Genomic DNA, 116,833 nt, shown 5'->3' on the forward strand with positions numbered 1-116,833 from the left:
TTACCTCTCTTTTTGTTAGGGCTACTTTCAATTCTTTTTTAAAAAAAGGGTACTTGAATTTTGTATTTCCATTTCTATTATTTCATATCAAATTCTATCCTATACTATTAAACGAACAACTTCTGTTTATATGTTCAGATGTTTGTATTTCACCAGATCTTGAAAACGGCTCTAACGATTCTCACGAAATTCAGAACATAGTAGGTTTATAATAAAAGATAGTATTATTACGATGAGGAGTGGCCGTAGCCGAGTGGATCAGATGCTGGCTTTATGATTCAGAGGCCCGGGTTCAAATCCCGGCCCGGGCAAGATATTTACCTCGGGCCACTCCCGTGTTTCGGATGGACACGTTAAGCCGTCGGTCCCGGTTGCCTAAAAAGCAGTCGTTAGGTCATGTCAGAGGCCCTGAAATTGATCAGCTACGACCTGAAAACTCTGACACCAGACCTGAGCCAGCCAGGTCACTCGATATTATTATTATTATTATTATTATTATATAAAGATTCGATTGCACTAGGTCTCATCCCTGGGAAAACTCGCTGAAAAACATTAAAAGGATAATTATTATTCATCCTTGGGAAAACAGCTGATAGTAATTATTTCGTCGTCTGATGGAAGTGAGTGAGCGAGTCCATGGGTGTGGGACTGTGTCAAAATTATGACTCAGCTGTTGAACTTTTGTAATCATTGAATCAGGTACTTAGTTGCAAAAAAGCCGGGTTATTTCCAATCCTGATCAATTCCAGTAGATCCATCTTTTTGAAATGGTCTTATCTGATTTGGTTCACGTGAAGTTAAACAGGATTAAAATTTAACCGGCTTTTGTGAGGGAAATTTTTGCATTCTTCTGGGAATTAATCTCAATTGATTAGATAGAACATTTCTGTATAAATGTTATTATACTTTCTTCTTTCGTAATACATTTTTTATGCTTTTGTACTTCAGAGCGAAGCTCGGTCCTCGATATTTCTATTTGATGTTCTAATAATTGTACCCATTGGAACAATTCTATGCCTAGAAGTAATGCTTGGATGGCCTACAACAGTGTATACCAGTGGTGCCATTTAGCAGGGCAGGGCAGGGCAGGGCATTAACCGGTTGACGATTATCATAGAGGCTTGATTCACTCGACTCCCACTACACGCTACACCACACACTGCCTGTACTTGTGCAATAGCCCTATCTGTCTATTTTTAGAGCCGACCTGCCTGTGCCTATCTGCATAACAATTACCGCTAAGTTTATATATGCGGGCTGGCGCAAACCGTTTTTCGATAACGCCACACAGCACACGAGCCTGATGGCCAAGAGTATGAGTGTTACCACCAATCATACTCTGACGGGCTTTCAGTTATTATCGTTTCAAACTCATGACAAATGCTCCACTCTCCTATCACTATTAGTCTGCTCTGCTCTTCATGGGAGAGTCGGAAGCTCATTAAGATTTATGACAATATTATCTAGCATTGATAATGCAGTCATATTGTGTATTGTCAACCTGAGTCATGGTCATAGACACCATAATAATGCAGATCAGAATAGATACTTGATCAATCACAGGAAAATGAATCCTTGCTAAATGTAATGGTTAGCATTAATGATATTGAAGTACGTGGCTATTCCAGTAAAATTCATGATTTCGTTCATTACCCATTACAAGCTGATGACCTGCAACTACATCACTTTTCAGAGATGTGATCAAAATTTCACATTGCCTGGTTATGAGATAACTCGATACTGATGACTGCTGTAAAAGTGAATTGTCTGATCCGTTTTCAATTTAGGCGGGATGCACACCGGAGAAACGCATTTCGTCAAGCCCTCTTTCATGAAACTTGTTTCATGCAATCCGTTTCACTCGCGCATGTATACAAAAGAAACGTTCCCTGCTTAATCTTATCAGTCGATTGCGAGCAACTTTCGTTTCACGTTTCCTGAAACTTTTTTCACGAAACGCGTTTCTCCGGTGTGCATCCCGCCTAAGAAACTCTATATCTTCAATATTAAACTTTAAATTCAGTATTAACTATCACAGTATTAATACACAAACGTACATCAATTGATGAGTTCCGGATTATTTCCGAATAATAAGCACAAAGTAATGGTAATTGTTGAAGAAACTAAAATCTCTAATAGAAATCAAAACAGTGTTTGAGGTTTGATTTTTGAGAATCGTGAGTCAATTGGTAGGGGGCTGAGCAAATAGTATAAAATCTAAAAAGAGAGCTCTACTACGCTTCGATTGTAAATTCGAGGTAATATTCATGTATCTCTAAAGCCCCCATACACGTACCGACTGGCCTGTCAGTTTCGACTAAACAGTCCGCCTGTGTATGGTCCGGCTGGACTGTCAGTTAAGACTGAACAGGCGGCCGGTGATCGAATGAAAACTCATCAGTTCAACCGACTTGCCGGATCAGTTTTAGTCAAAACTGAACATGTATGGGAAGCGGCGTCAGGCCACCGGCCGAACTTCATTTCTATTTCCCAGTTGTTAGTAGTATCGAGTTGTTTCAAGTGGTTGTGAATTGTTGCTGTGATTATTTGATTATAATTATTTATAGTAAATAATAATAATCACGAAATGATTATTTATAATAAACCTAAAACGGCGTAATCATCATCACTAGACATTTTAAACTATAAATAATCTTCAGAAAATGAACGATTACACGAAACTAAGAAAATCTTACTACAAATATTCAACTAAACTACTAAAAACTTTTAACGCACGAAGAAATCAATGTGTTTTGAAGCGCTTGCCGGACAGAATGGAACTGAACGTGTATGGGGTAGTCAGTCCAACAGGCCGCCGGTCACAGGCGGACTGTCCATGAAAAACTGACAGGCTAGACGGTACGTGTATGGGGGGCTTAATTTTATTAATGGTGGTCAGTTTTTTCATGTTTCTATGGAATTATTTTATTATAGAGTATATAATTATTATACAAATAGTAGTGTGCTGCGTAAATAAATCTATTATCTCATTTTTATGAGAAATCTATGAAGATATTGTTAATTAAACTTGAATGTTTATTTCTACTTTCATAATTTGCTCGTTATCACTTTCCGGTTGTATTCCTGGACTCAATATTTGATAGTGAGTCATACGGTTCCTCCTCCCATTGAATGTGGCTCTTATCTCTTTGAAGACCAGTCAAAAGATTGACATTGACCTTGTTCATCTTGGCAGTCTAATGCATCAATTACGCTGTATCTGTTTTGAATTTCAAATGATAAACTCTCATGATTTCTCTGAAATAAGAGGTAGACAAGTTGACTTTGAAAATTGTTACCAATCGGATATGTGCTTCATTGGTGTTGCTAATTGCTAATTATCATTAGTTGCTGTTATCAAGTTCTCTCTGTTCACTGTATCAGCACAAATTATATGCAATATTTTGGAATACCATACTCTTTTATTGACCGAGCGAAGTGAGGTCTAAGATTCAACTCAACGGTTTGGAATTTCTCTTAATGTTCAAATGTTTAAATGTTTATATGTTGCGCATTTACGGCGAAACGCGGTAATAGATTTTCATGAAATTTGACAGGTATGCTCCTTTTTTAATTGCGCGTCGACGTATATACAAGGTTTTTGGAAATTTTGCATTTCAAGGATAATATAAAAGGAAAAAGGAGCCTCCTTCATACGCCAATATTAGAGTAAAAATCTGACTATAGAATTATTCATCATAAATCAGCTGACAAGTGATTACACAGATGTGTGGAGAAGCCAGTCTATTGCTGTATTTCCTTAAGGTCTATAGTTTCAATCAGGTACTTGTGGATGAGAATACTGCGTGAGGTCTACTGTTCACAGAACTACTAGTATGCAATATTTTGGAATACCATACTCTTTTATTTTTAGTATTCAACACTTATTTCAAAACTAGTAAATGTAAATACAAACTCCAAATATCTCAGTCCTCAATTTAAATATTAACAAGTTATATCTCTTGAAACCCTCTCAACTTAATGTTGTTTCACAAAATATCGATTATATGCTATTGAAATATCTTCTAATTGGAAATATACCATTGTATGGATGAGCATTGATACTCTTCGGATGATCGTATTGATCCAACTATAAAATGAAATCTCCTCAACGATCAGTGTATTCACAGAGAGTAGCATTGTTATTGCGATTGGACTGGTCCATTCGCCGTATTATTGAAATCCATTCATGTAGAATAGGATTCATCATGGCATTTCATTTCAATATACAGGCATCAAATTATATTAACATCAACTAATTTCAACGTGCAGGGGATGATAATTGATTCCGTCCAACCTCATTTCAATATCAAGATACAATTAATTTATTCACTACGTTGGAATAATCAAGATATAATTCTATCTATTTAATAATATGGTTGTCCAGAATGTTCACGCATGAATTTTCCCATTATAAATGTCATGGGTTTACATTTTGCCCGCTTTTGATGGATCTTGTTATATAATATCACAGACAAGAATAATATCACAATACACAAAATTGTAGTCTATCATGTGGTAATATGTGATAATATGTAATTATCGGAATGAGTATTTTAACTACAAGAACTATTGTTACATTTATGTTGCGTATTATCCAGATTTTTTATGTATTGATAATGTACCATTATACTCCCCTCAAGTCGCCTACTCTGTTAATATTTTTTTGTAACTTGAAATGAAACTACATTTCTATTGAATTGATGCTATTGGTCCCTTCATACAGAAAGCATCGTAACTTAACTAATTGCAACTCAGTAGTAAAAGCAGCTACTTTGTTTCAATATTGAAGATTTTCTGCCAAAAGTACTAAGTTATGCTAGCCTACACTGTTAATATCTTTTTCTTGTTACTTGAAAGAAACATAATTTCTATTTAATTGATTGATTTCTATTGATTGAAGCATCGTAACTTAACTAATAGCAACTCAGTAGTAAAAGAAGCTAATTTGTTTCAATATTGAAGGTTTGCTGCCAAAAGTACTAAGTTAATCTCATTGTATTTCTATGTGGGGCTGAATGAAATAAAGATGCTAGTAGTGACGTCAGCAATAAAAATATTTATTTTCTGTTTCACTTTTTGTGTAGTTGAGAAGTTGATATTGTGGTAATTATTCATATTGAATGAAGAAGACTAAGAAATTGTCAAAAAACCACTGATTTATTGATAAATAGAAAGACCGGTTTCGCTTATTACACCATTGTCAATCTCTGATATCAGATTACTATTCAATAAATCCAATAAAAATTGAAATAAATGAGTGGTTTTTGACAATTTCTTAGTCTTCTTCATTCAATATTTTCTGTTTCTTATTCCATTTTCTCTTCTAGGAAAAAATTAACTAATGACATTGAGTCAATATCCATTTTCTATGCGAATTCAATACCATGATTTGATAATTCTATCACAAATAGAATGTGAAATTCCTAGAGTATTTCGACTATGATGTATGAAAAATTTCAGTTCGCTGAATTCCTTCGGTAGTAGAAACCCCGATAAACTTGTTGACGGAAATGAGTTGGGTATTTGTGTGCAGGGTAAGGCTAAAAGAGGTCATACTTGTTATCGCAGCCATAACTTCGGTTGTATAAAATGACAGCTACAACTAGACAAGATAAGATACAGCAAGCTACACGTGGATAAGTATTTCCTATAAAAAGGTAGTTCAAATTCAAGTGGCTGTGAATTGAAAATCCAACATCATTCCATTTACTTGAGAAACTCTTCAGAGAGATAAAAACATTTTAATTTGGTGGTTAATGAAACATTACAAATCTTCCCAAGAATGTTTCTCTAATCTAATGAATTATGACAATAATATCACCCATGCTATAATAGACATAGGTCCTTAAAACCTTCAACCTGACCATAAAAGAAGCCTAATGGATGGATCAATAATTTTCAATTGTCTTTTAGTATCACAATACTATCACAATACATAAACTTCTCACAGTGAGAGAAGTTGTGTGTATTTTTGGGTTCAAAATTTTATAAAATAACTTGATTAATTCAATATGAAGTGATAATTAAGTGTTCTATTTTAATATAGTTTGGTGTTTTAATTGTTATAAATTCAAAATTTCTAGCTCATATATATTTTTGGACGAAAATTGAACTTGAACGTTTTACAGTAGAAGCATAACCTATTTTTTGGACATTTTTAATTTATCAAAATTTGGGAATGGAATAGTTTTGGGCCAAGCCTGTTGTTCCTTCCTAATCATATTTCTATATTTTGTAATATTGTATCCATGAATAAATAAATGAATAAATATTTTTATTTGGAACTTTACAATGAATTTTATTTGATTTGCCAATATTGGTTGATTCATGTAGGGGGAATAATATAATAATCATATTAGTCAATTATGATCTCAAAGGGCTTCAACTTGGAACTTTGTTTAATTGTGTTTGAAGTTAAATTATATTTGCACGTGAACTTATGTTGATCGGAATTGTCAAAGAGAGGTCTGAGAGGCGTTTACCTCGCATGCTTTGACATTATTTGAAAAGACAAGTCCAACAGAGTTGACTGATTCGGCGCTCAAACTTTCCCATTTGAACGCAACAGCAGCAGCCAACTTCTTATTAATTAGCATCCGATTCAGAAGTTGGGTATTTCAGCAGCAGATGTTGAATTAGCAAATAGCAATGCTTGCACCTGTCACTCTCAGCAAATAACGCTCGCAACGCTGGATATTGTGCCAACCCACCTCACCGTTAATGATGCCACGTCACTTGACGACGGAGCAAAACGGGTATTTCATAAATAAACAATCAAGCAGTTGAATCATTTAGTTTGCGGATTATCTTATGCATTGATGTAATCAATATTCTCTATTTTATCGCAAATGTCTAGGAATGTTTGGGACAAATTGTTATTACAATATGAGGCAATTATGAGTTCAGTGATACTACAAAAATGCAAAGCAGAACGGAAATCAAACTAGAATTATGACGCTCCATCTATAGGGTAGTTCATGTACTGTATTTAATCCCCTTGTATTTGATAACCCTACCATGATACTGTAGACCATGCATGTATTTGATACATATTTGGTATTGAATATCATATATTTGACATTGAGAGAAGTTGTGTGTATTTTTGGGTTCAAAATTTTATAAAATAACTTGATTAATTCAATATGAAGTGATAATTAAGTGTTCTATTTTAATATAGTTTGGTGTTTTAATTGTTATAAATTCAAAATTTCTAGCTCATATATATTTTTGGACGAAAATTGAACTTGAACGTTTTACAGTAGAAGCATAACCTATTTTTGGACATTTTTAATTTATCAAAATTTGGGAATGGAATAGTTTTGGGCCAAGCCTGTTGTTCCTTCCTAATCATATTTCTATATTTTGTAATATTGTATCCATGAATAAATAAATGAATAAATATTTTTATTTGGAACTTTACAATGAATTTTATTTGATTTGCCAATATTGGTTGATTCATGTAGGGGGAATAATATAATAATCATATTAGTCAATTATGATCTCAAAGGGCTTCAACTTGGAACTTTGTTTAATTGTGTTTGAAGTTAAATTATATTTGCACGTGAACTTATGTTGATCGGAATTGTCAAAGAGAGGTCTGAGAGGCGTTTACCTCGCATGCTTTGACATTATTTGAAAAGACAAGTCCAACAGAGTTGACTGATTCGGCGCTCAAACTTTCCCATTTGAACGCAACAGCAGCAGCCAACTTCTTATTAATTAGCATCCGATTCAGAAGTTGGGTATTTCAGCAGCAGATGTTGAATTAGCAAATAGCAATGCTTGCACCTGTCACTCTCAGCAAATAACGCTCGCAACGCTGGATATTGTGCCAACCCACCTCACCGTTAATGATGCCACGTCACTTGACTACGGAGCAAAACGGGTATTTCATAAATAAACAATCAAGCAGTTGAATCATTTAGTTTGCGGATTATCTTATGCATTGATGTAATCAATATTCTCTATTTTATCGCAAATGTCTAGAAATAATTGGGACAAATTTTTATCACAATATGAGGCAATGAGCAATTTTCTTGAGTTTAGTGATAATACAAAAATGCAAGACAGAACAGAAATCAGACTAGAATTATGACGCTCCATCTATAGGGTAGTTCATGTACTGTATTTAATCCCCTTGTATTTGATAACCCTACCATGATATTGTATACCATGAATTGGGTAGGTATTTGGTATTGAATATCATATATTTGACATTGCGAGGGTGTCTAGTGATTGAGTATCACATTATGATTATGATTAGTTAATTAGTTAATTATCATTGTTATTAAGTGATTATGTGATATTGTATGCTATTAACTGATTAGGGCCTACTATTGAAATATTTTGTAGTGTATGTAATGTCAATAATCTAGCCAACTGAGGCAGGGAGGGAGTATATAAACTTTGTCAGCGTGGGTTACAAAGTTTAGATAAATGTTTTCCTCGATCAAATTTAGGAGATAGGAAAAAGAATAATAATATAATTGAATGCTCCTATGAAGCTCATTTCGGAGTATCATCATCACTTCTATGGAATATCCGGTAATATACGTTGTACACTGATCGATTTCCATATAGAGGAAATTAAACAATAAGGGCCGTTTTCCGAGCTCGGGATTTAGCTAAGTTTTAGACTTTAAACAGTTGGAGTCAGAAAATTGGTTTTCCGAAACAGGGCGTAGTCGCAGTTTTTATGATATATTTTTATTTTCTCATTTCTATAACTGGAAACGTTTCTCCTTGACGAAATGAAACATTCCTAAATAATTCAATAATAGCTGAAACCTTACACTATTTTCTCTGTATTTTATTTTGTGTTCAATTTTCTAGTTCTTCTTTATTAAACTTAACTTAAATAAAATTAAACTTAATTTAAACGTGGACTGCTACTACGCCCCGTTTCGAAAAGCCAATTTTCTGACTCCAGCTGTTTAAAGTCTAGAACTTAGCTAAATCCCGAGCTGGAAAACCGGCCCCAAGTTATACTGTGTGTTGAAGAGAGGTTGATGTGCAGGAAAAAAAGACAATCACAAAACAGTTAAAAAATTTCCTTAGTTGATGACAAAAAGTGTTTTCTAAATAATTGTCCCAGTCGCTGTGATATTGGGAATACTATATGTTGTACCTATAGAATTATTGGTCATGTCTCTGATCGTCGAGCCCATAAGCTAGAGGGGAACAAGCGGAAGAGCCAGAGCTGGGGATAACGGAAGCTCTGTGATGGAATGGCATTCCATTGGTGCGACAATTGGGCGGGCCACATACACCGGTGACACATGGAGTGAGAGAGAGGGAGTGAGAGCGCGACAGTTGACGCCCTTGAATCGAAATGAGAGTAGCAGTTGGGACACAAACGGTTCGACACCTAAATTTTTTTCTTGAAGACAACTTTGGATCAAGTATCGATTGCTTCTTCAACTGATTCGTCACGTGATTGAACGATCATAATGCGATAAAAAGAAGAAAGCTAGCGTTGCCTGAAATTATGCATCCTTCATAGATTTTTCAATTTCATAGAAATCAAAACTTGTCTGTAAAGCAAGTACAATAATCGTATTTCCTCTCCAGATGTAAAGCTAACATCCAGCTCTATCCAGGAAACTGAAGGCAAACATGGCTGTCTTATGTAGGCCTTTCTATAAAAGATTCATGATCAATGTATCTTTCTAAGAATGTAAAGAGCTGTAACTGTTACTTTGATCAAATAGAAGCTGTTGAATAGAGAACGCATAAAAGCTTGAATATAGAACCACACTGTAAAAGCGTTTTAAGCGTTGATAGGTTGTAAAGTTGCGGTGACTGCCGAGTTTTTCATGGAAATAAAACTCATTCAAAGGCTAAATTTATTGATGAAAAATATTGTCTGTATGACATAAGATTCATGCAAGATTATTATTGTAAACTCAAATCCAGCTGTGACTTTCAGACGTGAGGCCTATCAGCTATTGAACTTAACTTAAATAAAATTAAACTTTATTTAAACGTGGACTGCTACTACGCCCCGTTTCGGAAAGCCAATTTTCTGACTCCAGTTGTTTAAAGTTTTCAGTTGCGAGTTAAAATTGGTTGAGTGAGCATCGTTGGTTGTTTCTCCTATAAATTTTTGTTATTTTTGTGGAGATTTTCTAGTGAAATTAGTGAGTGTGTTGTGTTGTTGTGAATATAAAATTCTGCTCTTTAAGATTTCATTCACATATTGTTTCAATTATCATTGGATAAAAAGATAATTAACTTTTTTGGTTTTCATTGAACAGTGATCTACATGAACAGAGGCCGGTACGTAGTATTTTCTGTAAGAGATAAGGAAAGTGTAGCCTATCCTATCATTATCTAAGGTAGATAACAACAAATTAGCTTTTAATCTCTCTTTTCTTTTTGAAGACCAAAATTCATTGACCAGGAGCTTCCTATCTCAAACCAGTGCCTTGATCGCTCTCTAGGCTCTTCCTAATAATATCCTTTCAATAACCTATCCGATTTTTTTTAAGAGAGTAATTTATTCATTTTTGGTGTTTTCCTTGCTCACTATTTATACAATTTAAAAAATGCTGAGATGAAAAATTCCCTTAATTATGTTAAAATGCAGTTGCAGTTGTAATAAAAAATACACGGAAAAAGAAATAATCACTTGTAGCATTTGTTCATTGCACTTCTACTTCAAGTGTGTTGCATTTGACGAATTAAACTATAAAAAGCTTCCAAAGCAGAGAAAGAAACAGTGGAAGTGTCAAAATTGTAAATCTAATATATCATTTGATATGTGTGCCGAGCACTCTTTTTAATTCAGGCCTTTTCCCAAGTTATAATAGTAAATTTAATACGCAATAGACTAGAGCCATTATTGTAAGTGAGTTAGCGAAATAAATTATTTTCTCTCTCTATTATGAACGGCCATGACTTCGAGTTTCCCATGATAGATATTTAAAAATTGTGGCTCCGAGTCGTCGAGGAATGTAGATTATGGAATTATCTCTAAAACTTAGCCTTCCTGGCGCGACATAAAGTGCGATAAGTTGGAAAACAGCAAGCATTGAAATTATAACAAACTACCGATTTTGCAGTTACTATTTGGTCCAAAGGCTCTAGAAGCCACGCGACGATTGGTCAAATTGATTCCTTTCGCCCAATAGGAGACCTGTTTCTAAATACAGTAGTGGGGGGATTCCCCAGTCGCGAGACCAGATTACGTTTCGGAGGACACTTTGCTAGGAGCACTACGAGAGTAAAGATGTAGTCATTATGTTTCGCCCTTTTTGGGCAGGTTTACAAGTATTTCATTAGTTAATGTAGGAGCTAGTTTTATTTTTATTAAAGTTTAAATTTTCTAGTAGTGCCATGTCCTGAAAGGTTTAATTGTGTTTCTTCATCATGTACGAATAATTGTTTCTTCAAATAACCGCTAAGGTACGTAAAATAAGGTTAAAAAATAATTTAGGGAATTTAATTGATTGAAACTTCCATAAGAGTATGGTATTAACAAAGCCTGTTATTTTTCAAGTTAATATTATTGATTGAGAATAATCCTTTTGATTTTATTAGTGATGGAAGATAATTATAATTTTTTTTTCTAAAGAAGTATAGAAAGTTTTCAGTTACGTTACATTTGAGTTATTGTTTCTGGAGATATATTATCGTAGAGTATTGCTGAAAGTCAGGAAGATAGCCTTTAAATTGGAATGGAATTTTTAAGATTATGTTCATATTGAGTTTATGACATTTTATAATTTATATTTTTCAGACTCTGTTTTCTTATGTCATTAAGGCTTTCGAATGATTTAGTAAATTTTTATGATAGAAATCTTAATAGACGAAGAAGAAAGTTTTTCTTTTCCATGAAATTAATATTAATAAATGTTGGCTAGCGCACAAGTTTCCAATAATACTAGTCGAGCTACTATATGAAAAATTATATTTGATTTTGCAAACCAAACGAAAAATATCATATAAGTTAGCATCATTTCAATCTGAATTATTCCTTTTCAATTTATATAAAAGTTAACATCATAATTAATGAAGTATTCATTTTCTAAAAGCATTATATTAATTTATTACGGGTGTTTTCATAAATGTTGCATTGTATATTAATGACACTCTGGCAAGTAAATCCGTTTTAATTCAATTTTGAGAATGAAATCAGAACGTCAGGATAAAATCTAAATTAAATAATTGAATAAACTCCTGTTTTAGCTTTTGATGAATTGTAGGAAGAGTTAGAAATTAATGCTGTAATACATTTATTTACAGCGGTTCATGTGTGTCCCCAAACCAACTTCTTGTACTACCACCCCTTTGGTTCCGCAACTTTATGTAACACCGCTTCAAGACACCCGTTCAGACGACAGGTCTAGGGACGTAAGAGGACGTCGCCGTCAAGCCAAATTCAACCGGTAAAAGCTCACCGCCAAAAACAAGGTACTGTAACCCCGACGATAAAGTAACGTACAGACCAACGAAAGTGCAGTGTAGTGAAACAAAGGTTCATTCGAGGATGTCAATCAAAAGTGGGGATTCAAAATTATTATGAAATGGGTTATATGGGTTACTATCGACGAAATTTGGGTTCAACGGTTTTTTTCTTTCTTGAGTAATTTCATGTTGAAATTAATTGGTTATTTTATGACTGATCTTGTTTGGTTTTGTGACGTATTGCTATCTAAACGGGGATAGTAATGCGCCCCCGAATCAGATAAAGAATGTCAACAAAGTAACATGATATTGTTGTTTCTGTTGTTCGATTTTAGTTGCCAATGTTTATTGAAGTTGTTTGTATTTTTTTTTTTAATTATTTCAAAGTGTAGTGTTAGTTTTTAGTAGAACCTAGTAAATCAGGCATGGCAAGATTAATTGAAGTTTTCTTGACTCTAGCCCGTTCACCTGCATGAATTAGGTATAGACTCAGGTATTTTCTAGATGTGTCGGCCTATTTCTAAATTCTAAATTTTATTCAAAATTATTTTTTTATCATCTTTTAAAAGGAAAGGCACATATGGATAGTAACACTATTCCCTCAACTTTCAAGGATGAACTTCTTCAGGAGATCAGAAAAACGATTTCATCAGAAAATGAAATCAATCAGGGATGAAATAGGGGAGCTTCGTCAGTCTGTTAATTTTGTCTCGTCAATCATGGATGAATACAAGATTAAAATCGAGAAATATAAATCTGATTACGAATCTATTATTGAAGAAAACAACTGCTTAAAAAATAAAATGACCGATATGGAAATACAACTAAATGAGCTGCAACAATATACGAGAGCAAATAATCTGGTACTTCACGGCTTGCCTTTTACCAAAGGAGAAGATGTGAATTTGATTGTCAAAGATGTTGCAAAATGTCTCAATATCAATATCAGAGAAGAGGAAATTGACATTGCACATAGACTTCCTGCCACCAAGTGCAAAATTCAACCGATCATAGTAAGATTCACTAGTCGTGCAGTAAGAAATAATTTGATTCAGAATTATAGAAAATATCTTAGAGAGCTTAAGGATAAAGCTAAAATGAATGAAGGAAATGAAAATAGAGGCAATCTACAAATGCAACTAAGAACTGTGAATGTAAATAAACATTTGAATGACGGACCCGTGTACATAAACGAGAATCTTTCACCTTTCTATAAGGAACTACTTTATTCAACGAGACTATTTGCGAAGAATCGAAACTACAAATTCGTATGGACCAGAAATGGGAAAGTTTTAATGAGAGAGAATGAAGAGACCAGACCCATTCGAATTTCCAGTAAGGCTGATTTGGACAACCTTTGCGCGGAATCGAGGATTGTAAACGAGACTTCGGAAAGTGGATAGGACCGAACTTGGAGCAGGAAGAGAAAAAATAGACTGTTATTGATTGGTTTTTGTTTTTCGCGATGGTTGATGTGGAGGAACTTTTTAATTTGTATGATAGTGATAATAATCCAACAAATGAAATAGATGATTATTTAAGTTACTTACCTGCTAGTGAAAATAAAGTTGTAACTTTTTTCAATATTTATGTAATGAATGTCCGTAGTTTAGGCAGAAATTTCAATGAATTTTTGTGTATTATTCAAAGCTGTCAAACTTCTTACGACATAATAATCCTTACAGAAACATGGATGAATGAAAATATCCCTTTTACATTCAACATTCCAGGTTACAGGGTGGTTAATAAAAGTTCAAAAGTTAATAAATGCGATAGTTTATGTATTTATGTATATATGTGAAAGATACAATACACTTTACTACATTAGACTGAGATATTGAAGAATGCAAATCTATATGCCTTAATATTAAAACCATCAGTGGTAAATATTTAAATTTGATTGGCATGTATAGATCCCCTAGCTGCAATGTACCTAGATTCTTAACTAGTTTAGATAATTATATAACATCAATTCCAAGAGATATTGACGTCTGTGTAGCAGGTGATATGAACTTGAACATGAGTTTAAATAACAAGCTCATTATTGAGTATATAGATATATTTAGTAGCAACGGATTTAAGTCTTATATTAATGGAAATACAAGAGTAACAGAGACTTCGATGTCTTGTCTGGATCATATTTTTTTAAGAAATAATGATAGAAAATTAAATTGTAAAATGGGAAATATTTTGAAAACTTATGTTTCAGATCATTTTTCGGTTTCTCTTCATCTGGGATATGTAGACTGTATTGTTGAGGATAGAATAGCTCCCGTATATAAAGAAAATCAAGTCATCTTAAGACAGTTATTGGCTGAGGAAAGTTGGTCTCCTATTATAAATGGTGCTTTTGATGATGTCAATGATATGGTTGAATATTTTATAAATACTCTTAACAGACTTATTGATAAATCAACTCAGTGGAAGAAGGTTTCTCATAAGAATAGAGCATTAAAACCTTGGATTGTTCCGTGATTAATAAAATCAATAAATGTTAAAGATAAAATGTATAAAAAAATGAAGCAAGAGCCTTTTAACATTGAAATAAAACAAGATTTAAAAGAATATAGAGAAGTCTTAAATAAATTGATCACAACTGCTAAAACAAATTACTATAAAAATCAAATAGATAAGTGCAATAATAACCCTAAAAATCTTTGGAAATGTATTAATGAGATTATAAATGAGAAAAATTCAGGCAGAGATAAAATCAGCATCAATGCGAATACTTTAAACGACTATTTTGCATCGGTTGGAATGAAACATGCTCAAAATATAGAGATAACCAATGATGAAACTGAGTTACAGTTTGAGAAACATGATCACCATTTTCAAAATTCTTGGTTCATAAAACCAATTTGTTCTGCAGATATAGAAGAAATAATCAAAACTTTAAAAAATAGCTCAAGTCCTGGCTTTGATGGCTTAAGTAATATTACATTAAAACGCATAGCAGAATATATTTCAACTCCTTTATCTTACATTATAAATAAAATCTTTAGCACAGGAATATTTCCAAATCATTTCAAAATCGCTAATTTGAAACCTTTATTTAAAAGTGGAGATAAAAACAACCCTAACAGCTATAGACCCATTAGTCTTTTAAGTAATATAGCAAAAATAGCAGAGAAATGTATAAAAAAGAGCTTATTGAACTATATTAATAAGTATAATATTATTCATATGAACCAATTCGGTTTCCAAAAGGACAAAAGCACAAATGATGCACTTGCCTATTTTTTGAACATTGTTTCAAATAGTTTAAATAAAAATGAAAAGACCTTGGCAATCTTCTTGGATTTGTCAAAAGCCTTTGACACGGTTCCACACAACAACTTATTCATCAAACTAGATAAAATGGGAATTAGAGGAATCGCCCTTGATCTTATAAAAAGCTACTTGCATGACCGGTCACAAATTTTATCAATAGATTTTCAAAAAAGTTCTGTCACTGTAACTTCGTTTGGATTGCCTCAGGGAACCGTTTTATCTCCTATTTTGTTCTTACTCTATGTAAACGACCTTTTAAAATTAAAATTAGAATGTGGTAAACTTGTATGATTTGCTGATGAAACAGCTATAATTTTCGCGAGGAAAAACTGGGATGATGCGTTCAGGGTTGCTGAAAGGGATATGTGTAAAATTAAAAAATGGCTTGAATTGAACACTCTGAGTTTGAATGTTCAAAAAACTAAATATGTCTCATTCTCAGCAAATGCAGCAGGAAAGCCTGCTGCAAAACACAGACAAGAATCTCTGCGTTTGTCCAAGTATTGAAAATGTAAGTAACCTAAAATATCTAGGGATAATTATTGACGAATACCTGAAATGGCATTTTCATTTAGCTTATTTATGTAAAAAACTCAAATATATTTCTTTCAAATTCTATAAAATTAACAAAATACTCAAACTTCAGGATTTAAAAACAGTATATTTTGCTTTGGTGCAATCCATATTATAATATGGGATAACAATCTGGGGTGGGGCTTTCGATAGTCATTTAAATAACTTATTTATCACTCAAAAGTGTATTATCAAAACAATATTGAATAAACCTCGATTGCATCCAGCTAATCTGCTATTTGAAGTATTTAATGTGATGACTGTAAGGCAATTGTACTTGAAAAATTTAGCAAAATATATTATAAAGTATAAAAACAAATTTTTATTAAATGATATAGTTCAATATGATTTTAGACCAAATACAACCTATAAATATAAAATTTATAAAACAAAACTAACAGTAGTTAGAAGACAGCTCATTTATATAAGTACAAGATTCATAAATGATTTGTCTTTTGATCTGGAAGCAAAAATTAATTACAAAATACTAAAAAATTGGATAAGAGAAAACTATTTCTTTTCAATTGAAAGCATTATCTAATTTTTAAAAACATATTTTTAAGCGTGGATTATTTTTTTCTCTATTATTGTATAAAACTAGGAAACAACCAATGTAACTAGCTGATTGCAACTCTCACCAGCGGGCAAGGCTTGATTCCTTTTGCTGGTGATGCCGGATTACCATTGAGAAGTATCTAATTATGACTTTGGTATTATTATGCTTAATTTTTATTTTAATTATTTTATACTTTTGATTATAAATTAAGTATTTTCTTTTATTATGTTTTGAATATGTATTTATTGTATGGCAAATAAATGATTTGATTTGATTTGATTTGATTTGAAAGTCTAGAACTTAGCTAAATCCCAAGCTCGGAAACCGGCCCTAAGTTATCGTATGTGTTGAAGAGAGGTTCAAGTGCAGGAAAATTCTCAATTACAAACAGTTATGAATAATGTTTCCTTAGTTGATGACAAAAAGTGTTTTCTAAATAATTGTCCCAGTCGCTGTGATATTGGGAATACTATCTGTTGTACCTATAGAATTGGTCGTGTCTCTGATCATCGAGCCCATAAGCTAGAGGGGAACAAGCGGAAGAGCCAAAGCTGGGGATAACGGAAGCTCTGTGATGGAATGGCATTCCATTGGTGCGACAATTGGGCGGGCCACATACACCGGTGACACATGGAATGAGAGAGAGTGAGTGAGAGAGCGACAGTTGACGCCCTTGAATCGAAATGAGAGTAGCAGTTGGGACACAAACGGATCGACACCTAAATTTTCCGGTTGGCTCCAACTTTTCTCACTGAAACTCGGTCGTCTTCTTATCCTAATTTGCTTGATACGGCTCTTTTCAAGTCTACTGCATTCAATGTGAGGTTTCGTGCTGAGAGATATTGGATGGGTTCCTATGAAAAATTGCTTGCTGTCTAAAACTTTATCCACACTTTTCTTTCTTATTATTTATTATTAGACCTTTCATCCCAATAAAGTGTGTAATGGAATACTAATCATCGTCTCAACTTGAAAACTTGATAATTGAAAGAATCGCTGGCAATTTTCTTCTATCTTATTCTAAAATTTAAATTTTTGTTACAGGTATGAACACTTTTTCATCTACTACCGTTGCTATCCAGCTTGTAAGTACTGTAGAATCTCTTCAATACAAAGCTTTCCAAGATTCAAAACACTCTTTGTTATGAGCTAATCAGCTTGCTAATTCATTCAATACAGTACTGAGTACTCTACATTCTTTGTCACTAAGATGAAATCCAATGAATATTCCAAAATCCTTTCAACAGGTACAAATACCTGATACGGATATGAATCAATTTTTTCTATTTTCAATAGTTGAATATGAATCAACTTTTCTATTTATGAATAAATTAATAATTTTCTCGAAGCACTGGAATCGTATCATGACTACTCTGAGGAATAAATTAATAGGGACGTATACTTTAGCAAATGAGTTAGTGTGTACTCACTGTCTGTTTTTCTACTTGAGCTTCACAATCACGTTTATAACTGAAATAATTGATTCATATTCATATCAGGTATTTGTACCTAGTAGCTTGTTTGCTCAATGAATAACAAACTTCACCTTTAGATGTACTCAACTGTTATATTCTTGTACTGTCAACAACTTGGTGTTATCAAGTTTAAATTTTTGAGCTAAGGTTATTTTCTGTACAACTCCAAAAATAATTGAATTCTCAATTATCGAGTTAAGGATATGACGTTTTATTATTTATTAACGTTTTTTAGAAGCTTGTAACTGAATAATTACAAATTAGTTCTCATACATTGCACATGAGCACATTCGTCACAAAGTTAGTAGACAGAGGTGTCTACTAACGTTGCATTTTTGCCATATGGACTATCAGTCCATATATCCACAAAGTAATGGATAAATTTATTGATTTGGATTGTAATGGATAATTTGAAATACTTTGAAGTTTCAGTATTCATTGATAACTATTCTTCTTTTATATTTCATACTTCCTTAATTTTCCAATTATCCCATTATGTTGAATGTCCCGATTCCAAAACTTCAGTCTCCTTATTATTCAGAAAAATGTAGAATCTGACATTAACCTAGTTAGAAAAGAACGGATTTTAATTGTTCTTTTTAATGTAAAACAATATTTTTTGTGAACTAATGATAGTCTGGAAGCTCGTCGTGAGCTAGGAAATTGGAAAGCTTACTGACCATTAAACGTGCATGCCTTTGGAGTAATTGCTGTAAAACTAAACTACAGTATAATTCTTGTGAGTTTTCTTGGGCACCTTGGCTTTCTTAGCGTGGTAAATTTAAATAATGAGATATTTTCAGTATTGGGAAGGTTGAGTTGGAAAGACGTAACAACCGTCTCTCTTTCTTTTCTCTCTTTTCTTTTACCCTCTACGTTTGCCATGCATGCACTCTCATTCCACGGAAATTTAGCCTTCTTTGCAGGCTCGCTTCGGCACGAAACGTGGAAGATGGCTGCCACACGCAAAAACCTTCTTTACCGTCCGTTGAACTCCGAATATTATGTAGAAGAACGTAATTCCGTTTTGGAAACGACCTGTCTAACCTCTTCTGTCCTCATCACAAAACATCAGCTTTTAGATACAAATTTATTCTGATATTGCAACTGATCAAAGTCCTTTGATTCTAACCAAACAAATTCTCAATATAATCGGCAAGTGAAGTGAAACTGTTTCAATTTATGAAGGTTTTTAGTCTTGCAATACACAATTACGCAAACTATTAACACAGATTCAAGCCTGCATAATATAATGGTATAGACTGGTTCATTTTTGACCCTATATATTGCAGATTCTACAGCTTAGGTATCTTAGAGCAGTTTATTCATTGGTGTTGGAATCAAGTAGCAGGTCCTGTACTATTAATATAGGTCCTATTCCTTGTACTGATACTCTCAATTTTCAGGCATACATTGAGTAATCAGCAAATTTCTCTAAAAATATGAGATATTTCAAATCTGACGTATTCTAATTGAAGAATCGAACGAGTTTCACAGCTTGAAAAAGCTCTGTTTGCATTCTCAAATCCGGAGAAAATCACAGGCTTGCAACTCAGAAGGAAAACCAATCATGGAAAGCACTCCTCTCGAATCTGAGTTTGATTTTCCAGGCCGAAAAGACAATAAACCCACTCCTAGCATTCACTTCCTGGTAACCAAACCCTTTTGTCTTTCATCTTATTTTGGATACGTCTGTCAGAATTGTCTGAGTTTTTTGACTTACTATCTTCGAAAATTTGAATGAATTTACATTAAGGAATCGTAATGAAGTGGAAAATGGAGAGACGAGGTGCATAAATGATAGACAAATCAAATCCTTATCAATTTCAATGGATAATTCTGACAGGATGAAACTTGAGTTCCAAATTAATTCATCTTGGAAAACTGAAAATGTTCTCCAACTGCATGCTTTCGGCTTGTTTCCAAGTGCATTTTAAATGACTGAGAATTTTAATTCTCACAAAGGGTTTTCTAAGTCAGTCATACTGCACAAACGATCATTATTTCATTTTCAGCTGAAACTGAAACCATCAAGTTTCATTAGACTATTTATCGCCACATATTATTTTGATCTTTCTCTCTTGTCATCTTTTCTCTAGTTTTCCATCGATTGTCAACCCTCTTGTTTTTTTCGTTCCATAGTAAGTTGACTATTTCCAGTCTGTAGCAATATAGAATCCTCTCCTAATGTTATCTCCTTCCAGGTCCAATGAAGCAACATCGTTAAGAAGCCTTAGCATGAAAACTCACGTACTGTCGCTAACAATAATTGAGCTTCCCTCAACTGAAATCTCTCGCGGAAAACCCATTAAAGATTGCAAATTGTAACATTGAATTTATAGTAAGGAGAATGGAAATGGCTTGAATTTCTCTATTCATTACGAACTGCCATATATTACATCAAGTTTTAACACTAAAATGACGACTTGCAGACTATATTATAATTTGTGAAAAATAAAAAATATTTACTCACTGACTGACAACAGACAGTTGACAATGAATCCTATATGATTCGGAAGCATGCTTCAGTCACTTATATACAGTATTTCACTTCAGTCATATTTTATAAATTTTCAGGCATACATTGAGTAATCAGCAAATTTCTCTAAAAATATGAGATATTTCAAATCTGACGTATTCTAATTGAAGAATCGAACGAGTTTCACAGCTTGAAAAAGCTCTGTTTGCATTCTCAAATCCGGAGAAAATCACAGGCTTGCAACTCAGAAGGAAAACCAATCATGGAAAGCACTCCTCTCGAATCTGAGTTTGATTTTCCAGGCCGAAAAGACAATAAACCCACTCCTAGCATTCACTTCCTGGTAACCAAACCCTTTTGTCTTTCATCTTATTTTGGATACGTCTGTCAGAATTGTCTGAGTTTTTTGACTTACTATCTTCGAAAATTTGAATGAATTTACATTAAGGAATCGTAATGAAGTGGAAAATGGAGAGACGAGGTGCATAAATGATAGACAAATCAAATCCTTATCAATTTCAATGGATAATTCTGACAGGATGAAACTTGAGTTCCAAATTAATTCATCTTGGAAAACTGAAAATGTTCTCCAACTGCATGCTTTCGGCTTGTTTCCAAGTGCATTTTAAATGACTGAGAATTTTAATTCTCACTAAGGGTTTTCTAAGTCAGTGATACTGCACAAACGATCGTTATTTCTTGTGTTGCATAACATTTTAGCTGAAACTGAAACCATCAAGTTTCATTAGACTATTTATCGCCACATATTATTTTGATCTGTTTTCAAAATCATCTTTTCTCTAGTTTTCCATCGATTGTCAACCCTCTTGTATTTTTCATTCCATAGTTAGTTGACACTTTCCAGTCTTTATTGTAATCGAAACCTCTCCTAATTTTATCCTTCCAGGTCCAATGAAGCAACATCGTTAAGAAGTCTGAGCATGAAACCTCACGTACTATCACTAACAATAATTGAGCTTTTCACAACTGAATTCTCTCGCGGTAAACCCATTAAAGATTGCAAATTGTAACTTTGAATTCATAGTAAGGAGAATGGAAATGTCTTGAATTTCTTTTTCCATTACGAACTGTCTTATATTACATCAAGTTTTAACACTAAAATGACGACTTGCAGATCATATTATAATTTGTGAAAAATATAAAATATTTACTCACTGACTGACAACAGACTGTTGACAATGAATCCGATATGATTCGGAAGCATGCTTCAGTCAGTGAGTCAGTCACTTATATACAGTATGTCACTTCATTCAGTCATATTTTATACATTTTTCACAAATTATATAGTCTGCAAGTCGTCATTGTAGTGGTAAATCTTAATGAAAATGTATCTATAAACCCTGGTAATCCTTACCATAGAGAAGACGTATAATCTAGTAGGTACTAGATCAGATACTGCATAGAAATTGTCAAAAAACCACAGATCAATAAATCTGTGGTTTTTTGACAATTTCTTAGTCTTTTTCATTCAATATGAATAATTACCACAATATCAACCTCTCAACTACACAAAAAGTACTGCATAGATACTAAATAAAACATAGGTACAGAGAAAAATAGAAAATAAAAATGTACGCACACTTTTTTTAAATTTTCTATTCACGACATGTTTCGGCCATGATGCCTTTATCAAGTAATTGAAAAAATAAATAAAATTACATTAAATAAGTTTGCAATAGTATTTATTTAATGTAATTTAATTTTTTCAATTATTTGATAATAGTATCATGTCGTAAGTAAACAATTTTAAAAAAGGGTACTTAGATTTTTATTTATTTTTTATCTCAATAGGAACAGAGGTACAGTATAAGATTGCTTCTCTCTGTCCTCAGCAAGCTGTGAAAATCTTCAATTTTCACCAACCCATTAAAAACTGCAATTTGTAACTATGAATGCATAGTAAGTGGAATACATAATATGAACGCCCATGATTACTGTACTCTCCAACAAGCTCCATAGTGAGGTCCACTTTAAATTGTCAGCATTCATTGTAAATAACATATTGGCTTCCTATTCAATCAATGCTGACAGTTTTAAGTGAATCTCGCCATAGAAGAATCAAAGATGTTCATTAGAGGAATCGACAGTGCATGTGTGCATGAGGTTGTGAACATGTCGTCATGTAGTCAGTGCAGTGCTTTATAGAATCTTTTCAAGTGTGTGTAGTAGTAGTGTAGTAGTAAAGGTGAGTGGTGTGTGTTGAATGTGTGAGAGGATCCAGGAGCAGTCAAGAGTCGAAAGTACTTGTACTTCTCTTTCAAGTCTTGTTCTTTTCTAGCGTCTCTCACCTGGGCTGGAGCTCAAGCCCTTCTCCGTCAACTCTGTTGTAACTCTTTTGTCCCCGCGATTGTCGGTGGGGCTGGTGGGGGGGGGGTCGTGAATAGACAATGGATCTGCTACAATGGACTCGTGTTGAAGAGCTGCTCTCTCTGTGAAGAGGAGACTTGTGGTGCGCTTTAATTTCTTTCTCGCCATGTGGGCCAATAACTATACAATGAATGCATGGACATCAAGTGAGACTCACTGTTTCCTCATCATGTATTTGTACAGAGTGGGTGGAAAATTTGCGGATACAGCTTAATGTTTGATAAAACCGCTCATCGTGCTGAGAAAACTCACAGTCATCGTATAGCAGCGTCCTCTTGTATAGTGTAGTATGTAATAGTTTAATCAAACAATGCAGTTATATTTTATACCTTTCTTCAATAATTTATATTTGATATCTCGAACTGTTTCGTGGATGTTCACATTTGAAATTACTGTACTAACATTTATTAAATGTACTTCATTATTAAAAACTGGCATAACAAATTTTACTGTTCAAGTAAAATTTACAGTTCTGTGTACTTTTTACAGAACAGTTCTTTTTACTGTTCTGTACTTCATTTATTAAAAACTGACATAACAAATTTTACTGTTCAAGTAAAATTTACTGTTCTGTGTACTTTTTACAGAACAGTTCTTTCTACTGTTCTGTACTTCATTTATTAAAAACTGACATAACAAATTTTACTGTTCAAGTGTTGAAGATGTGAGAAAATGTTACAACAGATGTTTACTAAAACTTGAAACAATACAATTTCATAGTTCATATTTTCAATGTGCTCGTTTATTCCATTTACTCTTGATTTATTTGTGTTTTTCAATCTCTTCGAAACTGTTCCAGATATCGATATTCGTTTTTCACCCCCAAGTTCAATTTATAACACTCTCATATAGCCTTTTCTCTATTGATGAAAGGAATTCATTTCTTTCCATCAATCATTCGAAAGTATTCATTTTGTATGTAGATTCCTATCGAAAAAGATAATAAGGGAGTTCACACTGACAGAGGAAAATATTTATTTATTTTTTTAATATCTCACGTAACATCATTAATAAAAATTCCAACAGAGTAGATTATTCTAACGATTGCCAGTTGGAAATCTTGTGTCTGCGACTATGCTCTGGCAACAGGTATAGTGTGATTCACTTTATATTGTCAGCATTCCATAGGAATAACGCCGGACACTTCCCATACAACCAAAACTGACCGATGTATCTCGCTATATACTCTGGCAGCACGTATTCACTGAAAACTGTCTGTATTCCTTACAAACAACACTCGATACTTTCTATACAACCAGTTGTGACAGATTTAAGTGCATCTCACTATATACACTGGCAACACGTATTCACTATGGACTGTCAGTATCCCTTATAAATAATAGTAGACACTTCCATACAACCAATAGTGACAGCTCCAAGTGCATCTCACTATATACTCTGGCAACACGTATTCACTCTAAACGGTCAGTATTCCTTATGAACAACCCCAGACACTTTCCATACAACCAGTTGTGACAGCCTGAAGTGTCCATAGCTGACTATAGCAAGGAGGAAAATATTTTCTAGGCAATTTTGCAGAATGGAGCGTCGGAGCGTCGGTTTTTCTTCACGCTTGAATATGGGTTGAATGGCGGCGGGCGAAGAGTGGCCGGCTATTAGTTTTTGTCGGGCGGCGTGGCGAGACGGTCACAGTCCAATGCGGTGCTGTGCAGTGCAGTGCAGTGAGTCGACAGTCAGTCAGTGTCGAGGATTCGTGGCTGGTGGATGGATGTGCGTTTCGTTGCGTCGCGTTTTGTTGAGTGTTGAGTGCGGGTGACATCAGCTTCATCTCAGTTGATCGAGAATCAGGCCGGGTAGGCAACTGCAGTACGTCTAGTTATCAGTTCGTCAAGTTTCTGTTGCTTTCAGAAAGTCTAGTGTATACAGTACACAGTATTTCAGTTCGTTAAGTTTCTGTTGCTTTCAGAAGTTAGTGGATTCAGTCACTACATCCGTAAACAAAGCCGTAGTGCATTCGTGTGACGTCAGCACAGGTAGGGCTCCTACACCAATAAAAATTCGTTGATTTCAGCTGATCTATATCAGCTAGTGTTTTTATTGGCTTAGGAGCCCTACCTGTGCTGACGTCACACGAATGCACTACGGCTATGTTAACGGAGGTAGTGATTCAGTACCGTATTATAGATTGACGAACTGAGACCATACAGAAAAAATAGTATACGTTATGCTATCTTTTCTCTATGGTGAGATCCTCCCTGTGTGGGTGACACTTCATGAAGAGCTTAGTTGATCAAATATCATACATGGTTGGCAACTTCAGTAAGCTCATTCTGCAGTTCGTTACGTTCCTATTGCTTTCATAAAGTCTAGTGGATACAGTTTACTGTATTATATTACACCGACGAAGTGAAACCCTTTCTGTTAGTGGCATTCACTTCATCAAAATCTCAGTTGATCAAGAATCAACCCGGGTAGACAACTTCAGTTCATCAACTTTCTCATGCTTTCAGAAAGTCTAGTGTATACAGTTTACAGTATCATATTATACTGATGAACTGAGACCATCTCTGTATGGGTGACATTCACTTCAACAAGATCTCAGTTGATTAAGAATCAGCCCGGTTAGGCAACTTCAGTACTTCTAGTTTTCAGATTGCCAAGTCTCTGTTGTATTGAGAAAACTAGTGGGTACAGTATTCAGTATTGTATATTGACGAATCGAGACCCGGTATGGACCCGACTTGTAGAGTGACATTCATTTCATCAAGATCTCAGATGATCAAATAGGCAACCAGAGTAGGCAACTTCAGTACGTTCAGTTTTCAATTCGTCAAGTTCCTGTCGCTTTCAGAAAGTCTAGTGTCTATGGTAATAAATTATATTGTCGAACTGAAACCCTCCTTGTATGAGTGACATTCACTTCATCAAGATCTCAGTTGATCAAGAATCATCCCGGGTAGGCAAGTTCAATACCACTGAAAGTTCACTTCTTACTTAACTCTTCAGTTCGTCAAGTTCCTGTTACTTCTAGACCGTCCAGTGGATACAGTATCATATATTTAATCAATTCATAATCATTAAAAATAAATGCTCAATTATACCAGCATATTGCTAACCTTCAACTAACTACTTCTCAACCTATATTTAGAGAGTATTTTATTCTCACTGATCCTAACTACTAGTGTACAACGCTGTAGCTGACTGTGTATCAGCCTGCATCAAAAACTTAATGTTGTGAAAGTTGAGGAATTGAATGACTCAGTTTCCCAATTGTTCCAGTATCTCAAGAAACGGTCAAAATAGACCCTTGCTGAACTGAGATCTAGACGAACTGAGACCCAAACATTGGGGCCCTATTCCTGACATTGCTACCAAGCATTGCTTTATTATGTAGTGCTTTCTGAAATAAAACTAAAGTAAACTATAAACTTATAAACGATGTAGCTCACTGTGTTTCAGCCTGCAACTAAAACTTGACACTGTGAAACTTGACGAACTGTATGGCTCAACCTCAAATTTTTCTCAGTATCTCTAGAAATGGTCAAAATAGGCACTTGATGAAGTGAGGTATTGACGAACTGAGTTGAGTGTCGGGGGGCCAATGTGCGTGTGGACATGTGCCGTTGCCAACAACTAGCCGCCTCCGCATCCGCCTCCAGGATGCATAGCAGTAGCAGCACTCTGCCCCCGAAGGGCGGCGTGGGCCGCTGCACCTACTACCCGGGGGGCGGCGCTGGGCCCCACCTCCGCTGGCAGACCTGGACGACTGCCGCCTTCCAGCAGTTACGGCCAATTCCGCCGCCGCCTCCGCCCATCGTGCATGGTGGCAGGGTTCCTGCCTCTTCGGTAGGCCTCACTCAATTGCATTAGAAAATACCAGGGATATTCTATAAAACCCTCCCCCACTCATTCCTCGATACTATTTTTTTCCAAAAGGAAATTTTTATTCGCAATTCAAACAAATGAGGGTCCTGCCAAATCCGAATGTTTATCGGCAGGTGCCCAGTTACAAAAAAACGAGTTACAAAAGATAAATAAACTTAGACAAAATAAATATGACACTTCAAAGATTTTAATTATAAGATGAAATATATTTATTTGATAATGGGACAATATTTTGTAGACATAAGCCTATTGAAACAAAACTCATTGAACTAAAAATGCAAAAAAGTAGTTGAAAGTGATAATCTGATTGATTCCAGCGTTAAGCAATTTTAATTAATGTATTACTGCCCCTAAAGGTGAAATTTTAAGAGGTGCAAATGGCAGTTCCCATACTCAAAATGGTATTATTTATACTCGTTGAAGTAGCTGACAAGTCATTGCAACTAGAAACTATAATTTAGTAGAAAAGTAAGTGCACACACACAGTAATGTTTCGATTTATGAGTGCTAGCCTTTTCATCTTTGTATACCTATTTTCTAATGATCGACTTGTTTGAAAATACTTTCAGACGCTGAACACTATCAATATTTTCTCGATTAGAATCAGTTTACAACTGAGAAGAAACACAATTAGTCTTGGTTGAATCATTGAAATGTATCTCCATGCCTGCAATAATCGTCCGTCTCATCCGAGAAAAATACCATTTGTATTGCGTAGTGATAGATCTGGGCTCAAGAATTCGTTTTAGATCTTTGAATCTAGATCTCCTAATCTTTGTTTTAGATCTCCTAATCTTGAATGATATCTAGTGAACTCTCAAGCCATATAAAATGCAAGATAATCACCTAAAGGTCTCTTCAAACCTAGTCACGCTAAAATACGTCTTATCTCCCAATGTTTTATCAAACATGTAACTGTCCCGTTCACATCAACGTAGCGTAGCTTTCAATGTTGGGAGATAGGACGCGGTTACGTCTTCCAAAAACGCATTTCAGCGTAGCGAAGCTAAGTGTGAAGAGACCCAAACTCTTTTTTATATTATGAGAAAAGCTATCGTTCTTGCTATGAAAGATTAGTTCAACAGAATTAATAATAATCCATGATAGAATAAGTTAATATGGATGCATAAGATGTGTGTCAGAAAATTTTGCTACAGCCACAAAAGTTGTTTGAAACTACAGTACATAATATTCGAGAACCGTTAGTTATTTGATGAAAAGAAAGGCCTGAACGGTTATTTATTTACACGTTTAAAATGCATTTGGCAATGGTATCATTGGTATTGGTCTGGTCTGGTGTAGGCATCTCTTGTTTGGCTCCGCTCCTGTGGTCAATAAACGCAATCGCAATCCGCTCTGAAGCCAGATGTTCTATTCCGTATCTACAGTTCAACTGAGACTTGAAACACAGCCATACTATTTACTCGTAGATAATAGAGATGCTCCAATTGCTCAATTCTTGTGCCAAGTTGCTAACTGAACGTGTTTCGGTTGCATCTTATTTCCGTCTCTCAGACATTAGGAAAAATTAGATTTCTATTACACGAGCATTATCAAGGGATTTGGAAGAATCACACTTCTATAGTGAGATTCAGGTTTTAAAGTCAGCACCTGATTAACATTTGTGCTGCTATCCTTGTCTGTCATTAGACAAAGCAGTAGCAGATAGTTCTATCCTTTTCTAGCGCCGCACTGTTGCCAGATTGTCTTTAGACCACGACGAAATATAATTAATTACTGAAATATTTAATCTCAACTATGAGAATTTATTGACCGAACGTAGTGAGGTCTATGTCTATATTTCAACTCGATTTTCTTTTGTCTGTCTGTATGTAACGCGATTACGGCCAAACGCGTTGATAGAATTCTATGAGATTTGGCATGAATATTCCTTTTTCAACTGCGCGTCGATGTATACACAAGGTTTTTTGAAATTTTGCATTTTAAGGATAATATGAAAAGAAAAGGAATTCAAATAACAGTTTTTAAGAGTAAATTATGATTCAACTGTGAATTGTGATAATATAATAATATAATTGGCGAATAATATAATTTATCAATATTAACAAGAATCAACAATTAATATATTATCAGACATACTAGGATGACTCGCATCACAGCTGTCTACTGTAGGAGTCGTTAGTCACAGAATTTCGGCAACATTAGTTCTATCATTTTCACTGACTGTATAACGTTAATCTCACTATAATAGTATTTCTAGTGGTAGCAAAAGTAACTGGTTCATTGAAACTTGAACGTCTCCACAACAGTACACATATTCATTTATCTACTAGTACACAAGGCAGGCTATATTGTGTCATCATTGGCTGAATCGATCTTCATAAAGAATAGAATAGAATAGCTGCCTTTATTTTTACCTAGGAGGGCGGAGTTAGGGCGCAGCCGGCCCTCTCTTACACTCAACTCTCAAGGGTTATTATTAAAGAGGTAGAGGCTGAGATGAATCAAAACAACTAGTGAATGTAACCTGGGAATTTATGCCAAAAAACGTAATTTATTTTACTTCCACACCAATTGGAATTGATTAAACTTGTAGAATATTATTCAATATTCATTATTTGAGAATCCAACCTAAGATTCCTTCTCTCTATTCATCTTAACTGTTTGTGAAGGTAATTTCTTCTGCAATTTCCAATCATAGACTTCATTATAGACTAGACAACAATTATATTCATATAAATTCATCATGTCTTTTCAATGTCACTTGAAACTTGACATTAATCTTCCTTCGAAAAATTTCAACTCTTCCTACCTTCCGAACCCGTATCTTGTCTGTTACGTTAACGACTTCGAAAACTTTGTTGTCCCAACTCTGTCGGTGGAAACTACATGCCGCATCATTAATCAACAAATTTCATTTTTCAACCAGGTTTACTGCCTTTCGAGTTCTTTCAGAAGTTGTCAGGAACTACTTATGGGTTTCAAAGAGTTGAGTAGAACAGTGCGTGCTACCTTGATTTCTATTAATCATGCTGAGTGATAGGTTTGGGAATACCCATACATTTTACGGTGAGATACTTGAGATACTTTGAGGTATTCAAAATGTCCATAACAAGTTACTAGTATTGAGTCCATAATTTTATCAGTTTATCTTGTAAGCTCTCTACGCATTTATAGCTTTCTCCTGTCGGTGAATCACAGTAATATAATTTATTATTTTGTAAGTCCTCTTTGAAGTCAAATCTTTGAATGGATTCCCCATTTTTTCATGTAAACTATCACAAATTTGTAAGGATAAATTTGATGTTTCTGGGGAATACACGTACAATAAGAATTTTTGCATTGCTTTTGTACAGAGCTATATATAGCCTTTTTCTCCTCAATGAGTTTGTCAACGTTTTACTTTGCCCAAGCTCGAGAATGCTAGAATGGGGAGAATACCTCTGGTTTATATAATTTTCCTCAATGGAAACAAAAAAGAAATCGAATTTCTTTCGAATAGAAATTCAAGCTTTATTAGCTACCGAAATAGGAATACATTGACTATCAAATTAGCTGGCTGGGCTGTTTTTTATGTTTAAAGATTCAGGGAAAAAGTTAGAATACTGATTGGTTTTGGGAAATGTCCCTCCTAAATTCTATTGGTGGATGCTATTTTCAACAGAGAATACTCGACCAATCACAAGCGAGCAGCCATTCCACTCCCATTTTGTATCGACCAATGAGGAGACATTTGGGAGTTTACTACTACAAAATGGCGGATATTTTTTGCTGTCATTGGTGGAAGAGGTTTGAGATGCAGTACATTGCTGATGGCGTTCAATCTTGAATGAAATGACTTGAAATTGCTATAAAATATTGATTTTCCCAACAAATATCTGATTATTTGACGGTGTTGTCTTATGCTGTAACTGTGATATTGATGCTGAAAATTATATATTTTCATATCAATGTATTTATTCCTCTTTGTATTTTCATTCAACTACTGGTTTTAAATTATACCCATTTCAATTATCTACTTTAAATTTGTAGTCGTTTTTTCATGAAAATTGAAAAGAGTTCTATTACTTATTTATTGATGAACTAGAATAACCTCCAAGTGAATCCTCCAGTGATTACCATTCATGACTTTCGGGTTTCATCATTCCCACCACTTGAGAATCTTGTGATCATTGCACAACTCTCATCCCAGAATGATATCAACTGAAAACTAAACACTTGCCTACTCTAAATAAATGGAGCCGTCTGCGACTGGAGCGTGGGAATTCCTTGCAATCGGCTCCGCGTTTCTGCCTCAAATTCGACGCGCACTTCAAGTGCTTACTTCCAATTTCATTCACAGTTTTGAACATCCAATGAAAATCAAGAGAACCCAAGTATCTGGCAATTTTCTTAGAATTATTTTTCAAGATCATCGAGTTTTATTATTATGTTCCGTCAACATAATATAAATGAATTCACCAAATCAAATTAAGTTAATGAAGACAAATTCAAAGTTCTTTGCTTTTGTACAATATCCAACATATAAGCTTAGGCTAGGCACACACCAGTTAGTCAAGAAAAGACAAGACACGTTTAGTCACAATACTTCACATAGTTGCTTATGAAGACATGTCTTATTGCAATGACTAATCGTGACTAGTCTATTCTTGACTAACTGGTGTGTGCCCACTTTCCAATTGAATAAGGACGTATTCTGTGTTCTGTTGTACAACAGGCTTATGTATGAAATAATATCTTTTCACAGTCGTCGTGTGTGATCCAGTAAGAATACGTCCTTATTCAATTGGAAAGTGGGCACACAACAGTTAGTCAAGAATAGACTAGTCACGATTAGTCATTGCAATTAGACATGTCTTCATAAGCAACTATGTGAATATTCAGTATGCCTGAGAATATTCGAAAGCAACAAAAAATATTTATTGTATATACAAATACAAGTATTATAATTTTCAACCTCAAATCAAGCCTACTCTATTTCAGAACAAATTTGGTCCCGTTCACATCCTCTAAAAATATTATTTTATAGAAGAGCCATAATAATTATCAAGGCTTATGTATGAAATAATATTTTTTGACAGTCGTCGGGTGATCCAGTAACCCCAGTATCCTACAATGATACTAAAATATTATATTTATCACATTTTTAGTTAATTTTATAATTAAAGTTTTCATAGAAGTGGGACTATAAGACATCTCAATGAATTTTTCTGTTCGAAAAATGTCATTCAGAAGATTCTTATGGTTCACTGGTTTTAACTGCAACCATTAACAGTTTTTAACAAGGTTGATAACATCTGAAATCCTTATCTTGCACAAGATAGACGATCTAGAGCTTGAAACTGCACTATAATAATAAGAACAAGTTTTTGTCAGTCTGTGAACTCGTAGAAGCCTGAACTGACAAGAAATCTTCTTTTTCTGATAGTTTGTTGTCATAAAAAGACTGATCTAATCAGATAGTGAAGGATAATAAAGCCAAGATTAAAAAACCTATAGTTCTGTCTCATTTCTGTACTGGAGCTACCTGTATCTGAATGCAGGAGTTTTCTGAACGCATCTCTCTCATGATTCTCCGACAGGTTTTTCTCGAGAAGTGAAAGGGAAATGCGTTGCTAACGAGGAAAGCCTGAACTAAGTAGAGCACTAAGCTCCTTTCTATTTGTATTTTGTGAATAATGTGCCATCTGAATAGGATCACGAAGAAACTGACCTTCGATTATTATTCGCTAATTCCCTCTGATTCATTCAACAAAAAACGCCGAGTCCCTGAGAAAATTCTCGTATATGCATCTATAATAATTGGGTCAATACTCCCACTGTTCAAGTCATTATCTGATCTGGAACTTTCTTTTTTTACGTTCCATGCTCTGCATCGAAGAGTGTTTTCATTTTCGCTCGATGCTGCTGCATTTTTATTTTAAAAAGACTTTTAGATTAGTAACGGAAGAGTTATCAAAGAAATTATTATTTATTGGATCAATAAGAAAGTGAAATAGACTAGACATCAATTTTCATGCTGTGAACTTATTCCAAAGGAAGCTAAAGATTGAATGATTTTTCGGCAGAGTCTTTGCGTTTATTTCATTAATTAGTTTAGATTATCTGTAGCTCACTATTTTACATGTAAAGGCTTTGCACATGAATATCACTGGTTGATCGTTCATCACAACACAATCTACTGTTGCTTACATTTCCCAGATTCCATCTATTTTAACATATTGTATCCTTCAATTCTGTTTCAAAACTTACAATGCTTCAAATTACTCCGACATAAATTCAATTTACAACTTTGAAAATGAAAAAAAAATTAACTCCAACTGCCTTTTTGTGTTGTGTTTTGTTCGTTTGGAAACTAAGCACTTTGCCGAGCGTAGACCCTCCTTGGGGCATCACTGTCCCTAACTCTAAAAGTGTCCTAGGTCCTTAACTGGCTTATTATCAATAAGCTTACTGGCTTTTATCAATATCACAATGTGTCAATTTCAATAATACAACTATCACAATAGACACTTTGAATTCAGAATTTCATTTAACAGTTTCGACGCCAAATCTTCTGACAGATTGAAGGCGTTTTCGCATCGGAGTTGAACTCTGACAGCATTTGAAGATACACGGTGAATCGAATTTGTAGTTTCGTGAGAGAGAGAGGCGTAGTTCCCATTATCGTGTCAGGCGGCTTCTGTTCTTGTTCCTTTGTTTTCGGTAAAGACTTGAAAATCGCCAGATCACAACAGTTCAGTTGACTAGGAGGTAATTTAGAACAGAACGAATGCCAGTCGCGGATTCATTGGTTGGCTGTCATTGTTTCCTCAGAACAGTTGGCTGCTAAATCGATGGATAACTTGATCGGCACCCAAATAACGTAGACATGACTGACTTGTGACCGGCTTGTTAATGTCTTTAACCTGATCGTTGTCCTGTTATAAGAGTGCTCGCCCTGTTTCCTCGCTCTGAACTTGAAAGCTTGCACGTTTCCTGTGTACTGCTAAAGTATGATTCACTACCAACTATCAGCATTCGTTGAATGGGTATGAGGAATGCTGGCTGCTCGTTCGGAATAAATTTCATCATAACTGATTGCTAGTAGATGGCATTGAGTGTTGTCGCCACCCGCATTTCATGCATACATTGTACTATGCTTCGTTGCGTACAATTTTGTTCTAGTTTGGAGGTATGCACTTCATCAAAGCACTTATTTTTAAAAGGCTTGTGTTAAAGTGCATCTTTGGAGCATTCTGCAGTGTTCGATAATTGAATACAATGCATGTTCCTGTTGTATCATTACCAGTAAGGATAGAATGTAACATTCTATACTCTCTGATCATTACTGAACACAATAGGGATTCAAAGGGAAGGGGAAGCAGTAGTTCAAAAGGGTTTATTGATAAAATTGCATTCCCTACGAATGAATTCTATGCATGTTGTCAAAGTAATGTGTTATTGAAGCATACGTGAATAAGCTTGTTTCTAATTTTTGAATCGTAATGTTTCAAAGTGTATCAATATTCTACAGTTTCTAGAGCTTATTGAGTACGATTTCGTTCTCTACTTTTGCTTTTAATCTATGAAAATTGAAAATTTCATGTTTATATTATTGTTTACACTGGAAATTGGACAAGTGAGTTTACACATACCCTAACCTACTTTTTGAACTGGTCATCACCTAAACTTGGAAGAAAAAATAACTAAAGGATTGTATTAGTATTTTATCTACCAATTTTATCACATCAGTGTCGTTTTTTGACTTAAATGAATAAATTCTACGTATGCTATCATTGCAAAACTATTCTATACAATGTCAGATATAAAATTGAATTACGTATTTTATTGAAGTATTCTCAATGCTACGCTAATTCCGACACTAGGAATTCAAAATGATAAAATTAAATGAGACATGAAGAGCCAACGTTACATTTGGGGCAATGAGACATTGAGACAAAGATCCAATAAGTTACATTTTGCGGAAAATTTTGAACTCTGTATTGAATAACAAAGACCGAACTTCAAAAAGTTCCCAAATTCAAAAACTCTATTCTAAATTACTTTAAGATATTAATATAGTTTTAAGCACCCCAGTACAATAAAGTTTATTGACTAGAATAGTTTGTATGTATTCTGTACGGGGTAAGGATGGTGATTGGATGCAGTTTTCTGTTTTACTTTACATCTACTTGGTCGGCTGTCATACTGTAAATGCTCAGCTCACTGCTCGGCTCAGACTTTTCAAAGTACAGTTTATCCTAAATTTTCCACAGGCATCGCATCGCGCTTTGTTGCGTGGAATTTTCTCATGCAGAGGTTATGAAACTGTAGCCTCTGAGCGTGACGAAAATTCGTGCGGAGAGTAGGCTTCTTAATATCTGGGCATGGAAAGCCGGCGAATCGGCTCCGGATGACGTGGACACGTTTTCCCCCCCCTGCACCGAGTAGAGCTTCTCACATTCAAATGCCCGCTTTTCTCTCGCTATACTCATTCTTTCGTAATAAATAGTCCGGCGAATATAGGGCGTAGCTTCGATTCAAACTGAACTAATCAGGTGAACCTGCCCTGATGGATCGCATTCGTTTTTCTTGATGTTCGTTTTTGTCAGAAACGCCGGAGATTGATTCAGTTGTTAGAATTCACTACGCTCAACAGGCTCTACGGAAACTAGATTTTTCATCGTTCCTCTCTAATTTATTAGGTACTAGCAAGAAACCCGTGCTCTGCAAGGGTATAATTAAAAATTTGACATACTGAAATCTTGAAGAATTTAAAATAGTCCTATAACCATCCTCGGTAAATTAAGGATCTATATGAAAAAATTCAAATCTAATAGATTTTTTCATCGTTCCTCTCTAATCTATTAGGTATTAGCAGGTAAGCAGGTAACCCGTGCTCTGCAAGGGTCTAATTAAAAACTTGAAGAATTTAAAATAGGTCTATAACCATCCTTTGTAAATTAAGAATCTATTTGCAAATGTTCAAGTTAATCAGTCCAATAGATCAGACGTGATGATGCGTCGTGAATTTCCTATCCCGTACGTGTACAAGCCAATTCTTCCCTTTATTCTATTATAGGTTATCCAAATTCATTTCTCTAAAAAATATCACTTGATAACTATTAACGAATACCTTCTACCCTTAAATGTAGCCCAATTTAAGTGATCAGTGTTTAGGGAACTAAGGTTTTTCTCTTCATTAGCAGCTATTGAAATTAATTATCCTCCTATATCAGTCATGGAGCATAATAGAGTTTAGATTAAGATATAAGTATGAGTCACCCAAAATCCCTCCATTATATTTCTAAACAAAATAAGTTACTTGCTTCAAAATACACATTCGAAAATTTTAGAAATTGCCAATTTGTTATCTCTATTACGTTTGATACCCTTATCTTTTGAATGTGGCCAATTTTCAATGAACTACGATTGTCTTCTATTCAATTCTTTAATATTCTCTCTTTTACAAGAGTCTGTTAGTGAGATATAACCATTTGCTATCCTACAATAATATAATATCTATAAATATCATATAATAATATAATAAAACAGCAGGTAAACATTCATTTTGCTTCCAATGCAATACAATATTTAAAATATCGATGAACATTGAGATGATTATCATTCTCCAGAAAAGCAAATGCACTGTATCATCAGGACATTATTTTTGGGAGTATAGAAATGATGAGATGCTAGAGTAAAAATGAGGATTGTGTTTATTTGGCGTCGCGGCGTTCGACCGGTGGAGCGCAACGGACAGAGGACGTGCTTGCTTGCCTGCCTGCAAAGGCCACTGACCGGCCACTCCTTCGCGGCCTGCTAGAGAGAGCGAGAAAGTGAGAGAGAGTAAGGCAACGAGTGCGAGAGAGGGAGAGAGCGTGAGTGAATTAGATAACAATAAAAGAGAAAGAGAAGATTCGATATGATTCGAGGTGATATGAAGAAGAAGTGGAGAAGAAGAAGGAGAGAAAGCAGAAGAAGAAAATGAGTTGAAAATGAAGGAAGAAAGGGAACTAGAAGTTGAAGATAGTGAAAGGAAATAGAGCAGGAGGAGTTCAAGGAAAACACGATGAAGGGGAGAAGGAAGAAGCAGATGATGGTGAAGAAGGAAATGATCTCTGTGTTCAGAGATCACGGTAAGAGAGAAACAGATAGAGGAGAGAGAGAATGTTTGAGTTGTAAGAAAGAATGAGAGAGTCTGAGAGTGGTAAATGAAGAGGAGAAGAACTAGACGAAGAAAAAAGGAGGCGACGGTGTAGGAGAAAAAGAGGATGAAAATTATCAGCAGAGGATAAAAACAAGAGGAAAAAGATGAAAAGAGTCTGAGGTTTGAAAGGAAGAAGAATGAGTAGCAGTATTTTGAAAAGGATGATGATGTAGAGGAGGAGGAGAAGGAAGAAGACAAGAGGAGGTGTGAGAGAGTAGGAAGTGTTGGTAGTAGTTAGGCAAGTCGACGGCCTCTCGACTCCTTTACAAGGCTGTTCTGTTCCGGTCTCTCCACTTTTCTCCTTATCATTCCTTACTCTTCTTCATCAAATCGGCTACTATCGTTCATCACTTTCCTTTTTCCTTGCGTTTGTATTAATCGCCTGTATTGCAATTGGTTATTCAATTACAGTATGAGGACACTCAATTTTTGGTAGCTACCCCAATGAATAACTAAATGTTTGTTGAGGACATCAATGGTACAATATTCAAAGTTACATTGAGCTGTCCCAATGAATAACTATATATAATGTTGAGGACATCATGGTACCATTTTCAAAGTTACATTGAGCTGTCCCAATGAATAACTAAATGTTTGTAGAGGACATCATGGTACCATTTTCAAAGCTACAGTGAGCTGTCCCAATGAATAACTAAATATATGTTGAGGACATCATGGTACAATATTCAAAAAGTGAGCTGTCCCCCCAATGAATAACTAAATGTTTGTAGAGGACATCATGGTACCATTTTCAAAGTTACATTGAGCTGTCCCAACGAATAACTAAATATATGTTGAGGACATCATGGTACAATATTCAAAGTTACATTGATCTGTCCCAATGAATAACTAAATATATGTTGAGGACATCATGGTACCATTTTCAAAGTTACATTGAGCTGTCCCAACGAATAACTAAATATATGTTGAGGACATCATGGTACCATTTTCATTACATTGAGCTGTCCCAATGAATAACTAAATATATGTTGAGGACATCATGGTACCATTTCAAAGTTACATTGATCTGTCCCAATGAATAACTAAATGTTTGTTGAGGACATCATGGTACAATATTCAAAGCTACAGTGAGCTGTCCCAATGAATAACTAAATATATGTTGAGGACATCATGGTACAATATTCAAAGCTACAGTGAGCTGTCCCAATGAATAACTAAATATATGTTGAGGACATCATGGTACCATTTTCAAAGTTACATTGAACTGTCCCAATGAATAACTAAATTTATAAAATAGAATTATAGGCCTAGTACCCTCCAAAATTAATAAAATATTAAAAAACAAAAATACAAATTGTAATGTCACTACTAGCTTCGGTGATCACACCATCATCTGAAGAAGAAGAAGAAGAGATGGCGTGATCACCGAAACTAGTAGTTACATTATACAATTTGCATTCTTGTTTTTTAATATTTTAATTATTTTAAAGGGTACTAGGGCTATAATTCTATTTTATAAATACAAGAAAGTAGCCCTGAATTCATACATTTTGAAGAATAACTAAATATATGTTGAGGACATCATGGTACCATTTTCAAAGTTACATTGAGCTGTCCCAACGAATAACTAAATATATGTTGAGGACATCATGGTACCAATATTCAAAGCTACAGTGAGCTGTCCCAATGAATAACTAAATATATTTTGAGGACATCAATGGTACCATTTTCAAAGTTACATTGAGCTGTCCCAACGAATAACAAAATATATGTTGAGGACATCAATGGTACCATTTTCAAAGTTACATTGAGCTGTCCCAACGAATAACAAAATATATGTTGAGGACATCAATGGTACCATTTTCAAAGTTATAGTGAGATTAGCTTGGAACTGGTTGCATTGTTCAAATGGAAGGCTTTTATGTTATTACTTGAAAGAGAATCTCACTATACAGCCTACTGTCTCAATTGTATTTTAATTCAATTGTATTCTCAACCGAATTGATTCTATTTTCCCAACGGTGTGATGGAACAATGTTTTCATTCAGGCCGGCAAACAAATCATTGTTTTATCGCTTTTGAACGCGGGACTACCGAATTTAATCGACCTGTAATCCCAATTTTGCTATTATGTCAAATTAAATTTTTATGAACAACATCATGAGGGCACTAGTGGACTCCAGTATCCTAGTTTACTTCAAGTACCTAATATATGAATAATGTAGATCTTGTCTCAATCCGTATCTTCTTGCTCAGGTCTCCGCGCATATAATTTTGTATTGTCGTATCTTACCGGTTAGACCAAAATAGCGAATGAACCTAATCATAGAAGAATTAGCTAACAGCTCGTTATGTATTAGCAGAGAAAACTTCTATAATTGTATCCTGTATAATTGTATATTCTGTATAATTGTAAACTGTATAATTGTATTGTATTCTGTGGTATCAGGCAGACCTAAGTATATTCAGTGAGGGTGCCTCATGTTTTACCTTCACTAGTTAACCTTTGCTAACATGATATTCAGCTATCATGACTCAAATGTAATCCACACTGTAAAGCTAAGTTGCTATAAATCAAATTATTTTTTCTGAACAAACAGCTCCGTTGTTTATGTAATGGTTAGCTGTAGTTGAATTTACATTCATCTTGAAAAATTGAAAATTATGATTTGTAAATTACGGTTCATTCGTTTTTGTGAAAATTGGTGTAGACTGGTGAAAGGTGAGCTAGTCATAAATAAATTTTACTTCTCATAAAGTATAAACTTTGAAGAGAACATTTTACAATATGCAATAATGTTAAACAAAAGAAAAACAATATACTGTAATTTTAAACAAAAGATAACAAAAAATGTAGTTATTAATGAAGTTGAAACAAAATATGATTAAAGCCATTATTAAATAAAGGCATCAGAACTATGCTCGTATTAAGTTTGCTCGTCTATAGGTGCGTACAGATTTACGCGCCGCGAACACGAGCAATTCACTTTTGATCAGCTGATGCCAAGCTTTTTATATCTGTATCTTACCGTTTCTGTACAAATATAATCAGCTGATGAAAAGTGACTTGCTCGCGTTCGCTGCGCGTTAATCCGTACGCACCTGAAAGGTAGGCGCACACAGAACGTCATCGGACGGACGGCACGGATCGGACGATTAGATTTGATGCATTGTTTTCAATTGGAGTGCGCATACCTATCGCGATAGGTACAAACAATGAGGTAAAACAATGCATCAAATCTAGTGCGATAGGTATGCGCACTCCAATTGAAAACAATGCATCAAATCTAATCGTCCGATCCGTCCGATGCGTGCCGTCCGTCCGATGATGATCTGTGTGCGCCTACCTTGACACAGGCATGTGTCCATAAGAGGAGTCTCCAATTAATAAATTTTTCAGATTTCCAGTACCAAACTTCCTACCTTAGATACTTATTCAAGGGTTCCAACTTCCAAGCAAATTTTAAATCTGATACTAAAATTGAGATTCCATTGCTGACAGTTGGGATCTAACTGTATTGTAACATGACTCATCTATACGTTTTGATTTGATCACACCACCACATAGATAAAGTTCAATGTCGATCTTGGTGAATCATACTGACGTACATTCACAATCGGTAATTTTACTGCATAATACATAATAAGGAAATGGTGTCACTGTGATTCATTCCTGTACTGTACTTGCAGTCAATAAATTAATCGCTACGACAATGTCAACAAGTCGACACCATGTAGGGAAAGTTGCTTGCGCTTGCAGGCAAAATTGAAAAGTGCTTATTTCCGTTAAAACCTCATTATGAAATGCATAATTCAATAGTTTTTCTATGAAATGTGTGTATTGACATTCGAATAAATAATTTGTAGAAAAAATTTCTGTGAAAAAACTAATTATTCATTTTTAAAAAATTCCAAGAAATATACTATAATTGATATATATATTATTTAACGAAAATCCAATTTTCCAAACAATTGCAATATCTCAGTAATTTCCATCTGTATACTATAAATTTTATTAATTTTATATATTTTTGGCTGAGCAATAAGGTAAATCGGTCACCGGAAATACAATCGATATGAAATCACTTGGATAACAATGCGGGTATGATTTTCGTTATTCTGTACAATAATTTCAACAATATTATTCTATTTACATAGTGTGGCGCTTCCTATTAAGTTGAGTAAACTTTAAGGTGCGTACAGATTTACGCCCCGCGAACATGAGCAATTCACTTTTAATCAGCTGATACCAAGCTTTTTATATCTGTATCTTACCGTTTCTGTAAAAATACAGATATAATCAGCTGATTAAAAGTGAATTGCTGATGTTCGCGGCGCGTATATCTGTACGCACCTTTAGATGTAAATAAAAATGGAAATTCAAGTACCCTTTTTAAAATTATTGTCACGACATTTTTCGGCTATATAATGGCATTATAAAGATGCTATTATTATATTGGGTACTTAGATTTATATTTTTATTTATATTCAAAAGTAGCCCTAAAGAAAAAAAGACAAACTTAGATGATAATCATGTGCCACTGCACAGATTTTTATTGCTCATTTCTCTAAAATATATCCTTCAGATCATAATTATAAAGCTCTTCAGGCAAGTAGAAATGGTCAATTATCGAAAAATTAGCTCTTATAAACATGGGAGAACTGTATTGAACCGCTGGCGAAGTTAAGACATCAATCTTTCATGCCGCCCCCAAGTATTTATCGGCTCTTCTGTGAAATAGACTCATCTGAGGAACTTGGGGGAAGCAAACTGCAGTTAATTTGTCTTCGTTGCGCGGGGTTAAGGGAGGCAATCTCTCTATTTGAAGCGAATCGGCCCATTGAACGATTCCAGCTCGGCATGCTACCCTACCAGATTGATTTCTCCACTTCTTGTGCATCAGTCTAGCAGTAGGTTATTTCCTGTCCTACCCAGCATTGAAATTTGATACTCAAAGTGTCGAATTATAAATTCACTTGAAATAAATATATTGCTATTAATTTTTAGACAAGACGATTCTTTTTGAAAATAAATTGACTAGCTCGTTTATCTATATATAATGAAAGCGAAATGGCACTCACTAACTGACTGACTGACTCACTCACTCACTCACTCGCAGAACTAAAAATCTACCGGACCAAAAACGTTCAAATTGGTAGTTATGTTCAGTTGGCCCTTTAGAGGCGCACTAAGATCGGATTTGGAAAAATTTCCAAAGATACGCCCATAATCTGCGTTTTTCCAGCGTTTTCTCAGATTTATCGAGAACAAATGAGTAGAAAATGTTCAAATTTAGTACAGAAGCTCAGCTAGGGTGTAATAATGTTGTGTTAGAAGGAAGTTGCAATAACGTCGAAGATACGCCCAAAATTAGCGTTTTTCCAGCGTTTTTGCGCTTTCTCAGCTTTATCGAGAACAAATGAACAGAAAATGTTCAAATTTACTACAGAAGCTCAGCTGGTGTGTAATAATGTTGGGTTAGAAGGAATTTGAAATAACGCCAAGTAATAGACAGATAATGTTCAAATTTGGTACAGAGGTTTAGCTAGGGTCTAAAAATTTTGTGATGAGGTGACTTTAATATTTCATCAAAGATACGCCCAAAATCTGCGTTTTTCCAACGTTTTTCTCAGCTTTTCTGCGTTTTCTCAGTACTTTGACTTTCTGATGGAATGAGGCATGCTCAAATGAAAAATGCAGGCGAGCGGAGCGAGCCCGCTGATCTTATTTTTAGACGATCCAGTCGGGGATCCAGGGGGCGGAGCCCCTTGGCTAGACGGATATGGCGAGCGAAGCGAGCCTTACGGCTAGTCCTTTTTAAGGCATGAAAGGATAACTGCTCAATATCACTATATATAATAATTCACTTGAGATGTATGAATTTAGGGCTATTTATTTTTATTTATAAAATAGAATTATAGTATCCTTTTTGAAATTAATAAAATAATAGATTAAAAATACAAATTATCACTGAAACTAGTTATTACAATTTGTATTTTCAATCTGTATTATTAATTTAAAAAAGGGTACTATAATTATATTTTAAAATAATAATTCTCATATATGTATACTATAGATAGAATCAATAATCACGAGAGGAAAAACATGTGAATTATTGTAAATAGATTCCAACCGGAGATTTCAGTAGAAAATATGATAGAATACTACTTGCTGCATTTTGAGCGAATTCCCAGGTCTGGTGGCCCGGGGCTCAATATGGACTAAACTTATTTATAAATTCCACTTAAGCCAGCTTCAAGTTTCAACAAAATTAGTATTCAAACCCGTGTTTCTCCTATCAACAAATTTATGTCCATCGAAAATAATCGATTAAATTATATTCAGAGTTTAAGCTAAATTTATTTCTAGGATCATCTAAATTTTTTTGATATAACCAACTAACCAGCAACTTATGAATTTAGATAGTCCTATAAATTTTTCATGACTGAAAATCGCTTCTACGAAAAATGACTAAAGAAATAATCTGGTCTCTCAATTCGGAATTCATATTCTTGGAATCGTGATGATTGGAACGGTCATCTGAAAATAACTGATAACTAAATCCGGCATTCTGTGCTAATTCTGTGCCTGTCATCTTTGTTTAGAAATAAAATATTGTTTTCGCCGAAAACATTGAATTATTCATTCAGCGTGCTGGCTCTTCATATGACATGTTCCTCATTCTCTTCAACAACAAAATGCGCTCAACTTGGTTAACTGGAGCCACAGTTTTTGTGATGCCTGCGGATAAGAGAATAATTATTTCACTCAAGCTCTCTTCCTCACTTGAGGGTGACATTGTATAATCGATCACTGTCAAATTACCCCAAGGAGACTGTGCAAAGTAAAAATAAGACCGCCCTTCATTTTATGAAATTCAGCTCGTTTAAAGTGACGCAAACAGTTTAGAGCGGTACTCCATGGAGACCATTTTCCATTAAACAGCTTAGGCTTAACCCTTCTGATACTCTGAAAAATTCCCTACTCACAGAAAATGATTCAAACTCCCACCATAGTCAAGTTTTCATAATCGTCCAAAATACATATTCAAATTATCAATAATTAAATCCATTCTATTTATTCTGAATTAGGCTATATACGTATGTAATGCCACCTAAATTTTATAGTCTATATAATGTCACCAACGTGCCATTTTTCAGTAGAAATTTGTTTCTATACAAACATTTCATATGCATGTTGTGACAAGTATTCATTATTCAGTGAGAAATTGTTTCACTCATTGCTCATTAAAATATGAATTTGAGTGCTTACATGCAACTCACTTCGAACTTACTCGCAGATCACTTACTTAAGAAGCGCTACAGTCCTGCGTAGACCTTGGCCTCCTCGATAATTCGCCTCCAATCATCTCTCTGTTCCAAGTCCTCACTCCTAAGCATGTCAAGTCCTGCTGCCAGCGTGTTCAGTTGGCCCTTTAGAGGCGCACTAAGATCGGATTTGGAAAAATTTCCAAAGATACGCCCATAATCTGCGTTTTTCCAGCGTTTTCTCAGATTTATCGAGAACAAATGAACAGAAAATGTTCAAATTTAGTACAGAAGCTCAGCTAGGGTGTAATAATGTTGTGTTAGAAGGAAGTTGCAATAACGTCGAAGATACGCCCAAAATTAGCGTTTTTCCAGCGTTTTTGCGCTTTCTCAGCTTTATCGAGAACAAATGAACAGAAAATGTTCAAATTAAATTACTATCAATTAATTTTATAATTAATGTAAATTAATTACTACAGAAGCTCAGCTGGTGTGTAATAATGTTGGGTTAGAAGGAATATTTTAAATAACGCCAAGTAATAGACAGATAATGTTCAAATTTGGTACAGAGTTTAGCTAGGGTCTAAAAATTTTGTGATGAGGTGACTTTAATATTTCATCAAAGATACGCCCAAAATCTGCGTTTTTCCAACGTTTTTTTCAGCTTTTCTGCGTTTTCTCAGTACTTTGACTTTCTGATGGAATGAGGCATGCTCAATCGAAAAATGCAGGCGAGCGGAGCGAGCCCGCTGATCTTATTTTTAGACGATCCAGTCGGTGATCCAGGGGGCGGAGCCCCTTGGCTAGACGGATATGGCGAGCGAAGCGAGCCTTACGGCTAGTCCTTTTTAAGGCATGAAAGGATAACTGCTCAATATCACTATATATAATAATTCACTTGAGATGTATGAATTTAGGGCTATTTATTTTTATTTATAAAATAGAATTATAGTATCCTTTTTGAAATTAATAAAATAATAGATTAAAAATACAAATTATAACAACACTAGTTGAAACCTGAAGATGGTGTGGATCACTGAAACTAGTTGTTATAATTTGTATTTTCAATCTGTATTATTAATTTAAAAAAGGGTACTATAAAAGGGTAATTTAAAAGGGATTATATTTTAAAATAATAATAATTCTCATATAATGTATACTATAGATAGAATCAATAATCACGAGAGGAAAAACATGTGAATTATTGTAAATAGATTCCAACCGGAGATTTCAGTAGAAAATATAATAGAATACTACTTGCTGCATTTTGAGCGAATTCCCAGGTCTGGTGGCCCGGGGCTCAATATGCACTAAACTTATTTATAAATTCCACTCAAGCCAGCTTCAAGTTTCAACAAAATTAGTATTCAAACCCGTGTTTCTCCTATCAACAAATTTATGTCCATCGAAAATAATCGATTAAATTATATTCAGAGTTTAAGCTAAATTTATTTCTAGGATCATCTAATTTTTTTTTATATAACCAACTAACCAGCAACTTATGAATTTAGATAGTCCTCTAAATCTTTCATGACTGGAAATCGCTTCTACGAAAAATGACTAAAGAAATAATCTGGTCTCTCAATTCGGAATTCATATTATTGGAATCGTGATGATTGGAACGGTCATCTGAAAATAACTGATAACTAAATCCGGCATTCTGTGCTAATTCTGTGCCTGTCATCTTTGTTTAGAAATAAAATATTGTTTTCGCCGAAAACATTGAATTATTCATTCAGCGTGCTGGCTCTTCATATGACATGTTCCTCATTCTCTTCAACAACAAAATGCGCTCAAGTTGGTTAACTGGAGCCACAGTTTTTGCGATGCCTGCAGATAAGAGAAATAATTATTTCACTCAAGCTCTCTTCCTTACTTGAGGGTGACATTGTATAATCGATCACTGTCAAATTACCCCAAGGAGACTGTGCAAAGTAAAAATAAGACCGCCCTTCATTTTATGAAATTCAGCTCGTTTAAAGTGACGCAAACAGTTTAGAGCGGTACTCCATGGAGACCATTTTCCATTAAACAGCTTAGGCTTAACCCTTCTGATACTCTGAAAAATTCCCCACTAACAGAAAATGATTCAAACTCCCACCATAGTCAAGTTTTCATAATCGTCCAAAATACATATTCAAATTATCAATAATTAAATCCATTCTATTTATTTTGAATTAGGCTATATACGTATGTAATGCCACCTAAATTTTATAGTCTATATAATGTCATTAACGTGCCATTTTTCAGTAGAAATTTGTTTCTATACAAACATTTGATATGAATGTTGTGACAAGCATTCATTTTCAATGGGAAATTGTTTCACTCATTGCTCATTAAAATATGAAATTTGAATGTTTATATGCAGCTCACTTTGAACTTACTTGCAGATTACTTACTTAAGAAGCGCTACAGTCCTGCGCAGACCGTGTCCTTCTCGACAATTCGCCTCCAATCATCTCTCTGACATGCCTACCTCTTCCAATTCCTCACTCCTAAGCATTTCAAGTCCTTTTCTACATCCTGCTGCCAGTGTGTTCTAGGGCGGCCTCTCCTTTTTGTACTTCCATTCTTCCAACAAGCATTGTTGCAGATTATTAAAATAATATTTTATCTCTCTCAATATCATTTTTAATGACAACTGCTTGCTGTACAAATGAAGAAATAAATTACATATTTCTCTGGCAGTGAGCATGGAATTGACCAGTGATACTTTTCTTCTTCTTCTTCTTCTTCTTCTTCTTCTTCTTCTTCTTCTTCTTCTCTTCTTCTTCTTCTCCTTCAAGCATGATGTACTCTTTATGAACTCGTGGTTGATTCATAATCAACTGATGTTTTGGACATTTTATAATAGTTGGCTTTATCTGTTTGCAGAAGGTGGATCCTGAGCTGATCTTCACTAAACAAGAGAGAATTGGCAAGGGCTCGTTCGGAGAGGTGTTCAAGGGAATCGACAACCGCAGTCAGCAAGTCGTTGCCATAAAGATCATCGATTTGGAAGAGGCTGAAGATGAAATCGAAGACATTCAACAGGAGATCATGGTGCTCTCGCAATGTGATAGTCCTTTCGTTACTAAATACTTCGGCTCCTACCTTAAGGTAACTATTATAATATTGTTTTATAGTACTTTTTATATCAATGTGATCCAACATATTGATCTGATCGGTTAGGAAGGCCTTGAAAGTTATTAGGCCTACTGTACAATAGAAAATTTCTATTTTGGCTGTAAGACATGGTTTTCTATTTTCCCTAGTACTCCTCTCCCCCCTATACAAAATGTCTGAGGATTCTTGTTTAGAATTAATTGTAATTTCACATGATACGTGATTTTTCATCATTACTCCAAGTTGTATAAGGCTCCAATCACACTTACGCGACTCAGGTCGAGAAGAGACTCGACTCTAGTCGAGAGCATGTGTTTTCAAATGGTGACTGACAGTCGCGGAGATTAGAATCGACTTGTCTGAGTGTCACCATTTGAATTTAAATGCTCTCGACTAGAGTCGAGTCTCTTCTCGACCTGAGTCGCGTAAGTGTGAGTTGAGCCTTAGTTGTATAGAGTAAAAGTAGTGAGTTTCCAGAATTTTCATAAATACCCCTTTTTTGAAAATCTGTAGTTCAAAAAACAAGAAATTGTAGATTCTTGCGCGACCAGTCAATATGTTGGAAATTTTATTGTCTTTAATTTTGAGAAGAATGGTTTTTTATTGAAAAAAGTCCCAAAATTTGAGGGTTTTTGGGGTTTTGAGGGGTGAAGCCGCCGTCTGGCGTGTCAGCAAATTTTAGATTCGAATTCACCGCCCCAAAATACATATGAAATTGACAAGGGGGGTATTTCCTGAAAAATGACCTTTTGACTGGACTAATTTGTCCAACGAACTTGAGAATTCTCCACAACCAACTTCCATGGAATAGTATGATATTCATGCATTTTTTTATTTATTCGATTATTTATTTTTGACAATACGGGAGCATACAGGACCCCACAAAATCACCTCCATCAAATAATTACAATAATAATTATTGAAATTGACAAATTAAAAACTGGTCAATAGAAGCAAATTTTCAAAATACTCAACTAAAACTTTATTCAACTACATCATATAAACAGATACAAAATGAATGCTATCAAATCCTCTGTGACTAATGTCTTCAGTATTAATAGTATTTACAGTATTTGGGATCTTGTTTAATCAATCAATCATTCTTATTGATTCAAATAAATCAAATATACGAGATACAAAATTAATGCTATCAAATCCTGTGATGACTAATGTCTTCAGTATCATTAATAATTATAATTTATTTGGAATCTCGTTTAATCAATTAATTTTTGTCATTCTGTTGGCATTGATGTAATGCAATATCTCTTGTTGCTTCCAATACTCATATAATGAACGGAATTGTAATGTATTTTGAAAACAAATTCTTATTTCCAAATTCAAGCGTGTTTCTTTACAATAAATATTATTTATTTATCCATTGAATATACAATTACAATATCGTGGTGAAAAAACAGGCGCTAGTTCAAAACTTCTCCTGTTCCTAAATTCTGTTCAATAAAATGTCAAAGTAAGTTTAATTTCACATCACAAAATGTTCCACTTCAAAAATAAATAACTGTAATACACTTTATAATTCTGATTTTGAATTCCGATAGATTGATAGAAAAGTCAAACAATAGATTATAAACAAAAACTCTTGAACCATTCTAAAATATTGACAGTCTTGAAAAATTTCGAGCCTAGAATTCAAACATCATTACATGTAACATTTTCCTATGCCCCACCCTTTGCTGCTAAAATAATGTATAATTTTGACGTTTCATAAGATAAAACCAATATACAGAGTGCTTCCAAGTTTGATAATAAAAAGCTTAATATCAAGTAGGATAAAATATTCAATGGCAAAAAATTGCAATGGTCATCGAGGTTGTACACCTCGCTTTTTGGAAACTTTTTACTGCTGACATTTCCAGAAGTATTTCGATTTAAAGTTATAAAAATGTAACAAATTTATATGGATTTTTTTTATAATTTTTACTTTTTGATATATGAACGCCTAAAGTTGAGATCTTTTGGGTTAGTCATTTTAGAATTGGTTGCGAATATATACATAAAATTTTGAGGATGAATTCTCAAAGATTTTGTTCAAAGAATGACACACTTCTTGATTTCTTAGCATTTTCAATTCTCGGTAAATCTATTTCATTTTGAAAACATTAGCCAGTTTTAGTTATTATTTAAAACTGGAAACTTGATCTATGATTATTTCAGCTAAAAAGGAAATAATTATTTTTCCTGAGAACAAATTGTTTTCAAAATTTGTTCAGTTCAGTTGGATTCTTTTCACTTTTGAGGGAAAATATTATTTGCTTGTAGTACTTGATATTTTAGTACTCAACTTTATCAAGTTGGTATTTGACAGTACTCAGACTGATAATAGTTTACCCATAATTTGTTGTATTTTTATCAAGTACGTAATTTATCAGCTCATATCACAATAAGCAAGCTTTCTGCTAAAATGTATACAAATCAAGTAATCGATCGAGAGATTGTTGTATTGGTGTCATGAAATATTGGTCTGACATATTAAAGCATATTATGAATTTCTGATAAGGAGTAGCATCGTATGATCGCATCTCATAAATATTGGAGTTAAATGATAGGTATAAAGACTGCATGAATGATGGGTATTTTATAGATAGGAATTAATGAATCCTTCGGAATTCAAGAATTAACTCGGAAACCCGTATATTTGTTTTGTTTTCTTTGCCTTGTACAATGCATATGAATACTGTATTTTTTAAATACCTATTTGTATGAGTACTTGCTCAAGAACAAATAATAAAACTATTTGGTTCAATTAATTTTTTGCGTGAAAATACAGTTTGAATCGATCAAAGACAAAATTAATTTGAAAAAATGGAGTGATCAAAACACAGTTTCAACAGAAATTTATTGGCATATTAAAATTGAATAATTTTAAATATATTTTGCTATAATTTTAGTAGGTACCTACATCAGAAGATAATCGTTTCAAATATTTAGTGAAAGCAGACAGCCTTGTTAAGGATTTAATATATTTATTAAATAAATATTAGTCTAGTCCAGAGGCTCCTAACAAAATTTTCTTCAGGACCCTCATCAAGCATCGTCTATTGTCACATGGACTCTCATCAATCCTGAAGTTGAAAAATGGTCCTCTAAATTGTTATTCATTTTTTATCCCACAGTATCAAATAGTCAATAAAAAACTGTATTTTTTAAGAAATTTATTTCATTTTCTTGTTTTACTATTCAAAGCATTATATCTTTTCGATATAAACGTGACATTTTACTCTGATTATTTAGGGTACACACAAAATAACTATAAAACACTAACGTAATATGTTCAACTTATATTCATCAACTTGGAAAGTTCAAGTTATTCTGAACCAATTGATGTTTAGTGATTGTTTGTGTCTCGAAATTAATTTCCAAGTTCTCTCTTGAGCTTTTAAAAACTTGTGTCTCGAAATTAATTTCCAAGTTCTCTCTTGAGCTTTTAAAAACTGAGTGATGACATGAACTCCTAATGGGAGTTCATTGCTGATTTTGAGGAGGCTCTGATAAGCTCTTTAATCAACTTCAGTGAATGATGATCGCTCGCAAAATTGCAGAATGTAATCATCTTAATGGAACACCTAATTACCTCCTTGTTGTTCATTCACATGTTCCATCATACTCTAATAAGAAAGGTAGAAAATTGAAATAGGGAATAATTCATTTTATAATTGGATAAATACATTTTGGAGGTGTTGACATTTTTGAATAATTTAATGAAATATTCAAATAGAAATAAAAAATTACTTCCGGTGTCTTCCTCATGATCCTAAGATCAGGTAATCGTCAAATTACTGTTCATTATATACAAAATCATTTATTTTTTGAACTCTTATATAAAAGTTCAATTACAACATGCAAATAAACGCTTTTTAAATTACTATTATCTTATTTTTGAATAAATTTACCATCATGCTACCAATTTTCTACTGTTTTTTCATGGATTTATACGTTGAAGTTATTGAAATTTTTCGTGAAATACTGTGTTAAAAATGTTTGCTATTGTTTGAGAATCTCAAATTTTGTACTATTATTATATCTAAATGACATACTTTCATTTGCCTTACAGGGAACGAAATTATGGATCATTATGGAGTACCTGGGTGGGGGCTCTGCCCTTGACTTGATGAAAGCTGGAAACTTTGAAGAGATGCACATAGCTATAATATTGAGAGAAGTACTAAAAGGCCTAGACTACCTCCATAGTGAACGAAAACTACATAGGGATATAAAAGGTAAATAATTTTTCTGTAAGATCTCATCAAATGGCACACCACATAGTATTAAATAATCCCATCACATTTTCGATGGGACTTTTTATTTCTCTTCCGTCCCAATTTTCTTATTCAAGGGGTCTTTCTCATTCGTTTTCATGTCCTTGCAACTTCTTAATTCATACCAATCAAATTAATCTTGGGCTTATGCAATAACATACTATTATGCAATATTGTATACAACATAATACACTTGATACAATACTGGGAAAAAACCTGCTAAGGCATAAGCCTGAAGTTGCAAATAAACTTATCTAGTACATCTTAATAATAGGAATATTTTATAATTTGTAATTATGATAAAACTCAATGAAGATAATGGAATGGAATGCTCAAAAAAGAGAAATAATGAGATGGAATGACCAAAAAAGAGAAAAGAGGCTGGCTTCTAACAATAGAAAATGCATGATAAACTTGCATGTAGATGCTTTGCCATCAGCAAGAAGCTTCCAACATGAAATAAAGAACGAATAACAATAAATAAACCACTGGAAAATTACTAATTATAATGATACAAGAATTATTTAACCTTAAATATAGCAGCGAAGAGAAAATAAGCAACATAAAATAGTATATACAAATACCTAACCTAAAAAAAATTTGTTCGAAGCCTTTCACTGTGATGACACAACAATGTATGACGACATGCTTGTCCTACCGTTAGTGGTCAGCCGTACTTCACAACTTGGACGGTTTGAATCCTACATACAAAATGATTTTACTTTGAAAAATGGTGATGTGTTGGGTTCCTATACACTGCCTTAATAAATCCAGATTCGCAGATTTCCAGACTGTTCTGAATTATTGAAGGATGAGAAACTGAAACCTTTTCGCACTTTTCAGTTTCTTGATTTCTTTGCGCTTGTGCTATATCCCACTTTAGGGCCAGTTCCTAAATGAGCAAAAATTCTCATGTGCTATGCTTTTATAGGTTGCATAAATGACTCGACCATTTCATTGAAATAATAGTAAATATGACTATAACTTGTTCTTGAAGTTCTACAAAATTCAATGTAGCACTTCTCTCATTACAATAGTACTTTTAACTAAATTTGCAAGTCTGTACGCGTATCAAGGCGCTGAGCACATCTTCAGCAGGCAGATGGGGCTTAGCGCCCTGGATGCGTTGATTTGAGAAACTATATTTGCTTCTTTGTACTGAAGGAGTGTGGCCAAGATCCTTACTTAGAGTTGCGAGAGCTCTACAATAAGCCAGATTGACGGATATGGATTGGATGGAATGTTGAAAGAGTCTACAGGATGAATCTAGGAGGAATCAGATTGGAAGAGAGAGACCGAGAATGTGATTGATTGATTCATTGATTGATTTATTGGTGTTGTGATTCCTATTAATGTGGGAAGTCACTTAATTGAGAAGGATAAAGGAAGAAATAGCAAAATCTTAACTAATGAAATCTTCACTCATTAAATCTTTACTAGCTTGCTCCTTTCAATGATTGAAATGTATTTGTATTTCTATTGCAAAATTCTGATTGATTGTTGTATTGTTTCAGCGGCGAACGTTTTACTTAGTGAGATAGGTGATGTTAAATTGGCGGATTTTGGTGTTGCCGGTCAGTTGACGAATACTACCAGTAAACGCAACACGTTCGTCGGCACTCCGTTCTGGATGGCTCCTGAAGTCATCAAACAATCGGCCTATGACTCAAAGGTAAATCACCGCACTTGCTCATTAGTAGTGATATCAAGTTGTATTTTGTGACTTCAACATCGTAATTCTCCTGTAAGAAGATTCATTCATTACTCTCAATCTAAGTGATACTTTCCAACGACAGATGAAATCAGTCTTCAAAATTATACGGCCCTTACAATAGAGTACATTCTATTGTTTGATCAAATCAATTTTTCTCCATCACAAGATATTTATTTATTTATTACAAATTATTTTTTTATTTACATCAATAGAAAAATTACAACATATAGAGGCTCACAGCTTTATGCCAAAACAAGACTCATTGAAAATCAATTGTTTACACAAACAAAAACTAAATTAATAAGAAAGGAAATAGTAGCAGTAAAATAGCTTTGAACAAACATTATAAATAGAAAATAACACAAGACACAATAGCGAATAAACTTGAAAAAAGAAAGAAAAACAAAATAGACTAACTGAAAAAACATAACTATGACTTGTATTAAAATACATTACTTGTATATATGTATACTTGTATATTATGTATACTTGTATACTTGTGTAAATACATCACAATACTTTTATTATAGTATTTAAATACATTTTAGCACAATTTATCAGTATATTACAAACTTCATTCATCTGATTTATACTTTAATTACTCGAACTTGAAAAGAAATAACCAAGTTAACTTTATCATTAAAAATTTAATAAAAGAAGTATATGATTATTCCACTATTCATTCACTAAATGCATCAATGCATTACTAATTTTGTAATATTTTATTCAATATCTGTGATAAATTCTTGGTCGCAAGTAAATCAAAATAATTTCCTATCATCAAATATGTTTAACCAACAATCTCTGTAAGTATTTCATCGGCTAACCTTGTTGAATTTATTCTAGAGTAACTCTGAAATATATTAATTTCAAAAAATATCGAGTGAAACTGCATGACATTTTTCCAACAGTAAAAAAGATTTTACAAGAGTCTCTTGCTCGTAAACCACAAATCACTCTTAATATCTTCTTCTGGATAATGAAGATGTGGCTATTAACTGGATTCCCCCAAAAAATTGTCCCATAGCTCAAGTGGGAATAGGCATAAGCATAATAAACTGCCAAAAGGGTGTTTCTGTCAAAAGAGTGAGATAGTGTTAGTATTACAACATTTTTTTTTTCAATTGTATCTAAAGCCTGATAATTGAGAATCTAAAATCAAACTTTGCATAGATGGTGCAGTGCTCCTGAAATTTTTACAGATATGGGACTTGTGGCAATTGATAGAGCTTATCGATGACTATTTTAGGTATGAATTTGATCAAAATCGTTGGAGCCGTTTCCGAGAAAATCACGAAAAACCCTGTTTTTGACAACATTTTCGCCATTTTAGCCGCCATCTTGAATTGCATTTGATCGAAATTGTTCGTGTCGGATCCTTATATTGTAAGGAGCTTACGTTCCAAATTTCAAGTCATTCCGTTAATTGGGAGGTGTCGAGATTAATTGGAATATATCGTGTACACAGACGCACATACACTCATACACACACACACACATACAGACCAATACCCAAAAACCACTTTTTTGGACTCAGGGGACCTTGAAACGTATAGAAATTTAGAAATTGGGGTACCTTAATTTTTTTCGGAAAGCAATACTTTCCTTACCTATGGTAATAGGGCAAGGAAAGTAAAAAAGCAAGGGTCCCAGGACAGAACATTGAGGTACTCCGTTTGGGACTTTTCTAAATGAAGATGTTCTTTTAGATGATCTGTCTCTTACACATTGTTGTCTACTCTGAAGATAAGATGCAATCCATTTAAGAGCAGTACCCGCTACTCCATAAAAGCTTAATTTTTTTAGCAGGAGCTCGTGATTTACACAATCGAATGCTTTTGACAGATCACAGAAGATGCCAGCAGCTTGCTTAATTTTTTTAGCAGGAGCTCGTGATTTACACAATCAAATGTTCTTGACAGATCACAGAAGATGCCAGCAGCTTGCTGCAACTATTGCTGTTTTTAGTGTATATTAATGATCTATCTAAGGCATCACCTGATTTCAAAAAATATCAAGTGAAACTGCATGACATTTTTCCAACAGTAAAAAAGATTAAGATCTCTCACTCTCACCTCCCTCTTCTTCAGCTCAAATCACAGTTTCTAAAAATATAGTCTATACAAAATTACTTTTGCCTTGGAGGGACTTGCGCAGCAGAGAAAGGTTACAGCATACAGCGGCGGCGATGTTGCCGTTCTAAACCGGCCAGCTTTCTCTAATTTCTAGTGAGTTTTCAAGTGCTCATGATACACTCACGAAGTTTCCTCTCTGAGAGCACTGAGTCGACTGAGTCTAATCGACAAATTGGCGACTGCGCTTCTACCTATGACTCTATTCATCACTGAAATTGGCTGATCTCCATCCATTTATCAGCTCTGTATATTCTTCCAAGTCAAAAAAAATCTATGAACTACAGTGTTTTATAGAACTTTTTTCAAAAAAGTGATCTGTGCTATACTACCCGATAGTACTAGACTGTACTTGTTCAGTCATGTTATGTGGTTAAAAGATAATAATCATTTTTAAAACTTTGAGAATGTATAATACTAGCACCCATTACATATTACTAGCTAGTATAATATTCCCATATACTACTTCTAGTATTACTACTCGCATTGTATATTACTAGCTAATTCTCAAGAAAATCAACATGAGTGCATTCTGTTCTAAGGTAGCCATCAACATTTTCTATTCTAGACCACCATACTCATGTCTCCCATAACTACATCCAGGTGGAGAGATATTTTTCACCTTATATGACTGTACTAAAATATTGATTGAAGTGTAAGTTGATTGATGGCTGATGGTGTTTCAGGCTGATATCTGGTCGCTGGGGCATAACCGCAATAGAACTGGCAAAAGGCGAGCCTCCCAACTCGGAGCTGCACCCGATGCGAGTTCTCTTCCTCATACCGAAAAACAATCCTCCACAGCTGACTGGCAATTACACTAAACAGTTCAAGGAATTTGTTGAAGCGTGTCTCAACAAAGATCCAGAAAATGTGAGTAGTTGGCTCGGACCAATAAATAATTCTGAGGCTTATCTCTATCTCCTCTTCTAAAATTAGATTCTTGTTTGAATTATTTTCGACGATACTACATAGGCTACTAAATTTTTGAATAACAGTTTTTAAAAACTAGTACCATGGAGAGAAAAGATAGCATCCCATGATTTATCATGGATATCCCATGATATAGGACATCTATGTTCAAATTTTCAATATCAACTCAAGCTGATAGTCCTGGTAGTTCTTTTTCGTGAAGCTGGTACGAAGGTGGTAGTCTCTCATACTGTGCTGTTCTTAGTCTTACACTCTCACCCGGCCAAAACAGTAATAATGGACCGTAGTCAATAGTAATCGGCTGATTTAACAAAAAATTGCCTTGAAATTTGGAACATAAACAACTTATACCATGGGAAAATCTTCTTATGCTATCTTTACTCTATGCTATCTCACGTGTGGAGGGCTTTCGGATTTTTCCTTCTATTTCCAACACTATGCTGAAAATGTTTAAGATGGATGTAAGAATACGAAAGTGTACAGATGGAATTAAATAAAGAATGAATTTATTCAAATGCTAATTAATATATAATTATTATTTAACAAAAATCCTAAATAAATGCTATAAATCACCCCGAAGACATCTGCTACTGCAGACATTGACAACAGGGTTAACAGCTAGATGAAAATTCGATGAGAACTACTATCCAAAAATTAGTTGCCAGCCCGGGAATCGAACCCGGTACCTCCCAATTGCCAGTCAAAAATGCTCACCCTTACACCAAACTGACAATCTCTGGATAGCAGCGCTCATATCCAGTCATATCTCTCATATCTCAATGAGCGCTGCTATCCAGAGATTGTCAGTTTGGTGTAAGGGTAAGCATTCCTGACTGGCAATTGGGAGGTACCGGGTTCGATTCCCAGGCTGGCAACTAATTTTTGGATAGTAGTTCTCATCGAAGTTTCATCTAGCTGTTAACCCTGTTGTCAATGTCTGCAGTAGCAGATGTCTTCGGGGTGATTTATAGCATTTATTTAGGATTTTTGTTAAATAATAATTAAATACGAAAGTGCTCCAAAAGGGAGTTTTTTTATTAACTATTATTCAAACAATTAGATTGGAGTGTTGTCAAAAATAGTTCAAAATGTATTATTAACTAGAAGTTTGTCATGGAAAGTGAAATATATGGGTACAATTATATTTTTTCGTTGTTGTTAGAGTAGTTTGCTATTGAAAGAGATATATTGCCATAAAGGTATCAATCATAATTTTTTCAATTATTTTTCATTCTACTTAACAGTTATTCAGAGAAATAAAATTATCACATTTAAATTGTCAATGAAGTCCAAAATTAATTACAATAAAACCATAAGGTAGTGAAACAGTAATCTTTTATTCTGTAGGCCTATAGTATTCTTATCAACTTGATAGACGTAAGGGGATGTTTCTCTTGTCCAAGTAAGTTACATTCTATCTTATGGTACATTCTATTAGACTATAACTTTAAAATAGATATCTTGATGTGAAAGGGAAATGAGAAGTGAGAAGTCCTGATAAAAATGTATAGAGCGGCTACTGTTCATTTAAGTTGTTTGATTTGAAGAGGTAATACACCAAGAGTAATAGGATTAAACTTTAACAATTCAATTGATTCAATCTGAAAAATGTTGAGAAGTACATTGTTTTCTTGGGTAATGAGTGTATGATTTTTCTATAAGATGATGAATAATAATGATTTTTGAATGTTTTTCCTTATTTCAGAGGCCAACAGCAAAAGAATTGCTCAAATTTCCATTCATTAGAAAGGCAAAAAAGAGTTCTTATCTAATTGATTTAATAGACAGGTATAAAAAATGGAAATCACAGCGAAGTGGGGAAAGTGAAACAGAATCGGAAAATTCTGACTCGTAAGTAGTGATCAATAAATTAATTCACTTGGTCGTAGAACTAAATTATTTTATTTAAAAAATTTGAATTTTCTGTATAATATGTGCTTACTCATTCGATAGAGCTTACAGCATTAAATTATTTATCGACTATTAGCATTTTTAAGCATTTCAATTATTTAGAAATTATGTTATAAAACTGCAAAACATGCATCCCATGACACTACACTTTACACCATTAGGAACTCTGTAAAACCTTTTTATCCTGATGAGTACAATTCGAATACGTTGAAATTTGACTATGAAAACTTTTTAAAAACCCCCATCTTTGAAAAACTCCGCATCACGAGATGCTGAAGTTTTCATATAAACATGTTCTATAAATTTGTCATATGAACATGACAAATGCGCGCAGTGGCAAATATGTAAAACTGAAATTTCGTGTCAGATACGCTCAACTTTTACTAAAGGGTATTGAAAGGGTCCCGACAACCTGAAGTACCATTCAGGTAGAAAGACCATTCATTGTCTCACTCTCAATCATAATCGTCTGTCTATACTTCCCTACAGCCTATTCAGTAAAGATGTGAATTATATTTATTAGATCATTTCATAAATTAGATGACGCTAATAAGATGTTTCCAAGAGCTAAACACAATATTAAAACTGTGTTGATTATCGTAACAATCCATCATAATTATATACTTTTTGACAATAAACTGATAGAAGTCGGATGATCCTTTGCTCGTTTGTACAATATTTTTGCATCATACAAAAATGCATTATTTCATTTGAACATCTCATGTTCTCTATTCTCATGTTCATATTTTCGATTTTGGATGTTTTGTGTTGTCAATATTGATTGATGATATTTTGTGTTGCAGGGAAGAATCAGGCAAACCAGATAGCGACCTGGATGAGCCGTGGGTGATGACTGTGAAGGGGCCTCATTCGATAAAGCCGCCTCCAGTTGAGGAGACAAATGCCGTCAACAAGAAGGTCCACAACGGCTCTGGACCCCTTCAGAGTAAACCTGTCAACCATAAAGACTCCAACCTCAACCATTATAGACCCGATAAGAATATACCAGTAAGTATTTCCACCTCTCTTTTAGTGTCTGTAAATGCTGCAATTCACAGCAGAACAAAATCACCATTCAATATTATTAGATTACAAATTATTCTGTAACTCCTCCCTGGATATAAAATCTGTTTGATTTCACATTAATCGCAGATTTTTCCCATTAACGCCGGTAGTGAAGACATTTTATGCCAAAAGCCTCAATTAAAAAATCCTATTATATTAAACGAGCAAATTCTGTATATATTTATCTGGTTATGTGGTTATCTTGTTATATGTTTATATGGGTATATATTTATGTTCAACGGATCTCGAAACGGCTCTAAAGATTTTCACGAAATTTGGAACATAGTAGGTTTATGATATAAAAAATCGATTTCACTAGGTCTCATCCTTGGGAAAACTCGCTGAACGACACTAAAAGGATAATTCATCCTTGGCTGAAACAGCTGTGGATAGTAAAAAAGTGAGTGAACGAGTGAGTATGTGAAAAATCAAAATATCGCATCCCCGAAATTCATAAGATGACGTATAGCCAGCTGTGAAATATAAAAACGATCATTTTAGAGAATCGTGTTCTGTTTATCAATAAATAAAAATAACAAGCTCGGTGCCCCGACATTTGCTTTAAACTGGAGATTTAACACTTGAGCAGTACTTGTCATGCTGAATAACATGATAATTTCACCAAAAACAAGAGGCAGTTGGATATAGTCGGATTATTTTAAATTGTTTCTGTACTATTATTTTTTTGTTGGTTTAGAATCAACTGTCGCTCAAAAACGTTTTCCTTCTGGTGAAATCGGGGCTATGAGTCGTTGTTCTAATGTAATCGAAGACTTGAAGCAGAATTTCCTGTGAGCTAGAGGCATTTGTACTATCATCTGTTATTCAGACATTAAGATTATTCTGTAAAAAAATTTGATTTGATCAGACTCATAATTGTTTTGATAATATGTGCAACATCCATAGTTTCTGCTGTATATAAAAACATCTAAAATCTTTGCTGGATTGACGTAGCGAAAATACTTGAATTTGAACATTGCTTCTTGTATGAGCCCAGTCACATCTTACTCATGAAAGACTGCAATTTGCAAAATGTAACACACTCTTTTGATGTTTTTTACAACGACGTGCAGTCAATTTTGTTTACTTATTGACTGGAGTAATTTCGAACGGCTAGCTCCATTTTCAACATCAAAATCGTGAGGTTAATCCATCACAGCTCGGAATGGATCAACACTTTGACACAGCCCCGCGCATATTATTTAGGTCATTTCACGCCGCCACAGCGTAGCTTGAAATACGTATTTGTAAGACGTAGCCGCCGTATCTCCTTATGTTAATCTACGCTACGCCGATTTGAAATGGACAGATTGATTAACATTAGGAGGTACGACGACTTCGGCTTTCAAAAGATGTATTTTAAGCTACGCTATAGCGGTGGGAAATAGCCTTTAGAGATTTTAAATTTTTCCCTATGACTTCGGTTTTTTTACAATACTTGTGTGGTTTATTAAAACTGATAAGAAGGTGAAGCTTACTTATTCTTTGCTATTGTTCAGCACCTTTCTCTGCTGAAATTAAATTGTTGTTTATGAGTAATGAGTGAATGATTTTGAAAGTAGTGTGCATGTGTGTGTTCAGCAGCCTCGCCCACACTCGGCGGCGCCCGCACCGCCGTCACCCGCAGCCGCCGACAAGCGGTCGTCGTCCAAGGATGTCACCATCGAGCACAGTCATAGTCACAGTCACAGTCACAGCAACAGTCACAGTCACAGTCACAGCAACGACAAGAAGCCGAGGCCGAGGTCCGACTCCAATTCCAACTCCTCCACCAAGGTGACGTCGCAGTCCTCCCGGTCGCCGTGTCTCTCAGTGCTCATCTATCCTCTCATTTCAGACGTAAGTCGGTCCTTATCACAAATAATATTCATACTATTTAGTGAGGTCCACGTTATAATGGCGGTATTTGATTGATATTGCTTTCATTAGGTCAATTGAATAAAAGTTGACAATTGCTAGTTCTAAGTAATTTTCAAGCAAATGCTAGGATTCGTGCCAGCTGTCTAATTTTATTTGTATAGCTTTATTTTATTGATTTGGCTTTGATACGGCTAGTAAAATATATTTTATTATTTTTAACAAGAATAAACAGTTTATATTATTTCATGATAATATAAGATATACCGGTATCAGCTATATTCTATAGATGGAAAGGTAGAGAAACGGCAACGCTGTTCTCTTATCTTTCTACACTGCCATTATGAAGTGGACCTCACTGTATCAATCTTGCTTTAGTGGAATTCACTTTGAAATGTCAGCTTTGGTAGGATGGAAAGTATTGATAAATAAATGCCTAGTGACATGACAGACTCTGGTTTTTCTGGTGTAAGAGTTTTCAGGTGGCACCTGATTCAAATTTCAGGTTCTTTGACATGGCTTAACGACAACTGGGCAACTGGGGAACTAATACGGGTAACTGGGAAACTAATAGAACTGGGCAACTAATAATTTAGATAAAATATTTTATTACTAAAGATATTTCCACATTGTTGAAAAACGATCTAGCAATGTTGCGTAGAAAGAAAAGGATACAGCTATCTGCTTTGTCGAATGATAGTATCTAGTGACTAGCATCTAGACACTGGTTCTAGCTATACAAATAAAACTATGCAAATTTTAGGCAACTGGGATTGACGGCTTAACGTGTCTACCTGAGATAAATATCGTGCAGTGGCATGATAAAAATATCTGATCCCGCCGAAATTCGAACCAGGGCCTCTGGTTTATAAAGCCAGCGTCCAACCCATTCGACTACGGTTACTCCCACATTGAAGTTAATGAATGATATAGTCCAGTCAAATGGTCGTTTTTCAAGAAACAGCCCCGAAAGAATTTTTCTCGACGGTTCTATTTGTATTTTGGGTCGCTGAATTCGAATCTGAAATTTGCTGACACGCCAGAGGGCGGCTTCACCCCCAAAACCCCAAAAATTTCGGACTTTTTAGATTTTTTAACTGAAGTGTTTCACAACTTTGAATATACGAGACTTTTGAATGATTAACGTATCAAAATTTTTTCGCATATTCAAAGTTGCGTATCTTGTGAAACACTTCAGTTAAAAAATCGAAAAAGTAGTCGATGTTGTAGAGAATTTTCTTCTCTTTTCGCTCCCATGAATCGTTTTCCTGATTTCAGTACCGTTCAAAAGTTACAGCTAATTGAGAAAATGATAATTTTCATTTTCTCATTTTTCTGCGATTTTACTGTTATTCAAGAGTCTCTAAAACGAGTAAGATACATGATAGAAACTTGCGATTACCTAACATAAAAGAGGAGATTCTGTTCTTCAAATCAAGACCAAGTACCATTTTTTATCATTTCGGGTTACCGAGATACACAGTTTTGAATATAGAAATTGACTATTTTTATGTGTATTTAATTAAATAGAGTCTAAAATACACTAAAAGTGGATTTTTTTCATTTTTTCATCAAATTTCAATTATGATACATGATTTTGAACCGCCTGACGAGCTGAGAAGAATGAGCTGTAGTACGAGGACATCTGATCATACTTATAACTTTTGACAGAATGATCAGATCTCCTCGTACTACAGCTCATTCTTCTCAGCTCGTCAAGGCGGTTCAAAATCATGTATCATGATTGAAATTTGATGAAAAAAATGAAAAAATCCACTTTTAGTGTATTTTAGCCTCTATTTAAATACACTTTAGCCTTGACGAGCTGTAGTACGAGGAGATCTGATCATTCTGTCAAAAGTTATAAGTATTTAAAGTTTTGATCCTTGACGTATCCTTATGACGTACCTCCCACTAGGAAATACTGAAATTAAATGTTTCTAACGGGTGATTCTCATAGAAAATAATCCGCGTGAGATGATTTCAGCCGAAATATGTATTTTTTTTTTTTTTTTTTTTGGTTAGGAAGGCCTTGAAAAGGTATTATAATGAAAAAATTGTATTTTTGCTGTAGGACATGATTTTCTATTTTTGGGTATATCCCCCCTCCCCCACTACTAAATTCGAAAATTCCTAAGGGATCTTGTTCATGATGAATTGTTCTTTCACGTGATGTGTGGTTTTTTATCTATACTAGAAAAATATCAATGTTGTATAGGGTAGAAGTGGTTGGTTTGCATAATTTTGAAAACCCTTTAAAAAATAACCCTTTTTTGAAAATTCGTAGCTCCCGAACCAAAAATGGTAGAACCCTCCACTCAATCCATTGAAAATCTTATTCTCTTTAATTTTGTCGAGAATAATTTTTCTTGAGAAACTCAAGGTTCACGAGATAAAATGGGAAAATTGAAAAAAGTCCGAAATTTTGGGGTTTTTGGGGGTTTTGGGGGTGAAGCCGCCCTCTGGCGTGTCAGCAAATTTCAGATTCGAATTCAGCGACCCAAAATACATATAGAACCTACAAGAAAAATTCTTTCGGGGCTGTTTCCTGAAAAACGACCATTTGACTGGAATAAGAAATGCTGACAGTTAGAATTTAATCACGTGGTGTACCTTGAGAATCAATGTTACTCTTTCTCACTCACATTCAGGCTACTTTTATTAATTCTGTAGTTCTCTTTTTTGCTGAGGATGGTGCCCACATGAGCTCTAGGCTAGTGCGTGGGTAATGAGACGGATGATGAGAGATGAGTTTATTAGCTCAAGGTGGTTTCCGAACCACCTTTTTGAACTCATAAATGTTCAATATTCAGAAGAGTTTGGCTCTTGAAGTGGCCTCGAAGTGCTCTATATTGATAAGTTGAATCTTACCCTCATTTGTCATTGAAGAAGCCTCACTCTCAGTATGGAGATTGTCTTGAGTGGCTTGCTTCAGAATATATTCTTCAAGTCTCATATTTCAAAATTGAGTTTTTCCAATTTAGCCTTTTTTTCATCAATAAAAAATTTAGGGCCGGTTTCCGAGCTCGGGATTTAGCTAAGTTCTAGACTTTAAACAGCTGGAGTCAAGAAAATTTGCTTTCTAAAACGGGGCGTAGTTGTAGTCATAGTCAACGTCACGTTCAAATTAAATTTCGAAAAACTAGAAAATTGAACACAAAATAAAATAAAGAGAAAATAGTGTAAAGTTTCAGCTATTTTGAATTATTTAGGAATGTTTCATTTCGTCAAGGAAAAACGTTTCCAATTATAGAAATGAGAAAATGAATATAAATGAGAATTAATAAATACATAATTAATAATAAATAATTATTATTTTGCTGCAACTATTTACTGCGACTATGCCCCGTTTTGGAAAGCTAATTTTTTTTATTCCAGCTGTAAAGTCTAGAACTCACCTAAATCCCGAGCTCAAAAACCGGCTCATAGTGTTCTCACGTTATTATAATAGAAATATGAGCTGAGGGCTTAGCACATGCAATATAGATGACCGCACCAAATCAATTTTCAGTAATGCGCTAATTTCAGCTTACAGCTAATCACAGCTATGGGTCTTATCTTAGCTTCATATTATAGATGTACATATTCTTACTGGCGTAGTTGTTTTTGGTTTCCCCTAGATCTTCCTATAATTTCCACATATTGAGTATCGATCACATAGAATCTGCATTTTTTTTTTTAATTATAATACATGTAGAGGATCATTAAAAACCAATCAAGAGCACTATTAACCATAGTATATGAGATAAATTGGTATGATAAAATTATCAATAATATTTTTGAGATTAAATTAATTATATTTCATCCAAGTGATAAATACTTTGCATTGATTTGATTAGTTGTGATGTAAGATTGCAAAAGTCCTAAAAAAAATCTAACTTCGCCTGATAAAGAATATTTTAATTTGATTGATTGCAGTTGCAAAGGAGGCACCAATATTCAGGCAGGGCTTCGGAGTCATCACATAAGACAGATGCCATAGAAGAGTTGAAGAATGCGTTCGAAATAGCTGAGAGATCCAGCCCTGGCATAAGCGACCAGTTTGTACGCGAAATCATTCAGAAGCTCCTACCAACGCTTCCCGACGTTAGGCTCAAAAGTGTTATGGATAAAATGACCAGGTAATTTTTTGAATTTATCGCATGATATTTGTCTTTAATGTTTTTCACATTAATTCTCTAACTGCAGTCATTTAGTATTCATATTTCTGCATCACATTCCCTCGACCTGAAAACTGACAAACATTCTCTAGTAAATGCTTGTATTCTAGTACAAATTTGTCATTGACTTTTAATTGAATTGAAGCTGGCTAATGGGATGTGTGCTTTTTCCATTGTTATTCAACATTTATTCTGAGTACATCTTCAGATAATCCTTGGAAGGTGAAGAAGTAGGCATTTCTGTGAACGGACAGATACTCAACAAAATTAGATATGCTGATGACTCTGTCATTTTAGTAGAGAGTTTAGATGATTTACAGATGCTGGTGGATTAGATTAGACTCCATTATAGCGTTTTATGTATGTTACAATATTCACTGGCTTATACACTAATTTACATTAAATTACGGTTTTTTTTATTTTAATTTACTATTGCTATCTAGTCATGAGACTAATGAGCAAATTTTATCGAACCTAACCTAAATAAAAATAAAATACAGTGAAACTCTCACTAGAATATCTTACTGCTAATGATAATATTATATACTTAAATTAAATAACTGTACTATAAAGCATGATTTTATTGTTTCACTCAATCACTGAATTGTTTAAATGACGGTAATGCTAATTATTCAACAAATTTTACAAAGTATAAAAAATTAATCAATGAGAATAAAGATTGAATGCCATTAGAATAACGATAATATAATATTGTGATGTAAATTCATAAATCGGTGGTGTTTCAAAAAATAATTGTCGATTCTTTAAGAATGATATAAAATAATATCCTTCCCATCAACACACGACCGAGCTGTGTTTATTAAAATTAGTACCACGTTCAAAAGTCAGGATTTGACAGTTAATTCAAAAATTAGATTTCTTCCATGTTATGTTTTCCCCGTTCTTCCATATGGTTTAGAGTCATGAACATTGACAGCTGCAACTGGAGGATGCTGAGGGTGTCCTGGGTGGACCATGTCTCTAATGAAGAAAATTTAAGAAGAATGGGAAAGGGAAAACAAATTCTCAATATAGTAAAAGCGGAAGCTTCTCAACATATCAGAAATGGAAGCAGATACGAGCTACTCCAAGTTATATTGCAGGGCAAGGTGGAAAGTAAAAGAGGTCCTGGAAGAACAGCTGTTCAGGGTGGTAGTCAACAGGTTTATCATAACCAGAATTGTTGCCAACATCCGGAACGGATAGGAACTAAAAGAAGGAAGAAGAATGAAATGTCTAGGGCTCTCTTGACTTGTCAAAACTCTCAATACGCATTTTCAAAGGGAGTGCCTCAATTCTGCAAGATTTTAATTTGTCTAGTGTATGAACATAACCTAAAAGGTTCTGTAATAGGTTTTAAAGGAATGGTTTGGGAGGTTAGATATTGTCTTTTAAATGGCAATATGTTTATGTTATTTGAAGTGTGTTAATACTTTTATATAATAAACACAACTCAAGGAAAGTTGAATTACTCGCACATTTGAAATATCTCACTTATGAATGACACCCTTTTCAAATTGACTTGAAAACAATGGTTAATGGTTGTCCTAATGATTTTCTCTTCAATTTTCAGGGAAGCATCGTAGTTTGGAATGACGTTTGGAGCTAAGTCTTCTTGTCTTCTTTTCATTGGACAATATTATTAAAATATATTCAAAGATATGAAACTAGATAGTACTTTATAGAGAATTGGCTCATGTGAATCGGTTATAGGCAGTCATTTGTAAAAGTTTTGTTGTTAGAAATCTAATTTCGCTGAAGAAATTGTTTCTTTTTCTTTCTATTAGCGCACCTCATTTAGGTGATTATAATAATATTAAATATGATAAATATAATTTTTGTTCGAAAAACATTTATTATTTTGAAATAGTTGCATTGATTGACCCATCGAGAAGTGAATGATTAACATAATTCATAAATCGCAATAACATTTTTTTCAAGACCGGAAACTGTCTTCTCTCATACAAAATTTATGAGAGTCATCAGTGTCATTTTAATTAAAAAAAGTTGTATTAGCTTAATTTGAAATACTGTATTCCTTCCAACATTAGCCCCCATAAAATCATGAGATCTAAAATCAGCTCCGTTATTATATAACAGTGATTTAAATTCTTACTCGATAATCTTCAATTTCCCCCGTTAACTAATGAAAATAATCACTGAGAAGTATCCGCCTTCTAGGTGAATTTTGCCACACATCAGAATCAGTGGCAGTATGTCACCTGTTCAGTGTAATTATTATTCTCGTGAGTTTCAATAGACTATTCATACTTGCTCAGTGGTGCTAAGTGGTAATTGTACCATTAGAACTTATGGGGATAATATCTTCACTGTACCGGACATCTTCACTGATACTGATACGTGGGAATCCAGATTTATTCTACATGGAACAACATCGTTCACACAGTGAATAATCCTAAATTCCATCTCTCCTCTCTTCAAATACGTTTTTACAATATAAATTGTTCCCTCTATACTTCAATCTCCAGTTAAGATTGAATAACAATACCTTAACATTCGTAATAAACTTTACTGATAACTTGAGAAGTCAATTTTTGGATGTAAAGGGTATAATAATTTTGTAGTACATAAGTATGTATTTATAAATATGTACATAGATACTGTTGTTTAGGCTAGAATTTCGGTTAGTTATTGAATTATTTCAGTTTGAAATTTGGATATCTCGCGTCATCAGAATTTTCAGAGTTCCGTACTGATTGGAAGATAATAATAATATGATATTAAACCTATTATTACGTTGATAATTGAAATATTTTTTTCATCTTTTTTAGCTACTGTACTTGGATAGGATTGTTATGTGCTACTGAACATCTTCCTCTAAGCTATCAAATTATTTAAACCATAGCTGCTGTTTCAATAAATGCATAAAGTATAAAACTGGCAACCAGCTAGTAGGCCTAGGCCCTTGTAGGGCTGTCAACACATTCGAATATATCTTTATAATATCAATGATTCTCATCAAACACACTTACTATTTCGAATATGTCTTAACCTAAAAAGTATGAATCGTAAAAAATTGCTAACTACTATAGAATTTTAGTTGATGAAATATAGTAGAAAACAAAACTAAACCGCATGTAAGATTTTTAACAAACAAATCTCAACAAAATACTTATTATTATACACTAGATTGTTTACTTAGTAAAGGCCTTCAAAATAACGTATTATCGATGAAAAGATATTCTGCATGAATTAAATTATCAGAACATATCCATAAAGTAACCTAGCCTACTACATAGCAGATCGTTCGTTAACCTTATTAACTTGAGACACTAATATTAAAGAAAAACTATTGATATTTGTGAGAAGTTCTACTCTACTTGCCGCTTTTACCTTCAGATAGTCAATCAGGTTTTTAGCAATGTAGCAAATCAACAAGTTGATCTTATTGTTGGTGAACATTAATTATTCTGAGATGAAAGTTTTTATTCAGTAGTTATTCTTCAATATCTGAATAGTTTTTGTCCATAAAATGAGAAGACATGAAGCTAGTTCTCTTCTACTTGAATGAAGATCCAATATATTCCGCTATCACTACTGAAAAATTAACAGAAATATCTATTCCAGTTATTTTCCAGTTTTCGGCTCGTATTGTGCTATGTTTAATGTTGAATGTTTCAAGTGGGACAATTAGCGTCATCAATACCAATCATTCTATCGGATAAAGTTTAATCGCTATTGTAAGAATTTTAAAGATTATTTACTTCCAAATGACATAGACAATACATGAAATATTATTATAATATTCTAAACAAAATGTTTTTGTGTCATATTTCTAATGAATTGGCTACTCTTCGTTCAAATTTAATTTAAAACTTGTTAATTGATAATCCTTTCCAATGTTGTATTCAAGACTTGATATTAATTTGTGAAATCCATTATTTTCTCAGGAAATGGATCAATCAAATTTGGAAAACATTCAGAATAAAATAATAATTGTTTTCGTCAAATTATAAAAATACACGAAATAGGACAAGGACAGACATGTAGCTAATATCATTTTGAATTCAAGATTAGTTTCTCACGCTCCTTCCTCTCTTTACATGAATAAAAACACAAACTGTGTCCTTAGTAGCGTTACATAGTATTTAACGGGTTATCAATAAGCCTATAACATCAATCATCCATTTCAGAATAACTTTATTGAAGCGTACGTAGTTAACGTGAAGAATTTGAGCTTTGAGTGCTAAGGTAAACAGCACTCTTGTCGATCTGTTGACTACAATTGAGCATAAAAATTAGAAGTAAATTAGCCCTGTATGTACGTATAAAAAAGATATTGAAATGAACCTCCTATTCGACATAAGATGAGAGAAAGTCACTATCAAACTATGTATCTTTTTCACTCCAATGTATTGTTATGTAAGATGATTATGCTAATTCTGTATACCTCAGTTGATATGCCGATGATGAATGTATTGTACTTTGAATAGATGATGAAACATTCTGCTGTCATATGAAATTGTGGGATATTTGTGCATAATTAGATTTATTAAAATCTATTATTTTCAAAGGGATGGCTTCTGATGCCAAAATTCTAAACGTATCTGCTTTTCTTAAGGTGCTTACAGATATACGCGCCGCAACCGCGAACATGAGCAATTAATGGCCTTTTAATCAGCCGATGCCAAGCTTTTTATATCTGTATCTTACCGTATCTGTAAAAATGCAGATATAGTCAGCTGATTATAAGTGAATTGCTCATGTTCGCGGCGCGTATATCTGTACGCACCTTAAGGAGTGGTGTTTCCTCTATGGTTAATTCATCCTGCTTCATTCACATTAATTTGATTTGCTTCAAATTCATTGCTATTGGCTTGGTTTTAACTCAGCTACTATTCAAAACTTTGTTCCATCACATATATCTTGGTTACTTTTGTTGGAATGTTGTTGGTTAGTTTATATTGCTCTGTACTGGCATTACGAATGATTCTGATATTGAGAATATGATATTGAGACTGTGAGTCACAGTCATTGACTCGTTATGTTTTTGTAAATAGATGTAAATGAGCTGTTGAAATTATTTTAATGGAGTGTGTCCACATATTGTTTTGTTCTCATATAATTAATTACATGGAGATAATATTATGTATTTTTTTAAGCGCTGTAAATAATTGTATCGATAAATTATTGTAAAGAAGACGCTGAAAAATGATGAGCTACAATATTTTTATCTCTGATTTGGGAATGAAGTTGTCGTCAGTAGTGCTATAGCTGTGGCCATCCTATGAATGAGCTTTGCTTAGTACATTAATTCGGTGATAAGAAAAGAATGAAATGTGACAAAGTTTGTTTTCTTCCAAGATGACAATTATTAAATACTGAAGTTTTCTCTTATCGAAATTCAATAATTTCATTCAGAGTGACCTGGGTGTAAGTCAAGTACAAAATTGTAGGATATTTTTATTTCTTCAATTTTAATTCTTTCAATTCATTTATTTTTAACTTTAATAATCTTAGATTTTAACCTTTATTTCATCATATTTGTAAATTCTATTAATTATCACAGTATTAGTTATTCTTTTCTTATTTTATCTTGCTCGTCTGAGAGCAGTCTTATTTTAAATTTTGTTTGTTTTTTGCTGACTGTATATAGCAGCGCGGATAACCTTTGGTTAACATTTTTATGTTATGTAGTATTTATCGGTTCAATTATTATTGATATTATTATTATATATTATTATTATTACTGTTACAATTGTAATTATGAAATCAGTTTTCAGTCATGAGAGTGATAAATTATTGTAATTGGAAAAAGTAATGCCATCAGTGAAATTAGTTAAGTTGAAAACAGTGCATCATGTTTCTAATGAAAATAAACTGTTATTTTAATTATTCCCTGTGTTTTTTCAAGATCCCTCAATAATGGTTTAAGGCTTATTTAAAAAGTCGGAGTGGTGCTCCATTATATCGATTGATTTACAACCAAGAATTGATTAATCAATTTGATAACAACTTTTATAATCAATTGATTAGTGCTCATAACATTCTTAACAGAGTCAGGTCAGCGATTTAAATTTTAAAGATTAAAATTAAATTTTCAATCCTGTTGATTCTCTCCCAATCATCAATTATTTGATATTGTGATTGTGAAATTAAATAAATAGATAAATTATAATATATCTAGGAATAAATTAATTACATCTTCAAATATAAATAAGTGAAGAAGTGTACCTGTATAATACAAACGTTCTATTATACTTTTGATTCCATATCTATTATTTATTTGGAAATTAACAAAACTGTTTGAAGGTTGAGCTTTCAACTTTTGGTTTTGGAGTAATTCTATCTATTTTAACAAGCATACTAAATAATAATGAAATCTACTTTGACTTTCGGGCATTTTCAACAAATAAGAACAGTTGAAAGAGAATGAAAATTGGCCTACTCTTACTGGAGTAAATTCTCCAGAATTACTGGAGTAAATACTAAAGAGTGGAGTAAGGGTAATGCGGCTGCTGCAAAATATGACTTCAATACAATCACAAAAAAAAACTATTTTTCCTCTCCTCATCATTTTTGATGAAGTAATTGTTGTATGACTCAATAAAGAATAGTTATTTATGAATCGTCAGAGCATGCCGAATGAAAATTTGCAATTTCAAATCCTCGTTATCCAGTATATTGACTAGCATGTCTACCTTGCCCCCTCAGGGTACATGCAATTTGGGCAAAAAAGATGCATGTACAATGGAGGACAAGGTGTATCATAATAAGGACAAGCTATCATAAATAATATGAAATATTGAAATATCATATCAGTGTTGTAATAATCTACTTAGGTTCATTATAATCCAGGCAAAATACTAAATAACAAAGTTTCTTCACATCCCAAAACTAGGGTTATTTTAAAATTTCAAATTCAAATAATCTTTATTCACACAAGAAAAAAAGACAGAAGCATAGACAATGTATGCATAATTGATTTTTTTAATAAATTTTAATTTTATGCATAATAAATCATTAATCTGTATTAACTGATTTTATTGATATTGTTGAAATTATTATTGAAATTTGGTCCAAACATGGGAAAAAGAGACCAGTAAATTTAGTTGTACAAATAGTGATGATTTTGTTCAAATGATTTTGTCTAATCAATTGTGATACACCATGATTTCTTTCACCATGATACACCAGGTTTCATGAGATGAAAAACTAACTTCATCAATAGGCTATGACGGTCATTGAGAACTTACTGTATGCTTAATGAAGTTTAAAATTTATAAATTATGCCTCCATCCTTTCTATTGGTTGGGTTTCAAGTCAAATTCTCACTGTCCTTATACGCAGAAATCATGAAATTTTATTGTTCACACTGGTCAGCAAAGCGACCCCGTTAGTTTATTATTGGGCTATATCAATACATAGCTTGTGACTAGGCAGATTATAATATGATTTTTGCATAGAGGCATCGTCGTCCCTGTGATGCCCAGGTTCACATTCCATCAAATCTATCCCAATCTGAACAATGATTATTATGATATATCTGTCGATTCGCCTTCATATATCCAGAACCGTCTATCTTTATCTGAATTATTTCCAACGATTTATCAAGAAAGCATGATAGAGTGCATATATAGCCTAGTATGAATGTTTGGCTCTCATACTGTCTCATTCTTCTTACTGTTGACTTCTTACTGTCTTCATACTGTCTTCTTACTGTGTTGAATTTCCTCTCACAAGCATGAACTTGTGAGATAAGCCTACAATTTATCTATTTAAAATGCTACTGTGATGGCATTAATTACTTTTATGTACTGTACTTGTTTTTTAGAATAAAATATTTCAATTTAAATGCCACAATTTGGTGGCGGAGTATCAAATTTACTCCAGCTTTAGGGTGGCATGCAACTCACAAGAAAAAATAGAAATTGAACTATACAATTTTTATTCAGTTTTTGTAATATAAAATTTATGTCATAAATAAAATTACTATACATTATAAACTCCTTATAATCCAAAAATGTAATTGTATTACACAAATAACAAATTGTTTGAAAAATTTTCAGAACTCTGTTTATAAAATTTTCTCTTACTAGAAACAAACTTGAGTAAGTATGAAATAATCATTGCTCATTTGAAATTTATAATTTTTTTCATAGAAGTTTAATAATATATACGCTTCTATTGTCTTGAAACAGATAATTATTATTTTGTGTAGATGTTTTCAAATAAATTATGAATATTTCTCACCATGGTCAATGCTAGATACACAATTTTCAATTGCAGTTTCCTAGCTCATGGGAAAAATGCCACAAATCGCATACTTTTTTTAAAATTATATCCTTAAATATTTCTCAATACGTTTTATTGATCAAGTTTCAAAAATAATAGTTCAATAACTAAACATATAAATATAACCTCCTAGTATGTATTTACAATATTATTGCAATGACACCAGATCGAATGATGGATTACAAAGAAATGGAAGACTGTTCCATTCGGATGCCTCGATGCAGATTTCAGGCCAATAAGAAGCTGTAGCCCACTTGCAAGACAAACAGTGCGACCCTGAAGACTAGTAGACCTAGGAGAACCTTGACCACTTGGTGAGCCCAATAAAACCTGCACGAAAAAATTAACATTAAAAATCGACTTCATTTTCCAGTCATATTAAATTTATATAATTTTCAAATTATGAAATGCATTGTAATGTTCCATGATCGATTTGTTTCATTTTATATGAGTGGGCTTTAAATTAATGATCTAACCACTTATGACTCGTAACAATGACTCCACTTATGACATCAATCAATGTAAAATCGTTGAACAATGCTAGAAGCTTAAATTCCAAAAGCTTTGTTGTGTTTGAATTGGTTTGAAAGTTGAAAAAGCTAAATTCCATCAAGGTTTGATTGCTGTAATGGTGATTGCTGCTGTATGTTGTCATGTTCTGAAATTCAATTGTCACCTTTTTAATTGCAAGTGATACCTAATTTCTCAAAAAAATGTATTTTCTTTTCCACGGTACGTCGGATGTTTTCCAAATTCAAATGACCATGTATTATCGAATTATTGGTAGTAATTGGAATTGGGAAAGTGTCTAATTTTCACACACAATTTTCAAGTTTGATACCGACATGCAGTCAATTATTTAAATGTAAGAAACAATTTATTTGTTTACAGTGACTGTATGTACTCACATACTAAAGCGCTCTCTTGTCAAGAGACTGTTGACAGTGAGTTAGTGAGTAGTGGTTTATTGAAACTTGAATAAACATATTGTTTCTTTCATTAAATTTATGATTGCACGTCGGAGAATTTAAGTGAAAAATCAATCGCGTCTGTATACATTGCAGTTCGCAATGAAATCATCATATTTGTCTAATTTTATTACATATTCGAATTTTACATATGAAATTTTATTACATAATCTTAGGGCTATTCAACATTTATTTTAATGAATTATCAAATAATTATAACTGAATTATTATTAAATATAATAATTGTTGATCAATAATGATCGATAATCTAAAGTCAATAATTCAGTTATTATTAAATAATAATAATTATAGCTGAATTATTATTAAAATAATACTGTAATCCAGTTAATAGTTAGGATTCCTGTGATTTACCTCTTCCAGCGAACCATAGCGTCAGGCAATGTGGACATTTCGTCTTTAAGCAGGTACACTCTCAATCCTCTGATGTAGTTGTAGAAGAAGTGATCCCAGTCCAACTTCTTCATGTCAAAGTTGAACTTGGCCTGGTCTTCTGGAGTGAGTCGAAGCCACAGATTTTGTACATTCTGATTCGTGAAAACCCATTTTCTTGTTGCAAAATACGTTAGCACTGTGCTGAATTTGTCGATTTTCGAGTATATCTGGTAGAGGCTGAAATAGGAATTGACATTATTTAATTTTATTCTTATCATGATGAATTTTCACTCTCTACAGTGTAAGTTACCAATAAATACTGAATCCTTTCTATCCCACTTCAAGTTAAAGTTGATATACGGTAATATTTTTTTTAAAAAAGGACAATGGTTTCTTTCTATATTCACATAGAAAATTAGAGAATATAGAAATTAGGAAATTGAAGAAGCTTTGGGCCTGTTTTTTCTTTTCCGACTATTGTAATGTTTGCTCTAACTAATAAATAAATATAAACTGATATTCTATTTATCGATACAACAGTATTATAACCCATTCACAAAGCAGTAAAAGATCAATGAAATTAGCTGCCAAAGAGAGTATTTAATATCTAAGTACCTAATATCATATCAAACAATCATAATAAACATTGTTTATATGATTGTTCATTTCATACTAAACAATCATAATCAAAAAAATAAATTATGATAATATAAACTTGATGATTTAATAAAAGTGAAGGAATTGGATGAGGATACAATAATGTAGTAGGCCTACCGATCTAAAAAATGATTAAATATTTTTGCAACGCAATAAATTAAATCAATACTAGTACCAGCGCCACACTCGCCAAGTGAAGGCGAACCGTGGCATAGTAGCCATCCACACTCTTTAATATTTGTACGCACTTGGCAAGAGTGTGAAAGCGGCATAGCGTATAGTAGCGTTTAGCGTTTATACTAGCTTCCAGCGTTTAAATTTTGTTATCCTACTCTTGATTAATATCTGGAAGGGTTTTAGTTCAATTGATTTATATGAATTATTTCTACTTCGTCAGCTAACATACTTTTATTGACATGTATAAGTCAATGATTGAAAATGAGAGAAATAAATATTTGGTACATTACTATCAAATTATGTACCTATTTATTCATTTTTTACTAGCATGTAACCCGTTCTCCGCGAAGGTCTAATTAAAAACTTGAAAAACTGAAAACGACCTACTAAAATCTTGAAGAATTTAAAATGGCCTATAACTATCCACGGTAGATTAAGAATCCATTTGCGAAATTTCAAGTTAATCAGTCCAATAGTTCAGACGTGATGATACGCCATTCGTGAATTTCATATCCCGTACGTGTATGAGCCAACTCTTTCCTTTATTATATTATAGATTTATTATATGTGAATCACTTACTTGGGACTTTCTTTTCCTGTCAATTTTGCGGCCGAGTCAATGATCAAAGCCGGGAAGTAGTGGAGCAGGTAGCTGAAGATTATACTTAGGAATCTGTACTTAGTTGTGACTAGAAAATAATACCACATGGCTTTTATGGTAGGTACACTGGTTCCGTGAACTTCAATCAACTGTTTGAAATTTCCCCACTTCAATGGCTTTTCAACTGTCGAGACGTAGTTGTAGATTTTCGGGTCTTCCGGTTTCTCTGGCTCGGTCTCCTGATTTGTCGGAAGCACCTGACTGTTATTCCTAAAAAAATATCACAGCTTATTATATGATTTGATGAAGGATAGAGAAAATTTCAGAATTAAAAAAATATTTCACAACTTATTACAGTTTATGATTTGATGAAGGATTGAGAATAATGCAGAATTACTGGAAATATATAATGCAATATTTTATTGGAGCTTATTACTCGTATTCAATTTTCATTAAAATGATTTTTAAATGTTTGTTATTAGCAGTAGTTATATCCAAAGTTAGTATCCACAGCAAGTCTGTCTACTAACGTTGAGTTATATCTGCTTAAAAGTAATTAAGCTCAAATTCCATGCTATAACATTATCGTATCCTATTATATTGAGCGAGCAATTTTTGTATTTATATATTTGGCTATTTTTACATCTGGTTATTCTTATATCTGGTTATTTATGCTTAACGGATCTCGAAAACGGCTCTAACGATTTTCACGAAATTTGGAACATAGTAGGTTTATGATATAAAGATTCGATTGCACTAGGTTTCATCCTTGGGAAAACTCGAACGAAATTAAAAGGATAATTCATCCTTGGCTGAAACAGCTGTGGATAGTAAAAAAGTGAGTATTTGAAAAATCAAAATATAGCATCCCCGAAATTCATAAGATGACATAGATATAGCCAGCTGTGAAATATAAACACGATCATTTTAGAGAATTGTTTTCTGTTTACCAATAAATAAATATAACGAGCAAAGCTCGGTGCCCCGATATTGACTTGTTGATGCATGAAGAGTGATGCATTATTACTAGAAATATAGCCTAATGAAATATTTTATTGGAGTATTATTAAGTATTCGTATTCAATTTTAATTAAAATGATTGAGATCTTCGTCCTTAGCTTAAGGCTTCTTCAAAAATAATTTATTTCACACTAACTTATTGTTATAAGATAATATATAATAAATATCAATAATAGTAATATACTATATTAGTTTAAATACCGTAATGGATACTATTTATATTATTATAATAAATAGTATTTCATTCTAGAGAAGGCACTGTTCCCATAAAATGTGATAATACTCAAGAGCTGTTCATTTATGTATTTTCTTGAAATCGTATTTTATAATATTTTCCGAGTGTGTTCGCACAGTAAGGCTAGGCGCACACCAGGTAGTCAAGACAAGACAAGATCAGACACGTTTAGTCACAATACTTCACATTGTTTCTTATGACGCAACTCACACTGATTAGTCATTGCAATTAGGCATGTCTTCAAAAGAAACTATGTGAAGTGTTGTGACTGAACGCGTCTGATCATGTCTTGTCTTGTCTTGACTAACTGGTGTGTGCCTAGCCTAAGTGGTCAGCGGTCAGAGCGGTATTAAGAGGATATAAATAGAGAGATTCATATTATATAATAATACAGTACAGTATCCTATTGGACTGCTGAAACTTAGTGCACCTTATCGCCTGTGTGTATAAGAGAAGAACGGCTGCGCCCTAACCCCTAATAATTCTATTTTACCCTCAAGTGATACTATTACTATGCAAATTCTAATGGACCTCAAGGGCTTAGCCTTTATATTGTGTGATTTGATGCCAACAAATTGTTGTACAGTTTACCTTTGTAGAGCACAAACATGGTTTTGACATTAGATTATGTGATTTGATGCCAACAAATATTGTTGAAGAGTTTACCTTTGTAGAACACATTCCCAAGCACATGCGATGAGCGCGTTGACACACATGTCGACCGGAACGATGTTGGCGTCACATGTGAGGTCGGCTTGCAGGGTTCGGAGCACACCACACCCTGCACCGACCACAATTCCGGTTGGGCCATACACGTTGTCTGTCCAGCCAATCACCGGCTCGTATGCCGTTCCAACCACTGCAACACAAAGTCAAACAAATATGAGTAGATTCAGTCACTTATAATCAATAGGCTCAACAATGGTATCACATCGATATACCCTTGATATTTTTTTTTTTTTTGCTGAGGTTGATGCCTGCAATATTCTAGGCTTGTGCATAGGTAAAAGTAAAATGGCAAGGATGATAATTGAGACAAATAGATCTATAATAATTATAAACTCATCCATCTTAAATAGATTCAACAATAGTAGGCATCACATTTATAGACTATGCTCTTAGATTTTTTTGTGAGGTTGATAATGTTTGTTCGTTTTAATCTGAAGGTTTTAGGCTAGGAATTAAAATTGAAATTGTTATTTTTAATCTGGATCTGGATCAAATTAATAATAGTTCTATTTTTAATTGATTGAAGTCAGTGAAGTCGGTACACAGATAACAGTATAACAGATGTACCGTCTGTTGTCGGTACACAAATAACAGTATTTATTCATTCAATCAATCATTCAGAATTACACAACTTCCAGAAAAGTACCACAGGCTTAAGCCCAAAACGGTTCCAATTCTAATGTATACGACTGTCCAGATTTCTACTGATAACTCAGAAGAGAGTGGACATGGAAATTAATGAGAAATTGCATTTATTCAAATGTTAATGAAGAAAATTTAATTTGGATTTTCGTTTAATAACGAAGAGAGTAGAATTAATCTATCTACATAATTATCATTAATTCTAATGGTTATTATAATTTAAAATTGTTTAGAGTGACCATGAAATATATTAGGGTTTCTAGAAATTATTATCTTTGGAATTTGTTTAATTCAAATGATAATGTATCAAGTATCTGTAATAATGTAAGTAATGTATCACGGTTTTAATGCTATTATTTCAGTATGTAGATATTGTGTGGCTTACCAATTGCTGGTCTGAAGATTGATACTGGGAGATTTCCTGCAAATTCCCTGACTACCTGTTCGGCTACAGCTTTCGTGTAGGCGTAAGTGTTTGGCCATTTACTCAGTAATCTGAAAACAGTTAGTGAAACCATGATTTTCATTTCTATAAAACTGTAAAACAGATTTTCCAATCAGATTCCCTTTTTTGGAGAAGTATAATTTATCCCCTCATTGTTAATATTGTGATCAAAATCTTAGAAACCATGAATATGGATTTATGAGAAGTACAGAAGTTTGAGAAATAGAAAATACCTTTCATGAATTAAATAGCTAGCCTTTTCAATTTAAAACAAATATTTCATTTAATCAGGCAGAATAATATTTTGCTCAATTAGAAAGTTGAGCTATAAAATATGATAAGTTTAAAATCAATTGAATAGAAGGGGAACTGCAAAATTAGATGATTCAACAGGGCTATTACAAAATGTATTTTTTTCTCTATTTTATTGTAAGCAATTGGCGAAAATTGGAAGGAGATACAAAATTATTAATGATTATTGATAAAAGTTATTTTTCTGAATACATTAATTTTTGTTTTTATTGAAGACAACGGGTCACCCGCCACCTTAAATCTGTCTTCTATTTAAGAAGAAAAATCTTGTTGGAAATTATCTATGGTAATGGTAATAATTATTACCCTACTCATATAAAATTAATGTTTTATTAGAAATGGTGCACTTACTTTGGTAATAGAGCTTCCAAGAGTTCGTCGTCATCCACGTTTGTAACAATTTGTTCAAGTCTCTTATGATCGATTGGTCCTTCATACAATTTCTCATCTATTCTATCCAGATGGCAATTGGCGTAAGCTGTTGATATGTGTACAAAAGCCTGGAAAGTGAGAAATCAAAATGAAAATATTTCTCCAGAGATAACATATTATTCTCTCTCTTAGAAAATTTTACTTGATATTTATTTGGTGCTCAGTATTAAAGGCCGGGACACACATATCCGCACCGAGCCCGCGCCGCGGCACGGCCGTATGACGGACGTACTACGGCGAGTGAGAAAACAAATGCTTTCAAACGTGTAGGGACACATACTACCGCACCGTGTCAGCACCGTCACCGTGTTTGATGCCCGAGCCGTGCCCGCGCCGTCACCGACTACTAGTTCAGTTTACTTTTTGACGGAGACGGTGCGGGCTCGTTTAACATAGAGGGTGAAAAACTTAATGATGAGATACGGAAATTTCCAGTTTTTTATTATCAAAGTGATGAGAAATATGGTTGAACGGAAAATAAGTTGAACCAAAAGTAAAAGTATAACCAAATAATAAGTCAAGCCAAAGGTATGATAGACATAATATGATAAATAATAAAATAAACAACAAAAAGTATAAAAGAAGGAGCCCGTGACTGTGTCTTCAATTTTAAATTTAAAACTAATTACGTTTAGATTCATGAGGCAGAAGATAACAATTTTATTGCTGATATATATTTCCGATACATGACTGATTGTGGTATTGTTATGCACCGAAATATATACCAGCACTATGATTCTCATCGTCTACAGGTAATTAGTTTAAAATGGCAAAATATAAATTTAAATCGGATGTAACGAGCTTTAATAGTGTTATATTATTAACAATAGTTTAACACATTCAGAAATCGGACCACAGTAGCACTACAGAACTGAGACACTGCTGTCGCACGGATACGTGTGCTCTCCTACCACCATCACCGTGTCGCGGACGTAGTTCGGCCGTACCTCGGCACGGGCTCGGTGCGGTTATATGTGTCCTGAGCTTTATAGGTGGTTGTTAAATTACTAGATAGAGATGTGTGGAATAAATTAGGATTTCAATTGAATTGAATTTGGATAATATTATTTTGAGTTTATTTTATAAGCATTTTCATTTGAGCTCTGAATGTATTTCACTCCCGTTGGCAGGCAAGAATTTTTTAAGCAAACAATTTTGTAATAATTAATTTTTTTCATATAATTTTATTATATGGTAAGAAATGTTCTGGTATTTCTACATAATTGAAAAAAAAATTGAACAAATAAAGTGGTACGGTATTGACAACATCAACGTCTTTTTCTTTCAAAAACTATTGTATTCAATGACCTTCCATATTAACTGTGTAATGGAATTATTTGTTATGTATGGTTATGTATATAATGTCATTGGATAAAACTCGATTTTATTTGATTTGATTTATTTTCAAGTGATAAGCTACTTTAAAAATAGTTTGAGAATTACAAATGAGATAATTGTTCAATTGTAATAACAAATCAAACTCAGTAGATAAAATAGAATATTGTCAAATATCTTGAGTAATAAAACTAAACTGAAACTAGAAATTAAGCTAATATTTTATTTTGTACATTAATTTTATTACTGCAGTGTATATTGTATTGTTTATCGATCTATTTTGTAATCTATGAGGAATAATTTGAATAGATGAGAAAAAACTAAAAACAATAAACCACTATCAGATAGTAATGCCAAAAGAGATGGAGTAAGGTATGTGAAAGAAAAAAGAGTTGAAAATCTAGCAATAATATACAATAATAAAAATCTAACATTAGCCTTATCTCGTATCAGGGCAGATCAGCTTGAAGATGAAGCTTAGAATAATAATACATCACAGGCTGGTTTCGATAGCCTACAGTGCCGGTTAGTGGGCTTTTTGTACAAAAAACACGTATTGAGATTTATTGGTAGTTATGCAACCATGAATCCTAATGCTGAGTAGCCAGCACTGCATTCTCCACTCTATTGTGAGCTTAGGTGGTACTTTATCTTGATAACAAAATTCATTCAAAACAAAATAACGAACCAAGGTTAAACAGAAAACAGAAGATGCTCTACTTGCTTGCTAGCATGTAAACTATCTAATCATAATTTGAATAAACTTTCACTAGTTATCCAATATCCAACTTTGGTCTAGAGGCACACCGGTTTGTTAACCCAAGACGATAATAATTTAAGAAAAGAACGACCGATATGTTGCTCCGTAACGATCGATAAGAAAAACTGTGACTTGTTTTCTCTTGTCTTTTTTTGTGATCGCCTAGCCCTATATTTATATTGGATGATATCATGCGTGAGCACAGTGATAACCAACAATCAAAATACTATTTAGAAGTGGGTAGGTAGGTAATAGAGCAAGTCGAAGGTAATTAATGAGCAAGTCCAAGTCTTGATATCATATTTTGGATAAATATTCCAGCTTCATGAATTATTTTATTCATATTACTTATCAGAGAATAACAAATTATTTGAATCGTTAGAATATTATAAAATAGAAACTTTATTTGTCACAAAAACAAACTTCAAAGATAAAAAATAACTTTCAAAACGATACAGTTTGGAAGTTATATGCAAGAACTTACAAAACACTAAATAATAATACCTAAAAAAACAAACAAAACCTACTCTAGAACATGGTACCGTACGCCACAGTGGAGTTGGTCAATTTCCACACAGAAAAAACTAAACAAGTAGAGGACACATTATATGAATTTTTTAAACTAACTATTTCATTAATTTAATTGTAATTTATCTAATATTTTGTGTAATTATTGATGTTGTAGTTTTAGTTTTTTGGGAAATATACATTTATTTTATTTATTTATTTAACTCTGTCTGATTTAGATTTACAGTATTATATCCTAGGTGATGAAACCTTACTACTGTAGCGTTTAATGCTAGTTCACGTCAAATTTTCACAAGTAGCATTTGATATTTTTTTTGAAACTTTTACAGATTTTTTTAAAGGTATTTTAATAGATCTGTGTTCCTGTTATTTTCAATGATTCTATACCAAACTATTTCATTTCTATTAGGGTACAGTGCTATCTCCAAAAGTCGAAGAGTAATTGAAATCAAATCAGTTGTGTTGATGTTATGGGTGGGGCTCTGTGATTGTAAATTTTTTCCTGTATTCTGTTCTTATTGTTGTGATTTGTTCATTGTTCATGTGTAACTCTTTGTATGGGGCATGGCCCTTATGACAAATAAAGTTTATTTATTAATAGATCAGTTCAATACTTGCGGTACTATGATTCCTTTTCTAAGAAGTTAGTAATGCGAACTTATTCGATTACCAACGTTACCTATTTCTCATAACAATTTTTATAAAATTCATATTGTATTATACCGTACATTACCTTGAGATTTTTCATGTCCTTAGCCAATGCCAGCATCTCCCTTGTTCCACGGATGTTGATGTTGAATGCAATTTTGAGTTTCTCGTCAAATCTGACAGTTGCGGCTCCATGAAAACGATTCCCACTTCCTGGATGATTTTCTCTCTGTCCTCAGGGCTGAGTCCCAGGCCGGGAGCAGCAATATCCCCGGGAATTCCACTGACTTTGTATCGGAATTTCGGGTATTCCTTCTCAACCACTGAGAATAGCTGACAAAAATAAAATATTCGATTAGTCATTGCGTTCTAATCTAAATGAAAATTGTGTAGACATATAATTAAAAAAAAAACTTCTCTAAACAAATCTAATAAAAATATATTTATCTCATTTATGTTAAGTTATATGAACTTTCCATTCTCATCTTAAGCCCGAATTCTTCTTTAAAAACTCTTCTGCTTGTAGCCAGAAACCCAGGTAGTATTATTATTATTATTATTAGCGTATGGCTTTTAATCGTGAGGAGATTCAAGGGTAGATCTACCTAGCCAGGTAGTTAAGCAAAGTTATAGAAAGTTTTCATTTAGTTACCTAAGATTCAGTTATAAGTACTACTTGATTGGTATTTAAATCAAACGGATCACTAATATTATTATCATGAGAAATTTATAAAAATGCTGCATTATTTATTCAATAAATGATATACAAATAAATAGAATGAATTATTTATCTAATTTTATGATTTGATATAAAAATTATTCTTACAAACTCAGTATTGGATAGGCTAATCGTAAAAATTAGAATTTATTAATCTCTATAACCACTTGACAAAAAATTGAAGATGTATAGTAAATATTCATTTTAAAAGATCATATGTTTATTCTTATCCCAATTCTGTTCTATTTTCTAGACTACTGTACTTTTAATAATAAAAATGTACACTAAATATTCATTTTAAAAGATCATATATGTTTATCCTTATCCCAATTCTGTTCTATTTTCTAGACTACTTTTGAAAATGTACTGTAAATATTCATTTTAAAAGATCATATGTTTATCCTTATCCCAATTCTGTTCTATTGCCTTTACTACTTTTCCAATTGTCACTTTTTCTTACCGGGTCATTGAATATTTCTTCCAGTCTCTGATCGAAGTTCTTTCCTTTCTTCTCTCGAATCAGAAGGTAGATATTCTTAATGTCAGGGCATGATCTCAACAGTTTCTCTGTGAGGACTTTTCCCATGAAACCGGTTCCCCCCGATATGAGTACAGAGGTGTCTTTGAAGACATCTGGCAATCCTCCGGGAGTATCCATAGTTTCTATCACCACTGAAACAAAAATGAATAATCTGTAAGAATTTTGAAACTGCTGAGATGATTCAGTCAAATTCAAAGTTTCTACCAAAAAAGTACGGCTTTGAAAAATTCAACTAGAAAATATGATTGTATTAGAATCATTGCAAGGTAATCAACTGTCATCCCATATACAAGCATCAAGAATCAAGTCATGAACATACATAAAGAGAAATTCAAAACCGTCGACTTGAATCTTAAGCCTTAATCTTAAATATTGAATCTTAAGTCGACTTAAGATGAATCGAAGGTGAATATTAGATGGACGTTTCTTGCATTATTTATTTTTATAAATTCCACAGTAAATTAGGAATTTTTTCTGGCTGTAATCCAGACCATGCCGATCGACAAAGTCAATCCCAGCATACAAGAATCAGGTCATACTGTATAATTTTCCAAAACATGGCCAAAAACTTCAGATCAATTACCTCTAAGCAAAACATAAGGAGATGAGAATTCATTGTTTTGATAGTTAAGCACTTCAATTTATTCTCAAGGAGTAGGTAGTAATTAAATAGGATATTAATACTGGAGCTTATCTTTGGCGGTGAATCGCAGGTGGATATTAGATGGATGTTTCTTGCATTATTTATTTTTCCTACAGTTACCTTGAAAAGTGACCATTCCTGCACTGATTACAGAACGCAAAGAATCACTTTTCCGCTCTAGTGCGCAAAGTATTACTTTGCGTACTCTTAATACTTTGCGTATTATCTTGCAGCTATCGCAATCAGCTGTTGACATTGTTGGCGTGTATTTTGAATGCAAATTTGTTCTATCTATATTTCTTCTGATTTTCAAATAAATGAGAACTCATTAAATTATAAATTTTGAATATTATTAATTATTCATTATTTCAAATAATATTTTTCTCATTCATAAATTTATTGGTTTAAAAATTATTTAGAAATTAAAATTTACTCAAATTTTCAAATAAATTGGATTAATTTAATTTTTAATTTGAATAAATTATTGACTATTAATTTTCAATTGGATTATCAAGTTTAAAATAAATTAAAGTTGTTATTAATAACAAAATATAGACAAACATTTGATGGTTTTCAGCCATCATTTTACCCATAATCAATCACTTCTCATATTCAATGGTAACTGTAGGAAAAATTAAATGTGAAATACGTGCACAAAGTTCCTCTGCTGCACTCAAGAAACCATTCCGCCCTCGCCTACGGCTCGTGCGTAAACGTTTCTTTCGGTGCAGCAAACTGTCACTTTGCGCACTAGTTGCACAAATAACTATTTATAGATTCCACAGTAAATTAGGAAATTTTTTACGCACTGAGAAACGTTTCTAGTGAGATTCGCTGTAATCTGTCAGCATTGATTGAATAAGAAGCAGTGATGTTTATTATAAGGAAAGCTGACTGTTTGTACTGTATCTCACGATAACAACCTATACATTGAATTACATAAAATCTTCATGCTGGAATAAGAGCTTAAGCCTCTAAACTTGTTCCAAAAATAGAAAAAAGATGAAAGTGACAATAAAAGAAGCCGAAGAGAGTGTGACGATTTTATGGAAGTTGCCTACAAATATCTCATTTCAGAAAATTGACCATTTATTTGAAAATGATTGTCTTTGTGGGTTGTTCGAACTGATGTTTGGTGCAGCTTAGAATAAATTGGCTGGTCTTTGAAAAGTGTTGAATGGATAATACTGCATTGGAATTATTCAATCCATCTGCCACAGGGACTCGCTTTTAAATTTATCTTATGATGCTTACTGTTCAGCTATTCTCAGCTTAGCCTTACATGTATAGTTGACTGTAAAGACTAATTTATTCAAAACATTCGAATCAAGATAGACTGCCAAGCTGCAGGATAACATATATTTTCAATTTGAACTAAAAAAGGGCAATTACGTCTTACTTAAGTTAGTTCTTCCGAGAATGGAATAAGATCAGACGAGTTCAAAATCGCTTGAAATGCTGTAGGTTTTTCATGAGAACATAAACAGGCCTACAATTTAATCACCATCCTTAAGCATAAAAAATAACCTTGTTCTATTATATATGCTATCATGTATGTCCGAAGTATCTTGTTATAAATAGGCCTGATATTTATTTATTCTTGTCTACGCATATTCATTTAAGTTCCGTGTGAACTGTTTATAAAACACAACATTTTTAAAAATATATTTATTCCCAGTTATCAGAAATGCTTTAATCTCTTTCCATACCATGTCTGTATCATAAATTATGTTGCAGTGACCTTGTTATGTTTATAGTTCAACGATCCAATAAACTTCTTTGATTCTTATCAAAGTTTTATGTCAGAGATTCTGATTTCCTTATAATTGTGGAGTGAATTAAAACATATCAGGTATTGGACTATTTCAACCAAAATTAGGGAGAGAAAAAGTTTTGGGTTTATCCTGTTGATTCTCTCCCAATCATTAATTTGATATTTTGATTGTGGCATGTAATGAATAAGTTACAAATAAAATAGAATTAGTTTCAGTATTGTTTACAATTATGGTATAGAAGTAGAAATACTGTATCTTGGATTATGAAACATTACTTTACAGAGTCGATACTTCCTTTATATCATCATTCTAAGAATGACAAAAAACTGCTGGAAGAAATTTCTCACTCAAGGCTATTCTACAGAGTGTAATAATAATGTACCACTGACATACTAGTAGCCCATACTAGCAGGCCAACAGCCCACAGACAGGCTGGCATGGGACTTGTTCCTGATGATTGTTTGACTAGATATCAATGCTTTGTTCCAAGTATAGATATCTACTAACTGAATCAAGGTTTTTTGAAAAAAAACTATCTTTCCTGTTCTGTGTGTTATTCAAAAAACAAGTTTAAGAGAACTGTTTATGTACATGTTCATCCTACAAAATAGTTTCTCTCGATGTTTACAATAAAAAATTATAATATGATTGTACTGTATAGATTATTGGTCCATCATCCGCCTTGTTCTCATCGTAGAAAGCTGATCACATAAATAATAATATTATTACTTAATATTTTCTACATTCACATCCAAACTTTTGTTCAATACTTTATAAAGCTCTACTTTTCTAGTAATATTGCCGTGATGTTAGTAAAAAATCATTGATAATTTTCCACTAATACAATTAAATTTAATCATAGAGTAAAATAGGCCTACGGGAGTAATACAATATAAATGAATGGGCCTGCAGGAGTATATTTACTCTATTGCTGTATTCTCGCATCAGAAGGGTCAAAATAGCGAATAGAATTATTTATTAGATTCATAATAGGAAATATAATTAGCGAAGTAGGCTTATACCGTACTAATTGGAAAAATACATTTTTCCAGAAAAATAATATTCAAATTTTATAACTTATCATGATCCTGAATAGTTTCAAGCTTACTTTTCTCCTTACTAATAAAATAATTCTTCTTTAACCTACTGGAGGTTATAGAAAGGAATTGCTTGAAGTCAGCAAATGTTGGCTTTCATTGTTTGCACTTTCCTACCGTATTCCATCAATATTAATTTTTTGACAGAGTGATTAGCAATTAGCATCATATTATTGAATTATAATAATACTTTCATTATGATATCAGATTACAATTTCAAACTTTTAATTATTTTCATAATAATAAATCTAATGAATCTTTCATTCATGTTTGTACCTAATAAAACAATCTATGTAGAAATTTAAACTATGGAGAAGCATGGTTATACATAGCATATATTGCTATCTGTATAACGCGAAATGGCACTGATTCATTTACTCACTCATTCATAATCAAAAGAACTAAAACTCTACTGGACCAAATAGTTCAAATTTGGCATGCTTATATTGTAGGTACTGTATATAGCATAGCAAGTACAACATTATTGGTTGCAACAATAGTGCTAGACTATTCTACAAACGGTAAATTAATACCAGCAAGCAATTATTTTTGAGTTTATCATAGAAACTGGCACTTTGAGCTAATTGAAATTTATTTATTAGTGAAGTGATTCACGTATATCTCGACGCTGCACTGAACTTGATAGTTGCTCAGATTGAAAGGACGTCGAGATTTTTAGTTGGCTTTGCCTTGTAGTGTGGTGTTTAGGTGCGCATACTTCCGCCATTCGGCTCACCCAAGCCGTTATTTGGTCTTCACATTGAAATAGAGATCCATGAAAACCGGAGTGAGTCAAAGTTATCACGAGATTGCTTGCAATACCGGTACCGTTATTGCGTTACTCATACTTGTTATTGAACAATCACGAGTTTCAATGCTAATCATTTTGCATCGCGAGTACAAAATTTATCCAGTTTGCGTAGGCTGAAGAATGATTTATTGGAGTACGGGTGGGCAATATGTAACGCCAGGAAGAATAATATTGACTCCCACTTTATGGAATTTAATTCATCCTCATCAAAATCACAACGACTATTTCCGCAATGCCCTCTTATTTCTTTATCTCTTATCTATGATGTGGTGTTGATTTAGTCCTGAAAGCATGTTTCTCATCACTGCTTTCAGTGGTATATAAATGTAACGCCATAAAGAATAATATATGGACTCCCACTTCATGTAATTAATTCATCATCATCAAAATCTCAACGACCATTTCCGTAATGCTCTCTGATTTCTTTATATGTTATCCGTCCATGTTGTGGAGTTGATTTAGTCCTGAAGGCATATTTCTCATCACTGTTCTCAGAAGAACAGTTCTGAGAAGGATGAGAGATACATCTGTTTTCTTTGGAGAAGAGTATAGGTACCTTTAAAATTTAAATAGGAGTGAGAATAAGAAAAAGGAGAAGGACGACTGTGATGAGGAGAGGAAGGGATAGGATGAGTAGAAGATTAATCCCTATTTTCTGATGAAGAGTGTAACTATAAAATTGGAGAAGGAGAAAAGGAAAAAGGAGGAGAAGAGGATGACGAAACAACTCAAAACGGAAACAGCTACAAAATCAATGAAAATAAATGAAAGTGATATATTTATGCTAGCCGGCAGGCACGCTTCGCTCGCCTTATTTCTTTAGTCAGGAGTCTCCGCCCCTAGATCACCGGTTCAAACATCCAGATATGAGACCAGCACCAGCAGATACGCTTCGCTCGCCAGCATTTTTCATTTGAGCTCACTTCCTTGAGTCAAATAATGAATAGAGACATTCAGACTTTACGCCAAAATTTACGGGGCTTTTTCGAGTTTTCCAGCATTTTTTTTGCGTTTTCTCAGCTTCAGATTTTTACAGCCTTAGATAGAGCATTTTACTGCGTTTTCTCAGCTTCAGCTTTTCGCAGATTTAGTCAATGAGTAAACATGTTGTGTCTAGAGTGCTTAAAAAGTACGTAAAAAACATAAAATCGGGGGTTTACCAGCGTTTTCTCCAGTTTAACGTTCCGTTTTTCTAGATTTTTCAAGTGAATTGGAATTTGAAAGGAAATTTTATGTATTATAAGTATTTAATGCGTTTTCCAGCATTTTCCTGCGTTTTCTCGGCTTCAGCTTTTAACAGATTTAGTCAATGAGTAAAAATGTTGTGTCTAGAGTGCTTTAAAATTACGTAAAAAACATGAAATCGGGGGTTTACAAGCGTTTCTCCAGTTTTTCTTTGCGTTCTTCTAGATTTCTCAAGTAAATCGGAATTTGAAAGGATTACATAATATGTATTGGAAGTATTTTACATGATCATTGTTTTATTTAATCTCAAATTTTCATCTACACTGAAATACTCTATGAATCTTACTTGGTCTACTGTTGGCCAGGTTCTCTCCTATTAACTTTTTTTGTCTGTTTTTATTGCGAAACACAAATTTCTCAGAATTCTTACTCGCTTCTTACGGCTCAATGAATTGGTGCAATCAATGAAAAAGTGAATCTCATTGTAGTAATGATTCTCAAATTGGGATGGCGAACAATGAAGGATATTACGAAAGTGGCCACCAATCTCAAACAAGTGACCTTCAGTTATGTTGATGTATTATGATTAGAGAACTGCGCTCAGACTTTTTTGGAGCGAAGAGATCATGATTATTGGTTTCGACTAATGCACTACAAATGATATACAATCACAGGTCAACGGATCACGTGCAATTAAAATACAATCGAGTTAGTACAATCATTCAACAGCTACCGTACTATTCATTTAACCAAATTTGCTGTACTCAGCAACTTTATTTATTTGGGAAGAATTGTATTGATTAGTGAACAATGCAATCAATTAGCATTGAATAATATCACTAGGCGCAAATTCCTTGTCAATGAAGCCTCTTGTTTGAAAAAATCAGCTAGAAGGAGAATGCACAAGAAACATATTTTGTATAATATTCCTAAAGCATAGAGAATAAATTCTCAGTGAATAGGTTCAAAAAATGTGTTTGAGAATTCATAGGTTTAAGGCTCATGAGGATGGTCAGAGTGGGGGTCTCTCCCATAATAAGTTGGGAGGAATTCCTCACAAATAATCATAAAAATAAATATGGCTTTAAAAAAATAGAATCAGAACTCTATACTTCGTTCAAATTAACTTCAGACTTGGGATGGACATGCGCAGTAGAGAAGGCAGACAGCGGCAGGGATACAACGGCTGCTATGTTGACGTTGTGTATTGGCCAGCGTTCTCTAATTTTCAGTGAGTATTCAAGCGTTCATGTTAAACTTAGGAAGTTTCCTCTCTGCAATCACAGACTCGACTGACTCTATTCGACAAATTGAAAACTTCGCTTCCACCTATGACTCAATCCATCACTGCAATTGGCTGATCTACCTTCATTTCTCTGCGCCGCAAATTCCTCCAAGTCTAAAGAAGATTTACACGAAGTATAGTAAAGTTTTATCACTTGGAGAATTTCTCAAATTTTGTTATAGCAACTAGTTTTATTTACAGATTGTTTTGTGAAGTTCATTCAAGGTCTGAACACGGAAATGGTGCATGACTCAGCACCACTCAGCATATTTTGAAATTATTGTGTCGTCTTGTAATTAAATTTCAAAAATATACCTTGCTTCTGAGAAATCTCTCATCATCTCAATTTCAACTTCCAACTTCATTGAACCTAATTTTGACTCATACAAGAAATGGAGAAAATATTTCATTTGCTTAGAAAGATTTCACAATAAGAAATCACCTTGAGAATTGGGCCTCCTAGAAGTGCTCGTTTGAACTAGTTTTTGTCATTTAGAAGACCTATTGGGCTATCAGTAAACAATTTACCAGTAACCTTATTATAAATTTTGAAATCAGTTGTTAGAATTTCGAGTCTATTGCTGAGGAAGGTCTATGTTATTATTAAGCGTTGCGTTGATTTGTTGCAACAATTATTTCGGGGTGTGGTGTTCGGTGCTTCATTATTATATTTCCGTTCTCAAGGCGATAATTGTTTCAAAATTTAAAACTATATGAGACACGCATGTAACATGCGTTCACGCACAACTTCTTTGAATAAAAAATAATTATTATTATTATTATAGAGCTGAATCCTCTCTCTAATGCCTCTGGCCAAACCTGTCTTCAACGGCGAAATAGTACATAATGCCGTAATTATGGGTCATTCATATTGCCAAGTCAAAAGTACAACAAAGTTCTTCACAAACTGTACTACACATGCGTGTGTTGAAAACTATTGAAAGGTACTGTATGAACTAAGAAACTAAGCAACTGTATTTGAACTTGCAAGTCGTTCCATACAATAGAACGATCTTAAGTAGCGTATAAGTTTTCTGTAGCATAACTTATTTCTATGGTTACATTCATCACACTAGCGTCTAGCGCAATATATGGCAAACACACACTAGCGCGACTCAAATCGAACGACTCCAGTCGCGGATACTTCAGCCTCTCGTACCATACCTTATGACTTGTGTTCCTCACTGTCACTACTCTAGATGCCAGTAACCAATTGATTTCTTTAAATTGTAATTTATTAGCAACTCATTTCTATTAAACTTTTTTGTGATGTTCGAGTTCAAGATTATTATTGTATAATATACAATTATAATAATATATTATATTATGAAGAATTTTGCTACTTTTCCAACAAACTTTATAATTAAACTCGTGCTCGTTCATGTTCAAGAGATTTCACGTCATGTCACAGCTTCTATGAGAATTATTGTAAATCATTGAATGTTATTTGTTAGTATAAGTTTTTTTGTGTAGTTGAGAAGTTGATATTGTGGTAATTATTCATATTGAATTAAAAAGACTAAGAAATTGTCAAAAACCACAGATTTATTGATACTTAGAAAGACCGGTTTCGGTTATTACACCATTGTCAATCTCTATCATTGAAATCTATAAGTATCAATAAATCTGTGGTTTTTGACAATTCCTTAATCTTTTTCATTCAATGTTAGTATAAGCATGTGCTGAATGATTCCCATTCTATCCTCACTGAATCATAGTGACTTGTCAAGTATTTTATTTTTACTTGAGTTTGGAGTCAATGATTATTAGAAAACAAAGCCTATCAAGAAATGTTTTGACAGGTTCATTGAAGTTCCTTGTTCTAGCCTACTTCCAATTCTATTATTAATAATCAAGAATTAATTATCCACTTGAAAACATATCACATTTTGCCATTCACCTTTGAGGTGCATAGGTTATAAGTTATTAAGCTCGGTAAAATCATAACTTGAATATCCAGGAAATACATTCGCATGCTAGATGGAAATGGAAATGGCATCCACTTCACATTTCACAGCACTTTTGACAAGGTGATGCATTAAAACTTACTTATCCAGCCTTCAGTTTGTATGAGATTCTTCGTATGATGCGATGCATCTTGCCATCATAACTTGCCATTACTGACATGCTCTTGCCGCAAGGTGATCCACTTGAGAGATGATAACAGCTCTACGCTCTTGTATTTGCTGTACCTCATAATTAATGTAGGAAGAGGCAAAGATCTGCTGATTGGTTCATTAAACAAAGGAGGTCTGTTCATTAAAACTTGAAATTCACGTTAGTTTAGAAATTCTCTCCAATACTTTTTATAAATCAGTTAGAAATCTTTTGCCTGATTAAAAAAATCAATTGTTTTTTCTAGGAATGATTCAAATAATCGTCATTTCTATATCTCTGTTTATTTATCTGTGACCTATTTAGAGCGGCTGTGAACAAGGTAAAAATCGCCATGATGATTGCCAACCTCCCAAATGGAGACGGTACTTAGAGAAGAAGAATATATCTTTGTTGATGACATTCATTTAGCTCTTTGCTCTCATTTTCCTAGATTTCCCTTTCCACTAGTAGGAAAAACTAACACCTCTTCCGAAACTTTTCTCAGCTAGTGGGTAACTCCATAGAATAACGATACCGTTAACTTTTATTATTTGTTTCTTTTAATACTTAAGTTACTGGTGCCCGGTGTCATGCATTCCCCTGCATTCATTCATTGATAACTCACTTTCTTAAATCTTGCACTGCAATATTTAGCATTTTTGTCAAATTTTAAAAATTTCACACTTTTATAAATGCACGTCAAGGGATGAAATGTACTGTATTGTCTGGGGACTGGCTACAGTGATTGCACTGCAATTAAAGTGGTTGATTCGCTCCATATCAATCAATCAATCAAAAGTATTATTCGTTTTCGAACATATTTCATACAAATAGAGTTACTATCCAGGTATCGACATTTGGAAACAATATAACATTCAAATAATTGACCGAGCGAAGTGAGGTCTAAGATTCAAGTCCACGGTTTGGCATTTCTCTTAATGTTTAAATGTTTATATGTTTTTATGTTGCGCATTTACGGCGAAACGCGGTAATAGATTTTCATGAAATTTAACGGGTATGTTCCTTTTTAAATTGCGCGTCGACGTATATACAAGGTTTTTGGAAATTTTGCATTTGAAGGATAATGTAATAGGAAAAAGGAGCTTCCTTCATACGCCAATATTGGAGTAAAAATCAGACTATAGAATTATTCATCATAAATCAGCTGCCTAGTGGACTATAATACTACCCGTTCAAAAACATCGAACATCTTGAAAATGTATTTTTCCATCAACGTTGTAGACAGTTCCAGCCAGACCTGATAACAGCGTTCACACTCACATTCCGGGACGACACGTCACGGTACGATAGGACAGAATGCTCTCCTAAAAATTATTTAGGATTTTTTCTAGACATTTTAAATTGATAAATTATTCATTAATTTTTGAGAAAACATAACAACAGGTCAATGTAACTTACTGAGCGCAAGGTCTACTGTTCACAGAACTACTAGTATAAATATATGACACTATTGACAATATTACTCAACAAGACACAATGCTGTATGTAACTTAATAGCAATAATTAACAGAACAATTTATAGTAAATAATTAATCAGAAAACCCGTAAGGAATGACTAGCAGAATTAATTATGCATGACTAGAAAAATTAAACTTTAGCTAATGATGATTCATTCTGACCAGCAATCAAACTCTGTAACGAACACGTTCATAAAAAATATATTAATTCATAATTATAAAATATTGTGGCAGAGAACTCATTCAGACAAAACATAACAATTTCAGTAGAGATTTTCATCATTATCGTATCCATATTCAAGATTATATTTAGAAAAATTATCTGTATTTGACCTTGATACAAGTTATAAGTTCGTTATCATGGATCTGATAAATAGGACGTTTTTCACATAAATATAAACATTATGAATCATTTCTGCTGAGAAATTTGACAACAATATCATTATTTTATCTTGATTTTGAACTACATTTTGTATATATTTCGTAATGAATCGACGTCTAGAACTCTGATAAATATTCGCTCCATATAAGTTATTTGTGAAACTACATTACGAAATAACATTTCTGGTTTACGAATTAGATTGATCTGTGTTTGTACACAGCTTTTAAAAATATTTATGAAACTGATATTATAGAGTAGTAATCGATACTCTACGATTGAAGAAATATATTCTCACTATCGGCATTTTTTATCGTAGTATACTATGTCATAGTTCTCAACAAACCAAAATTAATTCCATTTAAAAACTCATTAGACCTCAGGTAGAACATGTTTTGCAGGCCAAAAAGTCTATTGCACTTCTTATGACCACTGCCTCCAATTATTATATACTCCTTTGATCGCACTTAGAAGCTAAATTATGAAGCTGCAGTTGTAGATCACAATCACAAATCTACTCTGTTAATTGACTTAATAAGAGACGTTTATCTTTTTCATGATAGGGGTTACAAACATAATGAACATTTGATTATTGGCATTTGGACATTCCTTAAAATTTGCCACTACATTTTTTTCTATAATTAGCATTAAAATAAATACAAAAACACAGGGGTCTTGTTGAAAATAGTTCAATATTTAATATTACTTTGATAGTTCTATATTCACAATTATTGTGACATTTTCCCAAGATAACAGTGCTAGTGGTGTAGAGCTCAAATGAAAATCGGACATCGACCTGAGAAACATACTGGAGGATCAGAAATATTTCAGTTCTGCTATTTGATACTTATTTTCCCCTCGTCTAATTTCTTTGTTCCTTATCTTATTGATTGTAGTCTCCTTCTGAGACAATCAGTAAGTGATGAATGATGGGAAAATGGTTGAATTATACAACGCGAAAAGCATGTGACTGATTACAGCTCAGTACACGAATATCGCAGTAGGCTGGGGTTGAGTCGAAGGACGAATAAATTTGATTGCCTTTTTCCTGAAGAAAAACCGGTTTCACAGAATTCACTTTAATTGCAAAGAAGCGTTGAATAGTTTCCACGAAAAAATAATCCAATTTTTAGCCGATCGAAAAAGCTGAGTGGTATCAAAATAATTGGCACAGTAAAAAATATCAAGGAATCTGCCCAAAAGTGTTTGAAATGGACAGTGATTGTAGAATTGGTAGAAAGCAGGATTTGTGATTTGTAGAAGTTTAGAAACTTGATTGAGATGGAGAAGTAATTGTAGCTGTCTTGCAGCTAGTTTGAACTTTTGCACAGTAGTAAATAAATATGATTGATTTGTGAAATGTATAGTTTGCAACCACCCTCTACCCTTCTACACTCTTCTACCCTCCTCCATTGAATAATTGAAATTTTTACAAATGCAATAGGTTTTTCACGACATGGCAAGAAATCAATCAATCTAGCATAATATTGTAAGCATTATATAGCCTAAAGAATTATTACAAATTATTTAGAATGTTATTAGAGTATATTAGCATCATGTACAGCATCAAAAAACTGGATAAAGCGAATATAAGTTAAGCTTAATAGGTACCTATTTATTAAAAGGTGTTAAAAGACAGCAGTGAACAGAACTAAAATAGAATGCAAATAATTCGCATTCATAATAGATGATAATTTATTTCATTTGAGAGTTTCATTGCATTTCTCATGTTTAGGATTATAGTTGGAGAACTGTTAATGGATCATGGAAATTAATTACCTCGATGACGACTCTTTTGAATGGCTGGCTCTCTTGACTGAATAGCAGCATAGAGAAAAGATAGCATAGGATAATATAACTTTTTATTTCTTCTCTATTATAGTAGCTTCTACTTGATCTTACTGTATTCTTTTAGTGAAAATCTCAATGATAGTAATATAACCAAGATCATTTTAGTGAAAAGTGTAATAAGTTGATGAGCGAGCTCAGTGTAATCTTTGAACATTTTGTTCGGAACGCCCCTCCCCACAAGCCTACTAATGATAGGGGATGGAGAACTGAATTGAATTTTCATAAATTATTATTGCATAGATGTGATTCAGTTTTTTTTCTAATTTGATCTGTATTATATTAATGTAATCATGGGCATTGGAAAATTGTAAGTAAGTTAGATAATTTGAGACATTAGTCATAGATTCACAAAGAGCCCATTTGCTCAGAAATTTATTTTCAAAATTATATGCTTAGAAAAATCTATCAAATAAATGAGTTCAGAATAAACCAGTTGACCTTGATAATGTCAAGACCTATTTCGACATTTAGATTACTTTCCCCGTACTTTTTACATGAATACATTGCCATTGTTGTCATTGTTTGTACGCAATGGCTTATGCAATATATCAATTAATAGCTTGCTATAGAACGAAGAGGTACTCGAATAAAGAAGCACTATTATTTAAAATTTAGCAGCTTTAATTTGCATCAATAGTTTGTTGACATAGACATACAGCTCTGCTAGATAAGGTACTAAAGTTATACCGAAACTAAATCCTTTCCATGCCTATATTTGGCAAACATTCGTTGAATAGTATATGTGTTTAATCGTTAATTCAATTTCTCGTTGAAAACTCAAACATAATGTAGGTCATCAATAATTATTGGTTTGTGAATTATTTTGAGCAATGATAGGCTAAGCCGTCATCAATTCATTTTCATATATATTATTCTTCAACGTAAATTGTACAACATAGTTCTTCAACATTCTTCAACTTAGAACATTAGGGCTTATAAAAAGCGTGTGACTAAATTATTGTTAACAAACTAATTTTCCAGATTTATGAATCATATTGAGGAGCGGTTGGTACCAGAGAGTATAGAATGTAAGAATGTAATATTACATTCTATCCTCAGTGGTTGGTTCCGTACTTAGAAAGTATCTTGATTTTCAATTAGCAGTCCCCTTTCTTTTCAGCAAAGAGCGAAAAAGTCTCAGGAAGAATAGAATAAATGAAAAATTATGCTCAAATAATGCTCATTCGATACACTTTCATAATATTAAGGTAAGGTTCGCATAAAGGAGGTTTGATAAATAATTTAAACTGGCATTGGTTCTAAAAATAGCTCTCCTTGAATCGATGTTGGTTGACAATATTTGCCTACATTCAATTCAACAAACTTTGCTTCTTAGTAATTGAATAATGGAATATGCTCAACATTGTGTGAACAGTTGACTTGAAATATGTGCAAATAATATAACAGGAAGTTCGAATAAAAATCTATGAAACGAATGCCAAGGTCATTGGGATTTTACATTCGAGAACAACTTCCACTCAGTTAACTTGATGTAAGAACGGATTGAAAAAAGTAAGCTGGTATAGGCAAAACATGCGTTTCGTTTAGTCCGAAACCTGTATTTCTAGCAGCAAATGAGCAGTGGGTCTGGATCTGGAAGTGCAATGTCACGGCCAAGTTGATACAGGTTGAGTTACTTTGTTCAAAGTTTGAAATTGATAGCCAACGAAAGAAAGAGTATCTAAGATAGAGATAGAGTGAGAGTGACCACAAGACAGGATTTTATCCTCACTGATGATACGAGTATACAGACATGTAATGATAATGTCAATACCCGTTTCATAGGAGAAGACTCTGTTTCTTTGTTTTCAACGTGGAAATTACGCTCTTCATTCGGCCATGTTTCATTTGGCAAGGAGTTTTTCACATCATTACATGTTGTTCGTGTCCTTAAAATGGATTCACACAAAGACGGTTATTCCAGTTGCATGTGTTCTCGTCATCAACCGTTCTTCTTATTTCTCATAATATGTTTTTGTGATCTAATTATTCTCTTAAGATTTGAAGGTTTTTGAAAGTGTGGAGAGAAAATGGAGATAATGTTGAATGATAATTTATGTCAGATGAAGGAGGTGGAGGGGGAGGAGAAGGGATCAATAGAAGATTACCGGTACCTGCAATCTGGAGTTCAGTCACTCATAATGACCTATCCAAGAATAGAATTTCCCAATTTTTAAAGAAACGAGCACACGATCTTTAGATGCATCAATTTTCACATTAAAATGCATTTTTTGAAACTTGGATTGAAATACAGTATTGACAATATTCACGAGTTAAAGCGATCCGTACCTTTCAAAAGGAAACAGTATTTTGTCTCGAACAATTTGTCAAACCATTTGGGAATATTATTCGACTATCAATGAATTATAGAGGAAATATATATTTCCAAAAACTTCACTTATCAATTTCTTGGGAACTGTCTTTTGGTGAGATGAATAATCAAACTTCAAGAAAGCCGATCCTGTTGAATGGGAGACCGGAGACTTGCAATCTAGTGATCGGAGAATCATTGGATTAGCAATCCTTCTGCTCTTTGTTCCAACGTTCCAAACACCAATAAACACAACCAATAGTCTGCTACTCAGTCTACATATTTTGAGAAACCATTCTTTATAAGAATTAAACCGGAGTTGAAAAACTTTATTTCCATCTGGTTTATGAGATGTGTATGAGATTCAATTTTATGATATTCATCTTCACCTTCGCATTTCTTATCAAACTCTATTTTCTCCTTAGTTATCTTTCAAGTGATTCATGATCATTTTTCATGCTCTCTTTTCAAGCTGGAAATATTTTACAAAACTGTATCCTGATGTATCAAGTAACTTACTATCTAAGATTATCTCATTCATATTCAAGATTGTTTTATTATTCAGAGCTGTGTAATAGGAAACTCAAAGTGTATCTGTCATGTCAGACTGTTTATTTATTTCGAGTTACAATTGGCATTCAAGTAGAGTACTCTACACGTAGACCGTGACACTTAAGTACAAGATGTTGAATGACTCTGCTTCTGTGATTTATTCAAGATCAAGATTTTGTGGTACCGTACTTACGTGGAATTTAAATTATACCACTATGAATCCAAATGTGGTATTTCCTAGTCAAAGTAATATAGGTCCTGATATTCCCACGGTAGCTTTTGAAGAAAACCATGAATAGAAGTACTTTTTTCGTATTTATGTCTAAAGGAAATAAACTGATTTTTCATTTTATTTTAAAACATCATTAATTAATCGATAAATTTATTAATTATAACTATTATTTTCGCAGTAACTTGCAATCGCAGTAGATCAAATTTAATAAGATATTGATGTTTTTTCCGACAGTATTTTGAAAAAAATTCATCAGTGGATGCCATAGGCCTCAAAGTATTTCAAACAAAGGGTTCAATTATTATTCCTGAACAGGACATTGACAATGATCTTGACGATGGACTTTAAAGAGGGAAATAGTGGTTTATAAGATACGAAGGAGATTGACATCAGTTAAGAAATGTTATGGAATAGGTTTGTATATAGTGTTATGTCTCAAGTTAGTGATTGAGCAATCTACATTGTCTTCCACGACAGGAGAATCATTTTAATTATGTTCGAAGCAAGTAAGAGATCTTCACTCAGATTTTCCACCTCTTTATCTCTTAGTGTAGACCTGCATTCTGCAAGCGGGGAAATAATTGAAATGCCTCAAATACTAAACTTCTATCAATTTTCTATTGTTGCTATTAGCTTGGAAAAATAGAGCACAAGTAGAATATACTTTATAGTCTCAGCATTCAGTCTTGAGTCTTACCAAGAGTACTTCATGTACTTCATGTCCAAGGTACGGTACTATATGTACCTGCTACAGTTTAAAATCAATGGGAATTCCGAATAGTTAAATTATGGGCCCTAGCTGCTATGTTTCATTCAACATATAATAGGTTGTCATCTTTAAATTGTTCTCTTCCTATTTTGATATTTTTGAAACAGCTCATCTATTCTAGCCACAGCATAAGTATATTATAGTTGTTTTTTTAAATATAAATTCAATTAAATCGAAATAAAACTAGACTATGTTACGAAAAACTTCAATCTCGAAAGGTATTTGTTCCACTTCATCTAATATTCTAATATCGTTTCTATTTTATGGAATGAAGGTCCAAAATTTTCTTTTGAACCCTTTTCGCATCAAAATTAATGACGTTACCTATAAAATCATTTTACTATTATTTTCGCAATGTTGATCAATGAAATATAATGAGCACCGCCAGCAATGATATTGAATGAATGTGTTTATTATCATTGTTTCAATTAAAAAATAATTAATTGAAACTTGAAAATCACTTTTCAATCAACGACTCCTGTAACAATTTATAGTTTTTAAATATTGGATCTTTTCACATAAGTATTTTGGTTTTGTCTATAAAGTATAACGCACTGATAAATAGGTTTACTTTACAGCAATAGATAAAAATTTTGTTGAATTTTGTACTCACTGATGTCTTATCCACAAAGTGAAACACAACGGCGTCGCTAGGCAATTTGCACTACAATGTTTGTCCAACAGAGAATGAACGAAGTATAGTGGTCCGATAGTGAGTCCGAACGTAAACAAGCGCGTAACTGAACTGAACTGATCAACTGATCACCACGCGAGTGGACTGATGGAGACTGACTGACTACTATGAAAGAGAAGAATGTTAGAGTGAGGATGCGGACTTGCGAGCAGAGCAGGGCAAGTGGCAAGGACGCAGCTGAAACTGAAGCACTCCCCGATTCGCTCAACAGGTGCCTTTCAGACGCTCTTCACCCCCTCCACCTCGCCCCTCATCACCACTTCCTTGCCGAGGTACATGAACCAGACACCAGTCCCCTGGGTGAATCTCGAATCTTGCACTTGGACAACCTGAAAATCAAAATCGAGTTTGACAATATTAAAAAAACTCCGGATAAATACGCTTCCGGGAATAGAAAAAACTAAACAATTAGTTTCTCGATCAACCAAAATCTGGATTCGAAGTGTATTCGAAGAATCTGGTTTCGAAGTGTAGCATGATTGGGTGATATTTTTTTGTGACTTGAAATCTATATTGAATGGAGGTAATAATATCTAATAAAAATCTTAAATAAATGCTGTAAATCACCCCGAAGACTTGGGAGGTACCGGGTTCGATTCCCGGGCTGGCAAATAATTTTTGGATAGTAGTTCTCATCGAATTTTCATCTAGCTGTTAACCCTGTTGTCAATGTCTGCAGTAGCAGAAGTCTTCGGGGTGATTTACAGCATTTATTTAGGATTTTCGTTAAATAATAATTATATATTATTTAGCATTTGAATAAATGCATTCTCTATTTAATTCCATCTGTAAATATATAATGACTTGTATCGTGTTTTTGAACTGTGGAAGCATTTTATAATAATAATCAATATCTGTCTGTATTCAACCGCCTTCTTCATCAACATGTGGTTACCAAGTAAAATAAAATACACCAATTTTATAAATGGGTTGACCGCCTCTCGATGTGAGCAGATATTTAGAGACAAAAGCTATTTACCCAATCGTTTCAATCATATGAAAAAGCATTAACATTTTGTCAATTCCTGATATTCCATTCCAATAGAGAAAATATTGTTGGTTCGAAAATCGTGTTGAATGTGGTATGATATTATGAACCTCAGTTGAAAATATTTAAATTTGATTAACATGTATGAACTAAGAATGATGTTGAGAGGGAGAGCTTAAAAATAACACCAAAAATACCTTAAATTTGTTTTCTCTATTCCTGAATTTTCTCAGCTTCCTTGTAAACTAATTGGCAAATAATTTCCAAATTGTCAGGGTCTAGATCTAGAAATGATTCTAGGAACTCTAAACTGTGAATCATTTTTCTTAGTTCCAAGTGTTCTGTATTATTCTTCTCTCCTTTCTACTCTTCCCCACTCTTTCGTTTCCCATTTCCACAAGGTTCACCTTCTATATTCCCTGGGTTTAGCACATGACTCATATAACTTTTCCACAGTTCATTCAGGCAATGTTCATGTATCGACAGAAATTGTTATCGTGTCAGTCGATTTATTGGGCTCAAGTCGCTTTCAAGTTATTATCATCCAAGCAAATTCATCAATGATGTGAAAAATCTTAGTGAAACAGTATTATTCATCCACAATTTTCTTGTGAAAATCAATGCATAATATAGACATCAACACTGCAGTAATCATGCTACTACCGTTTCAAGTATTCTTCAAGGTCTTCCACTAATCAATCATTCAAAGAAATGTATTACTGAATATGAAACATGGTAATCTGACAGGCCTCACATGACAATTTTGGGCAGACTATCAATGAACTTTTCACTTTCATAACGGTTTAGGGTTATGACCCTGTTATTTTACATACAGTATTTAAATATTTTTGTATTGAAACTTTAAACTAACACAACCACTTATTCAAATACAAGAGACTAGTGACTAGAGATACAAGGGACTCAAATACAAGATACTTTTTCTGGTTTCACTCAATAGAGAAGAGCAGCAAAGCAAGTGTGAAAGAGCACTGTGAAAGCAGATGACAATCTAGTCTTCAATCACTCTCTCCAATCTATTCTCCAAGGCACGGACGTGGTGCTAACTTTTGTCACTTCCACGCCACTCCGTGGAAAAAAGTCCTCGCCACGACCGTGTCATACGCCACTTCTGTGTGAATTGAGCCTCAGATATTACGTTACTACACAGAAATTGATGATAAATTCTCTCTAATTCTCAGATAATTCTCTCCAATTCCCTTACTGCACAGATGACAACTACTCTTTAACTCTCAGATAATTCTCTTTGATTCTCTTTTATTCCCGTACTACACAGATGACAACCACTATTTAATTCGCAGATAATTCTTTTTAATTCCCGTACTACATAGATGACAACTACTCTTAATTCTCAGATATAGGTAGACAAGACATCGTGAGCTTCACCGTCACTCCTGAGGAGATCTGCAAGGATGCAAGAATTCATGAATAATACCCAACCATGCAGCACCTACTGACCTACTTGTATTATCAAAAATCCTGCTTTTCGCCTTTTGAAAAGAAAGAAAAGAACTCAAACATTAATCATAGCCAGCAAATGAACAGTTAATTCAATCATTCACTGTAATAGTGTCTAGTGACAATGGTGTATTCACCAAAAATCAATTCGGTGTATAGCCACGGTTGTCGGTGTAATATGAATCACTCTAAACAAGACAAATTCAGATTTTCATGGAAAGAAGAGCTCACATTTCAAATGCTACGTTTAGGTGTGTGTTCTCTGAGTTTTTATGATAGTCTATGGAGCTCTGAATTTGTTGAATTAAAATATGTTATCTCCCAATAACTAATTCCTTACAGTATAACGTAATTGAATAGTAAGTGTGTTATGAATGTGTAAGTATGTAATAGTAAATGTGTCACTTTAACAGTACACCGTAACAGACAGAAACAATTAAATAGTGAATAGTTGCAGATAATGAGTCAAGAGTTTCTTGAATGTAAACTCTTCTATAAAATGTTCAGCTAGGTCACTCCCGCGTTTTCTATTCCATTCTCGAATTTTGATTGGACAGTAGTCTAAAAAAAGCTTATATGTTTCTTCAATACACAGATATTTTTGGTCCTAAAACAATGAAAAGTAATTTTTAATTAAAAATTTACAAAAATAAAATTTATTCAAACAATCCACTCTAATATGATGAGAACTTGAGAAATAATAGGATAATCCATTATTCTCGAATATATATTTTTATTTTTCACGTTGGCATTATTCTTCACAGATATAGGCAACATGATAGTAGAAATTATAGAGGAATACCAAACAATCATTTATTATTGATTTTCTTGATGATTTTTTCACCTTTTCAGAAAAGGAAAAGTGTCGTTCGTTGACAACTGTGGCAGAAGTAAGTAATCATCGCGAAACAGACACTCAGCGTCAACTGGGCACCTTACATAATATGTGGACAGCCTTGATATCTCGTCCATTTTATTGAAACAACACTAATAAAACAAATGCACGGTGACACGGTACACACGGGAAATAACGATAACATGTCATTACACCAGCCTTTGTCAGACGGATGTAGGCTATTATTCATTTTTTCATTCATTCCTCAGAAGAATCTTTTTTTTTTCTTTGTGGAGCTGACGAAATGAACCAATAGAACCCCAGAATTTCGTCGAGGTGGGGAAACTTCTAATCTATATTTTTTATTACATTATGTGAGTATTGGTTTATTCAATTTTCACCACTTGGGGGAAAATCTGTGATGAAAACAGTACAGGATTCGTCTACACATTCCAATTTTATGTGACTACACAAATTATTAAATGTGATCACTGATGTATTGAAATTTCTAAACAGAGAAAACATGGATTTGTTATATTCTGTGACCTCTCCAAAGCTTTCAGTATGGTGAATTATCACATCTGCTACTTGCTACTGAAAAAATTCAATCAACCTTGTTGTCGTATCTCTACTTATTTCAAGAATTACGGTACTTGATCGATTATAAACTCAAATCAATGGTACTAAATCATCATAAACCAAAGATTGCTCATTGCTTGACGGTTTCTGCTCTCTACACAACTTGGAAATAGAGTAGGCTTAAGTATACTATTCAATTATATACTTAGTTGATGCCATTACTGTATCAATTACTTTTCCTCCTGCAGGATCAGTTAACCTTTATGAGCGGGATTTTCTCAGTCTGTATTACACGTGCGAAATACATTATTAAATTGCTTCTGTAGTATGTGCACCAAATTACTACACTGTTTTTTGTTGTTGTTAAATTATTTCATGACGAACTAAAACCTCAATACTTTATCTTATCCCTTTTTTCTTGATTTGTCCAAAAAGCAAGGACTTGGTAGGATCACTGCCAATAGAACTTCAAATAGGATTCTAGAAATTGTTAGAACTGCTCGCAGAACGAGTTGTTATTGGGTGTTTATTTTATGAACTAACAAATAATTATTTTCAATTGTCACCATTATATTTTTTTATAAATTCGCCATTATAAATTGTCACCATTAAATTTTTATATTAGGCCTATCGTTATTATAAATATTATCACATGCAACGACAGTGTTCCTACATTCAACTGTTCAATCCAATGAATCCAATTATGAGAAAAACATTCTATTGAGAGTAAATAAATGGTAGGAAAGGAAAAGCTGTTTCCTTTGTAGTAAACCAACGAAGGTTGTGGGAGAGGGGAGAAGAGGAGAGCTACTCTTCCTCGTCATCAGTGATTCTGAAATTGAAAATGTAGTCTAATGGTGTCCTCCAATCTGTTTTGCTCGTATACAGGCCCATATAGCCCATAGTTGACTTCCAGCATAGCAGAGAATGAAACAAGTTTCGCGAACAGGTCTGGCTGAACTTGAATAAGCCTCTTCTAACGCTATTATACCATTGATCTTGACCTTCCAAAGAAATTTTAAGTGATTTCACGTGAGCTGTGTAAACGTAGAACGGTTTGCTCAGATGGTGAAGTGAAGAATTAGAAAATCATACTTTAATCATTCATTTATTCATATTTACACACCGTATACAATTCAGGTAAAAAAACAGGCATTGGTCCAATACTGTTGTAAACCTTAATTTCAGATACACGCAGTTTGGAGGTTATGTAGAGATTATTACTCAATTCACACACAATTTTGAGTCCAAAAGAAAATTCATCTGCTAAAATTTCAACTGTTGATTTCTTAACACGAATCCAAACAAAAAGCTTCTGTCACAATTGCGAAAAAATATTTCAAATTTCATTTGAAACCTCGATAGACTTTTTATAGTGGCTTTTTTAGTTAGTTCTTACAGGATAATATCATCGAACAATTTCTGTATGTATGTATTTATGTATGTCCAACGGACCTCGAAAACGACTCTAACGATTTTGATGAAATTTGCAATATAGAAGGTTGGCTCTTGATATAAAAATTCAATTGCACAGGGTCTCATTCCTGGGAAAACTCGCTGAAGACATGAAAAGGAGAAATCTATTCTTCCAGGAACAGCTGATGAAAGACTGCAATTTTCATCATCTGTTGTACCACTAATAAAAGTGAGATGTGATTGATTATTCCAGCGGTGTGGCCCAGCAAATACAATCTATTTAATTCAGCTGATCACGTGTAAAACTTGACAAGGAGAAGAAGAAGCTGAAGAAGGAGAAGAATGAGAAGAAGGAGAAGAAGGAGAAGAAGGAGAAAAAGGAGAAAAAGGAGAAGGAGAAGAAGAAAAAGAAGAAGGAGAAGAAGGAGAAGAAGTTGGAGAAGGAGAACATCAGAAGTCGTATTCCCTCATTACATCTTCATCATCTATTCCTCCATTCTCTATCCATTCGCAATTGCGAAAATGAATGTAGAAAATCTGTATATGACAGTTGTTATTGGACAGTACATACCGGTAATTCTCAAGCAAATACTAAATTTTCAAGGATGATTTTATGATTTTTTCCTTTTAAATTTTCCATTCCTATGCCTATTAACTCCCGAGCGGAGCTCGGTCCACCGATATTTATGTATGAAATACCATCATCCTCAGTAATAGAATAATCAAAAACTCCTTAAGCAGTAGAATCTATTCATTTTTTTAATGATCTGCTAGTGATTGGATAAATTATTACAGTTTTCTGACATTGATGTATAACTGTGATAAATTATTCAACTTGAATAGCTTCTGAGCGATATTCCTAGAAACAACCATCAGAATGATGGAGAAGGGAAATTGGAAAATGGAAAAACTGGAAAGGGAAATCTGATAGCGAGTTTTTCACAGCAACAGACTGATCTTCCACAGATCGCATTACGAATTTGCTGCAGAGTGAATTTCTTCATTCAAAAAATCGATGAAAATGCTATATTTGAACTACTAGTAGTTCTGTGAACAGTAGACCTCACGCAATATTTTCATCCACAAGTACCTGATTGAAACTATAGACCTTATGGAAATACAGCAATAGACTGGCTTCTCCACACATCTGCGTAATCACTTGTCAGCTGATTTATGATGAATAATTCTATAGTCTAATTTTTACTCCAATATTGGCGTATGAAGGAGGCTCCTTTTTCCTTTTATATTGTCCTTGAAATGCAAAATTTCCAAAAAAAACCTTGTGTATACGTCGACGCGCAGTTAAAAAAGGAACATACCTGTCAAATTTCATGAAAATCTATTACCGCGTTCCGCCGTAAATGCGCAACATAAAAACATATAAACATTTAAACATTATGAGAAATGCCAAACCGTCCACTCGAATCTTAGACCTCACTTCGCTCGGTCAATGAAGAAGATTATAATTATGCTTAGCGACGCAGAAGAAAATTGACTAGACTAATAAGATTAACTAGAGTGAGATTAACTCTGTCAGTATTAGTTGAATGGGAAGCTTATGTATTATTTATAAGGAATGCTGACAGTTTAAATTTATTAAGTTAATATCACTATTAGTGTATGAGAGCCGTCCAGAATTCGGACCTATTCAGATAATATTGAAAGTTGGCACACAAGCATCTTAACTCCCTGGACCTTACCTACCTTCAAATGGATAACAATGAGTTAATACAAACTATTACAATGGTACTTTATCTACATTTCATAGACTGCATTCAAATAGGCCTATAATAATTCAGGAAAATGAAACATGTTTATATGCTAATAGCAATGAGCTTCTTCTGAAGGTGGACCATTTAATTATACAAATAACTCGACTGACTATTCAAGTAGGCAGGAAATTCAAGAACAGGTTTTATTAATAAGAAATCCAGCGGCTACAAAGCATGTGTGCTATCGCCAATCGGTGCTCATAATAATTATTCATCCAGTTGTGACGCAAATTGTGTCCAGCCGTTTATCTGGATTTTAGATTTAAGTTTTCAGCTCTAGCTTTCAGATTCATGAATCTACAAAAGTTCTAAATCTATTATTCTCAGGAAAATATGGTGTCGAAAGATTTGAATGCTAGTGGTATATAATGCTTATGTTTGTAGATAAAGGGGTTCTGAGGTTTCGCTATGCTAACAAAATTTTAGGATGTTTATCCTGTCGTGAATTTATAAATATTTTTCTCTCTAATCGATAATCTTTTGTATATTTAATCAATATAATATTATAAGTTCAATCGAAATATTATCAAGTAGCCTTATTAAAATATATAAATAATATGATCTATAATAAATCTTTAAATGCGTATAAAGAATTGGATCTATTATTTTTCATTACAGAAATCTCCATAATAATCGATTAATAAATAATCTATAATACATAATAATTTATTATAAATCCACCCATATAAAGAATTGATTATATTATTTTTCATTAGAGAAATCTTCATAATAATCTAGAAATGACTCTAATGTTGAAATGATAGAAAATATTACCGTAATGGTTTAAAAGTCATTCAACCATAATGAATCAAGACATGCAAAAATACAGTTATATCACTTCGGGCTCACTCTCAGGTAACTCGGGTTGTAGGTTCAGTTTTAACTACTAAATTACCGTAACTAGTAACTTGAAGTTGCATTGACATCGTCAAGTTTGTTTTCAGAATCCCTGATTCTTCAATAACAATTAATAGGCTATACGTAAATTCGGCCAAGATTCAGTTAGAATTTCATAAGATCAGCTTCAAGTGCAACAATACATGGAAAATAATCTGCATTAAAACAATATTCCAGTAAAGGTGAATGGTGATTGGAAATGCTTTTCCGAAGAGACCCCCGATCCCCTACTTTAAAAGGACGACTCATAAAAATGACTATAATTTCCCCACTATCTATTATCCGTTAAGCCCTAAATCCTTACAATCCTAAATCCTTCAATCGCATCATTTCAAAAGTTTGGTACCACCTCCAAGTAAGTATTGGCCTCTTTAACAACATAAAAATGACTATAATTTCCCCACTTCCTATTATCCGTTAAGCCCTAAATCATAGAGAACAATAGCATAAGAAGATATCCCATGGTATAGGGCGTTTATGTCGCAACTTTTAATGTTATCTCAAGCCGATAGTCCACGTAGTTCTTTCCCGTGAAGCTGTGTGACGGTCGTAGTCTCTCATATTGTGCCGTTCATACACTCGGTATATGTGAAAACAGTAAAAATCAACAATAGTCGACAGTAATCGGCTTGAGATAACAGTAAAAGTTGCGACATAAACGCCCTATACCATGGGATATCTACTTACGCTATTGTTCCTCTATGCCTAAATCCTTCAATCGCATCATTTCAAAAGTTTGGTAGTCTACCACCTCCAAGTAAGTATATTGGCCTCTTTAACAACACTCTAGGAGAATCCTAGGACTGAGTTGCCTATTTATCAGTTTATCAAAAGATGCTTAGCAAATATTTATGATTGCGGCTCAGGCCTACTCCACCATTATCGATGAAATATTATAAACGTGCGCTAATAAATAGTGACTTGACGTGTTTGACAAAACCAACAAATTAGTAATGGACTTATAAATGAAAAATAAAATAAACTCATGGTTTTTATGCTAGCTCCCTTTCATTTTATTTCTGCTAAAAAATAGCTCTAGGAAATTTTTCAAAATATTAAAATTAAATGGAAAATTATATGCTACATATCTTTACCCAGTATTTGTTTCCAGTGTGACATAGCATATAAGATATAGAAGCACGTTAAATAATTTCACTCAGTAGGCTAACTGGATTAACAACTCCAATTATGCTAAATAACTTGTAGAATTCGTGCTGCTGTTACAGTAGCTCAACTAACGACTCTGAACTTGAAACGTTTAAGTTCCTTGTTTATCAAAAACATTGTTCCGGAACCAACTAGAACATCTTATCCTCTTTAGTAGCCTGTGCACCAAAAGCTTTGAATACTAAACCCCACTGGAAAATCGTCGATTTCGGAATAAAATTTGATCATTTAGTTCTTACAATAATCTCTTTGTGTATCTTTTTGATTATAAAGTCGCACTTTAAAAATTGCTGTGATTCAAAATTGATACATTGAAACCCCAATAAAGATGTTTTTTTTGGGAAATGTCATTTTCAGGCGAAATTTGAAAAAATATAATTCTCATAAAATAAGGTACTCTCTTAGTTCTTTCAGCTGTACCTCTGAGTAAAGCTTGAAGCAAAATCCAGAAAGCGCATGAAAATGAAATTGTGAATACGGTACCTATGTTAAATTTTAGATTGTGGATATGATTTGAAGGAATTACAATAATACTTTCATCTCGCTTTAACAAATCATTCTTTGATCTGGCTGATGTTTAGGTATGAAGATGAATTAATAAATGAATCATTCTAATTTCATATTGTTGTAGTTACTTTTTGATATCAGTCAGTTTATATCCAATTAGGATACAACTCAACATTCAATTTTATTTTTCAACAAGAACTCATTCAAGTAAATAATATATTATATTACCGTATATATGTGACTTGTAGAAAAAATATTTATGAAAGAATCAGCTTTTATCCCTTCTTTGAAATTACTCCTCAAATTCAAACCCCTAAAATTTCGCAAGATTATAAACTATTTTTATTATTGGATGATTCAAAATTGTATATTATTTATCTATATATTTTTTGCTTGTATCTTATTTTTCTGATATTATATATTATTTATATATATTTTTTGCTTGTATCTCATTTTCTATCTTATTTTTCTGCATTTTTCTAATATTGTATATTATTTATACATATTTTTTCTGGTGTCTGTTTTTCTATGTTATTTTTATGTAAAATTGGTGTTGGAAGTACCGTTGGAAGTACCTATACCTATTTTGGAATACAGGTCACAGACTTATCTAACAAGATTACAACCTGGAAATTTCCGTATTGAAAATCAAACATTCACAAATTATTGACGATTTATAAAATACATAAATCATTTAGAAGTAGGTAGCCTAGGTATAAGCTCAATAACGTCAGTTATCAACAGTACGGTAGGTTATTTAGATGTGAAACAAATAAACAATAGCCTAAGGATGAATGCTTTCCTCGGATAGGCTACAGTAAAGTGAAAAGTAAAATGGGATTTGTAGATGGGAAATAAAATGGGATTTGCAGACGCGCAAATACGGGATACACGAACGGCACGGAATGCAAGCATTTCTTATAGAGGAATTGAAAGCGCAGGTCACTTCCTGAGTTGAAATGTATAACAAACAACGTACATGAGGCAAACAGCCTCCAAAACCACGTGTTTTAAAGTGGCTCCCATTAACGAGATATTTACGTTTATAATTGTTTTTCGGTTGTTCAATTAAATTGAAGTGGTAGAAATATTTCGCCTCAAACTTGAAAAGTGCTTCTCGGTCAAAACAGAGGAACAAACGGCTGAAATGTGGATGTGGAGTCAGATTCAAGGTGATTGGGCAGCCTTGCTGCACGAAAAAAGTAGACCCGTCTTGGGCATCAGCAATCAGCATCACACAACAAAACGTCGCACGTTGTCTGCTATCAGTGGTCTCTGCTGGTCTGCTACTTTCCTGGGAAGCCGGAACCTGAGCCACCGATAATCAGGAAGCGGATACCGTAGCAGTTATTCACAAATACCGTTTTAATAAGGTTTATTGTCAAAAACAATTCCTGCTTAACAACTAGATTGGGACACAAAAAACTAACATTTTTTGTTGATTAAGCTATACCCTACTTCCCCAAACATTTGTATACTATAATAGCATAATAACTCAACAGTTGCATTCTGAGTGAATTCATTTCTGTTGAAGTGTTACCGTACTGGCTTTACACTCACATAGATTTTTGGATGTTCGATTTTTGGCCGTCCTTATGAATTCTACTAGATTAAACGGAGCTTGACAAACATATCTGTTTGAAATCATCTGTTCAATCTGATAGATTTCATAATGGCGGCAAAAAATCTATGTATATGTGTAACTGGCTTTAGGGCTTGGGCACACAGAGAGCGATCTGCGATCCCATAGGTCTATAACTATAGTTATATCCATATCTTAACTGTACATTATTATCAATAATAATAGTTTCTATGTGAGAGCATTCCGTGGTGAATTTTTCAATATTCTTCTATAGAAGATTCCCATACAATTTTACTAGCATATCCTACACACTTTATTCATCCAAGGTTGAGTGGCAGTTAGCTAGAGGTAGATCTCAGGAACATAGTCAGGATCAGTGTCGTATCCAGTGAGGGGGGGATGAATAGAACAGCCCCCCGAAATTTTATCTAATTTTTTTGTAGCCGGATCAGCAACTAATTAGCTTTTAATGTAATATTTCTTCATATTGTATAAGCCAAAAAAAATTGATAGATATATGAATGAATTTTATTTACACTTTATAATAAAAGTGATGTAATAAAAAACATATAAGGGATGAAAGAATAGCACAATGATATTTATGAGCTAGACGGTGAATGGTCTAGTGCGTAGGGACTAAGATGGCCGGAAACTACAAATATCACTTAAAAGTAAATAAATGTAGTTACCTTTCATCATCATTCTATTATATTATAAAGAAAGTCAATATAGCTTATATTTCTTCAGTTGGTTATAGCCTTTAGTCTATTTAGTTTCATGCATGAGGTTTAACGACTGGAAATAAGTAGAATCGCACCAAATATTGTACGGTAAATTTTTCAAATTTTTTCGGGGGAGAGCCCCGGATCCCCTTTTAGTGAAGGGTATGGCCCCGGTGTCGCCTCCAAAGTTAAGGTGCCTTCTACGCCGATTTTATGAGCCCCCCTCCCCCGAAATTACTTTCTGGATACTTGGAGAATCTATGAAAATGAAAACACCCGCCAATCATATAATAGTGCTCAGTGTTGAATAGGGTATACAGTTATTAAATGTTTATGCCATGTTGTAATTTTTTTATTTCCTTGTAACGAAACATAACTCTTGATGTATAGTATAGTACTTTTGATGTTTGTAGTAGTTAGAAAGATTATTCTGAGCAAGGTCTGCTGGTATATGTGTAGGAGAAAATAATTCTTGCTAGCTTGTTTTAATGAGAATTGCAATCTGTAGCTAAGTGATGCATCAGGCGTATTTTATATTTTATTGCTAGTTAGCCAATGATGGACTAATGGAGTGAAAAGTGTTTTTCGGATAGAAAATGCTGGTTTAACTTAAACAAAACGAGCAAAATCATGTACTTCCGCGCATACAGCTTCTGACCACATAAAGGTGAGGTGAGCTGGTTTCTTGTCATTCTCTAATTATAACCACTGAACTCCAGTAATCCAAGCTGTTTTGTTTCCTTATAGCAACATTAAATATGTCCATATTAAATAGAATACTATCATACCAGCACGAGACATGCTATCAAACTATTACATTCCTGAAGAAGGAAAATGAGTATAAAAACCTCATATAAACTTGATATTCATAATACTCTGTACCGGTACCGGTATCTCATAATAAATTATAATATTAATTACAGTACCTATATATGCTTATAAAGATTGATTCTCACGCCGCTCAACTTATCACCACTTGATCAAATAAAAAGTACCTACCTAATACAACTAAAATGATGGAATAACTTTTTTTTCATAATTCATCAGCACTTATCACCAGAGCTAAAAATATTTAATAAAATAGACCTCTTTAGAAATCATCTTATGAACTCTACGTGAATTTCCTCATAATTTGTATTCACTCTTATTTTTGAATAACTTTGAATGTTATTATATAATTAAATTAATTACATTCAATTTTAGTGTTTATTCTACAATTTTTCACATTTCATTGATGCTTTTATGTATCATTTTATTCATAATCAAAACTACTATTAATTTGAATTTTTCTGTGTTCTTTCAAATGCAATATTTAGGAAATAACTATAATTAAGTTATCATTTTTACATAACCTCTAGACTGTGTATTCCAAATTAAGGTTTAGAGCAGTTTTGGGCGAATGCCTGTTGTTTTTACCTGCATTGTATTTGTATATTAATAAATAAAATAATCTATTTCGTTTGGACTAGTACCAAGTTATATCTATACAAACAATTGAATAAGTTACAATACAATCAGTATTACTGTAGGGTACATACTTATCAAATAGGCTATTTGAAAAAAGATTCAATAAAAATCACTCTCTCAGCAGTATTGTTATTGTGATTGAATTGCAACTATAACAATGAATAATTCACCCCAAAATAAGTAGCCTACCTAGTCCAATCAAAATAAGTTGATCTCTGACGATGCAAAAAAATGGATACGGTACCTTTTATTTTACAGAATTTTGTATAAAAAGTAAAAATATCACGTGCATGTCGCTGGCCCAGCCACATTCGAATTTCACCAAACTATGCTAAGATTTAGTACCTATTTTATACCTCCAATAACAGATTTTCTACCTCAAGGATAACAGAGATATGAGGTCATATATTTTACATACATAGGCCAACTACATAATATATTTGAGCCCTAGCTGAGAATTCTGGGGTTTGGCTGGGGCTTCTGCGACTCTCGACCTCATCAAGAATCAAGGGAATCTAACTCATCAATTTTCATTATTGGTGTGTTTTGAGTCCCTAAATCTTTCGCCAGCTAAGAAACTCCCAGTGGAAACTAATTTGGATCATACCATAAGTTGAGTTATTAGTTTTATTTTTTAAAATGATACAGTATAGAACCAATAGGTTGCTTTGAACGTCACAAAACTTAGGACTTCGTCGTCACCGATTTGTAGACTCGTTTTTATGATATTATACAGAAACTCAACTTGAGAGAGATTCACTTCACGCTGTCAGATTTCTTTATAGATAAAATCAATGTTTTTACCTTCAACTAATGCTGAAATTTCTCACTATAGTTCATACTATCAGCATTACTTATAATATATATACATCAATGCTTTACATCCCTTAAATGCTGAAACATTGAGGTGAATCTCACTATAAGATGCGAATAATATTGCAATAAATATACAACGCCTGCCGGTGTTTGACTCGGTTGGGTTGAGATGCGGTGGAGGCCAACCGGTCTGTCTACCTGCCGCACCACACCACCCGGGACCCGAGACCCGATCAGTTCCTGTGTAGCAGGTCCCCTCTTCTCACACACAATTGGCTCTTCCACACTGATTATCAGCCACAAGCACGTCACTCTGGCAGACTGCTGACGTCAATGCTTGCCACAGTCTTTTCGAAGCATGCAGAAAATCTTCTAAAGCACAGCGCTACTTTTCACCATAATCATGTGTTCCTTTAAGCTCCACCATTATGATACTGCGAATCAAACAAGTTACTACACAAAAACAACCTATATCCATTCAATCTAGATTATAATAGGTTCCCAATCTAGTATAAAAACAG

The 116,833-nt window shown here is 33.6% G+C and overlaps 2 protein-coding genes across 2 annotated transcripts; one reads left to right on the forward strand and one right to left on the reverse strand.

Annotated features, from left to right (window-relative positions):
• Positions 1 to 24,777: 24,777 nt before the first annotated feature.
• Positions 24,778 to 71,388, forward strand: LOC111057303 (serine/threonine-protein kinase 26). The gene is given in 12 exon segments (XM_039423032.1): positions 24,778 to 24,966; positions 26,640 to 26,959; positions 47,256 to 47,480; positions 51,556 to 51,721; positions 53,275 to 53,432; positions 56,293 to 56,310; positions 56,312 to 56,479; positions 58,245 to 58,390; positions 59,254 to 59,458; positions 61,097 to 61,354; positions 65,291 to 65,493; positions 67,106 to 71,388. Coding segments are annotated over 11 exon segments (1,791 nt in total). The 5' UTR covers positions 24,778 to 24,966; positions 26,640 to 26,728; the 3' UTR covers positions 67,119 to 71,388.
• Positions 71,389 to 73,503: 2,115 nt separating this feature from the next.
• LOC111057305 (fatty acyl-CoA reductase wat) lies at positions 73,504 to 102,274 on the reverse strand. The gene is given in 10 exon segments (XM_039423033.1): positions 73,504 to 74,118; positions 75,129 to 75,386; positions 76,564 to 76,854; positions 78,506 to 78,698; positions 79,596 to 79,705; positions 80,319 to 80,467; positions 83,756 to 83,868; positions 83,871 to 84,003; positions 84,849 to 85,060; positions 102,008 to 102,274. Coding segments are annotated over 10 exon segments (1,563 nt in total). The 5' UTR covers positions 102,009 to 102,274; the 3' UTR covers positions 73,504 to 74,015.
• Between the last annotated feature and the right edge of the window lie 14,559 nt (positions 102,275 to 116,833).

The sequence above is a fragment of the Nilaparvata lugens genome, chromosome 3 (genome assembly GCF_014356525.2).
Source record: "Nilaparvata lugens isolate BPH chromosome 3, ASM1435652v1, whole genome shotgun sequence".
Taxonomy (NCBI): Eukaryota; Metazoa; Arthropoda; class Insecta; order Hemiptera; family Delphacidae; genus Nilaparvata; species Nilaparvata lugens.